We start from the raw sequence: 139303 nt of genomic DNA on the forward strand, positions 1-139303 counted from the left end.
GGGTTGGTATGTGACTTTCTCCTGAGTTTGTTTCAATTTGCATTTGGTTTCTGGCTTTTGCATAAGATACTCTCGCTGCCTTAGCTAGCCTGAGTGCCAGAAATGCAAATGGGTTGCAGAAAGCAATTAGACAAATTCAAGAAGAAGAGTTCACCTCCAGCATGGGAATGCAAGGTGGTGGATGCAAGTGCTGGCTTGGCAAGCCCCTGGCTGTGGGTCGGTGGGAATGGGAGGGCTCAGGGGGAGAAGGCTGGGTCCCAGCTGCAGTATCTCTGCTAACCTCTGCAGCCCCTGGGATGGAGCCTGCCTGGGTGAGAGATCTGCTCTGGTGCTATGGGCACCTGCAGGCCTCTCACTTCTTACTTTCTGCAGTAACATTGGTTTGAGAAGCTGCTGCAGAGAGACACATAAGGTGATAGAGAGCATGTCCTGAGCACACCTGCTCATGAGGAGTTCTCTTCTCACAGGACTGACCTGGGCAGTTTATTAACCCTGGTACTGGGGTAGAGCAAAGATGATTAATTTTTGATGCAGTCCTGGTGAAATGCTGTTTCTCCCCTCTGAGTGCACAGCAGCAGTGACTCTCCTGTGCCATCTATGACCTCATCTGGTGGATCTAGGGGACTTGGGCATGCCCAGGGGCTGCCCAGGTATGGGCACCCACCAAGGGGAGCAGCAGTCTGGGCAGCCACAGCAGGCACTCCAGAAGCAGAGCCTGGATGTTTTTGTGAAAGCAAGGCAGCCAGTGCACCAAAGGCAGGACAGGCTTGTCTGATTTTATCACTTCCAATTCAGCCTAAGTGCTGGTGGGTTGCAGATGCTGTTGAGGCAACACTGTGCACAAATCCTGGAGCATTTTTCCTTGGTGGTGTGACCTTATTAGTTATGGAGCTCTTAGAAACAGCTACTCCAAGAGCCCCAACCTGCCGGCCTGCTGGTGTAGCCCTCCCAGCTTTAATGAAACTGCTCTTTGCAAAAATCGATGCATGGGAGTCAGTTGTGCTTCCCAAGCTGTGTGCTTTACACCCTGAGCTCCCTGCTCTGGCTCGAGTGTGTGTGTCGAGGCTGTGTTTGCTCTGGGAGCCATGGGGGGGCCCAGGTAAGGCAGCACCAAAGCATTTGTAGTGTGGGCACAATGTGCTGGCAGAGCCTGAAGGTTGTTTTGCACTTTTCTCTCCTCCTCCCCCCCACCCTCTGGAGAGCAAACCTGGTAGAATCATAGAATTGTTTTGACTGGGAGAGACCTCTAAGATCACGGAGTCCAACTGTCAAACTGAGACCAAAGTGCCATGGCCACAGGTTTCTTGAACACCTCCAGGGATGGGGACTCCACCACCTCCCTGGGCAGCCTCTGCCTATCCCTGACCTCTCAATCAGCAAAGACGTTTTTCCTAACATCCAATCTCCTTTGCCCCCACATCATGGATGTGGGTGGTGGCACAGCTCTGGCTCCCTCCTAGGAGCAAGCCAGGTTGATGTGCAGCCTTGGGGAGACCAGGACCCACTCGGGCTGGCAGCAGCCAGCTCGTGTCCCCTGCTGCCCTCCCCGCCGTGTGCGGGGCTGTTTGAACCCGGAGCAGCAGGGAACCAGCAGATACATTCACAACTGTCCCCGAGTTTTCTCTCCTGTCCCCAGTTCAAAGGGCTTCTCCGCTGTCTTCGAGAACTTTGCAGCCGACGCTTTCCACATCAAAGCCTGGCAGCCTCGCATTGTCTGGGGGCTGTCGGGCCCAGGCAAATTAAAGAGGAATTAGGAGCTTCAGACTCAGCTTTAGCCAGGCAGTGCTGCGCACTCAGCACTTGACAAAGGTTAGATATTGCGGTGATAGCTCTTAAAGCAAAGCCTCCAGGGACTGGAGGCTGGAGCCAACCTTTATTGAGGCTTGGGAGAACAACGCTTTGGCTGGCTTTGGTGTATTGCGGATGAATGATGAGAAACCTTGGAAATTTTGGGTTTTATATCGAAAGTGGCAATTTTGCACCTAGAGTCATGCTGCTAGGAAGCCAGAAAGGGGGGGGAGGGGAAAACCCCAAACCAGCAAAACAAACCAACCCAATCCTTTTTGTTGTGGTGTTTATTGCAACATACAGTCCAAAATCTAACTCTTCAGGGATAGCTTCAGAAAGAGATTGTGCCAAGCAAGAATACAACTCATTAATGAACAACAGTGGGCATCAAGAATTCTGAATTCTTATCTGCCAGTTAAAAAAAACAGGAATTGTAAACTGCTTAATTTCATCCAGCACTAACACAGGAGGCTACTGTCTACGGGGGGCAGGGGTTTGGGTGGGAAAGTACAGAATGTAAAGAGGGGGGAAGGGGAAAAAAACTCGGGGGGGGGGAGAGAGAAATGAAGTCTGTAAACACTGACTGTAAACTTCTCCAAGTCCTCTAAAGGCTGCAGTGGTTGCAGTACAACCACGACACAGCAAAACCTCCTCTCCTATCAGAAAGTGCATCAGTTCTGCCCTACACACGCTGCTGGGCAGCTGCTGTGCGTGAACGGCCGGGCTGGGGCTGCTCTGGCTGCGTTACTCAGGGCTGCCAGGATGGATCTCACCCCACTCTTGGCCACAGGAGCTCCGCTGCCGGCCTTGGCAGACCGGCTGGTGGTGGCACAAGGGGTTGAGTCTACTTTAAAGTTCTTCCCTTTGTCCAATGCACAGGTAAAGTGACTCCCAAGGAGAAAAAAGCTACTGGTAAATGGTGAGGAGAAAACATGGAAGCAAGAAGGACCCTGGTCCCGCAGTGCCCTCGCCTTGTGCTTCCTAAGCTCTCGGCATCCTTCCGCAGGAGATCCACATCCCCTGGCATGGTGTGCCCCTCTCAGCCTTTGCACCCTGGGGACACTTTCCCACCCCAGCTCCACCAGCAGCTGTGGAGCACGGGGACACCAAAGCCTCCTCCTCGGGCACCACGGCTGCCGCCTCTATCTCTTGTGGCCCTTGTTCCTCCGCCTGCTGTGGTTGGGGGCGGCGGCGGCGGGGTCCCGGCGGGCGCAGAAGTGCTTGGCCACCAGCTGCCGGCACTGCTCGCACCGCACCGTGCAGCACCAGTGGAACTTGCAGTTGCAGCTGGCCACCACCTCTGTCCTCCTCTCCTCCACGCGGAGCCCGCACTCGGTGCAGAGCCGCCGGCAGCTCCTCTTCTCCCACTGCGAGAGGTTCTTGCCGGTCTGCAGGCACTCGCGGCCCTCGGTGCCGTGGTGGCCCAGGCTGGCGTTCCTCGTGCAGTAGTCGGGAGAGTCCTCCAGGAAGACCAGCTCGGTGGCATGGACCTGCTGGAAAGCCTCTGCCGTGGCCCCGCGGCTGTCGGCGCTGTTGCCAGCCCTCACCCTCCTCTTGTCCATCTCCAGCTTGTGGGCCTGGTCGTATTTTATCTTCAGGTAGTTCCCAATCTCGCGGAACTCGGCCAGCTGGAGCCAGCAGGTCTGGATGCTGCAGCTGCCTGACACGCCGTGGCACTTGCAGGCTCGCTTCATCGTGGCTTTCACAGCCTGGGTGGGAAAGGTGCAGAGATTAGGAGCGGCAGAGCATCATCACTGAAATGGCAAAGCTAGGCTCTTTGGCACTCCTAATTCCGGGGGCAATGGGTCGAAAGTGGCTGATGCTGGGCATGGCTTCAGGTCATTCCAGGACGGGAGCTGATGCTCTTATTTCAGTTCCTGGAAACTGTCTGTCCCTCTTCGCTCATTTAGAGGACAGAAATAACAAGTGGGCACCAAGTATTGCCTCCAGCCCTTGCAGGAGCTGCTTCTCCCAGCCTTTGTCAGGTCATGCCCTTCTCATGCCGCTGGCCTCTCTCATGGCAGCACCAAGCCTCCTCTCAGAGGTTTCATTCAAAACGTGTGAAACTGCTTTGGAATAATCATACCCAACCTCCCTGCATCTCCTCCAGGCCAAGCACTTCACAGATATTATCTGCCTATCTCCCTCTGGTATTTATAAGGTCCCAATCACTGGTATCTATGTGAGATTAAGCCCTGACACACCCTATGAGATAGGTATGTTAAGTGTTGCCGTCCTTGTTTTTACAGACAGGGAGATTTGGCAAGATGCTGAGAACCTCAGCCCAGGTGGAGAGCAGAAGGTGAGTCTGGCAGCTGGCTTGTGAGTGGGGCCAGCTCACACCTGGCTTCCCTGGCCAAAGAACTTGGAAATGCATGTTGGGAGAAAGTAAGGTGGTTCTTGCTTTGTTTTACAGACCAGGCAAGCACGAGGTGAGCATAAATCCCCTGCACTTCTGAGCGAGTGCTGTCTGCCGGCATGAACTGTCTGCAGCTCCAGCTGCAGAGGCTGGAAGTTCAGGTTTAGGGTCAGATTCTGGCTGTACTTTTTAACCCATGCCAATGCTTGCAGGGGTTGGATTGTCATAGGAGGCCTGGGGACCTGAAAAACCTACTCGACTCTCAGGTTTTGTTTTCAATGTAGAAACGACAACAGCAATAATAATAATTGACTTACCAGTCTCCCAACTTCATTGTTGTGCAGGTTGATCAGTGCACGAGTATCATGTCCTGTTTCCAGAGCATCCACAAAGAGCTTGGAGATCCTCTCCCCAAAGTCCACATTGTCACTGCATCCTCCCCAGACCCAGCCTCGGCCACCTGCAAGACAGACAGACACAGTCTAAGCATGGAACTGCACCGATGGGCCAAATTCTGCCCTGAAATGCCGAGGGGCTGCTTGAGGGGGAGGGAGAGGCGATGGCAGCCTGTCCCGGGGGGGCAGCTCACCGACGCGGCCGTTGCGGGAGTCGTCGCAGCCGCAGCTCTCGAAGTCGCCCAGGCTGCAGTTCCTGGTGAGGGTGTACATGACGCCGGCAGAGCTGATGGCATGCACGAAGGATGTCTCCCGGGTAGCTGAGGGAGAGAGCAGAGAACCTGTTACATGCAAATAAAGATGTCTGACCCACTTCGTTGGGAATGAAGCTCTCCTGTGATGCCGAGGCACAAGAAGGGGGAAAAACCCAACGGTTTGTGCCCGAGGTAAGGTGCTACAGAAATTAAATGCTCCTGACTGCAGTCTCTTCAGGCTTCAGCACCAAGGGTTTCAGCAGTCTGGCTGAACGTTATGCAGGTGTCTGTGCACAGGGTAGGATCTGAGGCAATGCTCCAGTCCTGCTCTGGCCAAGGTTAGTTACCACTCCCTTCCCCTGGCACTCGGTTGTCCCTGTCCTGTGCTGCTCTGGGGGCACTTTCATGCTTTGATCTTGCCTGCTGGGGAAGACTGTCATTGATCTTGTCTCAGTTGGTCCTTGAACCTGTGCTAAAGAGCTGTCGGCACCCACGGTGCTCATTTAGGCTCTCTTGGAGCTTTCCTAACAGGTTCAATAGAGATGCTGCTCCAGGGAAAGAGATTCCTGCTTGCTGGAGCAAACAGCACTGAAATACTTCCACAACTTGCTTGTGAAGGTAGTTTCTTAGTGCAAGTCCCTGATCTCTCCGCCTCTCCTGTGCTTCTCCCCATTGCAAGCCCCAGCATTGTGCTCCCTGGGATGATGCTGCACACACAGTGGCAGGAGCAAGCCCATGGAGCAGCATTGCTGGAGGGAGCAAGCTCTAGCCTGGCATGGACAGAGATCCAGAGACAGCCTGGCATGCCGAGAAAAACGATCGTGGAAAAACGATCACACAATTAATACAGACAGAGGAAAACCAGCCGTGCTAATTTGGGACACCAAAGCCCTTCTCCATCATTCAGTTTAATCTCAGCCCCAGCTCTCTCCGGAGCACATCCTGGCTCGTACCCAAAGGCAGCCAGCTGGGGGATGCTGAGGGTGGCAGGCAGAGGCGCACTCACCGCTGCGGAGCCGGTTGTGAGTGGAGAGCTGCAGGGCACTCTCGGGGCAGTTCCAGCGCTCCCACCCAAACTGGAACTTGCACTCCTCCATCCCGCTGTGTGCCCCGGCCGCCACGCTGCTGGAGTACGTCAGGTAAGCCTGGCACGGGAGAACAGAGGGGTTAAAGCCCACTGAGAGTTCCCATTTATCAATGAAAGAGAGAAATGGGTTGGGAATCCTGTTCCCTTGGCACTCAGTAGGACATTCAGTAGGACACATTCCAGGAAAGAAGGTTCCTTGGCAAAGTCCCGTTTCCCACTTGCAAACCAAAATTACTCTGTTTAAATGCCTGACAGCCCATGTGCTAATTACCTTGGGTCCTGTCATCAGAAAGTTATTCACAGACCTGAAATAAAGAAAAGAAAATTAATCACACACTTCACAGGCTGAAAAGCATCCTCCTCCCCCCAGCAAAAAAAAGCCCTTTCGGCTGGGTTGGACCTTACCATGCTGCTGCATGGAGAACAGCGCTGTAGAGCCCTGTGAAGGAGAGGATGAGGAAGGTGCTTCTCTTCATGGCTGTCACAAGGAGCGGGGTTGGATCCTTCTTGCTGATGCCTGGCTCTCCGCAGGGCCACCTCCCTCCGCTCCTTCCCAAGGTGAGCTATGGGGACCGAGGAAAGCTGCAGGAACCCACAGCCCTGATATTTATAAGGTGAAGTTGTGAATAGTCAAAACCCCCCCATTCATTTGCTACCCAATGACTTAATGTGGTAAAAAAGCTGCCTCTCCAATGGGTGACAAGGAGCCGCCTAAGGTTGCACTTCAAAAGGCGGCGTGCTGCCCCTGGGAGCGGGATGGTCTGAAGGAGAGCAAACTTCCCTAACAATGGGACACGTTTAACTCTCCTCCCCACCACCAGCCATCCCTTTCTCTCAGTCCCTAGTCCACTTGCCTTCTCCTTTTCATCCTCTGCTTGCCAGCAGAGGCTCAGTCCTCGCGTCCCTCCAAAGTAAGAGGCTGATGCATTTCTATAGCTCCCCTGCTCCCTGCCTGCTCCCTCCTCTGAGAACTCCCTGAGGAGTTTTAACAACCTTTCTGCAGAGATCTCTTGGGGACAGACCTCCCAGGTCTGCCCGATTTGAAGAGATGTGTTTAACGGCAAGGTTTTCCCCCCCTCCTCGCCTCCTTATGATGAAAGTTTCTGCATTTCCATCCTGATAAGAGCGTGCAGGGCTCGGGAGGGTTTGGAAATCTCTCTCAATTCACGCGGCTGCAGCTTGGGAACACTGTGTGAATCATTTATGTGGTTTGCTCCCTGCTCCAACGCTGTAATTAGGGGAACAGTTTTCTGGGGTTAGTAATTTCCCTACGGTGGAGGCTGCTGCAGCAGCAGGGCTGCTCGCTGGCTCTGCAGGGCAGGAGCTGCTGCCCCTGCCCCTGCCAGCAGCCTCTGCCACTGCCGAGCCATCAGCTCTGCTCAGGGGAGGAAAATCCTTATCAGAGGAAACCCAAAAAAGCCTCTTAATAATTACCGCCAGTATCATTAAGGGCTGTACGCAGCGACAGTGAGATGGCGTTCAAGGAAAATTCTTGGTCTGCTTTCTCCTGGCTCAGTGGTCCCAGCAGGGAGCTGGCTCACCCTCGACAGGGATCCTGCCTGCTGAGTAGGGCAGTATGGGTGCTCAGCCCCAAAGTAGTGCCACGTGGTGCCAGCAGTGCCAAACAGCCCTTCAATTCTACCAGGCACTGCCCCGTGGCACATGGGCAGAGCACCTGCCCAGTGCTGGCTCCATTGCGGGGCTGTGATGTTCCCCTTGTCTTCCTCCTCCTCTTCCTCCGTTCAGCTCCCCGTCTGACTCCTGGGTGCACTGGTTCGCTGGCATTAAATGCTGCTACAGCGAGGGGACTGACAAAAGGGCTCCAAAGGTGAGGCTGAAGGGAATAGGACTGCATGTGGCACCTGTGCCAGGAGCAAAAGGGACCACAGTGGCATAAACCCCGTCTCTGCACCTGGGTGAGCAAGGATGGGCAGTGCCACCGTGGTCAGGCAGGAGGCTGTGTTTTAAACACCTTTGCAAAGAACTTTGCTGTCTTGTCGTGGAACATAATGAGAGCAAAGCGGAGCCAGCAACCTGCCTCGTGGTGTTACATCTTGCAGTGCTGCGAGCATGGAGCACAGGTCTATCGGCTCATCAAGCCCCAGGCAGATGGGGGGGCTTGTCACTCCCCTCCCTCCCTCCTAGGAGCAGGCAGAGGAGCTCCTCTGACTGCAAAAGGCACAAGGACCCTCCCTGTCCTGCAGGCGAGAGGAGAGCCCTCTCCTTCCAGACCCTGCAGAAGGGAAACCTGGAATCAGTTGGGCAAAGCCACAAGCAACTGTTTGCAGCTGGAGGATTAAAATTGCAGATTGGTTGAAATGCAGGGATGCAAAATACCTTCCAAGTGAGCACAAAGCTGGTGCAGCCCCGCCAGCATGGCAAAACCCTCTGTGAGTCAGCATTTTAATCGTTACCATCCCAAACAGATCCTTCTTGTTAGAGCTGTCAAAGGACAATTAGTGGGAATCCAGCGTTTCCCAGGTGCCAGTGAAGTTCATTGATTAAAGCCCACGCACAGGGCTTGGAAAGCTGCTGTGCATTTTCTCTGTGCACGGAGGTCCTTTCGGGGTTTGTGCCTGGGGGCGTATTGATGTTGTTTTGTTTCTCCTCTTGTCTGAGAGAGCTCCTACAGCTAGGGAAAAAAACACCACAACCAAACCAAAGCCAGCCCCGTTGGTGTGTCTGCTCTGTCAGTTCACACATGATATTGCTATCACATGGCAGAAGAATAAAAGCATCTCTGGGCGTGAAGCTGCCGTGAGCAGCCGCTGCCGCTGGCAGGATCACACAGCCCTTTCCCTGGGCTATTCAGAGTGCTCTGTCCCATTAAAGTCTCAGAGACCTGAAAAGTCACTTGTAACGTTGTCACTTGTGCTAGTTGTCAGCAAACAAAGCAGCGTGTTGGGACAAGCCTTCCTCTGCTGCTGCGGCAGGGTTACCCTCGCCCCCCCCCACGTTTACAGCTGGGTGCTGGCGAGCAGCAGTCGGTGCTCCTGTGGGGTCATCCTGCCCGACAGATCGATGAGACCGCAACAGTCCCAGTCGCACTGCTGCTGGACTTTCCCACCTCAGGCAAAAGCAGGCTTTGGTCTCGCTGCCTTAACAAATTTTGCACTCCTGGAGTGCTTCATGCAACGTGCTGGCAGTAAAAGGGGCCAAGTATAGCTGCCTCTCTTTGCAGCTGGGTAACCTGAGGCACAGAGGAGGGCCAGCTTGGGAGCTCGGGGTGAAGCGGTGGCAGAGCTGGACTGGGTGCAGCTGTTTGGAAGCTGATTTCAGTGCTTTGGTCTGTAGATCACTGGGCATGTGTGGATGAAGCCTGGCTGGGCTCTGCAGGGCTGCAGGGCTGGGGGTTCCCCAGGACCTATGAGTAAAGCCCACTGGTCACAGTCTGGGGTGCCTGAGGTCCCATCTGTAGAATGATGCTGAAGGAGTTTCCCTTTGGTTTTCTCATTGCCTGGAAACTTGCTTTTGGTTTGGTTTTGGATAGGGCAATTTAAAAAAATCCCAAAGGAAAACTCTGTTAAGTTTGCCTGGGTTATGCAGAAAATGAAGTGTCAGTTGTTGGGGGTAGCCTCAGACCTCCATGCAAGCTCTCATCTGTCCACTGTGGTGGTGCTGCTGGAGCCTGGGCTGGCTCCATGTGCTGTTTCAGGGCAGGCTGTTTGGAAAGCAGTGTCCCCAGTGTCAGCAGGAGCCCCTTGGCTTTACTGGTACAGTACTGATGCTTTCTTGTTTCCTTCCTATGTGGCCAAACAGCCTGTGCTGCACAATGGAAATCCTACAATATTCTGGCATCTGCCCCAGCTTGAGAGACAGCAAAGAGCCCCAGGCACACATCAACCCCTCTCCACCCCAGAATGTGGGGTTTAAGAGAAGGCAGGCATGAGGTAAATCAGTTCATATAAATAAGTGCCACATGCTCTGCCTGGCAGCAGGTCCAGCAGGGAAGGGCTCTCAGGGCAGTGAGCCCAGTGGCTGTGGGCAGCAGGATGGGAAAGCACAGAGCAGTTGCTAAATTGCCCTTGGCAGGTGACACATTCAGAGCCCCAGCGTCAAATCCTGCATTGCTGGCTTGGTTACAATAAAGATCCACCTGGGTGGGTAATTAGGAAGCCAGCCCCTGACTGGTGAGCTGGAGGATGGGTTATGGTGCTGTCCTGCATGGCTTGCCCCAGGAAGCCAGCTGAGCCCCCCCACGGTGATGCTGTGTCCTTGGTCTGCACACAACCAGCTGCTCAGCAAGAGGGATCTTATCAGCATCTACAAGTGCCTGAGGGCTGGGGGTCAGGATGAAGGTGCCAGACTCTTTTTGGTGGTGCCCAGTGGTAGGACAAGGGCCAAGGGGTACAAGCTGGGACACAGGAGGTTCCACCTCAACACAAGGTGAGGGTGCTGGAACAGGCTGCCTGGAGTGGTTGTGGGGTCTCCTTCTCTGGAAGAGATTCAAAACCCACCTGGATGTGCTCCTGTGTGACCTGCCCTGTGTGATCCTGCTCTGGCAGGGGGGTTGGACTCGGTGATCTCTGGAGGGTCCTTCCAACCCCTAATGTGCTGTGGTTCTGTGTCATGTCCCTTTGCTTCAGTGTAGTCCATCACCAAGGCCTAGAGGCAGAGGGCAGTCCCCCTGCGTGCTCAGCTCTGTGCAGAAATGTGGCTGGGGGTTGGTTTGTTTGCTTCTTTGGGGATTTTTGTTTGTTTGTGTTTGGTTTGTCTTGGGTTTGTTTTCGTGTTTTTCCTCCTCAGTCTTCCCAACTTTCCCATGTTGGGGAGAATATGTTCCCTTTGCTGTGCCTACTGCACAGTCCCTCAGAGGCTGCCGTGGCTCCCGGTGGGAGCAAGCGCCAGCAGGAGCCAAGCCCTGGCCCCAGCAATGCTGGTGGGAATTTGGTCTGTATGATGAATGGGTTTTGATTAAAGAATGGTAATTGAGGATGGAGGTGAAACTGAAATCAGGTTTCGTGCCACACCTACCCCACGGGCTGAGCCCTCTTCACTGCTGGTTGGGCACACAGTTAGAAGTGGCCCAGTGTTCACTGAAAAGAAGGTTACAATGTCCAACAGTGTTGGCTTTGGGTGTGCTTTCCTAGTGACAAAACCACTCTGAGAAGTTCCCTTCTCCTGCCTCTCCACAGCACTTCATCCCCACTCAGCTGTACCAACACAACCAGTTTCTCTGTCTCACTTTTAGCTCTGCTTCCCAACAGAGTCTGATGTGCAGAGTGATGAGATGAGAAATGAGCTTCAACAGAGGGGCCAGGAGGGGGAAAGTCCAAGGTAAGTGGTTCTGCTGCTGAGGGGGAAACATCCTGGGATAGGATATAGGACCTGCCAAATACAGGACCACAGGAGGCACAGTTTGGGCTTTATGTCTTTTGGTTTCAGGAAGCAAAAGTTTTGGGATTGGAACCAAATTCTGAACTTTCCAGCCACAGGATGGCCTGAGACATGGATGCTTCCCAGCAAGGGCTGGCAGAGTGATTGGAGAAGAGCATGATGTGCTGGTGAGGGTCATAGGAACAAAGCTGGGGCATTGCAGGATCTTGTGCCTGGCATGGGTTTGGGCTTGCAAACAGAAGAAGGAGCCAATGAGGGAGGAAAAAAACCTCTTTTCTTTCCATCAGCAAGAGAGAAGGGCTCAAGGGGTGCATTTAATTTGCTGTGGGCCCATCAGGTGTCAGGAATGAGATGGATGAGCATGGCTCTGCCTTGGTCAGGGGGACAGGCTGGGTGGTGGGCCAGGGACCCTCCACTCTGACAAGGGCTCCTCCACTCTTGGGGGCAGTGGCTGGCAGGGGATGTTCACCCTGCACACAGCAGGGCCCATGTCCCAGGGGAAAGCTGCTTGGCGATCTGCAGGTTCCCCATGTGGTGCCAGCCCTGGATCCCAGCAGCCATTCCTCGCAGCAGGGCATGGAGCTGAGCAGGGTAGTTCTGTCCAGGGTGGCTGCTCGTGGGCACAGGGAGAGCTGGGAAGGCTGCAAGCCCTGGCCAAGCTGCCTGGGGGAGGCTGCAGGCACTGCTGCACATCTGCTGAAGCAGGAGCTCACCTGAGTGTCTGAGACTGCAGCCTCAGCCTGGCAGCCAAACCAGGACATTGCTCCTGGGAAGAGCAAGGCTGCTTCACTTGCCAGCAGACAAAGGGCATTTCTTCCCCTTTCTTCCCCCTGGCTTGCACTGCATGTTTTAAAACTGCTTTTCCACTCTTCTCACTCCAAGCACTTCCCCACTCCCCTCCTAAGCATCTGTCTCCCTGTCCTCACCCATTTCCAGACTCCCAAAGGCAGCTCCCTTGCCCTCCCGGCATGGGGACAAGGAGCAGATGAAGCTGCAGAGCCAAATGTCTCGGTGAAAGCTCTGCATGTCCCTCTGCAGAGGTGCAGGCAGCAGCAAGCAGCCCCTCTGTGCTGTGGAGGGAGGTCACATCTGCCTCAAACTCTCCCAGCCCTTCCAGTGGAGCAGAATTTTCCTTGCTGAGCATCTACCCCTGGAAAAGGGCTGTCTGGGGCTGTGGGTCCATCCTGGCTGCACTCCCTAAATCCCTGTGGCTATTCCATGCCTCTGCCTCCCCAGCATCCAAAAATGATGCAAAGCTACTTCTGGGCACTGATGTGTCCAAACCTGGCCCTGCCACATCTCCAGCTGCCCTGAGCAGCAGGGCAGAGTAAACCAGCCACGTTTTGATCAACCTTCAGATCTCGGTGGCTCTTACAAGGTCTCAGCCACCTGGTCAGCCCCGGAGAGGCAGCTCCATGACCTGATCATCCTCGCCTCACCTGCCACCTCTAGGTGTGTCCTTCAAAGCCTGCAGGGCTGTTTACCCAGCAGCATCATAAAGCAGGGCCAAGTGGTTTGTTTTCCTCTCCTCCTTTAAAGGAAGTGTCATGCAAAGCGGCGTTAGTGCAGCAGATAGCTTACTGCCTGGGCATCTGCATGAGGGCAGCACAGCCCTGTCCTGCCAATGTGTCACCTCAGCAGATAAAAGCCTGTCCAGGAAGAGGTTGGGCACTTGATATGGAGGAAAGTTATCACCTTCTTCTTAACTGCTCCTGGCCAAACTCAAGTTAAATGAACTGATTGCAACGTGGCTCATGTGGTGCTCCTCAGCCTTGCCCAGCATGGTTCCTCACACTGTCCCTTGCAGACTGTGTTCCCTCCTGTCCCCCATACACTTTGTGGCAGGGGGAATAGATTAAGCCCAAAGATCTTAATTTCTGAGCTGAGGAGATGTGTCTCAGTGCTGGCTGTGTCTGGCACACTGAATCGGGGAGGTTAGGAGACTCTCATTGAATAAAGGTGACTTGAGCTAAGCATCTTCTCTTGAAACAGCTTTATTGCTTTGGCCAGAGGTGATCCTGAGGGCAGGAACCTGAGGCTTTCTCTAGGAACTCCTGGGCCAGGCAGCAAATTTAAAAGCTCTTTGAGCCTTGATGGGAGAAACAAAGTGAGGAGAAAACTTGCTCCTGGCACCTGCTTTGCCCCACAAAGGTGGTGGGGGCACCCTGTGCTGCTCAGGGCCTTGCTCCAGCACTTTGCTCATGTCCCCCCAGGGGCTCTTCTTGCCTTGCCTGTCTGATCACAGGCACTGAGCTGAGCATTTCCATCTCTGAGTGGCATGGGGCACGGTGTGGATGCTGCAATCAGCCTGCAGATTTTCAGTATTCAGTAAGTCAGTTCAGTATCACTAAGGTTGGAAGGGACCTCAAAGATCATCGAGTCCAACCTGTCACCACAGACCCCATGACTAGAGTAGGGAGGCCACTAAGGGTCTTCCCATTAAGGGTCTTATGTGCCACCAACTGAGCCACAGACATTTATTAATCTTTGAGCTGGGAGGAGACATCTCCTGTGCTACCTGAGCTCAGAGGGAGGTGGCAGCTCGTGGCAAGGCTTTCCTAAGGCACTTGTAAGCCTTTGCTGTTTGGTTTGAAGCTGATCTGATAGGAAGGTGTAGTGTGGGGATCTGTCTCACTGGTCTGGCTTGTCAGCATCCTCCAGACATGGAGACCCATTAGGACCCTCCCCAGGCTGATTTCCTTGATCATATTCCCCCCTGCAAACATAAGCTGTGGTAATTTTGGGGGGGATCTTTGGCCCTTGGAGGATGAAACCAGCACATTCTGCATCTGTTAATTCAGAGAGGGTGGACGTGGAGGAGCACCTCCAGTGCTGGGATCAGACACAGTGCTGGAGCCCAGCGTGAGCAGAGGGTGCAGTGGCAGTGGGGATGCCTGGGAGGATGTCCCCTGGGCAGTGTCTCCTAGGCAATGTCCCAGAAGCGTCCTGCAGACAGTGTCCCAGGGCAGGCTGGTGACGAGGCTCCCCCCTGTGGGATGTCCCCGCACCACACAGCCGTCCCTGCCTGCACCCTCCCACATCAGGGCTCTAGGCTGGACGTGTGGGTGGGTGGGACAGGCTTGCAAGACGTGTGTGTGTGTGCCATCTGAGTAGTTCAAGGGTAGCTGGATCAAAAGCCCCCCCCGGGTGACCCCACCTGCCAGAACAGCCTCCAGGGATTCTGCAGTGCTGATTGCTCAGCCTGGCTGGTCCACCCCTGGGGGCTTCCAGCTTGTTGATAAAACTCAGCTGTGCTGTGGCTCTGTGGTTCATCTGGCCATGCTCAGAGGGACAAGGAGCAGTATCTTAGCAGAATGTCCTGTCAGGGACAGGAAGGCTTTGTCTGCATGGAACCACTGTGACCTAATGAAGGCTGTGCTCAGGGTCTCTGCATTGCACCAGCCTCCTGCTGCAGGCAGCTGGTTGGTGTCCCAGCTCAGACGTGGTGCAGCTGAAGTGTAATGAGATGATGAGGCTCGCTGGAGGGGAGAGGCCCACAGCACAGGTTCCCCAAATCCTGCCCAGCTCACCTCCCTGGAAGTGCTCAGCACTTCAATCCCTCCCCAGTGCTCCCAGCATCATTAGTTAACCGTGGGGTAAGCTGGGTGCTGCTGGCCCTGAACGCTGGCAGGTCCAGCTGGAGGCACCAAGTGTCTGCAGGAAAACCTGGCCCTGCTCCTGTTGGTGTCCTGGTTCCTGCTTGGCTTATGCAGGAGTTATCAGTGCCTGGAGGGGTTAATCTCAAGGCTTTTCTGAGGGGTCTAAGAGCAACTCCCTCCCCCAAAGCAAGACCTCCTCCCAGGGAGCTGGTGATTCTATGGCCCTGCTTTGGCAGGGGGGTTGGGTTTGAAGGTCTCCAGAGGTCTCTTCCAACCCCATACCTCCTGTGAGCCTGTGCACACTGGATGGTGCAGTTACCTCAGTGTCACAAACAGCATCTCTGCCATCAAGGCATGGATCTGGGACCTGAAATGTTTTTAGCCCATTCTGAATGCTGAGTGTTAATTTAGGTGAGGCTCTTTTATTTCCCCCTTGACTGTGCACCACTGAATGCTTCAGACAAAGTTTAGAGGAGCAGGTTGGTTAAAGCTTTCTTGACTCCTTCCTACAGCTAGAAAACTAATGAAGCTGAGGAGCCAACACTCAATGTGGGGGCAGCTCCTGTTTGAAATGAGTAGTCCTCATTTAGTTATGGTGATCAGGGAGGCAGATTCCTGCAGCCAGTGCAGCCACACTGGTGCCTGATGTTCCCAGGTCCCTGGGTGGTTTTGAAACACATTAAATAAGAAGTGAAATGAAATTGGAGCCCCAGCTGAGTGCATTGTGCCAGGACTGTTAAAGCAGTCTGATAATCCAATGGTGTCAGAGGTCTGCTCAGACACAGGGGGGATGATTTTCAGCTGGGGGTGTTAGAAGAGGTGATGCCAGCATGGACCCAAGCAGGGTGGCACAGAGCGGTGTGCTGTGCCATGCTGTGTCACCCCAGGGCCACCCCACAGCAAGGGGATGTCTGCTGGAGCATCCTGGCTGCCTCCATCCCCTGCCCTGCTGGTGAAGGCTCTGGAGAACAGGTCTCATGAGGAGCAGGTGAGGGAACTGGGGGTTGTTTAGTCTGGAGAAAAGGAGGCTGAGGGGAGACCTTCTCACTCTCTACAACTCCCTGAAAGAAGGTTGGAGCCGGGTGGGAGTCAGTCTCTTCTCCCTAGTAACAAGCGCTAGGAGAGCAAATGGCCTCAAGTTGCACCAGGGGAGCTTTAGGTTGGATATTGGGAAAAATTTCTTCACTGAAAGAATTCTCAGAAACTGGCACAGGCTCCCCAGGAAGGTTGGTTGAATCCCCAGCCCCTGAAGGTGTTTAAAAGATGCAGAGATGTGGCGCTGAGGGACAAGGTTTAGCACCAGGCTTGGAAGTTAGACAAGGGTTGGACTCGATGTTCTTCGAGCCCTTTCCAACCAAAACAATTCTGTGATCTCATGGATGATCTCCTCATTGCTAAATGAATTGTGTGGAACACAACCCACATGTGTTTCTTGAACACTCTGAGGGGGTGACTCTGGAACTAGCAGGCATGGGGCAGCCAGCCAAGGTCAGGCACGATGAGACAGAAACAGAAAAGCAGAGTTCCTCTCTCTGGGGAGGAGAGGCATTGTCAGAATCGGGAGGAAACAAACCAGAGCAAGAGGGATTATTTTCCCCAAACAAGATGCTGTTTGAAAACACCTACTTGGAGTCACACTTCCTTTTTTTGTCCTCCCTGCTTGTTGCAACTTTGCCAAACTCAAATTTTGGTACTGAGCTGGCCTCCAAATTCATGAGACCAGCTTAAAATTCCTCAGCTTGATGCTTTATTTCGAAGAGCTCTCTCTCTCTCTTTTCTTCTTTACCCCCCTTTTCTTTTCTATTCCATTTGGTGCCTGCTGCTGGAGCCCTAAAAGACCTCATTTTGACCTCCCTCTGACCATATGGGCTAGAACCTCCCTTTTGCTTCCCCATTCCCCCCCCTGTTTTCCCGATTCCCCATCAAATGAATGGATCGAGGAGCCGGGCTTCACAGTAAACACCAAGTGTTGGGAGATTTGCAGTTGATGGTAGGAGTTGTCAGGAGCTGTTGTCAGCACAGTGTGCAAGATGTGTGTGAACCATCCCCAGCAACTGTTCCTTCCCGAGCCGGCTCCTCTGACAAGACAGAACGCACAGGGAGAAGCCTTTCCCACGGCAGAAGACGCCTGAGAGCTCTCCCTGCTGTCAGCTTGAGCTGGAGAAACACCCCCGCAGACACCTGCTCCCACACACCCTGGCTCAGCCCCAGCCCTCCCCGTGCTGCCTTTCGTGCTCCAGGCTGAGCAGGTTGTGCTGCCAGGACACACCTCGGTGCCCAGGACCAGGCGGGCACAGGCGGAGCTCGCCGGGGACCCGCTGACCCTCTGGGCAGGAGCCGCTGGAGGGGCCAGGGCCAGCTGCCCCTGCCCGGGCTCTGGGAGGACTCAGCAGCTTTGTCTGCTCCCCAGCTTGGCAGCAGAAGGTTAGTGCTTTATGAAAGGCTCTTGCTTTTACCCTGTGTTTTGGGGAAAACAAGGAGGGAGCTGGGCAGAGGCAGGAGAGGCAGCCTGGCTTCTGCCTTCAGACTGCTGCCGTGGGCACCACCTTGGCTGTATTTCCAGCAGCTCAGACCCTCCATCTCACTGAACTTCTGTCCCCTTGTTCCTTTCCCTGCTCTTCACTTAGTAGAAGAGGTCTCTGCTGTACCAGGAGCACCCCCTCCAGCAGAGCAGAAACCCACAAAGGTATTTCCCCAAAGCCAAGACTTCTACAGCCTTGGCCTTGCATGGGCACGTCAGGCTTCCTTGTGGTAAACCAACCAGCCAGCCAGAGCTCATTGCCCTCACTGCTGTAGAGCTGGACCTCAAGATTCACTGTGAGATGCCTCAACAGCCACAGGGCTAATGACCCAAATAAGAGAGAACATCCAGATGTCTTTGGAAAATAACTCCAGGTATATTTTGGGACTTGTTCTGTGCAAGATGTGTGTGAACCACCTGGTCTGTGGTATCTGAGCTCAGCAGGCTCTCCAGGGGCTTTTAGCTGGGTTCCAACCAAGGTGCAGTAAACAGGTGCTCTTGTCTTAGGAGAGCAGGGTTCAGGGTTTGCCCTCCCTGGCTCTCACTGTTATCAGCCACCTGCCTAACGAGAATTGTTAGCTCAACTAACGTCTGTATAATGGCTGCAGGAATGCAGATTTCCCCTGCTCAGCCAGGGCTTGCTGCAACCCTGCAGAGCAATTAGAGGTGACTCACAGGGGCAGGTGGACTTGGCCAGGATCCCAAGAGGGCTGGCACTGTCCCTGGGGTGCAAGGCACAAGGCTGGCTCTATGATGCTGCCAAGAGAGCTGGTGTTTGTCTGCATCTAATGATTTTCTTTTTGCTGTAAGTGGATTAGCATGGAAGGTGTTTTTCCTTTGGAGGAGTTGCAAGGTAATACCTGGTTATGTAAAGGATCCAAACAGAAAAGGGCTGTTGCTAATTGGTGAAAACATTTAAGTTTCCCACCTGGAGCTGGTTGAGTTTGCTGGTGAAGTTGCCTGCAGCTCAGCCACCCCCCTGCATGGATGCTTGAGAAGGACCAAAGCTCCTGGAGTGAGTGGCTGCTGGTGAGCCTCAGCACTGGAGAATGCTCTACCAGGGAGTGAAGGTCAGGAGCTGGTTAACCCCCAGAAGGTGCTTCCTAAGTGTGGGTAAGGTGTTTGGTTTGGCTTGGCTTGGCTTGGAGGTTCCTTCCGGTGGCAGGGACAAATATCCTTCTTTAGTATAATGATTGGAATCATGAGAATTGATTGACCTGGTATTAAATGATGAGCAGCTTCCTGGGCTGTGTCCACATCTTGCCCCACAGGTAAGGGTTGTAATGCTCTGTAGGCAATGGGGAGCCAGACCTCTTGCTGCTCTTGACAAATTGTAATCTCCCAATGCAGTTCCTGGGCAGAGAGGACACTTCTCAACTCAGGGTACTGTAACTGCATCTCTTTACCTTTAAGCCTCTCTGACTGCTAAGGGTGAAAGAAAGAGCCTCCAAACCCTGCCCTAAAGCCTAATTCCTCCTGGGGTGTGTGAGTGAAGGGTGGGAAGATCTGGCCTTTCACCTTGAGCTTTTCCTGCTGTGCAGCTGCTGTGTGACTCTGCTGTAGTTTTTGCAGCCATTTCCAGGACTGGGAAGCTTGGCTCAAGTCTCTGCAGTCTTTGTGGCCTTTGCAGTGAGGTGAGGCAGGAATAAAAGCACTGAGGCTTTAGGTTCACAGGGTCAGGCTTTACATGCAAGCAGCTAAACTGGGAAGAGGTTTCTTGGAGGCAGAATGAAGGCTGCAGTGGCACCAGGGGCAGCTCCAAGTGCTTGGACAAATCCAGAGCTGTAGACAGTGCTCTTATCTCTTGCATCACTCCTTAGAGCCACACTGCTAATCCTTTGTATCTGTGTAAACATGGGAGATGAATATATTCTGTTGTTTTCTTGCTCTGGCCAGACCTTCCTTCCCTTCCTCCTGCAAAGTGCTTGAGGACACAGCCAGACCTTGAATTCTTGGGAGAACTCGAGGTCGGCGGGGGGGGGAGGCAGATGCTGGCCACCAGCTTGGTTGTGTTTTGATGATTTGCAGCATGTTGTGCTGAGTGAGCTGGCAGATGTTCTGAGCTGGCAGATGTTCTGAACGGGCAGGGAAGGCAGGAAATCACCATGTGGAGCAAAGTGCTGGCTCCTAGCAAGAGCAAGGAGAAAGTCCAGCTCATGGGCTTACTCTCTGGGTGCAATATGATGCTCAAAGTCATCCTGGGGACAAGCAAAGGGAAATCATAGAATGGTCTGGATTGGAAGGGACCTCCAAAGGTCCTCTGGTCCAACTGGCTGAACAGTCTTAGCTGTATGAGTTTCCAGTAGGTGTTGCTGCTCTGAGGGCTGTCTCTGGGTGTTCTCTCCATGAAGGAAATGTTATCGAAGTAGATAATTAAATAATGTCAAAGGCTCTTTGACCCTGAAATGTGCAGGGGTGAGGAGAGGGCATGAGTCACTAAGAAAATAGCACTGTTTTCCTTCTTGCTTAACCTTTCACATTCTACAACCCTTTCAATGAGTCTTAATTAATCCAGCAGGCCCTAAACCCCCCCTCAGAGTCAGGTGCCCAGTGAAACGAGCTCCTCAGAGGAGAAGGTGCAAAAAAACCTTGGTCATGAAAAGACAATAGCAGCAATGTTGAACTGATGAGTACTGACTGAGGCAGCAGTCCTGGCTCTTTGGATACCCCTGACATAACAAAGGTCTGACTGAAATAATTCGTCCTGCATGTGGTGTGTTGTCCCTTGGCCTCTTGGTCACATCTGTTGGCTACCTGTTGCCACCCAAAGTCATCCTTTCTGTGGCTGCTATTGTTTCACTGTGGTTCTGAGTGTCCCCCATTCAATGTCAAGTGTCAAGCAACCCTGAAGGAAATGAGGACTCTCTAAACTCTGCCCCAACCACTCATTTCTGTTTCCTGAAGCCTGCAGAGCAGTTTCTGCCTCACCTTACGCAGGTATAAGCCCAGAGTAACCCTGCTGAAGCACAGAGAATGATTCCTGTTTCACAAGGCAAGCAGGATCCGAGTGAAGCTCCAGGGACAGCAGTTTATCTTCCCAGAGTAAGCACTTGTTTTTCTAATATGATTGCAAATTAATTCCAGAGATAATGTGATACCATGTAATTGAGAGGCCCCTGAGCTGCTACCAGTTTGTTTTTGTTGAGCCCTCTGCACACCAGTGGGGGTTTAATTGCACCAGCAGGAATGAAGATTTAGGGAATCCTTGCTTGCTTTGAAGGTTTGTGTCCTGCACCCCTGTGCCACTGAAGGTCCCTCTCTCATCCCCCCCAAATCAGTGCAATAATAAATTTCCTTGCCTTCTCCCACCTTCCTGCCTTCCTATACTGCTGGAGGTTAGATGGGCCAAGGGCTGGGTGTGCTGCAGCTATCCCAAGGGTGACTGGATCTTGGCAGCCTAAAGAGAGAAAAAAGCTATGGGGAAGGTGCTGCTGCCCTTTTCTTATCTGGGATGCTAATGTGAGTATTTCCTCAGCCCTACCATCCATTTTTTATGGGATGTGTAAGTACTTGTCTCTGAGACCTCTAATCTACTGCTGGACAGGACTGAAGCAGGCCAGCAACTTCCCATCTTGCTCATGCTGGCTGCCAAGCTGGGGGTTTAACAGCTCAGCTGCTAGCACACGAATCTTGCTCCTCTGAAATGCTCTTGTGAGGGAGACAGGGCAAGGGAGTGAAGGCCCCAGGCTGTTGTGAAGGCTGTCAGGAGGTCCTGGGGGGTTGGTGCTGTCTGGGGCTCTGGGAGTCTCCAAGATCCAGGTGCATGTGCTGAGGCTTTAGGGGGAGTCAGTCAGGGGGATCTGAGGGTGCCTGGGGTAGCTCTTCCCATTTGCAGTGAGACACACAAGGTGGGAAGGACGTTAGGAAGAGTTGTGGTGTAAGCCCTACTTCTGCAAAGCTCAGAGACAGCTGATCAGAAGAAACCTGTTTATTGTGAGGTTTAGGACAAGAGGTTTTATGCAAACTGCATTGTTTTTCTTTTGGCAAGTAATGAGGCTGACACAGAACTTGGAGCTACAGTTTTAAAAACACACACACCTAGGATCTCGTTCAGCAAACACAAACCAAACTTCTTCCCCAGGGAACATTAAATAAGCAAATGTTTGCTAAAATAAATGGGCAACAAACACGGGGTGGGGGGAAACAAAACAAAGCAAAGCCAAACATCCCAACTTGGAAGCCAAAAGCCCCTTGAAGAAGCAGCAGTCACATCTTCAGCTGTATGTTCAGGCTGTGCTTTCACTTTGCTTTTCCTGTTCAATAGCTGCCAGAAAAACAGAGGAGACAAAACTTTGATCACTGACCAAGGGAATTATTCTGCAGGGGACAGACTGCTGTGGTCATTTTTCGAGCTGGGGATGGGAAGGCCTCAGATGCTTTGTTTGGCCACCCTGGAAATCTTAACTCATTTCCACATCTGCATAGCTAGTTGGGTGCAGCTCATGATGTGCAAACCAAACCTTCTCTTGCATTTACAGCTTCAGCATCAGTACAGATGATAAACCAGGGCAAAACCAGGTCTCTTATGTTGAGGGACACTGCACCTCTGTGGCTGTCAGCACTGACACATCCAAAGTAACCACAGTGAGACTCTTCTGAAGGAAACAGCTCGCAGTGTCAGGTGAAAATGGCATTGTGTGGTATCTCTACATCTAACTTGAATGTGAATCACAACCCTTTCCTGGCTGTCTGTGCACAGTGTGTGTACAAAAAAGGATTAGATGTTCAAAAAAGGATTGGACGTGGCCCTTGGAGCCATGGTTTAGTTGTCAGGAGGTGTTAGGTATTGGTAATAGGTTGGACTTGATGATCTCTGAGGTCTTTTCCAACCTGGTTGATTCTATTATTCTACCAAGGGTGCCTTGCCAGGGCAGATTGCCTGTTGGATGAGGAGGATGATGGCTTTCTCTTGCAGCTTTACTCCCAGAAATGGTGCCTGGAGCTCTCCTGGCCAGGGCTGGCAGCAGGTACCAGCGGGGGGCAGCAGCACATCTGTCTGATAACAAAGTAAAGCCAGAGCCCAGGCACCTGCTGGGGTTGCTGCCTGCTCTGCCAGGGATGCAGAAGGCTTCCCCTGGGCACCTCTGCCTCCAAAAGGGCTGGAAGGTGGGAATTACAAACAGTGTGATCCTGTTACCTGCAACCAGCAGTGAAACTGGTCTTGTTTGTAGCAGAAGCAAGAGCAATCCCATCAGAGAGGACTTTCCAGGCAAAAGCACAGCATGGGTTGTAACTACTCGTACCCTTGGAAGCCCAGCACAGAGTACGAGTCTTAGTATTATCCCCAGTTCAAGTCGGGGATGAGTTTGAGCCTGTAATCCTATGATTAGTATTCATTTTGCATCTGAACTGCAACACAGCTTGCATCCTTGCTGCTCCCAGTTCAAACAGCCTCTCAAGCCACTTACTTTCTTTAGTGGGCAAGGGATTTTTCTCTCTGGTTTCTGTCTTCTTCAGCTTGGTCTTGTCGAACGTTTCGATTTCGGCGAAATCCGGTTTGTCGGACATGATGGGTCCTGACAAAGAAAGGAGAAACACAGCCCTGGCTCTCTTAGCTGCTGCTCTGATGCCAGCCATCTGCAAAACATTTTCTGCTAGAAGGAGGGAAAAAAAAAACCCAAAGCAAAACCAACCCATGAAAGATAGCATTAACAAACAGAAAGAAAACACAGCCCAGCGTTTCCCCAAGAAAACTCACAGATCCACACCTCAGCCTGGGACCTCTCCCTGAGGTTTGGCTCTTTCAGAGCTGGAGAGGAAAGGCAGAAATGGAATTTTAGCTGGGTTTTTAAAAAATACTTCCTCCCCACCCCCAGCAGAATGTCTCAAAAATCCTCTTCTGCACATGGAAGGAAGAACATCTCACTAAACACAGCGCTTTGACTGCCAAGGGTCCACGGTGCCTCCTGGCACAAATCTCTGTTTTAAGGAACGCTGCTCACCCAAAATAAACTGCAATGAACTCCAAATCCAATGCAAACAAAGAGCTTTCAGTTATGATTTTGTTTCAATTAACAGGCTTTGCCTGTAATTCTGAGCCACCCTGTCCTGGGTGCATACATACCCCCGGATCTGGATGAGCTGCTGTGGACACTTGTGCTTAACAATAGAGGACCCGTTCACCCAGCCCTTTGTTTGCTCTCGCACTCAATATCCCCGTTGCAGGCTCAGTGGCTTTGATTGTTCTCTCTCAGAAGAGAAATCCACGAAGCACAGGGGAATTCAACCCTTCACCCCTCCAGACTTCCCTACTCCAATTCCTGGTTTTAATAGGAATTCAAGTTAAAAAAATCCAGCCTGGGCTGTTATGCCCCTGATTTCAGGGAGAGTTTCCCAGCAAGGAGAGGCTTGGCACGGAGGTGGCTGAGATAATGATATATATATGTATATTTATATATATATGTATAAAGATTCACACACACACACCCCCTTCCTGAAGACAATCAGATTTCATTTGTATCTGCACTGAGACAACAGAAGTAAACAGTCACAGGAGCTAAAAAAACCAAATGCAAGAGAAAAGCTACAAAAAGCACATGGCATTACCGTCTGGCTGCTCTCTCCTCAGCTGCTTGGTGGCCGTCTGAGGCAGTGTGAGTTGAAAAAGGTCAGGGTAATCCCTCCTCTCAGCTCCTCTCCTCTCCTCCCCCACTTCCCTACCCGAGCCCATTGCTATTAATATTGATTAGTTCAGCGCTGGGATTGCTCAGCCTTTAAGGAAAGGACAGATTGCTCCTGCAGAAAGTGCCCAAGGCAGGGAAATGGGAAAAGTGACCCAGAGACCTGCCAAAAGACAGCTCAGGGGGGCTTTTCTTTTTCCTTTCATCTACCAAGATAGTAATATTTAAGTGTCCCTCCCTGCCCTGCTTTTACAGGGCTGAGGTTTGGGGTTCAGGTGGGCTCTGGACTTCATTTAAGGGCTGGTGCTGCAGTCTGGGGAGTTTTCAGGTGAATTCAGCAAAGCAGCTGTGGGTTGTCTGCCACCCGCCCAGGCTGGCAGAAGCCCACGTGTGGGGCTCAGGAGGGCTCCAAGCACACCCATGGTGCAATTGCCACTAGCAAGGATCAAATCCTGACACAAGCGTGGTCAAGGAACCATACTGGTGGCCAGGAATATATCCTGAAAGGAAGTACAATAAACCTTTCATTTGCTCCTGGTTTGGTAGCTACCAACCCACTTGCTGGTGCCTCTCTCAGGCCAGCAGCTTGTGGCTCTGCAAGCCAGACCAGGCAGCTGTCCACAGCCAGCCTTCCTGCCTCCACTCTGCAAGAAGCTGCATTGGCCCATCCTGCTCAGCTGCCTTTTCCCTGTACTTCACCCTTCCCATGGTGTGGACCATGCTGGGCTTGCTCACAGGGAGCTTTTTAAGCTGCAGTGAAGGGAGAATGCATCGTAGGTGCTGAGTGATGTACTTGCAGAGAAACCTTTAAAAGGGCAGTGGTGGAGTCCCCATCCCTGGAGCAGTTGAAAGAGGTGTAGATGTGGTGCTGAGGGACATGGTTTAGTGGCAGACTTGGAAGTGCTGGGTTGACAGTTGGGCTCCAATGATCTAAAGGTCCCTTCCAACCCCAGGGATTCTATGATAATGGCCAACAATCCTTGCAGTTATTTGCAAGACACAGTTTGTATTAGAGGAGAAACTGAATGGAGACAAGACAGCAGTGTGTGAATACTACCTGTACCTACCTCCTAAGGCCACTGCTCCCAGGGGCTGTGGACATCCCTGTGGCTGTGACACAGCTCCAGCTACACTGCCTGCTTTGCAGCACAAAAATATTTGAGAGTCCTTTTCCAAGGCCCTCAGGCTGGGGAGGGAAGGGCTCTGTGCATGCTCCACGGTGCTGATGTGGACTTTCTTATGTGTGACTTTGGATGTCCATATCTGAATGACTTGTCTAGGCTCCTTGATCATCAATAGGGAGGCAATTAACCTGGGATAAAATTAACTGTGCCTATGGAGTATCCCCATTTCTCTACTGCCTATGAAGGGAGCCTGGTCAATGAGCTCAGGGAGACAGAGATGTCTCACAGTTGGTTGAGAGGTGAAGAAGTTGCTGTGGATCCTTCTGCTGGCATAACAGGTTTAGGTAGAGTGGGTTTGACTCTGATAAGTGCATGTGGAGGAAATGGTTTTAATGTGTTTGAGTGACCCCTTCTTCTAATGTTTGTTTAAATTAACATAATGAACAGGTTTGTGATTGGACTTGATGATCTCAAAGGTCTTTTCCAACCTAAATGATTTGATGACATGCAGGGGGAAAAAATACTATTTTTCTTATCAACATTCATAAAGAGTGGCTCCCAGTGATGCTTTCCTCTCTCTAGCCTGTTTTCCACATCTTCAGAGGGTGCAGGGGTTGCTGTGTGCCCTGGCAAGCCCCAGTCTGAGAGCAGGTTTCCTCTGTGGCTGTGTCTGCAGTATTTGAGGTAAAGAAAGGACTACTGTTGTGGTGGACAAATATGCATAATGCTGCTCAGCTGGAGCTCCAGAGAGATGGTCTGGGTCCCACTGAGCTCAGCCCTGTGCAAACCTGGCTGTGCTGCTTCTGGATCCAAGATCATCCTGGCAGCAGTGTAGCTGCATTTTTGTTCTGCTGAGAGCTCAGCTGACTTGTGCTGGCTGGCTCGGTTACCTCTGCATCTGCTCCGGCTGTCCATGCAAGATCTGTGTCTGTGTGTGTGTGTGTGTAGCATCGAGGCTTGGTTCCCTTGCTTCCAGCCCCTTACTCCAACCAACTGTCAAAAATAGAAAGCTGTGTTCTTGACCAAAATCCCCTGGGAGTAAGCAGGAAGGCGACTGCTGGGCGAATATTTGGTGTAAGCCACAGCTGACATTTGGCACTGAGCAGTCTTAGTGTCTGTTTAGAGAGCATTAACCTCTTCTTGCTAGGCTGGATATCAGGTTTAGAAGATCAGAAAAGACCTGAAAATACAATGTGGGTGATTCAGGAGTTCAGGCAGTTTGTGAGTTTCAGTTTTATTAATATTTGTCCATTTTTACAAGTAGCAATTAATCATTCCTATGATGAGAAGAGATCACAAGGGCAAAACCTCTTAAACTTTCAGGCTGGCACAAATTCTTTCAGCTGCAGAGAGCAAACAAAGTGTTCAGGACAGTGTAGCAGAAGAATCTTGCTTCTGGCTTGCTCTGCACAGTCCCAGGCTCAGCCCCTAGCATCCAGAGCACAGCTCAGGCTTTTCTAAACATGCTAAGGCAGGGTAGGCATGCTTGGTTTGTTGGGGTTTTTTCACCACCATCATTTTAATTGCCTGATTTCTTGTCAGACCTAGTATTAAACCCAGTCTGGGAAACATTGTTTGGGTTTTGGGGGGCTGAAGATGGCCAGGGTTTTAATTGATATTGGGTTGGATTTTTGAGGAAGGTGCAATAGTGTTTGTCCACAGGACATAATGATGAGAAATTACATGTTCCACCCTCAGCTGCAGTCAGCAGATACCCATCTCCATAACGAACATCTTGCCCATTGCACAAAGTGCCCACCAGGTTTCTGTAGCTTGTAAGTTTGGTTCTGTGGTCGAGCACAGCTCAGGCTGGAGTCAAACCTCATGTTTACACACTCTGTGCAGGACAGACAGCTGTGTGTAGTTTCCATATGGAGAGTCTGGCCTGAGGGCATTGCACTGTGTGTTGAGGCTGGTCGCAGGAGGGAAAGATGGGCAGGCAGCACTGTACTTGGGTGCCTTCTGCCTTCACTGGGAGCTGAGATGTGCTTGCAAAAAGCAGCAAAGCAGTTAGCTGACAGGTTTTTGACAGCAGGATTTCAGTCAGCACCTTCAGGAAGGGGAATGTGGCAGCTACCTTGCCTTGGGATGACTGGCAGCAATGAAACACCACAGTGGTCTTTGAGGTGCACAGAAGTACTTTAGATGATCCAGCACAGAGAAGTGAGGAAACCCAACAAGCCAAGTAGAGGATCTTTACAGACCCTATATGACTACAGCACGGTACACGACTAAAGCCTTGGTATGGCCACGTCTGGAAAGCTGCCTTGGATACAATGGAAATTTGCATTTTATTTCAATCTGCTGCCAAAGGATGAAGGGCTGAGTCAAACCTGCCAGGACTGACACCTCTGATACCAGTGAGTCACCCACCACAGACAGCATTAAACCATGCCTGGCAGCGCACACTACCAAGTGTCTGTCAGACACCCACAGAGAAACAGGGGAAAACAAATACTTGCTACCAGGATGCAGCAATAGGTGAGAGGAAAGGTTTAAAGGGAGCTCAAGTGCAAAGGAAAATTTGGAGGAGAGTCTGAAGAGTGAGGCTGGGAGGTCTGAAGCCTCCTGCCACTTAGCTTTTTTTCCTTCTCTGTTGTCACTTGGGAGCAGCAAGGCCAGCCTGTGTGGGGCTGCAGGGGCATGTACATATGTATACATATATATATAACAGAGCTATAGCCTTTCATGGGCTGGGGAGAGGCTGTGCTCATGTCTGGCACAAGTGGGGTTCTGGAAATGCAAACTTTCATGGAGACAAAGTGGGCAGCTCCAAGAAGCAGTGATTTCTTTCCCTCTCCCTCTCTCTTTCTCACACCTATTTCTATATGGAGCCCAGGAGGGACAAAGCACCCTAAGGCGAGCAGCCGGTTCGAGGAACAGACGCTTGAGCAGATCAGTGTCTGTAGCTGAGCCAATAAGCTGACACAACTGATTTTATAATCACATTAGTGCTGTCTCGAAATAACACACCCACTCAAATATAACAGTGATTTCATTTTCAAAATGTTGTGGTGCTAAAGGTAGGAGATTAATTTTTCAAGGTCAGAAGCTGGGCTGGAATCTGCAAGCACCCTAATTCCTTTAGGTCCCAATGAGCAGTGAGCTCCTTCCAGAAAGGTAGCAGGACTGGGTGTGTTGAAAGCCATCCTTAGAAGGTTTCCCATCCTTAGAGGAACAGAAAAAAAGAAAAAGAGAGAAAGAGAGAAAAAAAAAGACTACAGCTTCACTGAAAGGATTTTCTTAGTTCTCTTTGTGCCTTTTGTTCTGTCTTGCTGCCAAAAAAAATATCCATGTTTGGGAACGGAGACAGGTTCCCAGGCTAGGAGACAATGAATCCTGGGGGTGTAAGGAAGGCAATGATCTCCCTTTGGCACAGGGTCTGCTGTACTGCTGCTCTGCTAGTGTGGAACTACTCGACACTCATCTTCTACTGTATGTTTTAGCATTACCTAAGGTGTTTCATTTTCCTTACCAAGATGGTTGAACCTCAAGGGTAGGTGCATCTGGAGGATGAAGGGAGAGGAGAAGCCAGCTGTAGGCAGTCCTTCTGCTTGGGCTGTTTCTCCTAGTGCCACGATTCCCAATCATCTCTGGAGTTCAGGCAGTTTATACCAGGAGTCCCACTGCAGCAAAGAGCAACAAGAGAAAACATAAGCTAGTGGGAGTGGTGATTTCCTCTCTCCCTCTTTGTCTTACAAAGCTCAGTATGGGGGTATAGTGTTAAAAGTTTCACCAGATGGAGATGCTTGCAACAGAACTTTCTAGAGAACTGACCCAAAATTGTGTCTTCCAGCATAAAATATGTGGCTTTGTCCTGGCCTTCTCTAGCAAATGTGGTGACACACATGTGCATTGTTAAAGCAAATAAAAATGAACACACAATGCCCATGCACAAACTTCCCTTCCCAAGACAGAGTGGGGAAAGGAGCATGTGATGTGCCAGTCACATTAGTTAATGTGCTGTAGAGCACATGACAGTTTGTGATGAATACTGGTCTAGAAACACAACTTCAACAAGACTCCCAGTCTTTACTAACAATCATTTTTATGCCTCTCCTTTCTGTCTGTGGATGGAAGCATCTCTTGCAAGCAGCAGCTCCAAGGGAAAGAGTAAGGCAGAAAAGTGATGAGTGAGCACTGGGTGTGTGCTGAAACACAGCTCCTAGTGCAGCTGGCTGCTCTGGAATGAAACCATCCACTGCTGGATTTCTCACTCTCTTTGCTTTAAACAAAAGGAAAATCACCATTCCTTATGAAGATTATATTGTGGCACTCAGTGTGCAGCAAATAGATAACCAAGAGGAGATATTAAAATCTAGAGATCTACTACCTTGATAATAACTACAGAGGAAAAAGCAGAAAGGTGGGTCTGTCACTACAGTCCGTGTTGTGCTGGGGTAGATAGGCACTTGTGGTATCCTTGACTTTTGGGATGCTAGGTTGTGGAGGTAGCTCTCATGAGTACCTAACCAGCACTCCTCTTTGTGTTGCCAAATCATTTCCCTTTCAACAGCCTGGGAGTTCCTGGCAGCTTAATTAGGTTTGATTATTTTGGTGGAAAGGCAAGAGAAAACCTGAAGTGTTTCAGCAGCTTAAGGAAACAAGGCTGCTAAAGCAGAGGAGCAAACTAGGCAGCTAAGGTTCTTTTCTAGGTGATCTCTGGGTAATTTCCAGACTAAACCCTTGTATTTCTGCCTGAAGGGATTCACACATCCTCTTTTCCACTTTTATAAGCTGGTTATACAGAGTAAGCCAAACACTTGCACTGTGTGCAAGGGTGACAATTGTGTAAGAAAATGGTAATCAGTAAGTTCCACATCTGTTAGCTTCTTCCTGTACAAAGAAAAGCTTCCAGTATGTTATGTTAAATGCTGGTTTTCTTCTCCAAAATGTAAAAAAAAAAGAAAAAGGAGAGTATTTTCCCTCTCACAGTGCCTGAAGTGAACAGCTCTCTTCACAACCTGACCAAAGTGGAACATTTCATGGCTTTTTGTTTCCTTGCAAATATATGTACAGAAATCAGCTGCACTTTTATCAAGGCTGTGTCTTCAGAATGGGGTTAACATGAGCTCTGCACACTCAAACTGTCTCCTCTGGAGTTAGTGTCCTTTGAGTGTGAGCAACCACACCATGAGGTAACATGGGAGCAGCAGAGAGCGATTGTGTTGGCAGCAGATAAATTGTGCGAAGGTGAACGGAAGCCTTTCCCCAGCTCAAAGTAAAAGCAGCAGGTCAGCTCGAGCATAGATCCTTGTGAGCACAAAGAACAGGAATACAAAAGGGATGGGGACATTCAGGCTTTAATTCAAATCAACTTTTAAGTGAAGATTAGCTGTAGGGCAGGAGTTCATGTCACTCCACAGCCCAGACTGGTGAATGCAGAGAATAGAAACTAGGAAGTGAAAACCTGAAGTGTGCAACGTTGTAAATTTCTCTTGTCTGATGCATACATTCAGGGATTTTTCCCTTTGGATGAACACTAGCTTGCATAAAATTCAAATAACTCAGCTGTCTACAGATGGGGGGGGAGGAGTGTGGGAAGGAGAACAGAAGGAAGGAAATGGAACTGAGAAGACTGAATTAACCTTTCAATGTCTTGAATTTCAAGAAGGGAAGAATTATCTCCAGTTAAGTCTGCAACCGTGCAATTAAAATGTGAACAAGCCTTAAGAGCCACATTTGCCCCATATTGCTAGATTTCTACTTTAAAGAAAGAGCTTCTGAAACTAAGATTCAGATCAGTATTCAAAGGCAGGAAAAAATACAAATGTATGCTGTAAATGTTTATTTTAATCACAGAACTCTGGTTGAAAAATGAGTACAAATGCCTGACATTTACATAGACCCTTGCCTTTGATATTGAATTAAGTTGAAAAAAATCATAGAAAGGGCTGGGCTGGAAGAGACCTCCAAAGGTCATCAATCCCCTCTGCAGTCATCAGGGGCATCCTCAACTAGATCAGCTTGCCCAGAGCCCTGTCAAGCCTCACCTCGAATATCTCCAGGGATGGGTCTAGTATTAGCAGACAGTCCTTGACAAGCTGCATGGTATTCTCTGTGCTGGAGTTTCTGCTGCTGTAAAATGGATTCTTTCACCTGTTTGCTTGATTGGTGTGAAGCTTCACTTGCCCACACAGGGAAAAGCTTTTTCAAATGGACTTTGATTGTTAGCTGCCCTTTTGGACACCGTGAGCCAGAAGAACTGGGCACATGCTGATTCAAGAGCCTCTGTGGTTAGCTCTGGATGTGCAGGGTGGCCAAGTGTGTTGTGCTGGGCAGCCTGGCAGAGAAGGTTTGTTAGAACATGTTATCATGTTAGAAAAGAGGAAGAAAGTAGAGAGGGGACGTGCCTGTTTCTGGATGAAATATGAAGGAAAGGAAAGCGTTTTGCAGAGCAACCAGCTGGCAAGTGATGCTGTTTGCTAATTCTTTGGTGTTGAAAAGGCTCAAGTTGCTCAATATTTTTGCAAGATATCAACAGGATCCATTTAAGACAAAAACCTGGGCACTTCCACGTCCAGGAGAACACATCAAACTATTTGTTTGTGGATGGACACTTAATACCAAAAGCAAATACTTTGCTGGCACACAGATAATTCTCCCCCCCCCAAGTGAAAGCTGTTGATGTATATTATACAGGTATTGCATCAGTGTCTTCCTTTGGTAGGTATCAGATTCCATTTCCTTCTAATGAGATAATGACCCAGTATGGAGGTAGAGAATTGCATAGCAGGCTATCAACCTTCAAAGGGCTGGATGGCATTGCAAAATTGAGTTGTGTTCTGCAGTAGTCTAGCTCAGTTTGTACTAAGCCTTGTACAACAGTGAGCACAGTTGGGGCAGGGCTATTCTTTCATTTGCTTCAGTTTCCCATGAGGAGTAATGCAGGGCTGTTGCTGGAACTAGCCTTAATTGGCAACTAAACTGTTCAGAGAATATTTATTTTAAAGTCATGCTAGGTGAGGACTGTCATTGGGGACCCACAAAGCTCCAGTTCTTCATGACATCTACTGGTAACAATGACTGGTGCTCATGAGTACCTCTTCCTGAAAACAGGAATTATACCAGGAGTCATTTTAGATCCACTGAATTAATTGGTGAGCACTTAGCAGCAGAATCCCTGCAAAACTTTTAGGCTGAGCAACTTAGCTGAACTTGTAAGATAACACACTGAGATATAGAAAAGGCTCCCCCTTTGCAGAATGGCTCTGGACATGGATTTACTGATGAGACAGGGATGCCATGGCACTCTGGCTCTCAGGTCCTAAGAGCCAGACATTGAGCAGACACATCTGCCAAGCTCCTGGAGCCGTGCAGCAGCTGGGGAATGGGTCCTGCTCCTTGTGAGCAGCCTCACACCGGGGCCTCACCACTGTGCAAGGCAGTGCATTGTCATATGACATGTGGGTGACAGTCCTGTGCCATGTGGTGGGACTGCAGCCATGCACCTGCACAAACTCTGCTCGCACAAGGGCCACTCTGCATGCACCAGAGGGTACCAAGGGGGTAAATGAGCCTGTGGGAGCTCCACACCACCCTGTCCAGACTGTTGGTGTCCAAGCTATGTGGCATCAAGAGGGGAGAATAACAAACTGCCACCATAAAATCTGAGCTGTGCCCTGAGAGTGGGAAATGGGCAGGGACAGCCACACACTGCTCCATCATTTAGCAGTGACCTGAGAAGCAGATGCCTTCAATAGCTGTATTGTGGGGATGTAACCACTCAGCTGCTCATTGAGGTGTTGCCTCCCTTCCCTTTATGTTTACTACCTCAGAACAAGTGGTTAAAGCACCAGGGCTCTCCTCAACCTTTCAGAAAAAAGCAACAAGAAGACAAAGTGAGCAGAAGAGACTCAAATGGCAGCCTGGGACCGCATATGTCTGCCCCCTGCAAGGAACGTTGGAAGTGTTTGAAAGGAGGTAGGATAAGCTGGCAAGAAATGGCGCATTTGGAGCCAGTTCAGAGGAGGGTAGGCACTGTCTTGGACTCCAAACCAGCACAGCAGGTGCCATGCAGTGCCTGCCTACCTGCCTCTACTATCTGTCCCCTCTCACTGCCTGTGTTTTCTGTGTCAGGTTTCGTGCCGTTTTATTCCTGTCAACTGTCCAACGTGGCTGCTGAAGAGCCAGCTGGAGTCCGCTCTCTCCCATGTTTCATCAACAAAATTGCCAGCTTGTTCTGATTCAGTATCTTTATTGTTGTTGATGAGGCTAAATGAATCAGAAAGAACACAGCTATGTATACAAAATACAAATTCGGAAACCTCATCCCCGTGCAAGGAAATTTTATTAGCTGCTCAAGTGGAGAAATCTGCTGTGGAAGCAGATTGACAGCATATAGAGACCTCTTGAGAGGTGATTTCTCCTGACCCTACACATTTTATTGTTTTGATCTGGCAGCTCCTAATGCTACCAAGTCTCCTAGCAGGAAAATATGGGTTTAGATCAGATTAAAACCAGGCTAATTTACTGTGGGATTGTGACTGAGCTAGATTGTATGGTCCTGCTCTGGCAGGGGGGTTGGACTCGATGATCTGGTGAGGGGTTTGGAGCACAAACCCTGTGAGGAGAGGCTGAGGGAGCTGGGGTTGCTTAGCCTGGAGAAGAGGAGGCTCGGGGGAGACCTTCTTGCTGTCTACAACTACCTCAAGGGAGGTTGTAGCCAGCTGGGGGTTGGTCTCTTCTCGCAGGCACCAGCACCAGAACACGAAGACACAGTCTCAAGCTGTGCCAGGGGAGGTTTAGGCTGGATGTTAAGAAGAAATTCTTCCCAGAGAGATTGGCCATTGGAATGTGCTGCCCAGGGAGGTGGTGGAGTCACCATCACTGGAGGTGTTTAAGAAGAGGCTGGATGAGGCACTTAGTATCACAGTATAACCAAGGTTGGAAGAGACCCCAAGGATCATCAAGTCCAACCTGTCTCCACAGACCTCACGACTAGACCATGGCACCAGGTGCCGCATCCAATCTCCTCTTGAACACCTCCAGGGACGGTGACTCCACCACCTCCCTGGGCAGCACATTCCAATGACGAATGACTCGCTCAGTGAAGAACTTTCTCTTCACTTTGAGTCTAAACCTCCCCTGGTGCAGCTTGAGACTGTGTCCCTAGTGCCATGGTTTAGTTGATGAGATGGTGTTGGGTGATAGGTTGGACTTGATGATCTCGAAGGTCTTTTCCAACTTGGTTTATTCTACTCTAGTCTAGTCTAGTCTATTCATGGCACTTAGTGCCATGGTTTAGTTGAGTAGATGGTGTTGGGTGATAGGTTGGACTTAATGATCTCCAAGGTCTTTTCCAACTTGGTTTAGTCTAGTCTAGTCTTTATATTCTGTCTCTTTGGGTCCCTTCCAACCCCTGGCATCCTGTGATCCTGTGACTCTTCTCAGGACTCTTACATGTAAAATCCTCTTAATGAGCAAACCTATCTCAAGATAAAATTGATTCCACGTAGAAAAACCTGAAACAAAACCCTCCCAGCTATTGTCAACACAAAAGTTTCAATTAATCCCATTCTACTCCTGTATTTTCTTTCCCCCTTTCAGATATTGTCAGTTTTTCACGAGGAAGAAAAGCTTTTTCCTGAGAGCTTTGGGGTTTGTGTGGTGGTTTTATATATATATATTTTTTTTGTTACTAACTAAATTCAAATTTCCTTAAATGCTTTTATTAAACCCACCACCTATGGCTGCTGGCACTGCATGACAGAAAAAGCTGTTGTAGTTTGAACGTGGCATGTGGGAACCGCAGACTGTCAGGCAGAGCTTTTAACACTTCTGGTGTCAGCTCGCATCTCCTCACCAACTTCTGCTAACTTCAGTTCCAGGGTGCTAAATTCTGTATTTCCAAATGCATTAGCTTGTTGTCAAAGGGCACTTTGTTACTTCTGGCAGGCTTACGCCTGGGAGGTGTTTGGGAGTGATGGCTCTCGACGCTTTTAATTCAGAAAATGTACAGGGAAGGTTTTCATGTGGCTACGAGAAACTCGAGGCCGGGCTAGGGCAGGAGCCCGCACGGTGACACTAACGGCCACGGTCACTCTCTGGGCAGGTCTGAGCCCGCCCAGGCCGAGGCGGGCGGCCGGCTGAGTCACGGTAAGGTTAACAACAGAAAACACTCCAACGCCGTCGTTCCCGGGTGCGGTGCGGCGGTGGCTGAGTGGCCCGGGACAAGGCCGCGCCAGCCCTCCAGCCTGCCCCCGGCCGCCAGCCCCTTTTCCTCGGGCAGCTTCCCCGGCGCGGAGCCTGAGGGTCGCCGCAGCGCTGTCCGATCGTCACCCCGAGGGGACCCGCCGCCGAGCGCGGGAAGCGGCTCCCCTCCGCTCCGCCCCGCGGCCACCCGCGACCCCTCCCCGCCCCGCAGCACGTGACCCCGAGGGAGAGGGGCGCGCGCGCTGCACCTGTCAGTCAGCGCGTCACTTCCGCCCGTTGCCGCCGCTACCGTTGGGGACCCCCCGCTCGCGGAGGCGCGCTCGAGCGACGTGAGCGGCTCAGGGGACGGACAGGCGGACGGACGGACAGCGCCCGGAGCGGCAGAGCGGCGGCAGGCGGCGGGGGCGGCGGAGGCCGAAGGAGGAGGCCCGCAAGGAGAGCCAAGAGGCCAGGAGAGGCCCGCGCCGGCCCCCGGGGTAGGAAGAGGCGGAGGAACCTGCTGCTGGTGCTGAGGACGGCGGGGAGGGCGAGTCACCCGGCAACGGTGAGGGACCGCGGGGCGCATGCGCGGCGTGCGGGGCTTGCGCGGGCCGGGGCGGGGGTCGCCGCTCAGCCGCGGGGGCGGTGGTGGGCTTGTGGCCCGGCCCGGGCTCCCCGTTTTGGAGGAGGAGATTCGTAGGGTAGGGAGGCTGTCACGTCAGGCTTCAGGAACCTTCTGGGACCAGCGCTGATAAAGGGGCGCGGGAACTTCCTCGTCGGGGCGGCAGAGCCGGGCGTGTTGCAGTGCAGAAGTTGCTAGAGCCTCTCGGCGGGAGCTGTCAAGCGGTGCGTTCATTTCCCAGGCTGCACTTGTGTCGGTAGGACCTTCGAGGCGGCCTGACAGCCTGCAGGGATTTCTTGGCTCTTCCAGCGGAGTTGTCTGCCGAGCCTGTTCCCTCCTCCCACGGTGGACCAGCCTTATCCCCCACTGCGATGAGACTTGGCACGCTGACAGCATTAGCCTAGCAGCTCCTTGCCCGCAAAGTTGGTTCCCGAAGTTAAAGAAGCGTAGTCACTAAGTCATTTGTGAATATGTAGGCACTACTGGCATTAAGAACACTAGCTTACGGACTTTACACTCTAGCCTGTGGCTAAATGTATCTTCTGAGGAAACTCTCTGTGAATTCCCATTGTTCTTGGACGCTCCTTAGGGAGTTAAACATTTGGGTGTAAATGTTTCTTGCTACCAAGAAGTTGCTTTAATGTGAGCAATCAAACGTTAGGGTGCTTCTTCCAGATTTGGTAAAAAAAACAACCCAATAAAAGCCCTGCAGTCAAACGCTGCTGCTTAAATGCAGCCCTTTTACTCGCCAGTTCCTGGATCTGGCTACATTTTAAGCTTTTTACAGAATTTGTTACTGCTGTCAGGCCCAAAAGGGTGAAAAAAGTAACATTATGGGAATAGAACCCTACCTAATCACTGCTGCCTGTTTGAAACAAAACAAAAAGAAACAGATTATACCAAAACCTACACAATGTGCTTTTTTTTTCCAGGGGTGTGTTCCTGAGCGTCTTCAGGGATAGAATAGTCAGGATGTGATTTTGGAATAAGTTATTGAGCTGGATTAGCATTTAGGTTTGAAGTTTTTCTGTCTTCTGTGTAATCTGCCAGCGTAACAAAACCCCCAGAACACAAAAGAAAAAGCGAGTTTGCTGGCTTATATTGTAATAAATTCAGCTGTCTTGCTAGTCTATTTCTTTTCTATATATATATAATTTTTTTTACTGCTTATTGCTAGTAAATTGCTCTGTGTGTTCTTTGTTACATAGATTTGAAGGTATTTAGAATATATATATTTTTTTTTTACCTGCCTTGTCTGTACTTTATATATTGTCTAGCACCATAGGGATCCTTTCCTTGTCTTGACAACCTTACAGTACTGAAACAAATATCTCAATGTTTTGAAAGGCTCGGAGTGGAAATTTGCAGTATTATTTTAGAGAGATCAATCAAGTAGAGTGTTTCGTGAATACATTCAAAGAAGCTGACTAGGAGGAGCTCCTGGTGATTTCTAGTGCTTGCAAATTCTGACATGGACAACGTGTCAAAACATCTGAGTTTGGCAAATGGTTCTTTTTAAATGCTCGGTCTTAGTCAGCCTGGGCTCTTGCCATGTGCGCTGCTTGTAACATTGGAGGAGCTTCTAACAGCTCATTAAAAGACTTAATTTAACGTTTGTCACATGTGGCTGATAGTATGAGACCCGTGCAAGCAGTGAGGCTTTTCTAATGTACATATCAGCCTGTTTGCAAAAGCAGGTGAGACTGGAGAAACGTTCCATGCATTTGGAATAGACATGAGGAAGTTCTGTGAGCCCACCCCTGCTTTCTGGGTATGAACGTTTCTTGTCGTGGCTTTTTCCTTTTCAAAAACTCAACCTTTTGATCTCTGGTCAAAAGTTTATAGCTCAGCAGTGCTGCCCTTTTCTAAGGCTCCTTAGAAAGTGAGGAAAACCTGCCAACTCTGAGGTGGTTTTTTTCAGTTTGGATAAAATTTTGGGGTTTGGTGGTTTTGTTTTCTTCTCCCCCTCACCACCCTCCAAAAAAACCAACTGCAGCTCTGAGGAAGTGAGGTTGGTAGGAGAATGCCTTTGAGTTATCCTGAAATTCTGTAACACCAGATTATTTTTTGCTGCCATGTTAGCTAGCACACAGAACAAAAATCTGGTAGCCATTGGGATGAGTGTGAAATGACATCTTGCAGGGCAGTTCAGTATTTGGCTCTGTGAGAATGAAGGATGGTAAGCCTTTTAACTTTTTCCTTACCTTGTAGACCCAGTTATGTATTTATTAATCATTTCAGATATGAGGACTGTTACTCAGGAACTAAAGAAAAACCACTTTATCCAACACATCTGAGGAGACAGAGAATTGAGGGAATATGAAGTCTATGAAGGGCTCAGAAAGAGGGAGATTTGTTTCTTGGCAGGCAGTTATTAAAGAGAAGGATGTGTCAGTTATTCAGTGGAGAGGCTGTATGTCTCATGTAAGAACTGCATTCAGACAGAGTGTGCAAGAATTTCACTCCCTGGAAAGTTAGTAAAATTGGACACATAATTTTTGAATCTTTTGCTGACTGTTGTCTTCTGCAAGTTACAAATTTGACCTGCAAAACCTTTGTTTGAGAGGAGTAACTGACTGTTTCAAGGCTTTAGTAAATTCAGATTTGGCTTTGTGGTTTTGTGCCAGTTTTGTAGCCAGCTGTTGGGATTTGTGGAGGCTGGGTCAATTCAGATGAATTCTGTGTAATCTGGTAGCCTAAAAGCTGATGGATTTGTTACTGCGGCTTCTGCTGGGCGTTTTGGTTTTGGTGGAGCTGATCTGTTCAGAAGTCTTAAAAATCATAGCTTAGAAGGTGATTGTGTTGCTGACAACCTGTCTTGTTTGCCACATATGGGTGGAGTCGTTCAGGAGAAGAAATGGGTAATATTTTGCAGCTGAATCTAGGACCATATCCTGATTACAGTGAGATGAATAGTTCTGTTGTGCTGGTTACAGTTCAGCTCTGGTGGGCTCTCACCTGTGAATGTGTGAAATTTTATCCTGTGTGTTTGTCTTAATAGCAGAGAAGACAAACAAGCTTCAGATACATTGCACCGAGTTTGTGTTCAAACAAACAGGTAACAAAGAGGTTGCAGAGGGTTTGTTATATATTAAGATTTTGAAATGGTTTATGTACTTCACTGTCTGAACCTTTGTGAGGACGTTTGGGTGGGGCAGCTGGAGCAGAGCAGAATACCTTTAGGGAACCCTGCATGGTGGTTGTCCAGTTTCCAGCCTGGCTAGCTACTCTCTTCACATGCCTCTTCTGTTCAGCATTCCCAGCAGTGTATCAGGATTAAAATCTGTGCTCAGCTGTGTAGGATAATAATACTTGGACAAAACTGAAAAGATGAGAGCTGGGGTATTATGACTGTGGTTCTTTCTTCCTTTATGCTCTTTTTTTTAAAGCGAGTGTATTTGAAAGGCTTTTTTCCCCCCTTTTTTCCCAAACTTCACATTTCATTAAATCTTTTGTTGTCTTGTCACTCTTGCACTGCAACCAGGTTACCTAATTTTAGTGTGCAATGTAATTTCTAACCTTGTGATTTCTGGTGGTATCTTCAGATTTGGTCATGATCAAGTTGTGACAAGAATTGGTTGTGGAGGAGACCTCATTATAAGTCCTCTCTTCCTCCCCCCCTTTTTTCTTCTCTTCCCTTGCAATTCAAAGAGTCATTGCTACAGAATTGAACTCTTCTTTTCTTGCTCCTTCAGCGGGGATGCTGAGACTGTCCTTTATTTTGGTGGCACGTGGTCATCCTTAGGACAGAGGCAGTGTTTCTGTAGCGAGTGGGCGATGCAGTACATTTTGTAATGGTTTGAGTTCCAGCGTGTATTGCTGCTTGCCTAGTCTGGATGGGGAGAAACAAGCTGATGATAAATATATGTAATAGGATAACTTATGTATAATAAATTAAGTGCATTATATATTTATAGTTTGCTTTTTTTGGTGTCTCTGAGGTAGCGTGACCTCTGTTCCAAAGTCTGTCTTCACAGAGGCGACAGTTGTAAAGCTCCTTTGCTTTTCTAACGTGAGCCTTTCCAGCGTAGCTTTACTGGTAATTTCTTCCTGTCTCTTCCCTTACTGTACTTTTATAATGCCACTGCAATTAAGTTCTGTATTATCTGATGGAGTGGGAATTATACGTGTGTGGTTGGTGGAGCTGGCTTTACATTTGGGGGGAAGGGGGATAGGCAAGTAGGATGAATACAATTAGCTGTTACACAAGATACAAAAGCCTTTTTATTTATTAACTACCGTTGTTAAGAATGTGATGGGATCTGTGCGAGCAGGAAGTTTCTTTATAATTCTGCACATGTGCATTGGCAGCGGCAGCCGAGAGCAAATCTGGCAGCGCTCAGTGTGGGTGTGAGGCAGCGAGCAAACAGCTACTTTCTTCTGCTATCGCTGATGGTTTTAATTCCTCTTGCTACAGCAGAATCATAGAAGGATTATGAGTTGCTGTAATGCTGCAAAAAGCCTTTGGATTTTATCGAGTAAGTGAATATATGACGTTATCTTTGTGTCTCAGAACACTCGAAAATCGGTGAACGCTTTGGTGATCTCTCGGCTTGCTCTCGTAAAATGTCCATTTTTTGGGGGGAATCTGTCTTAAATCAGTTGCTGTATTTGAGGCTTTACTGATACTGTAAAAGTACAGTTGCTAAATGTTTAATTTGGTTCTTAAAGTGTGAAGCTTTGTGGGGTGTTCTCCTCTAAATTCTGCATTTAATGTGTCTAAAGCCAGCCCATTTTTCTGCCTCTTGTGAAGAGGCAGACAGGAGATGTCTTTCATGAAGATCTGTATTTGATAATGGGCTTTTTCAGAGAAAGTGTAATTGGCTTCTGTCAGCTGGAATTGTAGACTGAACTTTAATGGCTGGAAAATAAATACTAATCAATAGCAGGGCTTCTTGGCTGGGGAATTTTAAAAATAAACCCCCCAATTCTATCAGTTTTAGTAATGTCTTTTCCAGAGGAGCCTTCCGGAATTATTTTCTTGCATTCTTCCATGGTAAGAACAGAAAGGCTTAATTTGACAATTAGAAGCTTTGCTACTTCATTTCCAGGAAACAAAAATTACATGACAATTGCATTGTGCAAAATCTGCTGCTGTATTTTTTGGTGCTTTTATTTGCTGTGTCAGTATAACCAGGATTTTGTCAGCTGAGTGGTTTTTGAAGATCTCAGAGGTGCTAGTGGAAGATGATGGAAAATTTCAGCAAACTGAGTTGATGTTGAGAGTGTGTGTGTGAGAGAGAAAGCATGTATGTGCCTTTGCACATATGTGTAAGTAGTGAGTTTATTAATTAAAGAGCTGGTGTTCATGCTTCTGCTGACTCCTTTTGTGATTGTGTGCAAAACTGCAGCAAGCTTGTCTCCTTTTCATTCCTGTTTAACCAGAAAGCAAACATGTCAGCGAAGAGTTAGTAACTACCAAGGAATGAAGGGAGCAGGGAAGTTGCATCTGCTTGAAGAGACCTTCATTCTAACATGGTTTCCTTCAGCACTGCAAGTTAAATTCTGTAGCTGTGCTTATTTTAAGACATTGTGCCTTTGTGGAGCTGGGGAGGGTAGTCTTTAGACAACCAGCTTCTTAAGTTTGAAATAATATCTAAGCCCAACTGCCTGATATGCCAATCCCAACTAGACTAAAATACCTTTTGATAGCTGATTTCACCAACAGTCAAAAAAGAGGAAACCTTGTTTTATGAATCTATTTTAAGCTCATCTTGCTGGTTTTAAATTTTTTTCATTAAATAATTTGGTTTGACTACTCAAGTACATTAGTAAGTACTTAAATGCATCTCTAAGATGATTATTCTTGTTACATGGAGGGTATTCTGTAGCTCTTCCTATTCAAGCCCTTGCACAGCTTTGGAGGCTTTAACTGTGCTCTTTAGTCAAGTATTTGTCCTTTCCTGTGTCAGGAGTTTGTGGTAGAGTCTGTTTGTTTGTGGTAGTGTCTGTTTGTTTGCTTAAAGCCTGGGAGCTTGGGGTGAGGCTTTTTCCAGTTTTCTTTTTCTTTCTTTCTTTTTTTTCCCCCCCCCCTTTCTTTTTTTATGTATTATTATTTTCCTTCAGGCTGTGTCCCCTGCCCCAACCTGGCCATCTTCTCAGATTAATTGAAATAAGCACAGTTTTTGCCATTCTTGAAATCTGTTACAACTTTGAACATTTCAGACTTAGCTTAAAAAAACACATCAGCTCATTTGGATTCAGAAGCATGTTTGCTCTCAGAATTTTGCCTAGTTATCAGTCAGTCATGTAAATATGTCACATAAATAAGTCATCATACATTATTTTTTTATTTATCAAATATAAAGCAGGACCTTCAAAACTTTGGGCCACCTTAATGTTTTTGTGGGATTGTACCTGTAAATAAACTTTCTTATATTGCAGACAAGGAGCTCTGATCTTCTGTACCAGAGGTGTTCCTTTAGGCCCCTGGGTGCAAACATGTAGGTGGCTCACAGGGTGACAGTGCTGTGAAGTGAAAAAGCTAAAGTCTAAACCTGAGGTGCATTCCCTGAGAAGTATGACAAGTGATTTTTTGGTACCCTGTAACACTTTTTTTCCTATCTAAAATTTTTATGTGTAGTTTTTAGTTTTCCTGTGTTACCAAAAAAAGTCATCGATGACGTCTGTTGGTCCCACAAGATAAAACATTAGACTAGAGCAGAACAGCGGTCGTGGTTAGCTTGGGTTTTGGCTTCACAGACAATATGAATTTATTGCAAAAACAGGCAACTAAAAGAATTGCTGAAATAGTTGAGACTTGTGGAATAATTTTACGCTCAGAATTAGTGTTTCCATTCCTGGCATGGTTTCAGTTCGTAGCCCGTTTCTGGTTTATTTTATCTTTACTTGTTGTTTTATTCCTTTGTTTTAAGGCAGGGTGGTAGAGCCCTAAGGGCTTTAATATAAAATGACACCCATCTATTTGTGGTTCAGCCAGTAATGTAAAAGCTGAGCTAAATTTAAGTCTAAGCTTTCATACCTATTCCTCAAATGTTAACAGTTGCAATTGTATTCTATGTTTTCTTTAGTGGCGTTTCATATGTGGGTGTGAATGCTTCTTCAGTTGCCAAGATAAGTGAATGCTATTATGATGGCAAAATGAAACCCGTGGTGCTGTTTTCCCAGCAGACTTTATGAAGTGCTTGCTTTAGTTTAAAAACACAAACCCAACCCCCCCTACCCCCCAAACAAGAATTTGTTTTTTAAATAACAGCTGAGAGCTCTTAAATACACAACACAGAATGAAACTTGATGCTTTAAACTTAAGATGTTTGGACTCACAATGCTGCACAGGATATAGTATGGTGGGGGTTTTTTCAGCCTCTTTTAAAAGTTTCTTGTAATAGGTGGTCACAATAAGTTATGGTTTTAGTTCTCTGTACTTAAATTTTGTAGTTTAGGGGATTTTTGTAAATGTTTGTAGCAGCAAGAGAGGGAGGTAGATTGAGAAAGATGTAGCCAGCTGGTTAGGTTTTAGGTTTAGGGTGTGTGTGTGTGGTGGTGTTGTGTTTTAAATTATATATATTTATCTAATGTTAGATATGTTTCATTATTTAAAAAAATAGTTGTCTTTCTCTTGATAGGACTTGTGAAGCCTGTAGGATGTGAAATTGGGAGGGGGAAGCACCTTCTCAAAAGTGTCAGGGTAATACGGACAAAGGTAGGAATAGTTAACCGAATGGATCCGCTCCTATTTTCTGAGATGCTTGATCATGGCAGAAAAAAGAGTTCCAACTCTCAAAGTATTGTTCATTATTTGGTAAAGACTCTAGAAATAATTCTGGAGGCTATAAATCTTGTCTTAGTCATCGTTTGTGCCTGCACTCAAGTGGTGTACATCCTGAGTCAAGGGAAGGCAAGTGGGAAAGCTGTTGATCAGTGTAAAAAGTGGAGGTACAGTATTAAATCATTAACATTTTATGAGCTGGATGTCAAGATCTTTTGTTTGTTTCTGAATTATGAAGAAGTGGTTGCTTCTAATTTGCTCTTTTTATTAGATGATGTTTGTTTGTTGTTTGTTTTAGCAAGGCAGCCTGGAGCAATTGTGGCAGATCCATCAAAGACTTTTTCCCAGCTGCCATTAACCCCACAGCCGGCCAGCATGAGTCTTTCTGCTTCACTGTGGATAGGCTGATTTTGGTAGAACTCGAGGCAATAAACGGTGTGCATCTTTATAGTTTAAATATTGCTTGCTGCCTGGGGATTGATTGGTTAAAACAAACACAAATAAAGTGAAGCCTGTTGTCTGGAATATAACCCTTGGTTTTCTGTTGTCAACTCACCTGCAGTCTTGATCTCAGACCAGGATCCACTTGTGTGAGACACGTAACAGACTTACAACCTGTGTGTGATCCAAGGTGATAGAGATAGATGGCAAAGAACAGAAAAGGATATTGGTCAGTATTGGTTACATCTATAGGCTAAGATTTAAACACTTAAGCCCACAATACTGTTTCCTCTAGGCCTCAGTGCAAGAGAATTTTGAAGAGGATGATCAAGCAGCCTTATGTAGAACTTATGGCCAGCTGCCTTAAAACATGGGCGCAGTTTAAGGAGGATTTGGAACAGGAAAACCTGGATTCCTGGTGTCATGGGCTAAGGAATGAACTGACATTTTGGAATAGCAATGAGAGTAGTAGGTTGTAAGGACTTTGGAGATGAAGATGAAGTTGATGTCTTTTGTTGTGGAATTGGAGCAAGACTCAGAGGGAAGAAAAAGAGGGAAGGTGCTTTTCTCAAGTCTGCCAGTTGAATTCTCATAACAATCTTAATCAACAGAAGATTTCACTCCTTATATTATGAAGTGAAGCTAGGGAAGGCCTTTTTATTGTCTAATTTGGGTGATGTGTGTTGTGTTTGTGTGTATGTGTATGTTGCAAGCTAGTTTTGCCCGGTTAGAGCTGCTGGAGTTTATTTAGAAGAGGTAACGGATGTGACCAAGGCAATAGATGACTTTTTGATTATATTTGGATGTTAAAGCCGGCTCCATTGTGTCATAGAACTGTAGTTTCAATGTTTAGTACCACAGAAAGCCCAAAAGGCTGTTGCTGTGGCCCATAGCTATTTGAGAGCTGAGAACATAAGAATTACCCAGCTAATCAGGATTCATTCTGAAAGGTGGCAGGAGTGTGGGTGGTTCTAGAGAATCCCAGCTTGGGAAATTGCTTCCTGTGTCCGGATCTGATGACCACTCGGACTTTGAACCGGTGGCTGGGACACATAATTAACTTTCTAGAAAAGATGTTGTGTACCACTGAGGTCTGCTCAGCTGTTTTGCTCCTTAGTCAGGATTTTGGTTTTAGTTTGTGCCATGTAAAGACGGCGTGGTAAACTAGTGCCTGCGATCCTTCCAGAAGTGTTGCAGACATGGAACGTTTCTTGCGGTAGGTACTGTGAAACACCTCTGGCTATAACCTACTTAGCCCTTTGTGATTCTTTGGAAGAAGAATGAATGAGTCTGAAAATGATTTCATAATCCTTAATGCTAAGATGTCCCATGCTAACTTTAAGTTTGGTTAGCCACTAAGTGCAAAAAGGGCATTTGTTTTTTTGCATGCTGTCCTGTGAGCCAGACTGATGTGGTGTTTATGCTTCCTTGTTCTGAACAAGAAACCGATGATTTGACAAGGAGAATTCCTCAAATGTGATGTTTAGACTTGTAACCCAGTTGAAAACTGTTGAAAACTTTGTGGTTCAATAATATTTTCCTTATTTCCAGATTAACTGCTGAAGTACTGATCGAGTTCTGCTATTCTTCAATGAGGAACTACAGGCTGATCTTTTGCCATAATCTTAAACAACCATAAATGACAAAAGAATGCTTGGTCAGTGAGGGCAGCTGGCGCAGAAAACGTTTTTCAAACTCGGCTGTTTAAGTACTCTGAGGTAGGTTTCTTCAACTGCTGTGCTCAGGCTGTGGAAAGCAAATGAAGTATGGATTTCAGGCTGTCTAATTTATTTGTATTTATTAATCCATTCGTAAACGGAGAATTAAGTTTGGTTACAGTGCTTTGACTAGCAGTATGGACAGTATTCTATGAGCCATCCACTATGAAAGTGCTTGGATTTAAGTATGTTTGCTCTCTTTAATTAATTTATTTGGAAAAGACAGGTTTTTTTCTTTGCTGGAAGAAACATTTTGGGTTTGACAGGATAGCAGTTGCACTGAGTGACTTACAATGCCTTTGGTAATGCCTTTGTTATCTATCTAGATCCTGTATCAAGCAAAGACTTGCAAGTGAAGCTTGAGCTTCTGCACGATAGGAAGAATGGTATCAGTGAGCATCTAGAAACTAGTTTTGGGGGTTTCATGTTCAATAAAATTTTTAATTTGATGCAGGTGTTGAGAGCTTTATTGTGTGGATCAGAATACGCCAAATAGGTCAGAACTGCGCACGTTATAGTTGTGTAGCACGAAGTAGTTAATCATTTAATGAAACCGAAACTTGAGGGTTTGGTTTGGTATAATCCAGTAGTTTCATTTCCTCTGGAGAGGGTTTTGTGTTGGCTTTTCAAAGCCTGACTGATAAATGCTGTCAAAATATGTACTGAAGAATCTAGCTCTGCCAGAGCACCTTCGGACTAAAGTAATGACGTTGTAACCAGAATTTTCTGCATTTCCTTTGCCGCTGTGTATATAGTCTCATTGGTCCTTTATTGAGGACTGAGCAGAACACCTAGGTTACAGTCATTTATCTAGTTAGCTGAATTTGGAGTCATTACAGAACTTCATTAAATCAGTGAACTTGTTAAGAAAGACTGGAGAGTATTTGCATGAAGCAGTTAAAGCCTGTTGTGTTACAGATCGATGCATTCAGCAGCGTACACCGAAGGATGATTCTTAATTCTTCTTACTTGACAGAAAAGACAGCTTTGATTTTTGGCTGCAAAAAGATATGAGGAAGAGCTCCTCCCCTTCCTTGAGTAACTGCAACTCTGTTCTTGCTAACAAAATATTTGGAATTCCACTTGATGAGCTGCAGCAAGAAGGGCAACCAGACAATGAGGTTCCATTCATAGTCCGCCATGTCGTGGACTATATTGAGGAACATGGTATGTATCAACTTGCTGTGCTTTATGGAATGATTTAGCTGTTATTCTTACAGCTCACGTTGGGGGTTGGGAACAGTATTTGTTTTCTTAAGGTACTTAGATTTAATTGGATGATACTTGGGTTGGATTTTTGGTGATACACGCCTCCTTTCTTTACTCCTTATGTTTGATTGTCACTGTTGTCTAGCTAGCACTAATGCAGTCAGCTCAGTAGGGGGCTTCACAGGTGTGTTTCAGGTACTGCCAACATTTACCTTACTACTGTGTTCCTAACTGGGCAGAAGCCTCTGTTTGCAAGGAGAGGGACTGCTGGAAGTCTTGCGACACTGTTGCCCAGAAAGTCTTGAATTGTGCATATCTGATGATCAGCAATTTCTGTTCTATTTGTTCATACTAGATCTAAAACTTTCTTCCTGCAACTTTCTCTAAATGCAGGGGGTCTGGAACAAGAAGGACTTTTTCAAGTCAATGGGAATGCTGAGACAGTGGAGTGGCTTCGGCAACGATATGATAATGGAGAAGATGTGGACCTGGTTAAAGAAGCAGATGTACCCTCAGCTATTAGCCTTCTTAGATTTTTTCTTCAAGAACTTCCAGAGCCAGTTATCCCAGGCAGTTTGCACATACATTTGATGCAACTTTCTCAAGGTAGTAATTATTTTTGACTCAGTGTTTTCAGTTGATTCATTTAAGAGTAAAAACCTCCATTAAATTTTGTAGTGACATGAAAGTGTCTTTGGAGTTCTGTGTAATAATGTGTGTAGCAGGAGGCATTCAAATACACCTTTTCTTAGCACAAACCCCAAATAAATAGGGCTTTCTTGGGAAACTCAGTCTGGATTCAAAGACAGAGAAGCTGCCACATACCATGCTGATTAGTTGTGAATATTCCATGTTCTTGTGAGAGAATACTGGGACACTGGTCAAAGCCACTGGAATCAGAGTTGTTTGATGGCTTTCCATCACTTTAGAAGTGTTAGGGAATGCTTTTGTCTTCTTTTCTCTTATGTACACTGAATTTCACTTACTCTGTTTATGATTTCATGGCACTTAGAGCTTTTGCATGCTACACAGGAGCCCTCAACCCTATACTCATGTCATATTTGCTCTCCCACTGTGGATTTTTTTCAGTCTAAGATTCATTTGTAGGAGGGAAAAAACCACCTGTCATCAGCATATTGTTGCTAAGTATGTTTTTTCATATACTGCTAAACCTTACCCTGTTAATTTGACACCCATATGCTGGCACAGTGTTTTCTTTTCCAGTTCCCAACTTGTCTGTCTGTATCCACTCTTCTGGGTCTTTTGACCTCTGCTGTGTTGATTGGTGTTGGAGTTGATTCATAACTTGACTAGTAGAAACACTTGTCTTGCAGCACTGCTTCAGTAATGTTCTCAAAGGGTATGCTGCTGTTGGAGCTCTGCACCCTGTGAGATAACTGAGGGGTTTGCTGGTTGTCACTCTGCAGGAGTGTTGCTCATTTTCCAGTGTCAGTTTGTACTTCCTTCCAAGTGCTGGGCTTGTTTTGCTTTGTAAGATGCCCACTTTTGTTGGATTTAATTTTCTGTTGTCAAGTTTATTCCTGATAACTTGATAATGCTTGTGCTAGTCCTATTTGTTCAGAGGAGGAATTGGTTTGGGATGACTACAGAATAGTTTTCTTGTACTCTTGAGCTGTGTTTATCCCCCTTGGTGGCCTGTAGCTGGTGAGCAGAGGCCGAGCACTAATGGTGTGAGGTACTAAGGAGTCTTGTGTTGGAAACAGCTTTTGGAAGCTACTGACCAGAGAGGCTTGTTGAGGCTGAGGTTCCATTTGTCCTGTGCAGTAATGAGAAACTGAAGGGGATGGGAAATTCCATTAGTGATAGAGCTGCTGTGTGGTTTGTCTTGCTGATGTTCATTGGACCTAAGTAACTAGTAAACTGTTGTTTGGGGTTTGTTTTGTTGCCCCCTTCCCCCCCTTGCTCCTCATGAAAAAGATAACAAATAACAAAAAGGTTGTTAGGACAGTAACACAGAATGCTTCTGGGTGCTCAGCTAGTACTGCTCTGCCCCTTGGTTTGCAATGTTATCTGCCAGGGCTGGAGATGGGATTGATTGAGGAGTACTCACTTGGCATGAAGTGTAATTCCCTTCTGTGACTTGTGAAATACACCACGGAAATAGGGAGTTTCCCATGGTTGAGGCGATGGACTGTGGAAGGATTGACAGGTGGGTCATTTTGGGAAAAGAGCTGCTCTTCAGTATGTGAGACCTCATTTATTCTCCTTTGTTAAACACACAGAGAAACTCACTGAAACTTGCAGCTCACTGTCTCTGCTGTGTTTTTATAAAGTGTAAGATGAAATGATTTCAGAGAGATGTCACATCATCTGTACCAAGGAAATCGAGACATTGAAACTTTTCAATCCTCTTTCCTGTTACTAAAATTCAGAGTTTTGATTTCCTCTGTTCCAGTTCTGGCTTTTGATATTTCAGATGTGTCTGGTAGACACATCTTGGTTAGTTTCTAGATTGCAGTATCAGCTGCCTTTTATGCAGAGGAATTGCTTACTTCTGGTATTTGCTGGCTTTACAAGGCCTTCCATATCATTAGGGTAAGCTTAGTTCCCAAAACAACTCAGTTCTACAGCAAGGTATGGCTCATACACATCTTTGGAGACTCATTCCCTGCAGACCCTTTGGTTCCTAAAGGGCAAGTGATTTTAGTAATTGAAGTGTGAATTTGATCCCAGTGTGCTAGGCCATGTGTCCCAGAAGTGTGTATCCCTGGCTTACTGGCAGAGGATTTCAGTTACAGGTAAGAATGTTCCCACTTCCGGTCTCTGCCTGCTGTTTACAACCTACATTTTCGGACAGCTTGGTCAGACAGAACATGTGTAGATGTGTGTGAGGTGGTCTGGCTGTCACCTCTCTGTTCCTGCTTGAATGTCTACTTTGTGAAAGTATTTCTTAAGTTCTTGTGCTTGCTGTTCTGTTTCCTAAAGCATTTCTGGAGTAAAACCTGACAAAATGATATTCATTTGGCTTTGTTACTGTTTTGAGAGAATGTTTTTTCTGTGCCTGGTTACTTGTGTTCACACACTGTGGATGCTGACTGTGTCTGAGCAAATGATGTCCTGCACAGCTGCTGCCTGCTGTTACTGTACCTACACAACAGGGAATTCACTCACTTCTTTCATTTGGTATTAAGGACTAGGATGCACAGCTCTTATCTAGAGAAGCAGAGTGACTGCTCCTCATCTTCAAACATCCTTTTCCCTTTCAAACTGATCTGAGAAGAGTTTTCAAGTGTCTAGAAAAGAAGGGAGAGGCCTGTTGGTATTTTTTTTTTTTTCTCCCCCCCCACCATTTTGCTTTCCTGACATTTCCTTTATGTGGATTTTCTCTGTTAGGTACAAAGAATTCACAGCATCACAGAATGCCAGGTTGGAACAGACCCTAAGGATCATCTGGTCCAACCTTTCTAGGTGGATAGTGTAGTTTAAATGTGACTATAAACTCATTGAACCTTGTTACCCCTAAGGCTGATAATGTCATAAGAGGGGGAGATATTTTAATGAAGGGTATGGCTAAATGTGGGGTGAGAATCTGGAAGCTTTATGGTGCCCCTTTTTCAGGGCTGGAATGGAATCAGCAAGCTTCAAGCTAAGTATGCACTCAGGTAATTTGCAGTGAGATTGCTTAGGTTCATTGGTTAAATATTACAGAAGGAAGTAGAGTGTCCAAGTAGCTTGCTTGAAATGGGGAGAACTTAACTAGCTTTTAAGTTAGCTTACTCTCTCTGGAGCTGTTTCTGTCTCTAAAGCTTTTCTGCAAAGCAATTGTTACACAATTGTAAAATGGAAGGACAGAGAGGAGCTATCCTTACATCATCAGAAACTTGAGTGAGCATTAATTGGGAAAAACTGCTGTTTGGACTTGCAGAGGAGAATGTGGTGGAAATCATTGGTTTAGGATATCAGTTTCTGCTTCACAGCAGAAATTAAATTCATAGCTGAATGTATCATTAGGAAAGCAATCTGGTGGTGCTGTCCTACAAGACTAGGGAGGGTTTTTTCCTTTGTTACTTTCCTCTGCCTCTTCACCACCCCTTCAAACCTCTGACATCATTGAAGAAGACTGACAGAGTGGGAAATGAGTTGTCAGCCTCTCTTGGAAACATCAGAAAGGAAGAGACTGAGATGCTGGGACAGATAGGCTGTTCTGAAATACTACCACTAGGCATGCTTTTCAGTTATGTGGGCTGGATGCTTCAGATCTTGGGTTTAGGGTGGGTTTTTTTACTTTTTCAATGGATGAATGTAGTAGGAGAATCTCAGGCTGAACAAAGCAAGGCAAATTCTGACATTTTAGGTTGTGAGCTGACAAAATTTACTTTGGAAGTGCAACTGCTGTGAGCAGAGTCCAAAAGCTGGTTTATATCTGATGCGAAGCAGCAGCTCTTTTATTTCTGTGTGCAAAATACTGTTGTTCTATTTTCCAGATTATAATAATGAAGATGAATTTGGAAGAAAGCTGAGGTTCCTCTTGCAGCAGCTTCCACCTGTTAATTACAGTTTGTTGAAGTTTCTGTGTAAATTTTTAGCTAACGTAGCATCGCATCATGAAGAAATTTGGTCAGCAAGTTCTTTAGCTGCAGTCTTTGGCCCGGATGTCTTTCAGTAAGTTAGCTGTAAAAGTTCATGTAGCCTTTTTATCTGAGTTTGTGTGTGTCTTTAGGCTAAAGCCTTTCCCAGTCCATGAGTAACAATATGTTTTGGACACTATCTTTCTGTTCTCCCCTACCTTACTCCAGTTTTGCCTTGCAGTTGTTGTTCAGATCTAAACCATGGCTTGTCTATGTCAGAGAGACAAGCTTGTCTATTAGAGACCACTGGTTCCATTGTGGCATTATTGTTACTACACTAAGCTTCAAAATTTTTAGAGGTAGTGTGTAGATGACTACTTGTAGCAAGAAAGCTGTTAAAGTACAAATGTATGTTGGAGTTTCCTCTCTTCAGGAAAATCCCTGAATTTTAAATGTTCCTCATGAAAAGTTGTATTCATCACTTTAGTATAAAGCTTGTAGTGGTGTGAAGGTATATTTAAAGTTCTGTGTGAGTTGAGTTAGAAGGGACTTCAAGCACCCCCTAGTTCCAACCTCCTTCCCATGGGCAGATACTTTCCACTAGACCAGGCTGCTGAAAGCCCCCTCCAACCTGGCCTTGAGCATTTCCAGGGATGAGGCATTCACAACCCCTCTGGGCAGCCTGTTCTAGTGCCTCACCACCCTCGTATGAAGAACTTCTTCCTTAGATCTAATCCAAGTCTGCCCTCTTTCACTTTAAAACCATTACCCCTTGTGCTATCAGTAAAAAGTTCCTTGTAAAAAGTCCCTCTCCAGCTTTTTTGTAGACCCTTTCTAGGCACTGGAATGCTGGTCTAAATTCTCCCAGAAGCCTTCTGTTCTTCACTCCAGACTGAAAAACCCCAGCTCTTTCAGCCTGTCCTTGTAGAAGAGGTGCTCTATCCCTTTGGTCATCTTTGTGATCCTCTCCTCACTGGCTTTTCTGTCACTTGGAGAAGGGTGGTATCAGCAGTGCATTCCAGAAGCCTCCTGAATTGCTTCTGCCCTGCTATGCTGTCCCTTCAACAGGTATCAGGTGGTTAAAGTTCCTGATGAGGATCAGGGCTTGTGAGCTGAGGCTGCTCCTGTCTATTTACAGAGGGCCTCATCTGCTCTGTCTTCCTGGTTGGGTGTCACCTGTCCCTGCCCTCCCTCTAATCCTGACCCATAAGCTTTCTGTGGGCTCCTCATCATCCCCAGGTGGAGCTCCATGCTCTCCAGCTGGTCATTGACATAGAGAGTGACACTCCTTCCTTACTTCCCCTGCCTGTCCTTCCTAAAGAGCCTTTGGCCTTCCCTTGTGGTGTGGGGTGTAGCCCTTAGTCATAGAAGTCACTCACAGGAGTTCTTTGGGGAAACTTGGATTTAGGTCTTTAAACTAAACTGGTGTTGAAATCTTCAGCATTTACACAGATGTGGAGGATCTGAAAGAACAAGAACTGGTTAGCAGAATAATGGCAGGACTTCTGGAGAACTACTATGACTTCTTTGAAAACGAAGAGGAAGATTTTTCATCTACTAACGATTTAAGCTCAATAACTGAGCAGGTAAAGTATCTGAAATGGCAATATGGTTTTATTTCTGTTTGTGAAAGATATATTGACATTTCCTTTTATTTAGTAGCAGACCATTTAGGGGTTTCTTGCAGTGTGACAAACCCTGGTATTTCCTTAAATACACTTTCTGAACAGGTGTGCTTGTGAAGTTGTTTTGTGGTCAGGATGGCTGTGCTGTATAGAAAATACCGAAGAACTAACCCAGCAGTGTCCTGCTCAGCAGTCTCTGTTGTGCTATGTAAACAGTACAGCTTGGCAATGACCTTTTTAGGAGAGGAGAACTGTTCTTTGAGCAAAAGCAGAACTGTGCTGCTGTTGGTTTTCAGTAATACACCTAGGTGTGTCTTACAGAAGCATGCAGGGTCTCGCACTTCACCTGCTGATCTTATCAGTGGTGGTTCCCTCTGCCAACATTTTTGAATGGTGTTTCTGGTTCTAAGACTTCAAAATATCATCTTCACAGTAGTGGGGAAAAGCAGTGAAATGAGAGAAACAGAGCTGAGTGGAACAAAAGTACTCTGGGTCCTAGCATCCAACAGCCAGGATGGCCACATTCACCTGTCTGTGTCACTGATGGCTTCCAGAATTGCTCTGTGCCTTTCCTTAACAAATTGAGCTTTGTGTGTTAAAATCCCATGTCATGCTGGGATAAATAGAGATGGAGAATTGTTAGGGAAATAAAACTACCATTTTGTGGTACAACCTTCTTCTGTTGGCAGGTATTTTTAATTCTAATAAGTTGTGGTATATAAGTGATAATCTATGGAAGAAGTACTTTTTGTATCATCCAGGCCAGGTTCATGGATTGTCAATAAAACCTTGGCTCAAAACCTTCCTCAGAAAGATGGAAAGCTGTAAACTGAATTTTCATATATTCAGTTGGCCTAACAAATGATGTATTTTCTTTAAAGAGGAGAAACAGTAAATAACCAGCAGTTGCTAGGGAGGAAGGTAACAAGAAATACTGAATCTCTAAAGCCAACTATGCCACAAACCCCTCCTCTAGCAAGACAGGTAAGGCAAGTATGAGGGCAGCTGGTTGCTTCCTCTTCACTGCAGTAGATGCCTCACCCGTTGGTCTGGTCTGCCAAGCGTGGGCAGCAAGTTCTGGATGGAGCAGCTTCTGCTCTGCTAACTGTTCCAGCAAAGTGCTGCAGCTTTGCAGTGTTTGCTGTCTGCTCAGCTCTTTGCAGGAGTGTGTCTAGCACCGAGAACTGACACAGCCCTGCTGCATGCAGGAAGCTCTTTTGCAACCTGAGGCTGAGGACTTTTACTTTGGGCTTGGGTAACAGCTCTTTAAAGTATAGTTAGCTGAGCTGTACTCTCATGCTTTGAACTGACAGACTTGTCTGTGGGTCATGATATCTTTTAACAAATGGTTTGCCCAAGCATAACAGTCTGGGTAATGTGTCTTGGGGCCTTTTGGGTTTGTTGGTTGGCTTTTTGTCTGCTTGGTTGATTGGTTTGGTTTCCTACCCCGAGGTTTTTGGACCTGATGGGGTGTCCCTTTAATTTCGTGGTGTCTCCACCAGATGTCAACAGTGCACTTCTGCTGGGTCCTACTCCCTCCCGGGCTGGAGTGGTGAGGGCACAGAGGGGTGGCCGTGCCATGACTGTGCTGTGGTGGGTGGGACTTGCCCTTGGTTCAGCGGCACATCCTCTTGCAATTACAGGGGGAACTCAGGAATGAATATGTTTCTTGCCCTAAATGTAGGGCCATCTAACACACTGCACCCCTTTTAGAAATAAACACCTTTTCTCTGGCTTCTGTGTAATCCTCAGCTTCTCAAGTGTTGATTTTCCTCAGTTCAGTGGTTTTGCTTTATGCTCACATGGCAGATACTATAAAGCATGTTTTCTTGAGGCTGCTGCTCCTTTAATTTTGGGGGTTGCAAGTTTGGGAGATCAGTAATCAATCACAGAGGAGCTTTGTAATCAAACAGAGTCACTTTGTTGTCTTTACCTTTGTATGTTTTAGACAGTTGCTTTTAAAAGGTGACTCTTTTGAGCTGTCAGTTGGCTGTATTGTTTTGTTTTCAAATTGGCTGTATTTTATTGCTTCAGTGAAAAGGTCTTCTGTGTTTGGAAACAAAAACAGACAAGAGGCTTCATAGAAACTTCTCAATGCTCTTGCTCTTATGTTTGTCTTTAAGTATTAACCCAGTACTTTGGATGCTTAGGCTTCTGTGTAGCCTTTCATAGAAGGGTGCATAGAAGTGCTACGCCTATGTGAATAAGGCTGCCTGTAGAACAGGAGAATTATCTGTTTTAGACATAGAGCAAGAAAGGTTCTCTGCCTTGTGACCTCAGAGTGGCTGGGGTTTTGTTATTTCTTCATTCTGTGTGTTCATTTACTGCATCAAAGGGGCTTCTCTTTTGAAACATTGGATAAAAACTGCAAAGGGTTATGTAGCTTTTTAATGATGTGGAATGGATGGCTTTACATAAAAGCCAGTCTAGTGTGCCTGTTTCTCTAAACCTGAAATATGTTCTCTTACATGTACATTGCTTTTATACCTCTCATGCTCTTTTAGTTCCCTGGACCTCCTACAAGACATTAATTGTTACTAAATATGTATTTATTTATTTTTTTAAGTTCAATGATCTCTTGGAAGAGGAGGAAGATGTAAAGCTTGAGCAGTCTGAAGAACTTCCAGAAGATGGCACAGGGAAACCTGTTGAAAGGCCAGCGGTGGTGCATCTAGATGTGACAGGGAGTCTCTCGGATTCCAGGAACGTTACAGCATCAACAAGGTGACTTGTTTGTGCCTTGGAGTTTGCAATTTAGTCTTCTCTGCCTGAGAGAGAAGCTGTCAGGCTTTTGAGATGAGTGGTGGTGTCTACAAGCTGAAGCTTTAGAAGTGGATGCTGTTCTTGTAGTAGTAAAATCTGGGATAAAAGAACCGTTCCCAAATTCTGCAGAGGAATGCCTGAGAACTTGGATTGGATTAGCTATGGTGATTTATGGAGAGAAAGTGGAAAAGGGCATATTGCAGTGAAGCTCTGGGGTGATATTTAAACAGCAAACTTTGTAGCAGAAATATAAAAAGAATATGAATATTGGTGGGTGCAAACCCATTCTGTGCCAGCTTTCCAGCACTACCTTCCAGTGGGAAATCCTAGCACCGGTTCTTGTCCTGTGCTAGTGAGTAGAAATGTGTCCTTACATAACTCTTTTTCCTAAACAGCTGAGAATTTGTCCAGATGTGGGTGGCTGTTTTTGTTTAATTGTCAGTTTGATGAGATGTTAAATGAGAGAAGTACTTGGTTATTTCACTGGAGGACAGTGGAATATATCTCAAACAATTGTAATGAAGGCTCTGTAGATGCGAGTACTTCCTGAAAATATTCTAGAAGGAAAACACCCAGGGACCAAGAGGAAGTTTAAATGACCAAAGTGACTCCCCATAGTGGAGAGGAAGTGGGGAAATTGACCATTAATGATTTGTAGGTTGGAATTTAGAGGTTCTGGAAGGCCTTTAATAGGAGCAATGTAGAGGAAATACAGAGCACTTTAAAGATGACATTTTGTAAGGTTATATGTGAGACTTTGTAGAATGCCTTGCTTGCAAAAATCCTTGGTTTGAGGGTCCAGAAGGTCTTAATCTGAGTTGAAATGAAGACTCTGGATTGTGAAAGCTGACTTGCTAATATACTTGTAAAACACCAGTAGATCTTTCTCCAGTTTGTTTCAACTCTGCCAACTAAATTTCTCTTGGAGGTTGGTGTTTCTTTGTTATCCCAGTGTAGGAGTGACATGACTGGCAGCTATACACAAGCTGAGGTTTAACTGCTTTGTAGAAAAAAGTTATTAGAAAACCATGCAGAAAGCCAAGGGCTTGCATTGTCCAAGCAGGTGTGATGGCTGCTGCAGCTGGAGGGACCTGTGTTGCCTGCCTAGGAGCCAGACTCCGTAGAGGGACCTGTTTGGATGGGCTCTGCTGGTAGAGAGCTGTGAGAAGTTGCAGAGGCAGGAGCACTGGAGTAGGAGTCAGCTTTTAATTAAAAGGAGGTGCATAAGTACTCAAATGGAAGTAAGATTTTTAAGCTTACTTGCTCTTGCTTGTAAAACATGAGTATTACAAGCAAGAGCAGAGTTTGCATTCTGCAGATAGTGAGTTTTACCTTTTCCCCTCTGCAGCATGTGTTTGGTATGGGCATTGCATGTAAGACCTTGTAGAGAGAGGTGAGGAAGAATCTGTGATAAAAGTGTGACTAAAAGCAGAAGAAATGCAGGGAAAGTCACAAGTAAGTTTACTGCCTGAGCAGTCTGAAGGACGTGGATTTCAGGTTGAAATCTCTCCTGCTGATTGGTTGCATGTTTTCTTCTACTTCACTGCAAGTATTTGTAAACTAGAAAATGGGAGAAACATCATTCTGTTTTGTAATTTGAATTGATTTTAATAGTTCATTGTCTTTGCCAGCAACGGAGCTGCTTACTTTGAGTTAAATAAAAAGAAACCAACAACAACCCAACAAAAAAACCTCCAACCCCCCCCCCCCCAAACCTACCCAACCCCCCCAACACAAACAAAAATACCCCAAAAGTGTTGCTGAAATTGAAATTTTTACAAACCTGCTCCTTTCACTGAAAGTTTCAGAGCAGTTTAGCTCTGCACAGGTATTTAGTTGCTTGTGGAATGTGTAAGCTCAGCAGCAGTGACAAACTCAGCATGTTTGGGAGCTTAAATTTGATAGCCTGAAGAGCAAAACGTTTTTCCTCCCGTGTTTAGGGTTAATTAAAAATTAATAGGCATTAATTATGGTTGCTATTTTATATAATCTGTGGGGAAGGATAAGGAGAAATCCTGGAGAAGAAGAGAAGAGTTTGACTGCAAGAAACATTGAAAAAAACCAACCAACCAAACATACTGCAGAGAATGACCAAATATGCTTTAGCAAAATTCGAACCACATTAAATACTGTAAATCTGTTTTCCAAACTTAAAGGCTTTCATAGTAGGCACTTAATGGCTTTTGGGTTTTGGTTTTCTTTTCCTGATGTAAAAGAACAATTATGTCCCCCAGATGTTAATGCAGTTTTACTAGGATGTTTGTCTTGACATAGGGCCTGCAGCAGTTTGTAATGGAAAGAGGAGGAGAAATAGGACTTCAAATAGGATTGCTGCAGCTCCTTAAGCTGGAGGCAAAGTTGCCTCTTTGCTGTTGGCGGGTTTTGAGAACTGATTATCTGTTTTTTTGGGCTCTTCATGGAAAGAAGAGAAAGAATGCTGGGTTTGCATGTTCTATATGTTAAAGACTGGCTGTCTTGATTCGTACTATGGGGTATATGACCTTCCTTCTAGTTGTTTGGACTGTGTCTTGCTCATAATTTTGCTCACTGCCTTTTTTTCTTACGCTGTTTGTTCTTTTTGAACCGTGTGACCTTCATGCCCTGCATGGTGTTAATGTGAGTTAGAGATCTGGTGAGAGTGTGGATAATCATTAATGCAGTTTGATTTAGTGACTGCTTGAAAATGGTATTTAAAAGAAACCTGTTGAGTGATCTTGAAGCCTGTTTACCCAGCCAGGGGACATTGATTCCTTGCACAGGAGTTGACATTGTGTATGTAAAGGAGACATCATATTCTCCGTTAGCAGAAGCCTTTTTGCCAGGCTCTTTCGGGTTTGCTCTCCTGACTTGGAGAAGGGAATCACTGACTCAGCATTGCAGCTGACTTTTAAGACAGGCTGTTGAAATAGTCCCTTACAATCAGTCTTTGTCATTATTCCACGTTTTTCATTGCTGTGCTTTGCCAAGCAGTATTAGCTTTACTTTTTGCAGTTCATCTCCTCTATTGTCAGTCAGAAACCTAATATAAAAACTCCTGATGTGTTCTTTGGGCTTTTGAAGGCATAGGAGAGATGGCGAGTAGGAAGTTCTGTAAACAGTTTGTTTTGTCTGTATTAAATGCAGTGACAAGGGCAACAGCCTCACTGCTTCACAGGGATATTTTTGTTAACCCTTTTTTGTTTTCATAAGCTGCGATGGGTGAGAGGGAGGCAATAACATTCACAGCAACAAAGTGAGACTAAATGCTGCCCAAATACAACCACTGCCTGTATTGCTGGGGGAAAAAAACCTTATTGTTTTAGTTTAGCACTCTCTTTAACATCCAAATACTTATCCCTCTAGAAAATCTGTGAACAAGACGTTAGGAAAGCTTTCAAGTGTTGATTGGGCAGCTTATTGTCAGGAGTGACCTCATGTTGCAGTCTATTTCTATTTAGACTGCAGGGTTTAGCGCAGCACTCCAGAAGTACAGCCTGACAGGCAGCCATCGAATCCCAGCAAGCAGCATGCACAGCCAGCAGCCCACATCACGCTTTGCTGTTTCTCAAATGAAGCACTTCTACATGAAGTGCTCGTTTGGGATAGCAAAAATAATCAGAATGGCCTGTAAAGTTCTGCTGCACAGGTAAATATATCAAAGCAACGTTTCTCCTGTCGTATGATTGCAGATAGGACTTTGTTTAACTTTGCAATGATGGGAGGTGAAATGTATTTTGGAGAGAAATGAAATCACGTAACAACCGATTTATTTTTTAAAATTTACTTTTTAAAATGAGAAATAATAATCTAAGCTCAGGAAACTACCAAAAAAATAGCAGCTTTGTAATGTTTTGTCTCTAGTGAATGTGCTTTTCTCTCTCAAGCTATGTTTTTACCAGGACTTTTTGTGGCTAGACAGTGCAAAAGGGATTCTCAGGAGGGGGTTAGCGTTATGAAACAAAGATGTTTACCTTTCTGTGTCTTGCTGTGTCATGCTGCGTTAAGGCTCTGTGTGGCTGTGTAAATTACAGCTTTTTAAAAGTATCCTTGGGCTGTGGGGGCTGTGTTGGGAAGGCGGCAGGTATTGCCAGCCAGGAGCAGCCGACACGTTCCTTTCAAAAAGTGGTTAATTGTTGAAATGATTTAGTTGAAGGCAGATGATGTGCTTTATGTAGTAAGAGGATTCTTCAGGCTTTGCAATGCTGCTGATTTATGCATCTTCTGCTGAGCACCTCTAAGGCATCTGAAGGTATTTAGTAAAAGCACTGTGACCGATCCTGTGCTGGGGGCTGAAGGTTATGCAGGCAGATGGAAAATTCGGTGGTGAACCTTGTCCGAAATCTTTCGGATTCTTTGGAGATGAGCTTGATTCTCCCCACTCTTGACACAGTTCATTATTGTCTCAAGTGGTAGAATAAAAGGATTCCAGGTCATCACAATTTCCTATAAATAGTGTTTGTTCTCGTGCCCTTGACTGAATTTTCTTTTGCCCTCTTTTACAGCTAGAGTGTAGCAGAGTTCTGTGCTCTGCTTTGCTACCCCCTGTCCCCCTCCAATTTATCCCAGGGCTGACTGAGTCTTAATAGTAAACTGATTTCAATGTGTACAACCATGTATTGGGACTTTTAGAAAGTAAGCATACCTTTGACTGTGAAGGTTTTGTAGCACTTAAAATACCGAGGCTGGATACTTAAAACAACATTTGTTTGTTTTGAAATCATAGTAGTTGTTTTTCTCTGAGGTTCTTGCACATGTTCCTTCTTTTACCTTGTTCATGAAGCTGAATTTCTGCACAGCTTCATTTTTGACTTCCCCCCCCCCCCACCCCCAAGTGTTATCAAAACAGAATTTGTTTATCACAAAACTTAGAGGTAGGGCTAAGGAGGAGGGCTGTGCTGAGCTGCACACAGAAATAGCTTCAGTTGTAAACTTATTCTTGCTATTTCTTTGTTGGGAAGAGAAAATAACATGAAGCAGTTGTTTATTAGTGGCTACAGTATCTGGCTTCTCCATCAGGTGTTTTCATCTCATGAAATGACATAGCAATGTCTATTTTGAAATAGCTCAGAGCTGCCTGTTCTCTCAGAGCATTTGAAATAGACCTGATTGAGTTTTCACCCAGGCAAACACACACACAAATCATGAAGTGTGCTTGATTCAAAATCAAGTTTCCATATTAAAAACAAATAAAAACAAACACCCAAAAAAGTCCCCAAACAAAACCCCCAACCCTAAACAAAGCCAAACCACCCCACCCCGAGTGCTGTAAGCACCTTGCTTCGGTAGTTCCCTGGTGCTGTTTAAGTACAGTGCACTCTGTTGTTGGCCCAGTACAAGTTGTCTGAGGCAAAAAGGGCATAATTATTTTAAAATAAATACTTCAACCACTTTCCTTATCAGCAAGTGTTTAATTGAAAGTCTTTTATTGCTTGTGTTTCACCTACTTAGAGGAAGTAAAAAACAGAAAGTCTGCTTGAGGTGGTCTAATTATCTTGCCTCTCAGGTAATGGAACTACTAATAAACTTGATAAGATCTAACAAAGATACTCCTTGCTGCATTAAAACTATTCTTGTGTAAGCAGAGAGGCTGTCTGTGATTTTTAGCATAAGCAAGGCTCTGCTACCTTGCAGAAATTCTACCTGTTCAGTTCTCCAGTGCAGTTGCAAGCTCCCTTGTATTCCAAGGTTTACTGTATGCATTCATGATCAGTGCCAGCTACCAACAGTATTGTTGCATGGTAAAGGGGAGATTCAAGTGTTACTTTTCAGATTTTTGATCTTAGTTATCTATACATTTGTTTACCTCCCTCCTTGCCTCCTGGTTGAACTGAACCAGGTGGCTATTTTTTCTGGAATAAGACATGTAAGTTGTAACTTACTGCTGTTTACAGTAGAGTTCTATTATTTCATTCTTGGCATATTTACCATCACTTTGGCTGAAACTGAAGTGTTCTGTTTATAATGAGGGAAGTTTGAGCATATTAATGGAAAACTGTCAAGGGATCACATACACCAGTTAACTTACCGGTGTTACTTGCACTGATTTCCACCCTCTCTAGGAGTTTAACATTCAAGGCTCAGGTGGCTTGTGCTGAGAGACTCCCAAATGCTTTACAAATGGCTAGCTCATGTCCCAAAACCTCTGGAAGGGGACCTGCCTTGGGCTTGTAATGTAGCTGTCCTTGGAGAGTGCTGCAGATCTGTTGAATGTTGCAGAATAAAGTTATGCAAGAGTCTGACAGGCTGGGAAGAACCTCTCTGAACTGCACCTTGGGAGGGAAGCAGAGTAGCTTGGAATTTGCTTTAGGCAGCAAGGTTAGAATCTGCATTCTTAAGCAAGGTGTCAGAAAACCTTTGGAAACTGATTTGTATTTCCCATGGGAAAGATGATACATCTGAGAGCTTATAGCTTCATGATATGCTGAGTATTGGCTCTTTAGAGACAGAAATCTGCATTGCTGCCTCTAAAACTTTGTCTTACAGTGGCATTCTTTAAGCTTTCTTCATCTAAATACTAAGGGGACTGCAAAACTCGGTGCTTTCTATATGTATTTATTCTACTTTTATTAGCCACATTACTTACAGTCTTTGAGTATGTTCTAATTTACTTTCTGTTGACTTCAAGACTTTTATTTAGTGTGGTAAGTTTTGCATTGCATTAACTTATTTCTTCTTTATTGCAGTGCTCATATCTCTCCCATAAGTATCTTGCCAGCCTCTGCAGAGTAAGTATAATGAAAATATAAAATGTTTGAATGATGCTGTTACAAGAATGTGCCTGGAAGATATCTCTTCTTTCAAGGACAGGGAATGCAGTAGGTTTGGTGATTACAATTAGGAATGAACATTCCAGTCTGAAGTATTTCACTGATGCAGGAAAAACCTGATGCCTGGCAGTGTTGTTGGCTGCAGAAGCATGAGGAAAAATGAAACACACAATTCCAGAGTTAAAAATGGGGTAAAATAGTTGAAGATTCTTACAGGAGGAGATTTTTAAAGGCCTAATTGTGTACTTTGGCTCAGAAGCACTCAGAGTGGTCTGTTTTTAATGAAGGCTGCTCTGTTCTTGATGTATCTTAGGGCATAGCCTGTGTCCTTCATCAGGCACTTGCTCACTGACTCTGCTATTTGTTGCCTCTTGCCTTTTAAGATTACAGCCCTGTTCAGGAGGGGTTCCAGCCAACTGTGCTGCAGGGGTTCCTGCTCCAGGGTTGACTCTGACCTGTTACAGATAACAGTACATTGCTGTCACATTAATACATTAGACTTTGAGAAGGTTTTGTGTGTAGTTATTAAAAGGTTAGTCATTGTCATGTGGTGATCACTCTTAAAATACTGTTAATAGACTTCCTACTACTGTATGTAAATCTGATGAAGGAGGAGATAGTAGGTACAGTAATTGCCACTCCCTTTTGGGGAAGGCTAGTCTCTTTGGGCCTTGAAATGCTTGTCATCAAAGATTCCTCTCGTGTGTGAAGTTTATCTCTGCCTTTCTGCATAGCTGATCAATGCAGAAGGAGAGTTCTTAATATGAATTTCCTGTCTTTGTTCTTTTTAGCATTTTAGAAAGAACAATTAGAGCAGCTGTGGAACAGCACCTTTTTGACCTGCAGAGCAGCTTGGATAATGATCTGAAACACATACAGCAACACAGACTGGGCTGTAACAATGAAGCAAAAAATCCCAGTGGGGATGAGGAAGGATCTAACAACCAGTAAGATTTTTGTAGCATCTGTAATGAATTCTGTAATTATTACATATCTTAACTCTTCCAAAACAAGATACCCCAATTCCCCACCTCAACCTGAAGTAAAACTTAGGGCTTCTGTTATTAACTTCAGTTTATCTCATTTTAAACCAAATCAGCTTCTGTCAATTCCCAGTAATCAACAACTCCTAAAGCAAATATTTTAAGTTGATTTTATTGCTAAAAATGTTGTGAAGTGTAACTGCTTCACTGCTGAATTCTGTGCAGGCAGCACAAGAACTTAGCTTACCCCAATGATTTCATTCTTACCTCATACATGTTACATATGACACAGTTTTACCATATAAAAGCTGTTAGAGATGTTGTTTAAGTTTCTTTACCCTATCTTTCCATGTCAGCATAGCTGGTTTACTGCTCTGGCTGCCAGTGTCAGCCCACCAGCTGAAAATGGATAGAATGAGCCCTGTGGGTCAATTTGCACAGAGGCTCAGCCTTTTTGGATCAGCTTCTACTTTTTATTGTGAGTCTTGCCATGCTGTGAGTGTAGCGATTGCCATGGCAGCATTGGGGAGCTGGTACATTTTGGTGCTTTATTAAAAAGAAACAGGCATGATTAATACCCAAACTCCAAAAATGTGTAGTTAAGTAGGACTTCAGGACCTAAATTCTTTCCAGGCATTGGAATGGGCTGCCCGAGGAAGTGGTGGAGTTGCCATCACTGGAGGTGTTCAGGAGGAGACTTGATAGGGTGCTTGGTTGCATGGGTTAGTTGATTGGGTGGTGCTAGATGATAGGTTGGACACGATGATCTTGAAGGTCTCTTCCAACCTGGTCTGGTCTGGCCTGGTCTGGTCTCCTGTTCTGTTCTATTCTGTTCTATTCTGTTCTATTCTGTTCTATTCTATTCTATTCTATTCTCAGAGCCTGGAATATGTGAAGTGTTCAGAGACTCGAATGCTGTTTTCTGTATTGTTCAATCTTAGCTGGCTTTAGAAGTCTTCTCTGTGACAAGAGGTCACACTTCAGTTACCAGCTGATCATAAAAGTAATAATCCGTGCTGGTAATGATCAGCTGAATCTGAGTTTTCGCGTTAGAGACTTAATGTCTTCAAAGCAATTTATAGGTAAGTGGGTAATTGCCTGAAGGACCCTCTTGTAGCTGAATTCCTTCAGTTACAGCCTAAGTGCTTTAAAGGCTGGCTGACTTCATGGGAGTGGAGGCTAGAAGTAGCATCACTACAGGTTTGAAACCAATATCCTCTCCTGGCATGGTGACTATTCCAAGTGCTTCTGATCACCGTTCCGCTGTGGATTAGCTGTAATAGAGGATACACGATAGCGTTCTTGGAAGAGGTCATCTGGGTCCTTTAAAGCAGTACCACCACCAGACTCTGCCCCAGCCAAGTACACAGTTAAAGAAGAGCTGAAAAAATGCAGTGATCCAGGGCAAACTTCTTACAGCTGATTTAAAATAAATGCCAGACTTGAGAAAAGAGAATTAACATGACAGTTTCCAAACCATTCTGTTTAGTATCGCTCCATCTGAAGAGGTGGAGGAGGAGCATGGGGTTTTAGGGTAGTTTGGAATTCTTTGTAAGCACACAGGAGGAAGACCAGAAAGTCAAAGGCTTGTGATGAATTGTGCACTCACATGGCAGTTGGGGTGGTGGCATGTAAAGACTATTTGGACTATTAGGGTGTAAGTCTTAATCTGGTTGTCCTGTTACAAGCCCTAAATTGAATTCTAGCAAGACTGCATGTTAGAAATACCAGGATTTCTCACTGGAGGGGATCAGTGACACTAGCTATAAACTAGCTGCTGCAGTGGTGAGAGGAGTGTAGCCACTGCAACTCTTCCACTTGTGGTAATTTCCTTATGTCATTGCTTCTGGCCCTTGATGTTTTTATTCCTGAGTAAGTGGGGGCTGTATGCCCAACCTTTAGTACAACAGTTAAATAAGTACATTTTCATATATCTCTCACTCCATGTTGTATAAAACTTCAGGAGTGTATCTAAACTACATAATCAAATGCCTGCAGGTGATTGGAATTGTAGATGTTACCAGTATCTTTGGTCAGAGTAATCTGGTTGAAATAAACCCTCTTGTTTAATACTGTATTAGATTAAAAAACTGCAAACAGCAGCAGCACAGAATAGTAGGGGAAGGAATAGTAGGGGTTGGAAGGGACCTCTGGAGATGGAGTCCCAGCCCCCTTGCCAGGGCATCTTCACAACAAAAAAACAACAACAAACTCCCCAAACAAAGCAATAAAACCCCAACCCAAACCCACTCTTTTCTTTTCTTTTGAAGGTGGAGCAACAGTTTGCTAAAGTCTTTCTGTGCTTCTCCTTAGGAATGATGTTAATGAAGATAATGACACTGGTAGCAGTGAGAACACAGCAGACTGCCCTGAAGTTTTGGGTTGCACTGATGTAGACAGTGAAGCTATGAAACAGGATACTGTAACTGAGGAAGAAGAAAGCATTCAGGTGAGGGGAAGAGCCTCCTATATATGAAAACCATAAATTGCTGTGAGTTAGAGATCCAGGTTTCCCTGCAATGTAGTTTTACATGGCACTGTTGCTTGGTGCCTTCTTTGCTATGCATGATTCATAGACCTGCACAAAGAAATTTGTGTCCTTTGTGCAACTTGGTTGGAGCCTGACTGATGTTTTTCTATTGATCTTTCACAGGTACCAGCCCTTCCTTCTGCTCAGGTAAGTTGGAGGTATCAGAAAAGGAAGCATAGCACTGGTTAGGACAGCCTGTAAGGAGCAGCAGGTCTAGAGCAGTGCATGTGGCATAGCCCACAGTTAGTCATGACTTTTACTGAGTCAAAAAAGGGAGGAAGTAGCAGTCACCTGCAGACTGCAGCCTCTTGACTGTCTCTGTGCTAGGAAGGTGTGGTTATGTAATCAGCTAATTTTCCAGGGTTTGATTCACTGTTTCTAGTTTCTTTTGTGGTAAGCATAGACATCCTATGTTTTTTCATCTTCATCTCCTTTCTACTTGAAAGAGCTTCTTATACTTCTTGTTGGAGCTCTTTGCTTAGAGATTTGAGTTCTGCTGTGCTGACAGCTCGTGTCCCTCCATACTGATGTGTCCAGATAGAATTCTTACACTTGAGGTGTTCAGCAAAAGAAAAATGAAAGAAAATTAGACTTGGGAGCTCCTGAAGAGGTTCAACACTTAATACTGGCATTTTGAAAAGTATCAGGATTCACCAGTTATATTCCAAAGCAGGAAAATGTGTCTAGAGCTGCATGAGCACATCTTAGGATGTGATGCTGACCTGTTGTGCTCAAAAAATACAGTTTTACTGATACTTGAAGTTGCTGTTGAGGTTCAGAAAGCAATTCTAGGTGTTGAAATAATGGTTTGCCCTATACAAGAGACATGTCTCAGCTTTCTTGTGAGCTGAAGATCATTAGATCTTTACATAGCACAAACCTTCACATTTGATTATATGTGTGGCCTGAACTTGTAATGATGGCCTGAACTGTGCCAGAACTTCTTCTCAGCAAGCAGGCATGAGTCTCTCGTTTGGATCTCTCCATGTGGTCCAGCAGTCCTGTAAAATATGTGCTGACAAAAATGAAATCAAGTAGAACAGTAATGTGCAAGAGAATTTAGTTTCTACCACTCTGTATGAAATAGCACATATGCAGCTGTCAAATAAGCTCCTCTAATGAAAAATCCACTTCTCTAGTTCCCTGTTTTTTTGGGTAAAGCTTCTGCTGTCATAAATCTACATGATGGATTCTGTGGGTCAGGAGATTTGCTAAACACACAGGGAACATTCTGCAGTGGTTTTTAGCTTCTTGCCTGTGAGTCCATAAATCTTTCTGAGGGTTTCCTGAAAGATAACTAGATGAGCAAACCTATTGTTAGCAGACTTAAATTAACTAGAAGAATTTAATGGGTCTGTGAACTTGAAAAGCTAGAACTGGATGCCTTAGCATAGTGAAACTGTGAGTCTGTCTTGTCTGGAATCTGTGTTTTTATTAAAACAAAATGTTGCCCTGGTGCTGTTTGTTATTGTCATGTGTTCTCCTAGCCTTCTGTTTGCTTTCACAGATCCCTAATTACTCTTTTGAATCACCTAACAAGCCAAATTTTTTTTCAATGGCTTCCACTCAACTAGCATATTGCTTTAAAACCTCCTTCTGTAAAATGGAATCTCATGGAATGTATTGATTGTCTGCATTCTTTCCTGATTCATTAGCCCCAAATCTTGTTATTCACAGATAATTAGGTTGTTATCCTGTATCTGAAAATGCACAAATGATTGTTGAAAATGAGATGATATTTTAGCCAGTTCAGGTGAATGCTGTGTTGGCAAGAGCTCTGTTGAAAGCAGAGGGTAGAGTTCCATATTTCTGCCATGGCTTTTTCTGTCTGGCTATTGTAAGTCGTCTTTTATTTGTAGTGTTTGCTTTAGGTTTTCAGCCTTTTGGCAGTGAAAGCCTTCAGAAGCAGTAGGGAGCAACTCCTAACACTTTACTTCCTCCTGAAAATGTATGCTGAGCTTTAGAAATCAAAACTCAGAAAATACTTATGGAGAAACAAAAAAATGCAAATTGGTGGCTTTTGAGGAGGTTTTAGGCAATTTCAGTGGTTTCAAAGAACAGCTGAGAAATGGGAATTGCACTTCTTAGGGAGCGTGTGCCCTTCAGGGGTCCAAGTATGTTACTGTGCTAAGAATCTAAAGGGAGACAGGATGCTTGGGAGTGCAGAGTCATATAAAGATTTGTTTTGTTGTCCTACCTGATGTCATTCTTAACTGTTTCTGCTTTTCTGGTGTTTGATATCAGCAGTAGGGTAGCATTCTGGGGTGAAGTTTGGGGTTTTTTCAGTGTTATTTTCTACCTTCTTTTTGTTAATGCACCATTTCAAATGGTTTTGGAGAGTCTTCTCTTTTGAGGAGATGCTAAAGGGAAATCACTGATTCTGCTGTAGGAAAGGAATTGGAGAGGGTCATGCAGGGCTGTAGGAAATGAACAATGTGCACGTGAGCTCTCCTTTGGGGCTGAAATGGAAGCAGAAGCAGCTGTTTCCAGAACTACAATAAGTGTGACTATGCAAGGCTTGCACAGCTCATCTCCAGGGTGGAAATTATCTGCAGGAGTATGACAAATGCACTATAATTAAAATTTGCTTCCTGGAATTGGAATTTGACTTGAGGATTGAAAAAATGTAAACAGAAGGATGGAATTCTGCCTGAAAAGGGTGACTATTAGGCAGCAGGGTAAAACCAGCAGCTGTTATTTATATTTGAACTCTCAGGGTAACTCTTTTATAGTCACACACTTGAGAGCTCATTTGTGAGAACTTCTTGAAGTCTGAAACCAAGTAGAATCTGCTATCTTAAGAATGATATATTTTATATTTCCAATTTCTTGTACTCCCCCCAAATAAGACACTTCTGGAAGAAACCAAGGGCTTCAAGTCTTCCTGTGCCAGCACTTAGTGCACAGAGCGGTGACATGGATTCATCTGAACTTGTTTAGTGAGATGGTGTCATAGAAATGCCTGCATTTCTTCATCCCCTTCCAGTTCTGCTGCTGCTTTATTTAGTAGCAGGGATTAGTACCTCCTTTTAGAAAGTCTGTCAGACTTGTTCCATTTCACATATGCTGAGCACAAGTCCACATCCCACTCCGTTATTTTCCAGACGAGGATACTGCCATCATTTAGTCACCCCAAGCTTCATGCTGTGATTGACAGTTTGCAGTAGAACTGCTTGTGTTAATAGTTAAAAGAAATCAGTAAAGATCTGAAGACTTCCATCAGTCATTGCCTGGCTTTCAGTGATGAAAGCACCTAGGTAGTGGCCTTACTTTAGATATGAAAATACTGCATGGTTAGGATTAACGATTTCCACTCTCACACAAGAAGCTGTGTCTTAGTTCTTGAGGGTATTTTTGTGGCCAGAGATGGTTCCAGAAACAATTTTCAGCCCAGAATGCCTTTCCTGAATCTTTTCTAAACATAACTCTTTGCCAACAGACTGCAGACGTATTATTGGAACCGTGTGATGAAGATGCAGATGTTGATGGAGAAAATAATAGCGAAGGGTATGTGTTTTGCTTTTGTCACTTAGGTGGCAGAATGTGCAAGTTCACTTTTGACCTGTAAGTGGACCAAGCTGGTGATTTCTGACAACAAAGGGGTTTGGACTAGATGACCTTTGGAAGTCCCTTCCAACCCAAACCATTTTATGATTTTTATAAGGGAGGTGAAACTAAATATGTTGAGGGAGCTGGGGTTGTTCAGCCTGGTAAAGAGGAGGCTCCATGGAGACCTGATAGTAGCCTTCCAAGGGGCCTACAGAAAGGATGGAGAGAGACTCTTTACAAAGGCGTGCAGTGAAAGGACAAGAGGCAGTGACTTCAAACTAGAAAAGAGCAGATTTGGGTTGGATGTTAGGAACAAGTTCTTTACCATTAGGGTGGTGGAACACTGGAACAGGTTGCCTGGGGAGGTGGTTGTCATCCCATCCCTGGAGATAGTCAAAGTGAGGCTTGACAGGTCTGGGCAGCCTGATCTAGTTGAGGATGCCCCTGCTTACTCCAGAGGGGGCTGGACTAGATGAACTTTGGAGGCCCCTTCCAAACCAGACCATTTTATGATTCTGTGTAATTTGTCACATGTGTAAACAGAGGATAAGGTGGAGTTACCTGTTAATGGTGGTGATACAAAAGGTACAGAACTTTATGCCTGTAGAACAGAAAAGAAATAGAAGCCTACGTGTATATCATGTTGTCTTAATGAACCACCCTATATTCTGGGCAAGAGAAGAAGAAAAAGGTATTTTCTTTAAAACAGTTTGGCATGTTTTATTGTTCTTCATGATTGAAGAATTAATGCTGCTAAGAGTGACTGTAAGTATATTTGCAGCTTGAGTTCAGCACTGACTGAAATTTCAGTCTGAGTTTAATTGACTACTTAAAAATATTTCCTCCCAGTTTGAAAGGAAAGGTCTGAGGTGGTTTTATTTCTAGCTTGGTCCAAGTCCAGTGATTTATGTGCTTCAACTTGAGATTCTGTGGAGAGCAAAGGGGGTTAGGGAGAGGGGGGAAGAAAATTAAATAAAGGCAATGTAACTTTAACTATCACTGTAAGGAAATACATTGTGTACGTACTAAAACTGGACTAGGGTATGTAAGAATAAAGTGTGAAGGAAATGCATGGTTTTTACTGCCCATTAACCACTTGTGTTTAAAAGAATAACTTGCTCTGTGTCTGCTTTTCAGGCAGAATAGTTTATTACTTGGTGGCGATGACAGAACATCTCCGGAGACGTTGCTGGTAAGATTGTGATTCCATTTATGCCCAGATACACAGCAGCTTAGGAGCTGACATGAAATGTAGGAAGAAACCCCAGAAATTTAACTTCTAAAATGTTCTCCAGGGTTGGCATGAAGCAAGGTTTGCAAAACCTGTGCTAGAGATCACATCATCAAAGCTTTGGTAGCAGAGCACGCTTGCATTTGTGCATCTCATGTAAGGACTGTGTTTGTAATGCAAATGAATAACTGCTGCTGGGAGTTCAGGGAAGCTTGTTAAGAATTGGGAAAGAAGAGGAAATTTTAAATCTCACTCTCCCGTAGCCCTCACCCCCTGAAAGTTTGCAGAACTGCTGGGACTGTCGCTGGTGAGGTTCCTGATTTCCTGTTGTTAAATAATGAAAAAGCATCTTCTGTTATTTAAATGCAGGATTCAAGTAGCAAGACTTGTGATCTTAATGCAAATACTGATTCAGAGGTGTTGGGGGATGGCAACGTTAATGGTTCCGAGGAAGCTCTGGGTGTCCAAGTACCACGTCTTGACCTGAAGAATGTATCTGATGGTGACAAATGGGAAGGTAATTTTCACCCTTTAGCTCACGATATAGTTAGCTAGTAAGGACAAGTAGAACAGCTGACAAAGCAGAAGCAGCAAACAAGTTACACTTCTTCTATTTCAGTTCCCATACAGGTGGTAAGATCAACTAAGCCACAGCATAGGTCCCATCTTGGTTTAGAGCTATCTGCAGCTTAATTAAGAACCTTAAATAAAAAGGCAAAGAAAAAGTAGTCAAAGCAGCAACTAAAGAACCCAGAAAGCCCCAAGTTTCATAGTAGAGGTGACTGGGGATTTTTGGTGTCTGTTTCTTGGTTTTGGTTGGTTTTTTTTCCCCAGTGACTCAAGGTTTCCAGGATGCTGAGTCTCAAGTCCTTAGAAACACTTTCTCTGATTATTGTCATGGAGTTCATATTCACTGTGTCTTGTTTTGGTTGTTTTATTCTTAGGAGTAAGCTGCTAAAGTTCTCATACTAGCTCAGTTTGACTTGAAATCTCTCAGCTACTAAACACAGCAATTGATATTTGATTTATTCTGGAAAATCTGGTGGTGGTTTTGTTTTAAGCCAACATCTGAAATTTCTGATGCTGGTTTTCCTTGTCATTGAGCAACTTGAAACAGCTCTTTCAAATGAAAGTTAAAAGTTGCAGATAGATTTTATTTCTGTGCCCCTTATCCCTCCACTGGTTGGATTTTAGGTAAAGATAAATGTTTGAAACATGATTTTCTCTCAGGTAGGCCTAGTTTCTAATGTTTGTGACCTTATTCTTCATGGCCTTCCACGCTTAGCAAGCCCTTAAGCAAAGCTGAACTTTGCTCAGCTGTCTGCTGACAACTGTTTAGATTTTTGTTGTGTTTGTGTGAGAACATAATCCCTTTGTAACCAGAGCAGAGCACTCTTGTCAATATCATCTTTTCTGAGTACTTACCTTTGTATGTGTTCTCTATATCCTGTTTCCTCTGCCTGGTATTGATATTCTGAATCATCACACCTCAAAAAATACAAGTGATACAGTTTGCTAAAATCCTGTGAGCTGCCTCTGACAGTGCAGTGGCTGCAACCCAATCGTTTCCACTCGTGAAAACTCACAGAGAGGCCTTGGTGCAGATTGAGTACCCAGGGGCCAACAAGCTGTTCCAGTGGCAACTACTCTTTGAGACAGCTCTAAGTGTCACAGTCAAATGTTAGTCAGACACTGGTAACAAACAACAGCTGCACTACTCTCCTGTTTGCTGTGTGATAGGAGTTGAAGTTAGTGATGTATACCTGGAACGTGTGTAGCTCAGACAGGCAGCTTGCAGCTGTAGCATGTCAGCACCTAAAGCTTTCTCCTGGAAGTCAGTGATAAGTTCTTGTTCATTTGTCAGCAGTGCTGACTGTTTTCCAAATTCAATGCTGCATGACTCCATACTTCCCTTTTAACCCTTTTACAGATGATGAGGTTTGCAATTTGTGATTGACTTGTTCAGGTTTGTAGAAGGTTTGCTGGTTGGCCTGGTTGAGTGCTAGCAAGCACTGCCTTCAGGGTATGTCACGTCATGGAGAAGTCCATTTGCAGGCACTTGAAGACACTGAGTCCAGGTTTTCATTCTTGTTGCCCAAGTTAATAACTTTAGACAAAGTTGGTTGTTCTTAAACAAACCAAACTCCTGCTTACATTCTCAGTGTTTTATTTACATTAATTGCTTACTTGCACATCCCATTTGTGGCATCTTCTAATTGTGTTAATCTGGTTTAATATCTATTCTCAGAAGGTTTGTGGCTTCCATTTTCATTATTTCCTTGAACCTGCTCATAAAAGTTGCTTTGGTTTGAATTACCCAAATAGCTTTATGGCCCTTTCCTTTGAAAAGGAAGTAGCATATCTGTATATAAATTTAGATTATAAACTCCTTGGTAGTAAAATGAGGATATTTTGCAAGAGGTGTTATTTCATTGCAAAGTAGTTAAACTTTGGCTGTTCTCCAGTCCTTTTAAGAATGGTTATTAGGATCTCAGCCTTCTAAGGCACTGCAGGTCCCTGTGGTGTCCCACTGAAGCAGATTGGCTTTGTAAAGAAATCTATAGCAGTCCAAATCTTATTACAAGGTTTGGGTTATTAAAGCCTATGTGACAGAAAACTTAAAGGCTTGTTACCAACAGAGTTCCTGAACATCAAATGCTTGCTGGCTTAAGGGAGAAATGCAGCTCAGTTAATCTGTGTTCTCGAGGCCTTTCTCTGCATTTGTCCTGCTTTTTGGAAATCTCCACCATCTGTATTTGCAAGCTGTGAGCAAAACCAGTTGGAACTTGTGTTTTGTTAAGGTGAGGCTGCACGAGGCTCTCACTGAACTCCAGCAAGCCTTTGCTATTGCCCTGTCAGTTCTTTGTAAACCTTTGCAGTAAAGAGTTGAGATTTGCTGAGGACTGAGCATCCTTACCTGCCATGGAAATTGCCTGGAAGCTGAGAGTGCTCAGGGCCTGGCCCAGCAGCTGGGCTGTTTCCCCCGGGTACTGTATCTTCCTGCTTTACATGTTATGTATGGTTTGTTCTGACTGTGCTGTGTGTTCACTTTAGTATTTTTGCCATTCTTTTTCATTTTATTAGCGCCATGCCCTATCACTTTCCCCCTCATTGATTTCAAAACAATGCATCTGCAGAGAGAAGGGGAGGGTAAGTATGGTTCGCCATACGTTCAGTTATTATGGTTTGCTTTCGAATTAACCCTTCACCTGCTGTCCCTCATCTCTTGGGAATGTTCTGATCTGCAAGCTTTTTGATTCACTTGGGTTTTTTTGTCGTTCTAAAAGATCCCCTCCGTGTATCTTGTGCTGTGCAAACAGGCAAGATGATAGCTGCAAAAAACCAACCCCAAAAAGCCCAGCAACTCTTAAGAAATGTACAGTGGAAAGCAGGTACAAGGGTTATATTTTTTTGGAAGATTACTTTGTGGGTTTTTCTTGTTGTTCTGCACACTTTGAACCCAGTTTTCAAATGCCTGATTTGAACTGGAAAAATCAAGGCAGCTCTCCGAAAGGAAGAGGGGAGGGGGGGATTTGGAAGCGCCTGGAAGGCCTGGTCAGCTTTGTGGTAGTGAGAATTGTAAGGAATGTTTAGCAGCTCACTTTCTATGAGGATTAAAAAAAATATCAATCAAGTGATTGTTTTGGAATCCCCTGCCTAAAAGAAATCACCTCCCACAAATTAAGAAATCTCTTTTTCTCAGTGGTGTCAAGATAGATGTAAGCTTAAAAAGCCAACAACACTCCTCTAACAAGCCACTGGGTGTGGTACCTAAGGAGGTATTGTCAGGCTTACCTTCTTCAAAAGCAAGAGGACGATCTTTCAAAGCACATGCTCCTGGTATGCCAATCAATTTCCACAGCCAAATGCTGCAATGGACCACAAATGTTCCTCTAACTGCAGATTTCTGCTGAGTAAATACAGCTCTTTTACACTGCTGAACTGTTCAGAACTGCAAGATACACTTTGAAAAAGGGATCCTAGTGTGCATACCTCATTTCAGTACCTTTTTCTTTCAATTGTCATACGCCAGAATTGTAGCTTTCTGATGTATTTCACTGTTTTGAGTCACGTTGTGTACGACACCACATCCTTTATAACATGCAAGACTAAGCATTGGGTTTGCATTTTTGTTTCCTTTTGGCTCTCCTTTCCGATTCTCTGAGCAGAGCAGTACCGTTTTCTCTCCCTTTTTTTATCTTCTAGATCCGTTTCCTGCTTTCAAGTCTTGGCAGGAGGACAGTGAGTCTGGAGAAGCTCAGCTTTCCCCGCAGGCTGGGAGGATGACTAATCACCCGCTGGAGGAGGACTGTCACCCTGTGCTGTCACACCGTAGCCTGGACTTTGGGCAGAGCCAGCGCTTCTTACACGATCCAGAAACCTTAGATTCTTCATCCAAAGCACTTTCTTTTGTTAGGTATGGGCTTCAATGAGGTTTGCTGGCTGTTGGGGCAGGAGGTGTTACTGCCAGTATGAAAATAGAGCTGTTGAAGAACCTCATGGGTTTTCATGATAAGGATTAATTGAAGAGCAAGGTCAAACTTAGCATTGTGTGGCCGTTTGCCTGTTCTGCCTGCCTGGGAACTGCCACAGTGAGGCACACCAGAGGCTCATCTGGGATGGTATCTGTCTCTCAAAGTGGCCACTGGCAGATGCTGAGGGAAATAGTGTAAAAATAGGGCAGGCTTGCACAGATTTCCCTGGCATTTGGTCAAGGGCTTCTGACAACCTGCTGTGATGGCACTTCCTGGGCTGAAGACAGTATTTATATCCTTTGTTTACCAGTCTTTACTGGACTGCTGGCCTGTGCTTTCATGTAAGTTTGGGGCTGTGTATTTTCCCAGTAGTATGAATATCTATTTTCATGCTGCATAATTGTAGATTTGTGTTGCACAGCATGTTATCAACTCCCAGTAAAGACAGACAGCTTATACAAACCATTGCAGCTGAAGTATGCAGCGATGGTCTAGGCAGAGTCTCCATGTGGGCTGTGGAAAGGGCATTCAGAAGGGTTACAGGAAAGGAGCAGCTGTTAGAGGGAGAGGCATGGGACAGCAGTGCAGTGAAGAGGTGTGGTTCTTAATGCAGATCTTCTGCAGATTTAGAAGTCTGAGTCTATTTTAACCCAGTGTATGAAAGTAGAGTTGTAGCTGAACTGCAGCCGATTTGTGTGACACTGGGAGTGTGACCCTCCACACCTGTAAATAACCTGTGACCTGTATTCTTTACTACTGCTACTATGAAAGGGAGTTCAAGAAGAATTTCCATGCTTGTTAGGGAAGAAATACTCTCATAAAAATGAGACCATCTGGAACATGACAGACAAAGTTTAGAATCTCCCCTTCTGTCTGACAAAGGTTTATAGATGCAAAAAGATTGCCCAAGTTTTCTCCAGTTACCCACAAAAAATGGCCAACAGGTGCTGGTGGAATGATTCAGGAGACTGCCCTGATTGCTGTTCTGATTTTGAAACCAGGAAGGATCTCCACTAGTAGATTATTAGATTAATATTTCTAATATCTTGGGCTTTGTAGTGTGTTAAGTAGTAAGTGTACTAGAAAAGTCTGATGGTCAGCCTGGAAATAAAAAGGCTTCTCACGAGCTGCAGTTGTCAAGAAGCTGAACAAGTGCAAAAGCTGAGTTAAAACCAGAATCTCCTACTCTAGAAATACAGCCCAACAGATGGTGCAGATGTTTTTAGATCAGTGTCTAATAAATTGCCTAAGACAGTTAAGTGGAGCAGTCTAATTGCCAGGGACTGTTCAGTGGCAGCTTCTAGCCTAGGCTTTATTCTGTGCACAATACTTGGAGTACTGAGTATCTAGTAACTTAAGTAACTCAGCCATCAGAAAGGTCTGAACTGTTGTGGGCACAATGGAATTACCAGTACATTAGTTTATTACACTTGAATTTCAGATGCTGTTTCCCTGTATTGCTGAAATTAAAGATGGGGAAAATAGCACATCAGGTTTTGAAAGCAACAGATAAACCTTTTGATTCTGTAGTAAATAGCTTTGACTGAAAACCTGTAAAGAGTGGATTGTGAACTGCAGACAAACGTTAAATTAGCCAGCTGTTGCTCAAATACACAAGTTGTTGGCACTCACTTCATTACTTAATGGACATTTAACCCCCACTCCTAATGCAGAACACGAAGAGGATCCTTCAGCTCAAAAGATGACAAGAGGGAAGACAAGACACCTTATCAGCTTGTCAAGAAACTACAGAAAAAGATAAAGCAATTTGAAGAACAATTTGAAAAAGAGAAAAACAGTAAGGTGAGTTGCCACCTGTGAATGTACTCAGGATAAAGGGCTGCAGGGGACAGCCAAGTTCCTAGTGTAGCTCATCACTAAATAAACTGGGGCCACAAATGAGATGAGTTTGTTAGGCACTGCTGTCTGCAACAGTGAACTGAGCAACGGCAGTACCGGAAGACCTGCCCCAATGCCTGAGGCCAAGGAAGGGTGATGGTGAGGGCATATTGGATGGGATCTGTGCTGCTTGAAGTTTATTTTCACAAGTGTTGGCCCTTACAGAATCATAGAATTGTCTGGGCTGGAAGGGACCCCTGAAGGTCATCCAGTCCAGCCCCCTCTGCAGTAAGCAGAGGCATCCTCACCTAGATCAGATTGCCCAGAGCCCTCTTGAGCCTTATGTTGCCGCTGAGCTCTGGTCCTAAGAGTGGCATCCGTGTTTCTAGTCAGATTTGCTGTCATAAAGGTTTCCAGACCTCGAAAGAAGCATTTACAAACAAGATGTGGAGTGTTTGGTTTCATGAAGTGTCATTGGTTTGTGTTGCTTTCCAGCCCTCCTACAGTGATATCGCAGCCAATCCAAAGGTTTTAAAGTGGATGACTGAACTTACCAAACTGAGAAAGCAAATCAAAGGTAAGGGGTGCTACAGCTTCGGGTTGTTCTGCAAACACAGAGGGTCTATGTGACTGAAATGGCCAAGTCAGGCAGTGAAATTCCCCAGGACAGTACAAATGCTGAACCATTAAAAAAATCACATTCCCATTATTCTCCTTGCTTTGCTTTTAGTTCATTAGGGGAGAAAGAAACCGCTTGTGCAAACTCTTCTGTTCCTGTGTTTGCAGTGAAACAAACTGAGAGTGGTTTCTTCTAAACCTTGGGCTTGAGCAATTTTTCTCCTTTTCAGATGCAAAGCAGAGGAGCTCAGATGGAGAATTCATACCTCAGCCACGTCCACGAAGTAACACTCTTCCAAAAAGCTTTGGTTCCTCCCTTGACCAAGAGGATGAAGAACACGGCGACGACCTGCGCGCCGTGCAGAAAGAGAAGAAGCCCTCCAAGGAAGCTACCCTGGAGCTCATTTTGAAGAGGCTAAAGGAAAAACGAGTGGAGAGATGTTTGCCAGAGGATATCAAAGTAAGCATAAGGTTATGGGTAGGTGGTTTCTAAGAGGATAACACAGGGAAACAGAGCACTGTTGGACACTTCAGATACCATTTCATCAGCAAAATGATGTCTCTGTCTATCAGCCTTTTAGCAAGCCCTTGTATTTCAGGCTCTGTGGGGAAGTGATCGAGATGAACCATTTTCCTTGCTCACTCTTTATTAAAACACTTACAAATGTGTGCTGACAATATTGGACAGCTTTAAATGGATGAAGGTGGGATGTATGATTATTAACTCCACTAAGTTTGGCTAAGGCATCTCTGCGTAACTGATAATGTAGAGAAAAGTTCTTGAAGTGACTTGTGTTTGACAAGGTGTGACTTATTCTTCTGACAGAAAATGACAAAGGACCATTTGGTAGAAGAGAAAACATCTCTCCAGAAAAGCCTCCTCTATTATGAAAGTCAGCACGGACGGCCGGTAATGCTTGCTTTCCTTCGTCGGAACGTGTCGGGGTGTGCACGGACAGCAGGCACTCCTCTGCAGTAGTAATACCACAATGTGCTGCTGCTCCTGGGTTCATTTTTTTTCCTTCTCCAAGACACAAAGTTACCTGCTGGCTTCCATGTTGCCATCAGAGGAAGCTGTTGCATTCACTCCTAAAAAAATCTCTCTCTTACTGGGCACTTTTCTGACTGCTCGGTGGATTGTTGAGTTTGCAGAGTGGCATTTGGTGCCTTCCATGTCTGTGAAGCCAGTATTGAATTTCCTGAGAAAAGGCCTGGAATGTTGTTCTGGATTTCACAAAAACAGACAGGGGAAGTCTTTTAACTTCTTTTTTTTCCCAAGCCTGTGGCATCTCTCTTCAAGAACTGGAGATCTGGAAGTTGGAGTGAGTGACTGGCAACTGGTGCCTGAAGTTGTGTGGGTTTTTATCTTGGACAGCGATCAGCATCACCAGTCCAGTCACAAGATCTTTCCAGTTCCCATTCTATCAGCCTTCTGGACTTGGCACATTAGCTTTATAATCAGCACTGCTGTATAAACCTGACCAGGCCTTGGAGTGTAAAAGCCAAGAGGAATAATTGTCTTGGGAGATGCTGGTATGCTGCTACAATCCCTGTAGGGAGCAAATGCCTGTAACTGTTCAGGAGAGTCTTTAAGATTGATTGTGCACAGTGGCCAAGAGTGAGAGTAAATCAGGCAGCAGACAAATTCTCTCTGCAGTTCCATCTTTTCTTTTTTCCCCCCTCATTTCTGTAGATCCATCCTCATTGCTAGGCACACAGTCTTCTCTCTCAGGTCTTGGTCTCTGGTTTGCCTCTTTTGCCACAGGCATTTACCAAACAGAGAGTTTGCTTCTGCTGAAGCTCCCCTAACTTCTAGGATGTCTTTAAAACTTCTTTATGAAAAATACAGGGAGTTGAAGTATGGGGGGAAAAAAAGAGGAGGAAAAAGCAGCCTTTTACTCCCCTTTATCTGCATCCATCCAATGCCATAGACACACTTTAGTTTGCTGTTCCTGAGTGGAATGTACGTGGCCTGGCATGCGAAGCAGACTGCTTTGTGTTTGCTTGTCTGTGACTGAGTGATTGGTATAATTAATTCTGTGGTTTCTCTGCCTTTAGGTTACTAGAGAAGACAGACATATTGTGAAGCCACTTTATGACAGATACAGACTTGTAAAACAAATGTTAACTAGAGCAAGCATTACTCCTATTCTTGTGAGTAAAACCAATGCTATTTCTTTTTTTTTCTTCCCCCCACCCCCCACTTTTGAACTGCTAGGCTGCCTTAAGAAGAGCATAAAAGACATCTTTCCTGTGGAAGGTACAAGATGTTGTTGGCACTGTACTTGAGGCATTTGGTTTATTGCTGAGAGCAGAGCAGTTCAAAGCTGGCTGTGACCTTGGTGGCTCTTAGGCAGTAAATGGTTCTCGGTGGAAGTAAATAAGCAGTTTTAAGTTGCTGTGGCTGAGGCATTCCCAGGTCATTAGGTATGGATCCACAGGGCATAGTGTACTTTTAGTCCTCCCAAGAATAGTAACAGCAGTTGCAATGAAGCGGCCTCTCTTCTGTACTGCAGGTTGCTGTCACCAGAGGCATGAGTGCCAGGGGGCCATGAGAACCATTTCATCCCTTCATCCTGCCCTGTGTGAGACATGTTACCAACGTCTGCAGCTTCTGTTCAGCAGCTGTGCTTTGTCCTTGTGTTTGCACTTCATTGCCTGTAACTTGCAGTGCTTTCTAGTCTTCTCTTCCCTCTTTCTCTGCTCTTGTGAGAGATGAAGAGCAGTGCTCGTACTGTGCAAGGAGACCGATGTAAGCTTGTTTGTAGCGCCTGTAAACCAGCTGAGGAGTCCCAACCAGCTGACTGTCTTTGTTCTCCATGAGCTGTGATCAAAATCTTGTGTGCTGACCCAGGCTTGCAGCAAAACAGTTGTGATGGTGACTATTTGATGCTTCTACAAGGGGCTGCATCGCTGACATGAGACAACATCTTTAAACACCAGCAGTTCTCTACCACATTTACATAGCTGGGCAGTGGCTTACTCAGCAGGAATTTAATCTGCTGTTTATGTTGACTCTGACAGTTCTTGGCTATCCTCTTTAAGATGTGAAGTACATTGAGAGTGAGGGATCAGCTGTCCAAGATCATTCCTTTCTTCCACATACACTTTTGGGTAGCTGCTTTTGAAGGAAAATGTGATTTACATTGCAGTCAGGTTTCACTTGAAGGGCTTTTCTGTAAGTATTCCTCTTTGAACTTCATAAACACAGGTTGCTCCTGAACACCTAAGCATTTCTTCATGGCTGGGGAGTCCTAGGTCGTTGGTGGCACCCTTGACTAGTTGGGGTTTCTCCCACTTTTCACCTCAAGTATCTGTCTCATCAGCTGAGATGCATTTTATGTTACCAGGAGCCTTATGACTATACCATAGGGGGGGGGTGTTTGTGGTTTTGTTGTTGTTGTATTGGTTGGTTTGTTTTTTTCTGTGAACTACAGGGATGGGTTAGAGCCAAGCAAAAGGACTTTACATTCAGAAAAGATCTTGGTAACATGATTCCTAATCTGTGATGGCTGCAAAGCGTTTTTCACAGGCCTCTGCTTTTGAAAGCTGTAATTGCCACATGGAGCTCTCTAATTACCAGGAATTGTTCAGTGATAGCTTCTGGGTAGGCTGTGTTCAGTGCCAGGCACTTCAAGGATTGCTTTTTGTTGTTCATGATATTTCCATCAGACACCTCTTTAGGATATCTTGGTATGCTGATCGCTGAGGCCTGTGTCCAAAGAAGCAGCAAGCTATTTACCTGTCATGAGCTGGAGTTTTTTGACAGGGCATTGTCTGTGTGGCTTTTCATGTTCCACCTTCCCCCTGTTCAAAGAGTCCATCTGTGGAAATTGCTTGTGCTGTGCAGGGATAAGGGATGAGCAGGGCAGCGCTGTGCAGCAGCAGCACCTGGCGCAGGCCGAAATTCAAAGGATTTGGACTCCCTCTTTTTGAGGTGGCAACAGATAACTCTTACACAGCACTTCAGAGAGGTCTGGCAAAAGAAAGTGGCAGTGTTATTCCCAGTGTGTGCCTGGCAGAAGATAAAAACCAGCTCTGGCCTTGTGTATTTTCATAATCTCCCTGAGCTTTGGGAGGAACAAGAGTAAACATGAAAGGTGGAGAGAAGGTTGTCCATTTCCTCCCACACCTGCAGAAAGAAGGGGAGTGCTTTTTAATTAAGAGGAATGTTAGGCTTTCAGATAGGTTTTTTCCTTGTGTCAAGGATGCTTTGGGGCATCTGAGCTTTGGGGTTATATGGTTGGTTGTCTGTGCTCTGTAAGTATGTTTGCAGCCTCTCATTCTTTCAGAAGAAGAACTCTGAACCTGCTTTAACTTGAGGGTTGAACTAGATGAGCTCCAGAGGTCCCTTCCAACCACTACCGTTCTGTGATTCTGTCTTAAGGGACTTGAAGAAGACTCTGACCACACACAGCATTTCATGAAGCAAACTCCTGTTTTTGCAGGGCTCTCCATCAACCAAGAGGCGTGGGCAGATGCTGCAGCCCATTATTGAGGGGGAAACTGCTCACTTCTTTGAAGAAATTAAGGTGTGTCCAGTGCCTTTGGAAAAAGAACTTCCCAGAGCTTGCAGGAGGGAACCTAAAGATTTCATATCTGTTTTGAACTTCTGCTTTGACTTTCAGGAGGAGGAGGAAGAAAGTGATGGTTTGCCTGCAGACCTGAATGATATCTTAAAAACTGCTGCCCAAACCCAGCCTGTTTTAAGCCCAGTTGAAAACTCTGAGTCTGATGTTGAAGATGGTCAAGAGAAACTGACCCGAGACCTGAGGCTGTCAAGCACCCGGGCTGCTTCCATGTATGTCAGAGATAAGAAGTGACTAAAACCCTACTACAGAAGTTGCGGTTCTTGCACTTACTGTCCTGATACCAACGAGATGGTGTTGGGTGGAAGGGAAGTTTAGCACTTCACAGGAGGTTGTTGGTTTGAATGAGTCTTCTCTCTGGAGAGACTGTTTACAAAAGCCTGTGGTGACAGGACAAGGGGCAATGGCTTCAAACTAGAGAGGACTAGATTTAGGTTGGATGTTAGGAACAAGTTCTGTTCCATGAGGGTAGTGGAACACTAGAAGAGGTTGCTCAGGGAAGTGGTTGTGGCCCCATCCCTGGAGATATTCAAGGTGAAGCTCAACAGGGCCCTGGGCAACCTGATCTGGTTGAGGATGTCCCTGCTGACTGCAGAGGGGGTTGGACTAGATGACCTTTGAAGGTCCTTTCCAACCCAGACCATTATATGATTCTATGTCTGACTAAGATGTTTTTATATTGACTGAATTGTTTAGTGTCTTCCAAACCTTCTTCAGCCTTCCTTGAGCTGTGTAGACAGCAGAAAATTCATAGCCTTTTATTAACCACTGCTTTACTCTGAGTATTTCACCCTCAGACAGCCAAAACATATTCCTCATGAGCAAGGCAGGTTTCTTATCAGTGCAGCTAGCACAGTTGGGTTTGAGGATGCCTTGAAGGATTTCAATTTCATTCTTCCTTCACTTGAAATGTTTTAGGCCTGAATTACTGGAGCAGCTGTGGAAAGCCAGAGCTGAAAAGAAGAAGCTACGTAAGACACTGCGAGAGTTTGAAGAGGAGTTTTATCAGCAGAACGGAAGGTTTGTGGAGCACAAATCCAGCCTCACTCGGTGGCCAGCTAGTCTGTTTTGTTTTTTCCAGCCTTCTGTGTGACTGGTGCCAAATGGAATCTGCTTTTGCTAAAAGAGGAAGCCTGCTCCTGAGTTTTGTTCCCTCTATTAGCCTGTAAAGCGTAATAATGAGAAGAGAAGAATTGGGGGGGGGGGGATCCATTTTAAACCCCACACTTATTAAACAAACTTTAATACGACTCCCTTCCCCCCCCAGATTATCCCTCTGTTTTTAACATAGGGCAGGGAAGTTTGCCTGTTTGTCCTTTGTGCCAGCAAGGCAGCCCTGACAGTGAGGCCTGAAGGGGGATAGAAGTTTTATTCTTCTCTGCTTGTTTGGTTCCTTGGGGCTTTGAATATATATTGTTAGGAAGTTGATTCAGCTGCTGGCCCTTGTGCATAATAGGGTTTTTAAGTCTCTCACCTCATGAACAAAACTAAAAACACTCTTCAGAGGTCAGTCTTTTGACTGGCAGATACTCTCATCTCACTCTTTCTACTGTATTTCTCCTTGACTATGAACTCCTGGAGCGCTGGTCACACAAGTCTCACTAACGTGCCTTCATCATGCCTTTAGTGGCACAGCTCCCTTTGACTTCAGTGGCGAGTGACGAGGTTAATAATGAAGGGTTGATTGCAAATAAGTCAAATTGATAGATTAATTGATTGAGTCCAGTCCTCTGGAATAATTCTCTGTCTGTTTGAGGGCCAGGCTACATACAGTGAAAACACCAAGCAACTTAAATGGTATTGGTGTTTATTAACAGCATCTGAAAGTCTTCAGAGAGACAGAGACAGAGAAGGGAAGCTGAAGAGAGTGATCTATAATAAACTTCTGCAGCAGTTGTGCTGGATCCATGCTCCTGGGGTTTCTAGTCAGTTGTTTAGGTGATGGCAGTTTTAATTACAACAAGCTAAAATAGGATGATGTGTTTATTATTGCTGCCCAAGCTGGTTTCATCTGCCCTGTGCTAGCTGCACAGAGCTGCTTTTGTGTCTGCCTTGTTGCAGGAGGGAGGATTTTCTCTCACCTTGGGTGTGCTGCTCTTTGCAGGAACGTGCAGAAAGAAGACCGAGTTCCCATGCTGGATGAGTACAGGGAGTACAAGAAAATCAAAGCCAAGCTGAGGCTGTTGGAAGTCCTGATCAGCAAACAAGATTCTTCAAAATCAATTTAAGATCTGTTCCTCCAACCCATTGAATCACCTGATGTTTCCATGTGCTACCACTGTACTTATTGGGTGCTTGTGTTCATTTGTCATGCACTGTGGAAAGAATCCAGCTTGTGCACTTTACTGTGGTGCCACTAGAACACGTTTGCAGGGTGAGTAGGTCCTGTCTAGAGAGCAAGTGAGATTTCCAAGTTTGAGACTGCTCTGTCCAACTTTAGCAAGCACAGTTTCCACCAGAGCCTTGTATTACCGATGCATCCATCTTGTTCCAAAACAACCATAGCTTTTCTTTTTTATATATATATATAAGATCTCTATGTATTGTTGGGGTGTTTTTTTTCTTTAGCATTCAAGAACTTTGAGACTTTTGTTCTTGCCACCTTTTTGCATTGTTGAAGAAGTGATCGGTACCATAATGCTCCACTGAACGACTCCTCTTGCCTAGGGGTTTTTTAATGAGGGGGGGTGGGGGTGGGAAAAGTCAGCAGGTTTTAACCGTGCAGCTCTTTTTCCTGGAACACCTTAGAAAACCAGACTGAAATTCCTTTCCCAGGACTGCTGTGGAACAACTTTTAATTGTTTTTGGCATTCTAAATTGCACCTGTGCCACAGTAATAATTGACCTCTCTGGATTTTGCTCATTAGCGGTCACTCTTCCTCCTTGATAAAGATGCCAGTGGACAAACCCCAAAGTGACCTTGCTTAGTGTCTTTTCAAACTGGGAAAAAGCCTGCAGAGCTCTATCACATGCTGCCTACAGGACTTGTGTTACTGTTGGTCATTTTCTCATGGTCTGGGTGGTTCATCAGCTAGTGGTGACGTAGTGTTTTGTCTGAATTGGATACTGCATCTCCACTTGAGGAAGATCTGAGGAGCGTAAGGAACGTTTCGGTGTGCGATGGCGCTCGGCCTCCTGTAAGCTCCAGCGGAACAGAGCTGGCTTAGGACAGTTGCAATTCCACTGTACCTGAAGTAAGTGTGGTATCAAGGGCTAAAAACAAATCAGTGTAGCTGGTGTGCACCACAGGGTGAACTGTGGGTTTTGAGTGGAAAACCCAAGCAATTACCGCTGTTTATCACCGATTTTGTTTTGCAGTTGGAGAATACAAATGTTACCTAACCCTTATGATGTAAGCAGAACAGTTTATGGGCCTTGCATGATTTAGCTTCAGAGTTGAAACTAATGTTTTGAGTATCACATCTGCTGTGCTGAATGATGATTTAGCTACTAGCTTTATGCTCTGCAACAGCCATCAGCAGCTGGGTTTGATCTGGCAGAATCTAAATGTTACTTTTACCTGGTGCTTTCTCAAGGTTTCCTTTATCTTTTTCTCTTTTCAATTGGTTTTTTTTCCCCCCCCTCTTCAGTGTATCAGTTTGTGGCCAGGTTTTGCATGCACCTCCTCTCACTGCATGTTTGGATGACTGGCTAATGTCGGCACAGCAATGATTCACACTGCTTTAATGAAAGACCAAAAATGAACTGCAGCGACTAGCGTGTAACCTCACAGACTTGCTCCTCTGTCTTGAAGCATATGAAAATAGGTTGGAAGTAGGATTTGTAGTGCTCAGATTCCATCTGTGTGCTGTAGAATACTTCTTGATTTATTTTACTCTGCTTGTAGGCATGCAATTTGGGACTTCAGAACAACAGCAACAAAAGCACTAAAACTCTTGAGCACTGGTGGTATGCCTTTTGTTCTTTTGCTTTCCTTTCTCGTTTTTAACTGCAAAGTGACCTGGGACCTTGGAGAACGAGGAGGTTAAACTAGTCTTGAGACCATTTCTCAATCTTACTCAGTTCCATTGTGCAATGTAGACTTCAGTTCCTTTTCTCTCGGTCTGCAGACACGGGTGTATCCAAACATTGAAACTAATGTGTACTGTATAGTGTTGTACATGAATGTTTGTGTTTTATATACCACATGCAAAATGTCAATATGCACTATTTAAATGTTTTAAATAATATATTCCTCCTTTATAATGCTTAAATCTATATGATTCCAATATTTTTATAAGTGAGTGAGTGATCAGACTGGTTCCAATTCAGAATTAACAGCTGCTTTGTGTTCGTTATGCAGTGTTTGGCTGTTTATTCAGTATAGTAGATAATAATAAGCATGGCAACAGTTATGCTGAGTGTGTTTTGTGCCATCCTTGTTGAGCAATAAATAAATGGTAGAACTAGGCATTTTGTGATATAAACAGTTTTACTTTGGTAAAAGCAAACCCTATATATCTCTATGGATATATAGATATGGAATATATATATAACTAAACCAGATATAATTGCATTGCTATGTCTGGGGCTCATTGTATAGACTTTTATAATAAAAGTACCTTAACCTTTATTGTCATACATCTTTGTTTCTCATCTTGCTTTCTCCTCCCCTGCCACCTCTTGAAAGCAAGAGTCCTTGGCTCTTCCTGTAGCTGCACAGCTCTGAGACAGCTGGGACGAAGCCACAGCAATTTCAGCCTTGTTTCATCTGTTTGGACCGTGCCAGAGAGCAGGGAAGTGACCTGAACTGACAGCTCGGTGTGTGGTGTGGGCCGCGGTCCCTGCTAGGGTGCAGGCGTTTTGTCTCTTCCAGGAGATACAGGAGGTCGGGAGACTGAAGTAGTGAACCCTGCGGGGGAAACCAGCGCAGGACCATGCTGTGCTGCTGGGCTCTTTCTGGGTCCTTTCAAATGCCCGTCTGCTCCCTTCTCCGTGCCACAGCTCTTCCACACTGCGGTTAGACGCAGAGGGGGCCTGTGGTGTCCCGCCGGCGCTCTGCGGGACAGGACGCTGCGTAAGCGAAGTCCTCGTCGCATTCACCCCGGGCTCGGGCTGGTGTGAGCCTGACGCCGGGCGCCCTCTAGCGGTCACAGCCGTCAAGGCCTGATCAGAAGAGCAGCGTTTGTTTAATCCGGGCAGGACAATACTTACTGCTTGCTTTCTTTGAAGGCAGCAGTGACCTGTTTTGGAAGCAACAGCTGCCTGAAACAAGATTGATGAGAATTAAGCATTAAATTTGGCAGCAAGAAAAATGGTCCAGGGAAGTGAGGGCCAGCGACCCATGTGCTGGACTCAGTGTGGCAAGGCGAGGGCTGGACTGGGCCAGGGGTGGAGCACAGGGCAGGGAGCAGGCCCAGGGTGACATCTATTGTCATCTGCTCTCTTGGTTACCCATCTGTCTCACAGCTGCCCCAAAACAAGGCAGAGGAGTAAAGGTTCAGTCATTTGTAGAGATGCAAAACCTCCAGCAGAGGTTGGTCAGTTGTCACAGTCACTGCACCTGAAACTTGCAGAGAGAAGAGCCGGAAGCAGTAGTGGTGTCTAACTTTATTAACAATCCTGCTACTGCTAGCCAGAAATAGAAAAAAGCAAAGCAAAGGGACTGGGGACTGGGTTTATTTACAGTGTGTGACATGTCAGGCCATCTCTGTCACCAGGGCTGGTTCTTTTGCTGCTGCAGCTTGATGTTTTTCAGGGCTCTCTGGAATTTTGCCTTCATTTTGTTGCATTCTCCCTGCAGCTCAGATATGTGCGTGAGGAGCCTACAACACAAACACAGCCACGTGTCCTGGAGATGGTGCTGCCCTTCAAACCTGCAGTTGCAGCCTTGCTCTGCTCACTTGTGTGAGCTGGCAAGGGTCTAAGTCCTGAAATAACTCTTCACGAGCACAAGGTCTCATAGCCTGTGTCCCCCTCCCTGAGCAGCCACAAGGAGATGCTCTGGAGGAGTTGATAGAAATTCTTGTCCCACTTCTCTCTTGACTTATGTTACACCACTGCTCTACCAGGTGGCTTTGTTTCCTCCTTCCCAGCTTTTGTCATCCTGTCTCAGAGCACTTCAAACTATCTTGAGACCACTGAGAGGGGATCTTGATAATGTCTATTAATATCTGAGGAGTGGGTGTCAAGAGGAAGGGGCCAGGCTCTTTCCAGCAGCACCTGGTAATAGGACAAGGAATAATAGATAGGAAGTAGAACACAGCAGGTTCCACCTCAACATGAAGAGAAACTTCTTTACTGTGAGGGTGCTGGAGCACTGGAGCAGGCTGCCCAGAGAGGCTGTGGAGTCTCCTCTGGAGACTTTCAAACCCAACCTGGAGGTGTTCCTGTGCGGCCTGCCCTAGGTGATGCTGCTCTGGCAGGGGGCTGGCCTGGATGATCTCTGGAGGTCCCTCCCAACCCCTACCAGTCTGTGACTTTTGGAGTGTCACTCGTGTTCCAGCTATGGCTGCAGCTGCCCTGGAATGGGAATGAGGCTGCAGGAGAGGACACTTACATCAGGAATTCTGCAGAGGAGACGGAGCCGTGAGCTGCGACGGCGTCCACGTCCCTAGCAGGTGGATACAGCTGACCACGTCTCTCTCCAGTTTCCTGCAGCTTTGATTGCTTCTGTTCAACACCAGAGGGACCAAAATAAGCCAGTGTCAAAGCCAGCATGGTTCTGAGGCATCTGTAACTGTGTCCAGTTCTGGGCCCCTCAGTGTCCAGTTCTGGGCCCCTCAGTTTAGGAAGGACATCGAGACACTTGAACGTGTCCAGAGAAGGGCAACAAGGCTGGTGAGAGGCCTTGAGCACAAGCCCTATGAGGAGAGGCTGAGGGAGCTGGGATTGTTTAGCCTGGAGAAGAGAAGGATCAGAGGCGACCTCATTGCCCTCTACAACTACCTGAAGGGTGGTTGTAGCCAGGTGGGGGTTGGTCTCTTCTCCCAGGCAACCAGCACCAGAACAAGGGGACACAGTCTCAAGTTGTGTCAGGGGAGGTTTAGACTCGAGGTGAGGAAAAAGTTCTTCACTGAGCGAGTCGTTCGTCATTGGAATGTGCTGCCCAGGGAGGTGGTGGAGTCGCCGTCCCTGGAGGTGTTCAAGGGGCGATTGGACGTGGCGCTTGGTGCTATGATCTAGTTGTGAGGTCTGTTGGAACAGGTTGGACTTGATGATCCTTGGGGTCTCTTCCAACCTTAGTTACTGTGATACTGTGATACTGTGATACTGTAACTGCCACTTGTGCAGGGAGGGGACAGGCAGGAAAAGATTGTGTGTGCAGCTTTGGGGAGGTAAATCTTCTCCAGCTGAAAGGAGATTTTCCCTTCTGGCCCTTCCATAAAGACAGGATCTAGGAATTTACATTGCTTTCCAGAGGCTGCACACCTGGTGGTTCCTGCCAGCCAAGAGGCTTTTCCCTCTTCTGTGGTAGAAGGCAGATTATTTCAGTCCTGTGTTTTAGAAGCACTAGCACAGGCTTACCCCAGACAGGCAACTAGCAAAGACGGATGGAAATGTAAAGCAGAAGGAAGCTGCAGTAATCTTTCTCCTTGCTGTAGGTGCAACCTCTGACCCAACAGATTGCTAGCTTGCTTGCTTCCCATACATCTGTTTCTGTTTAACATGTGGGCAAATGCCCAGCTCACAACTTCATAGGACAGCTGAGCCACTGCCCTCACCCTACTGCCAGCTCTGCTGCTGCAGTGTGTGGCCTTGCCTGAGCAAGCTCCCGTGCGAGGCTTTGGGCTGTGCTGTTCCTGTGATGCTAACAACAATATTCTGGGGAGAAAGAGCTTTTGTGAGCAGCAGTGGGGACAGCTGTGACTGCTTTAGTGGTGCTCAACTCCTGAAATACAACCAGCAGTTCTGAAGAAAAGAATCAAGGCTACCTTTTCAGTATCACTGTCTCCATCAGAGGCTGAGAATTCCTTCCTTGTCCTTCACACAAATGAGAAGAGGCAGAAGTCCTGTGAGAGTCAGGCTGTGCTCGGTGCAGGGGGGATCAGCAAATGCTGAGCTCCTACCTTGCCCAGTTCTCATCTGTTGCACTTGCAGCTCTCTCTGGCTTCTTCAGCTTGAGCTTGACAAGGGCCTGTTGCAGACAGGGGAGGCCAGGCACGTTAAATGTGCTGTGTCTAACCAGACCCTGCTGCACAAGGACTTGGATGCAAGGAACAAACTGTCAGCACATTGCCTTGGCAACTGATCACAAACCTCACCACTCTTCTCTCTCTTTTCCCTTAGCTCAGCTCAGAGAACTTGCCCTGCTCTGTCTCAGATTTGTCATTAAACCCCTGAAGGTAACAGCCATCCAAATCCAGCAAGAGTTTCTCTTTTCAGGCCAGTTCAGTATAATCTTACTGTAGTCCTGGGGAAGTAGGAGAATGAGCTCAAGTAGGGGAATCTAAGCTGTGCTTTTGCTGCCCAGACTAGCTGCATCCTGCCCAGGGACTCCCTCAATAAACCCCAGGCTTTGCAGGCCTGTGACTTGTCTCTGCCACTCATGAAATCCTACAGGACCATTTCAGGTAGGCAGAGCTGGCAGCCCCCCTCTGCAGCACAGTGTAGGCTGCCTTGGAGAAACACTGAATGCACAGGGCTCACCCTGCACCTATCTCAGTCTTATCTCCCTGGTGATGCTGTAATCCCCAGCTAAAGTCAGGCTTTTAGGCAGAGTCCCAGCTGTGTGCAACCTCCTTTGGCTTCAGTGTGTGCATTTGGCAGGAGAGGAGGAGGTTGTGATTTCAGGTTGAACGAGAAGTTAGGGAAATTCTTGTTTCCCTTTTTCACTCCTTGCTGGCAGGTAAGAATGGGCTGAACTTGGTGGAGTTTCAGAGGTGCCCAGTTCTACTTTTCTTCCCATGCAGAGAAGATCTTTAGTTTCTCAGCTGGGCAGAGCAGCAACACCAACCCCTGAAGAAAGCTGGTGATGGGATAGCTCCCAAACCAGGCTGGTCTGCAATACTTCCTTCACAAGGGTGAAGCAAAGGTAGGCTCCTTGCAGCCGGCCTCACCATGAGGAGCTCCCTCCTGTGGGCCTGATGGAAGGGTGGCTCTGTACCTGTCCAGTGTTTGTGTAAGGAAAAATCAAACATTGGCTGTTCTTAAATGGTTGTGGCCCAGCCGCTTCAGGCTGTTTGCTAGTGATGGAGCTCAGAACTCCTCCTCCTACCTTGCATTCACCGAGGGAGTCACAGAAATGTTTACTTACCTGTCTAAAACATTCTTTCATCTGAAATTCTTGACGGGGCATCACTGCAAACTCAGCTCTGACTGCTGCGTAGGTGTCACTTATGATGGCCAGAAACATGCTCTGCACAGCAAGGGGGCAGAGAGGTTATTCACTTCTGCAAACTGCAGTTGTGTTATGCTGGGGCTGTTCTGGGGCTGGTCCCTGCTAGGGCAGCTAACCAGGGGACCTAAGAGCTCTGCTTGGTGCAGATGTGCTCCTAATGCAGCTAAACCACCTGGTAATCTCAGGGGATATTTTGGGGAGACAAATCAGTTATCTCCCAGCTGGCTAAGAGCCCCCAGTTCCTCAGTGGCACCACATCTCCTGGCTGGTAGAGTTATCAGATGGTCTTTCAGCAGAGGAAAGCATCGATCTGGGAAAGCAACCCCACACCTACACAGCCCCATCAAAGTCTCTTTAAGCTTCCCACCTGCCAGGGCTGCCACTGTGCAGTTTTCAAGAGCAGCCAATTAAGGTTTGAGAAGTTAAAACCTTGAGAAATGAGTGCTGCAGCAGAGTGAAAGGTGCAACGTGGTGCCAAAGGCCCTTTTGTGGCTGGCTGGAGGAAAGCAGAGCTGGGAAATGTTTTGCCTGCTAGGGACTCCTGCACAGGAGTTCAGCCTCTCTCTCTCCCCAGGTGTACTGAGGGGCAGCCAGGGCAAGCCCACAGTCATCCTGGGGTGAAAACTCTCTCAGAGCACTAAAGGACAGTTCTTTAGTGCTGGTGCAAGAGGCTAGGCAGTTTGCAAATGATACCTACCAGCAATATGAAGAACACAAAGAACACAAATGTGATGAAGTAAAAAGGTCCAAGGATTCTGTCTGCTGCTTCTATGGTTTCAAACTTCAAATCTCCCAGCACCATACGAAACTGTGTGAAGCTAGGAGTGAAAAATGCCAGGGTGAGGCTGGCTCTCTCGTCCTGCAGAGGAGCTTTGGAAGCACCACTTCAAAACTCAGCAGCCACAGGCTCGGCTGAGGCTGAGTGACCTTAGCCACTGAAATCAAAAGGCCAGCCATGACAATGCAGCAATGGTGAGCTGCGTGGTCACTACCTACTTGACACTGAGAAAGTACAAAGGAATTTTCAAATGGCTTGTAGGATTGGATAAATCACCTGCCTTAAAAGCAGAAAATCCCTTCCTTCCTGCTCCAGCTTCAGGATCCCTTGTCCCCTGTTAGCAACAGAAGGTCACAGCATAGGTCTCTGTCTCTCTATAGGGGATTTTATCCCTAGCTAAGGTAAGTACTTATACCTCTTAGCATCTTAGAGCTAGCTCACATCCAAGCCCCTGCACCAGCTGGGGAGTTTGTATCAAGGAGTTTAGAAAGTGACCTACATGGAGTTCTGGAAAGTGGAAAACTCCTCAGCTTGAGACCCGAAGACCAGGTAGCCAAACTGGGCATAGGCAAAGAAGATGATGAAGAAGATGATGGAAAATCCAAGGATGCCTTTGGCACAGCGAGATAAGGTGCAGGACAGCTGTGCCATGGTCTTGTTGAAGTTTATGTATTTCAGTATCTGCAAGAGAACAGCACAGGGACAGCTGTGAGTGGGGGATGGAAATGCACTGCAGCACCCTAGCAGGCTTTCGGGAGCGTGGTCTGTAACGGTGCTCCACAGCTTAGGGCATGCCTACAGGGAAGCTGCCTGGTGTGGGGCTGGAAGGAAGGAAGCTGCCTGGTGTGGGGCTGGAAGGAAGGAAGCTGGCCTGGTGTGGGGCTGGAAGGAAGGAAGCTGGCCTGGTGTGGGGCTGGAAGGAAGGAAGCTGCCTGGTGTGGGGCTGGAAGGAAGGAAGCTGCCTGGTGTGGGGCTGGAAGGAAGGAAGCTGGCCTGGTGTGGGGCTGGAAGGAAGGAAGCTGCCTGGTGTGGGGCTGGAAGGAAGGAAGCTGCCTGGTGTGGGGCTGGAAGGAAGGAAGCTGGCCTGGTGTGGGGCTGGAAGGAAGGAAGCTGGCCTGGGTGTGCTTCTGGAGCGATGAATACTCTGCAGGACAAATACACTGATGTGCTACAGCCAGCAGTGTGTGGAGTGCTCTGTGCTGGGTGCTGGTTATGTGTTATCAGCTCCAGCAGATATGGCCAAGGGGACTGCAAGCCACAGCACCCTCCTGCACCTCAGGATTCCCTGACTGCCTGACTTGGTAAGGAGCTCTCCTTTACTTTGGGCCTGGCACAAGGCCTGAACAAAAGCCTTGTTCCATGACAATTGTTGATGATAACCACGGGTCTGCTGCTGCATTAACAATCCTCAGGCTGAGGGGAGGATGATGCAGAAGGAGCATGCAGCTGGGGTACAGAAGGGCTGTTAAGGAGGAAGACACAGAAGTGCTGAACAGCCAGGGCTCCCAAACAGCCTCCTCCTGCAGCCTCCACTCAGAGGTGGAGGAAGGCCAGAAGCCTGTTTATGGTCAAAGGAGATGACCTTGCATGATAGCTTATGTCCAGGTATTTGGGTGTGAGTGTAGAGCCTGACTGCTGCTGGCAGCTGTGAGCACCTTCCTTTCAGACACCTTTTGCCTTCCTCTAAAGTTAAAAAGCAGCTACTGATTTCATAGCTGTGGCTGCAAAAGCTGCCAAGAGCTTCACTTACTGCAGCTATTCCTTCTGCTGGGTGATTCTGGTGTAGGGAAGCACTGAGTTTGAGGAGGCTGCGTGGCCATGGTAATTTCCCAGCTTCCCCACTCCCCAGTTTTTTCTTTAGATGGGCTTGGAATTTGCATGAGCCTTGTTTATGAAGAGGAGGGAGCTCTAAACTCTTCTGGAATCTTATAAACAGAATTCTCCCTTCTAGCCCCACCTTTGGCAGTTCAGCCACAGAAAGGTAAAAGCCATGCTAAGAAACTCTGCTTCATGAGTACAGCTAAAGGGAGTGAGAGCCAATACCTTTATCCAAGCCAAGAAGAGAGTGACAGCAATTGTGTTGTTGTAGAGGACTTGGCAGAATGCAAGGAAGTAGAAGTCTGGGTACACCTGGGGATCAGACAGCAGCTCCTCCAGCAGCAGGGACACTTGGCCAGTGCGGTAGATATTGAAGGCAATGGCAAGGATGGAGACCTGAGGGGAAGCAGAGACAGGGAGACTGGAGTCCAGCTGCCTGGCCTCTCTTCAGGCTGCCACTGTGCCCAGGAAAGACTGCTGATGGCAAAAGGCCCTTGTTAGGCTTGGAGAACCTCAGCTCTTTGGAGCACAGAATCACAGCAACATTCAGGTTGGAAAAGACCCTTGGGGTCACCAAGTCTAATCCAGAACCTGACTCTGCAAAGCTCACCCCCAAACCATATCCCTAAGCACCACATCCAAACCACCAGGGCTGGTGACCCAACCACCTCCCTGGGCAGCAGTGCCTGACTAGATGCTTTGTCATAGACTGTGTCAATGAGACTACCCTCGCTACAGGCTGCGTAGCTGTCCTGGGACAGCTCTGGCCTTGAGCTATGTACCACGCTGCAGACCTTCCAATCTTACTGCTTTAGCTCTGCTAGAGCTTTCCTGCTCTGCAAAGACAAAGGCTAAAGCACACGAGGTGGACAATGAGTAGAAAGGATGTGGAGCTGCACTGGGCTGAGAGCCAGGCTAGGTAAGAGTTCAGGTGTGCTGCCCCATGGTGAGCTCTGTGGCCTCTTCAGTGTAGAAGAGCAGGTGGGTGACTGACTGAAAAGATGCTGGCTGGCTATCCAGTGCTAGCCTAGGCTAGGCTGGCAAGCACAGAGGTGAAAGTCAAAGGGTAGCTCACCAGCAGCAGCAGCAAATCCAGCCAGTTCCAGGCACTTCTGAAGTATTTCCCTTTCAGGTTTGTCATTTTTCCAGCTTCCTGGATGATGAATATACAGACCAAGAGGCAACAGGAGAGTTCACAAGAAGCCAGGAAGTAATCATAATAGGTGGTGTATCTGAGGAGCTTCACAGAGTAGAAGTGTGAAGAGGTGAGAGCACCCCCACTGGCAGGGAACTCCACCACCAACCTGCAAACAGAAAGGGGGCTGGTGTCAGTGACCATCCCTTTACATCCTCTCACTCCTGGGTTTTGCAGTACTAATTATTACAACGTTAATAATACCTTAATGGAACTCCTACAGCTACAAGATCTTCATGTAAGGGCCAAGTGCCCCAAGGAAGCCTATTACATGGTAGGGAAAGTTGAAGAGAGAAAGGGAAGCTCTTGGGATAGCCAAGCTATGGTGTTTGGTTAGAGGGCTCAGAGGAGCAAATTCTCACCCTGCCCTGAGTCTCCTTCCTCTACTAACTGACACCAGGATAATTCAGTCTTTGAGCACTGCAAAATGCTGTGAGCTCTGTTCCAACAGGGAGCAGCCAGCAGCTGCTGTGCAGACCAGATACAAGCTATTAAAGAATGAAGAGAGGAAGGAGCTGGGTCTGCTGCCTGCACTGAGCTTCTGCATTTTTCATGAGTTACTGTCTTGCCAGCTGGTACCTGAGAAAGGTGGCTGCATAGTCCTGAGCTCACCAGCCCTCCTTGTGTCCTGATGGAAGCATCATGCCTCAGTGAACTGGAGTTCACACACAGTCAAGGTAAGAACTCACCTGATTATACAGAAGAGGTTTACATTTGCATTGTATGTTGAGAAGTCAATAAACACCACCCTGGTTCCCCTGGTGAGCCAGCTGTGCTGCCTGAGAAACTCCAACTTCTTGAGACTCCCCTGCTTTGACCTAGGTAGAGTGAACTTGTATCCTCCACTGCTGTACACAGCCACAGCCCCCCAGTACCAAAGGGATGAGGAGGCTGAGGAGTATTTCCACCTGTCAGAAATGGGAAAACAAAGCAGCTCAGGGTGAGGAAGCTGGATTCAAGTTGGCTTTGATTTTATATGGCCCCTGTTAGCTCTCCTTGTCTTCTGCACCCCTAGCTGACCAGTGAAGCCTTTGAGTAACACCTGTGCTCAGTACATGCCAAACACACGGCCTTGAAATATTCCCACTCCTTTTGCTGAGCTGCTCAGTGCATTCACAAGCCAGCAGCTGCTTCTGAATCTGGACTTCACCCAGTTCATCACCTTAAAACCCTTACAGATGGAAGGAGTCTCCAGTTTGCACAGTTCCTTGGCTCTGTGGCATGCTCATGACTTAGAATCACAGAATCAATAAGGTTGGCAAAGACCTCAGAGATCATAAGTCCAACCTCCAGCCTTCCTTGACTGCGTTCAGTCAGTGCTAAGCGTGTGGAGCAAGCCTTTTGGCTCTGTTTCCAGAGCATTTTAGCATGACTCCAATTTACAAACGTGTGATTTAAATGCAGGCTTGCTGTAACTGAGCACTTGTGCTGAGCTGTTGGTGGAGTCAGGCACACCAACATCTGCTGCTGCTTCCAGTTCTTCCTGCCCTGCGTTTCCCAAGCCAAACTCCCAGCTATAAGGCTGGCACAGAGGCAAATCCATGGTTTACCTCCGTGTAAACAAGAGGAAAGCTCAGCTAATTGCATGTGTGGTTGTAACCCACTGAAGCACGCTGGCATTAAGGGTTTGGGGAGGGCTTCCAAGGCACTTCAGTGCTGGGTTGGGACTTACTCAGGTGCGTTCCCTGGCCCAAAGTCAGAGCTGTCCTCAGCTCCGTAGCGGTACTTGCTGTAGCACGTGTCCAGAAGGACACGGAAAGAGGGGTGGATGGAGCAGCTGTTGTGGTGCACTTTCAGCTGGCGGATCTGGGCTGCTCCCAGCAGCAAATTCTCATAGTAAATGTGGCTGCTGTTGTGCTGGAGGGGAAACGTTCTGTTGGTGTACCATTTGTCCCAGTAGAGGCCATCCAGGAGGGGTCCCTCTGCAAACTGCATGGATGGGTGAGGTTAGAGATTCGAAAGGGATTTAGATACCACTGTCACTTTAGCCTACTTTAAGAGCAACCCAGGTGACTCAAGATGGTACATTCCCCTGCCTGCCCTGGTGGGAATCCTAGCTGGGTTTTGGGTTTAACAGCTGAAAGTCAAAAGAACTGTAAATGTAAACTGCAAACCTTTCTGGCTTCGTGGAAACTCTTTTCACACCAAGCCCAATACTGAGAACAGGATGCAGCAATTAATTGGCCTGCTGTTTGCTTCCACTAACTATTCAGAACTACCAGCATTATTGTCCGGACCCAGAATGTCTCCAAATGTGTTTTAAGAGGTTGTTTGCTGTAAGCACAACATCTGGCACATGGCTTTTGGGAGGACTGCATGAATGTCTTGCTCTAGACCAACACTAGGAGCTTCTTCCCTTGCTTTCCAGGAAAACATCTCTGCAAAGGAAGCCTTACCCTCCAGAAATCGTCTTTGCTCCCAATGCTCCTGAAACCAGTCCTGTTGCCTTCAGAGGAGGAGGGCTCCACGAAGGCCTGGGACATGACTTTGTGCAGGTAGTACATGTCCGAGCTCACCATGCCGAGCGTCACTGCAAAGAAGGGGCAGAGGGGGACGTTCTCAGGCTGAAACTGGGGCATGGCAGCAGCTTCTAAGGCCGCTCCTCTGCTCCAGCAGAGGATGCTGCTAGGGGGTGAAGCGACCCTTTTGGGCGTACGACAGGTGGAGCAAGGGTAAGCACCGCAAGAGGGGCAGCTTGCACAGCAGTTGTGGTCATCTGCGTCCCCGGATGACTTACGTGTGCAGAGGGCTACCAGGAACACGATGTAGATGGCCAGCTCCCGCTGGGTGGTTTTCGGCACCAGCCTCCTGCTGTGTCTGCGCTTCATGGCACCTGCTGGGCGCAATGTCGGCGGCGGCCGAGAGGAGTCGGAACGGTCAGCGCCGCCCGGCGCCCGTTGCCCACCCGAGGCCCGGCCTGGGCCGTGAGGCTCGGCGGTGGCGGTGGGCGAGGGGAGGGCAAGGTGCGGGCCCGGCCCGGCGAGGAGCGCCGCGGCCTCTGCTCCGCCGCGGGCCCGAGCCCGCCGGCTCCCGGCGCTGCCCGGTCTGGATCCCAACGGGCGGCGGGGGCCGGTTCCGCTCGCAGGCTGCGGCAGGGCTCGGGCTGGGCAGCGGGGCAGGGCCGCTCCTGCCGCCCTCGGAGCTTGCTGTCGTTGTCACTGAGCCCCAGCGAGCTGGGGGTTGGAAAGGACCTCTGCAGATCATCCAGCACAGCCCCAGGGCTAGCGCAGGATCACCCGGAGCACATCAGCCAGGAGCACGGGGTGCAGGCGGGGTCTGAATGCTGCCACACACTGCACAACCTCTCTGGGCAGCCTGTACCAGAGGTCTGCCGCTCGCAGAGGGAAGAATGTTTTCATTGGAACCGCCTGTGTTCCGGTTTGTGTCCATTGCGCCTCGCTGGCCGCCCCGAGGAGCTGTGTTGCTGTGAGCGGTGTCTCATGGGCTGCGGCGCCCTGGCCCCCCGGAGCCCCGCAGGCTGCAGCAGGGCTGCCAGGCACAGCCCGCGCTTCCAGCCCCCCTCTTGGCAGCCGTTCCTTCCAGGGGAAATTAAACGATAAATCGCAGTGTCTGGCTGCTCCCAGGCTAAACTCGTCCAATTAGGAAATTCCCTTCCTGCTGTGAAGCCTGGCAAGGGACGTGGGATATGTTCATTTGAATGTGTATTAATGCAAACGCTGTGAGCTCAGGTGCTGCTGAGGCTTCCAGGCGTTCCAAGAACTTGGGGTGCTCCCGTGCCAGGCTCGGTCCTGCCGCTCAGCACTGATACCATGCTCTTGCCAGGCATCACAACGGCTTTGTGTTCACAAGAAGTGGGTATTGGTCAGCATCCCACCAGCTCAAGCCCACAAAGAGCTCGGTGCAGGGAATTATTTTAGGGTATTTCCTTGCTGGGGAAGCCCAGAGGAGAAGTGTGGTGTTAGAGCTGCAGGATTTTGTTGGGAGGTTAACAGCCAGTGTTGTGCAGTTCAGATTTGGGCGATTTAGTTCATGATAGCACAGTGTGGTGTGAAGCCAAGACCTCACATTTTGCATTCTGGAAGATGCTGGAGGGCTTTGCTGACTAGCAGCAGCAGTGTTACTGTGCATCCTGAGTTTATCAGGTACTGAGTTAAAGCCAGTTCCACCCTCACAGGTCTTTCAGTAGTAAGTACAGCTGACGAATCTTCACAGACCAGGTTTGTTGGACTTCAGCAGGTAGTGTTTGGGGCTGCATGGCATTTAGTATTGTTTCGAGCAGGATGGCTGTGAACAGCAGCAGGGAAACAATTTGGATGATTCAAATGAACAGCTTGTTGAGGACCAACAGTTACACAAGGCACAGCCACTCCTTGGTTACAGGCTACAGAGCTAAAAACATGGGAGCCTTATCACTTTGTATTCTACAGGGCAGCTTTTGGGTCACATGTGCAAGAGGGAAAAAAAGTATTGATGCTGCCTCACTGCCATGTTTTAGTGTGAAGGGAGTGTCAGCAGCTAGTTTATGCTAAATAGTTTTTAGCTGTCAGATGCCAAATGATGAGACAGAGGAGGCCACCAGTGGCAGACTTAGCAGGGTAAAAATCCATCTTTGCCAGGCTGCAGCTGATGCCAGGTATCTGTGAGCTGGTTTAACAGAGCAAGGGAGAGTTACAGCTGATGTTGGTTATTTGAAGTTTTATTTGCCTCTACTTTATTCTCATAAAAACACTCTAGGCTATTTGGTTTTACTATTCAGATAGCACAGACTTCTGATACTATCAGGAGTGGTATTAGAGAAGCAGTACAAACCGATCTACTTCAGCACGTAACCAAGCACAGGTGGAGCTAAACCCACCCACACCTGTAAGAACTAAATTAACCTGTTTGCTTAGGCTCTGTAGTTAAAATACAATACTCAGTAAACTGTTACAGTCACCAAACCATATAAATAAAACCTAACCTGGTAATCTGGGAACTGCAGGATGTGCAAGAGTCAAGGTACAAATATGTAGATAGGTATTTTGCTAATTGGAGCAATCACCAGTTAACTGCATCTAGGTTGTCATTGTCCCTTCTAGGTGTGAGTTTTCCTTTTTGGTATCCAGTTAAAGTTCATCACTTTCATACAGTCCAGACTGCTCAGCCAAACGCTGAAACTCCCCCTCTGGTGAGAAAGCTTGCTTCACATCCAGCCCTCTCCCATTAAGTGCCAAGTACTTGCTGAATGTTGGTCGAACTCGTAACTGCTTTGGGGCTGGAATTGGCTTGTTTGCATGTGCTGCAAGAGAGAAAAAAAAGCCTCTTTCAGTGTCTTGCCAGGCTGTGGAAAGACCTGTGGTAGAGCAACCCAATTGCTGTGGTAGAGCAACCCAGTGGCTTTTCATCTGCAACACAAACCAGCAGAGCCTCAGGAAGAATGTAACAGACAAGCCTGCATCTCAGACAGCAGAGGTTGATATTCATCCTCCTGCTTGGGATCAATCAGATGATGTCTCTGACCAGCACAGGGGGCAGACATAAACACACAAAGGACACATCTCAGTGTCTGGGCACTAAACAGAAGAGAGTTTCTCAGGATAGTTCCTTTTTGTCTAGTTCAATATCTTTGGGAAGAAGCCCTCCCAGTAGCCTAAGCTTCATGAGGTTCCTCTTGAGGGTCTGTTCAGAATCTAAGTGGCAGTGGCAGTTTCAGCTGTGGTTGTGACACTGATGTGGTACTTACTTGCAACCTCCAGCCTGGCATGGCATGTGGCCACGCCTGCTCCGTTGACAGCAGACACTGTGTACCAACCAGCATCTTTCTTGTTTGCATTGTGGATCAGGAGGCAAATCCTGCCAGTATTGTCATGTAACAAGCTGAAAAATGAAGGTGTCTGGGTGTAAGTGCTTGCAGGGAGAGGACACTGAAATCAGAGAGTTGGTTTACATACTGAAGAGCTGGGAAAGCCCCAGAACAATTCTTGCAGGGCACTATTGCAAACTATTCTAGGCATAAAGATTGTGTTTGTGTTACAGTCCACCAGTGATGCCCATCGTGATGCCATTCAGGTGGCATCAAGGCCCTCCTGTAGCCCCTCACAGCCTTGGAGTGTGATGAGTGCATTGCATGTTCTTCCCCATGGGCCTTGTAACTGCTGCTCGAACCCAGCATGGCAGCTGGCCAGAGCTCCTGCTCTGTGTCCTCAAAACAAGACTCCACATCACGCCTGTGCAGCACAGGGGCTGTCACCATGCATCAGAAATGAGGGGCAGGTCTAACCTTGCAGCTTGCTGCTTTTCTAAAGCAGCCAATCCACATCTGACTCAGCAAACCCTGGTGATTGTTTCCTACCCCCCCCAATGGCCAGCTCATTAGTAGGGTACCTTATTCGGTCTGTATTATATTGTACCATTTCGTTGTTTCTTTTCCAGTAAATCCGGGGGGTTGGGATAGCAGAGATCTGGCACTCGAGTCTGGCTGTGTCTCCTTCAAAAACCTTTTTACTTTGTGGCTTGAAGATGAAAGTTGGAGGTGTGTGATGTTCTTTTGCTGCATTAAAGACAAGGAGGACTTACTGTAAGTATTGAACACTAGCAGCAGGTTGGGTTTTGAATGTTTCAGAGTGGTTAAGTTCAGCAGGGCACGTGTTCCTTACTGCAGCTCCTCAGCCTGCAGGCAATTCCCATGATAAAGGTGCAGCAGACACAATCTGCTACAGGAGGGAAGTCAATCAGCCTATATTATCAATCCTGGGAAATTAATAACTCCCAAATTTTGGACATCCCACTGCAGCTAACTATCCTACTAGGAGTGCTTGGAAGAAATGTGGGATCCCAGGTGTAGGTATTAAAATAGTCTTGGAAAAGGCAAGGTGCTTGTTATCGTTTGGAGCCTGAATATCTGGAGGTGTGCCTCTGCCTCTTAATTGCTTTATGTCCCAAACACATGGAGGAAGGCACACTGAGGTCTTCCTTGCATGGCCAGGTAAGTGTCAGTGCTCTCAGTCTTACCAATGACTTCCACTTTGACGGCGAAGGAGGCTTCCCCGGCGCGGTTGACAGCCACACACTCGTACGTCCCCGCATCAGAGGATTTGACTGCTTCAAAAATGAAGGAGTGGAAGCCCTTTTCTGACACTATCATTTTATGGAACTGATCTTGGTGAACCATCCTGCCATTCTGATACCACATCACATCTGGAGTCGGCAGCCCACTGACCTGTGAAGGAGGGGAAAGCAGTGAAGAGTTAAATGGCTTTAAGCTAACAAAATCCTGTCAGTGCTCTAGGGAGGCTGATGCTGACAACTGATCAAATCATGGTCCTACTGCAAAACTTCACAGTCTTGCCTAGTTTGGAGTATTAAAAGTGAGGAAGGCTCATGAAGTGCTGTAGTAAGATGAGTTGTAGCCACAAGACAGTAGATGCCATTGCTGTGACCCTCCTGTTGTTCCCACCATGTGAGGTAGTTTTGATTAGGCCAAATGCTCATGGTGGGATGGAGGAACTCACCCTCTGAATCCCACAGCATGTTTTCATGCTGTACATATAAACTGTCCTGCAGACATGCTCCAGGGTGTCCATGGCATTCAGAAGTTAAGCAATTTACAGGAAAATGGCTAAAGGTCATGCCTAGGTCTGGCAAGAGTTTACTGAAGGAGGGAGAGTGGAAGTGATTAGGAAAAAGGAAGCCAAACCACAATCAGCAAACAGCCTTTGCAGTGGAAGTTGCACATGACCTAAGTTCTTTTCTACTCCAGGCTTGGTACAACTGCAATGCAGTTTCAGGCTATTCTAGCACTTTGTTTGCTTGTAATTAAGACATTCCCTTGCCAGATTGTGTGAGCAAGGACACAGTTACCTTAGTGAAGACTCATTAAAGGCAGGCTAGGCCCAAACAGGCCTTGCTGGAAGTACGTCCAGCACATGTCCACTGGAGTCAGTGGAGTCTCAGCACAAAGAACAAGGTTCTCTCCCAAAGATCCCTTCTTTGGGCAGGGCCTGAATAGTAATTCTTCCCAGAGAGGTCTAGAAGGTGTTCTGTGGTGCTCCATGTTTACCACTATGCAGCTAATTCCATTTACATTTTCCTAGGGAAAATGCTACAACATTTAACCATCTCCTGGTTTATGGTGTAGCTTGCCTGGAGGGACCCTGCCCCACCTGCCATTTGTGCTCTGTTTGTTACACTGCAAAGGCCCTGCAGCTCAGGGAGCTCTCTTGGTGCCCCACACCCCACAGAGCTACTGGAAGTGGCAGTGAAAGGCTGGCATTACTTTGAAGTCGAGCCTGCAGAACCTCCCCTCCTCGATGATGACATCTTCAGGCACTTGTGTAAAGCGGGGCTGAAAAAACTTCTCCTGGATTGAGTCATGTCCACGTTCATCTCCTCTGGAGGATGGTCTGCTCCTAAAAAACGTGGATGGGAGCAGTTAATTGTGTAAAGGGAACAACAGCACAAATGCCACTGAAGTCCCGACTGCAGCTAGAGCCCCTCCACGTGTTTCAGAACCCAGCGCTACACTTCTGGCTTGGTTTCAAGGTGGGAGGTGTGGGTTTTGATCAGCTACTGCTCTTGCTCAAGTTGTTCAGCTCAACACAGAAGGATAACATAAGAAACTTTCAGCTCTGTCCCAATAGCCAGAAGAATTAACAGGAGCAGTGTAGGCTGTGTTTCATCGTTGACATTGTTGGGCCTTGCTTTGACTAGAGATTAACATTCCAGAATACAAAATGTGTTTGCCCTGGCTACATGCAGCCTTTAAACCTCCAGTGCTATCCTTAGGATGGGCTGGGTGAAGGGGACAGGCATCACCACCCACAAATGGTAGCATTTCAGTTGGAAGGAAGGAAGTGAAAGAAGTCAGTCATTGTTACTTTAGCAAAGGTGATGTGTAGTGAAGCAAAACTAACACTGGCTAAAAGCAGCTGAAAGCAAGTCCTGCAGAGCAGTGCAGCACAAGTTTGTGCCTTACCTTACATGTGTTGTAGGAACCTGCAGCCTGATGTTTTCTGAATTCTGGTGCTTGGAAAGAGAAAGTGGAGAGGTGAGTTAACTTAGAAGGTGTTAGGTATAAACTGAAGAAGCAGCCATGTTCAGTTCATGCACTGACTGCTGCTTAAAAGCAAACAGAATACTTCAGGAGCTGTTGGGACATACAGGCAAAAGAAGCTAATCAGGAGCTCATCCACACTGTTTTCAGCCTGGGCTTTGCCTGGACAGTAATAAGCACTATTAATAGAGTGGCACAACTTCTCATCACTGCACAGGTGATAGGTGCAGCACTTGTGTTTGGCACACAAGGCTGCTGGCCAGCCAGTAACCTTTGTTAGAGAGGACTAATACTACTGGCAGTATCTGAAATGGGAGCTAAGTACAGAGTGTCCTTCCCCATAGCAGGAATAGAAGTGGAATTGCTGGCAAGTGTATTGTGCCCACTTAAATATGGTACCAATAGCAATGGACACATGCTGAGCTGGAAAATATTTTTCTTTCTACATCACAGCACCAACTAAGCTGACTGACAGCTCCACAATCACATGAGTGAATCTGCTGAAGTATCCAGGATTGATTCCTGCTAGGAACTTGGGTGCTGGCAAAATTCAAGCAGAGTTTTTGTTATCAATGACTCTCTTTAAGAATGGAGTCAGGCAGAGGAAACACTGCATGGAAAGTTCTGGGATCAAGCCACTCTGCACTGAGCCATTGCAATGCTTGGTTCTGTGCTCTGTAGCCCAGACTGTGAAACCTTTTAGCCAGGGCTTAGGCTTCAAGCATAGAAGCAGCCTTCAGTTCCAGAAAAGCATTACATGAATCAGGGTTTTGCTGGAGTGAGCTCAGTGCCGAGTCCATAGGCAATTGGTTTTATCTGCTCACTTACACAAGTTCTGTACAATTATTGCTTGTCCTGTGCTGTGGTGATGAAGGTGCTGATAATTCTAATGCTCTGCTGTATGGACTGACTGTGTAGTTCAGTTCCTGAGGCATCAGGAGGCTGAATGACTCTGTGACTATAGTATTTAAATTCAGACTGAACAACAGAAATAAGCTCTCCCAAACAGAAGGCAAGTTCTCCTTCCAGTGTTCCTTTCCATGCAGCATTTCACACCCCCTGTAAAGTTGTCAGTCATCCTGTTTTGACTGAATGTTTCCTTTTTCTCTGCAAAAGATGAGGCTTCCCTTGCTCTCTGACATCCAGAATGTTCCCCTCTTGCCTGCTGTTGGCAGGTGATTGCTGGGGAGAAATTGCTCAAACTGTGATTCCTCCCTTGCTGTGATCTTAAGTGTCTCTTGCACTGAAGAGGTTTGCTGAGTGCACTTTGGAGCTTGCTGGCTCTCTGTGTGCATGCAGCAGGAGGGATGTTTTCTTTGGCTGCACAGGTACCCAGTGCCCTGTCACAGAGATTTCACTAACTTTGATCTCAGGAGCACTAAAGAGAACTTTTAGCTGGCCTGAATAACCAAAGAATGCTGCAAATGTCCAGCTGAAATGCCAGTAGTGATGGAGGCTTGCTGTCAACATGTGGGCTGCTAAAATAACTGCTTTGCTTTCTCTTAACAATTGCAGGCCCCTGAAAGGGAACAAACCCCAACCAGTCTCGCCCCACAGCCCTGATCTCATGTAGTCAGTGTCACTTGTTCTGAACAGTGACAGGTGGAGATCTTGCTGTCCTGGCCCAGGCTGAGCTCAGGCCGTTGGAGAGTGGTACCTGCAGCCCTCGCTGTGCTGCTCCCTGCCTGTCACAGGCAGGGTGTAACGTGCTGTGCAGCAGCTGTTGTAATTCCTCCCCGGAGAGGTCATTCCTACAGATCAGGCCCAGCAAGGGGATGGTGCTTAAATTACCCTCCTCTGCCACCACCTCCCAGAGCGCCCCCAAATCCCTGCCGGCCACAGCTGACCCCTTCCCTCCCCTGCCTTGGTACCAAATAAACCCCCTCTCTCTGCCCTCTTCAGGCCCAGAGCACCGTTCCAGAGGCAGGTCTCCACTCACCTGTGCGTTCTGCATGCTGTCCTCACTGGGCGCTTCCAGCACGGAGGCAGCGTTGAGCGGTCCGAGCAGCCGGCGAGCCATCCGCTCCTCGTAAGTTAAGCGCTTAGAGGGGAGAGGAACTCTCGTCACAAGTCCATCTACTAGTTCAGATCAGCTCCTAGGAGCCCTTTAACACACCACAAATTCAGGCTGTGGTTAAGGAAAGCAGAGGCTGAATGGAAGCACCATGTCTGTTCCCTGGGCTTTGCAGACTGTCATGCCTGCTGAAGTCAGCCTCAATATATACAGCACTGAAATGCATAAAAGATTAAACGGCCTGTTCATCAAAGCCTCTCTAATGCCATCTGTGGCCTTCCACTCCTCCTCTTTCTCCACTGAGATTATTTATGGGTAAGTGATGGCATTATCTCAGAAGCCACAGCGAAGTCCCAGGGTACCTTTCTGTTAGCACTGGGAAAACTTCCCAAGTTACTCAGCTGTGGATTTTATTCAGGAGCCAGAGGCATGATGGATGCTAGCATCCCCTGCTCCCAAAAAAGCAAGAGCCACACCAGAAGCAGACACAGCCAGACAGACACACCACTACCCCTGAAAGCACAAGGGAGGGTTGTGCCATGTGACAGCTGCCTGGTGAAATGCTGTGTGCTGTCCAGGGAGGAGGCCAGAGTGCCTTCCAGCCTCCTAACAGTAACTTCCTACAATATGGGTGCAGCAAATGGGGATATCAGCAGAGTTAAATTCAAGTTCTCTCAGGTGAGGTCCTTCAGAGGAGTGTTAGACCTCTGAGCACCACAACACCTGACAGTTTGCTTCCCACAAAGTTTACCTTGGGTTTGGATTGTGTGATGTGAAGACAAGCTCTGACTGAATTTCTGCTGCATACAGGACACGTATGAGGCCACTCCTGGTGTGTGGGTTGGTAAGGGTTTGGAGAGGCTTGTGGGACTCTTCTTTAGAAGAGAGCAAGAGAGCTCTTTTGCAAAACCTGTGAGAGCTTAATATCCCTGAGGTCATGATGGCTGTATCAAGTGTGGCTGAGATTGGCCAGTCCAGATATTGTTGGAGGACAAGGGGAGGAGGACACAGAGTTGTGATTGCATAAGCCTTATTTTTAGCCTGGCTTCCTATGGGAAGGAAAGCTGGCTTGCAATGGCAAGCTTTCTCACAACAGAGAGGACATCCCTGTTAGGGATACATTGAGTTACATTTGACCTCTTCATTTTTTTCTTCAGTATTTACAATGGTATCTCTGACACCAACCTGTTCCCACTGATGGTAATGGAAAATCTCCTTTCTGCTACAGGTGAAAGAAGATGGCAGCTACAAATATTGGACTTGTACCACTCTGCCTCCAGCCAGCAGGAAGGTTCCCCCATTAGAGACCTGCTCTCTCCAGCTTGCTGTGATGTGCTTCCCTGCTGGTGAGCAAATTTTCCTCCCAAATTTTCATTTCTTAGTCAAGGATTTTTTTGTCCCTTTGCAGAATAAATAAGCATTGAGACTGAGAGACCTCTTACAGAGACAGACTGCCACAAAAGCTCATGTAGTTTCTTTGATTTGTGGTGCTAAATTCTCTTTGATTCCTTTCTATATGAACAACTTGTGGTGATGCTGTCTAGAGGGAGCTTTCAGACTCTGGTACTTCTCCAGTTTTCTAATGATTTGGAGTGGTTTGTTAAGCTCAACGTTGAAAGCCAGAGTGAAATCATGTCTGGAGAACTGAGGGACTCTCTTTGGCTTGCAAGTTGTCTCTGGAGATGACAGTCAGCAGGGTCCCTAGCAGAGGATTCAGGTTTGTGTCATACCTTTCTCTTGACCCTAGCCTTACTAATTTGACTGCACAAGTTCAAGGACAGCTTGGATGATGAGTGCTGGCCAAGAAGGGATCATAACAGGGAAAGGCAGTAGCAGCTCAAAGCCACCTTGCTGCATCAGATGGCTTTCCAAAGTCAGGGCATCCCTTACTGAAGTTACAGGAGATGCCTACAGACAGAGTTACAGCAACCACCTCTTCTTCCTCATGTTCAGGTCAGCTTTCATCATATACTAGCCATGTGCTGCCCCTCTACTGGGAAGTGCCTTCTCAGGGCAGAGCTGACCCTGGCCCACCAGCACTATTTGCATTCCAACAGCAAAACTCACTGTGAAGAGGGTGTTAGGAAGCAAAGAGGTTTGATGTTAAGTCTTAGAAAACCACACCTTTTACAGCAGCCCTGAGCCATGACTAAAAATGGAGTCACTGTTGGAAGAGAGGTTTTCTTACATCTCCAATGGAACAAATCAGCCACCTCTCATGAAGACAATATTCTGCTCATAAATGACCAAAGAGCTGAGATCTGCTGAGTTTCTGAGTAAAGGTGTTTGGGCAGTGTTGCTCCTCCCGCATTTCCTACTGCTTTCAGCTTAGTTTGGAGGCTTCAGCCTCTGGGGCACTAGAACCAACCTGCATCCCTCCTTGCAGTCCTGAGAGTCAGAGCAAATCTGCTGTTTCCTGAGCAGGCTCCCCTTACCTGGTTGCCATTCTGCAGAAGGCTGTCTTTGCAGCGGAGTTTCTTTTCCAAGTCCTGAATGAGGGCCTCTTTTGTTCCTCGAATTTCTTGGTCTGATGCCTTCTGCATAGAGTTGATGCTAGCTTGCTTGGTATACATTGGTTGTGAGTAACTGCTCATGCAGGAAGAGAAAACAAAGTTATTCCTGTAGGCCTGCTTGACTGTTGGCTACAGCTTCATGGGGTACACAGCAAAAGGTGAACCTGGTACCTAGAAGCTGTGGTTCAGATGAACCTATGAAGTATTTGGGAGTCCGAAAGACTAGGTGGTAAAACTGGGCATAAAAAAATTAAGGGGAAGCAGTAAGGCTGGCAGTGTTTTGAGGGAGCCACTAATTCCCTCCCTGGGCATCATCACTCTCTCCAGGAGCAAGTTCTCCCTTAATAACTGCATTCCATTACAATTTCAATTGTTAAAAAGGCCCTGGGGGCTGCAAATCCACAGCAAGGCCACAAACTAGTTGGTCAGGTCTGAAAAAATGGCTTACTAGTTGTCCTCCTATTCGTGGCCAGAACTTGTACAGAACTTCATACAGCATTGCTGTCAAGCTGGTCAGTCAAGAGGCTCTGTCAAGACTATCTCAAGCTAGGCTGGGTCTTTAGGAGCCCTTTCTGCAACCCCCTCACACAGCCTGATCCTGCAACCCATAGTCAAGAGACACAATCAAGTCTTGGAGTTGAACAGTGGGTATTAGGAAAAGAGGAGCATCACACAAAAGATGTTGTGAAGGTCTACAAGAGGACACAGCACATTACATGCAGCGAGGCCTCCTGTGCTGCAGCTGTATTCAGCAGCAATTTCTATTCAAAATCCTCTTCCTCCTGTCACTTCGAGATTTGTTCTGGTGATTATATTGGGGTAGAGAGGTTGTAATTCTGGTACATACTCCCAGCATGGCTTGAACTCCAGTTGTAACTTGGGGAAGTAATTAAAACCGTGAGTAATTTGCCCAGCAGATGGATGTGTCTCGTGTCCCTGTTAGCTCCTTTCTAGCACCATCAGGAAAGTAATTCCTCAGCTCACAAGGGTGTTGCATTTAAGAGCAGCCTGTACCAAGAGCATGGTGAGGCACCACAGCCCTTTGCTATGAAAACAAAGCCCACACCACACAGACAAAACTCAGCAGTTACTCCAGATGTGTACCTAACCCCTTCACACTCCTGCATGCCCCGGCTAGCCCACTCCCTCTTACCTTCCTGCTTCCCACAGTGCCACGATTCAAAACCACCCCAGAAGCCTTCAGATTTCCTGAATACAAACTGCCACTTAGACCTGAATTTATATCCTAACCAGCAGGACCCCCCTGCCCCTATCACCTTTCCAATAGCCTCAGCTGAGTGTTTGTTGCATATTCTGCACTGACTTTGTGCAGGACCTCCAGCTACTGCTGGCAGGAGTACAAGCTGGTGAGAAGGCAGGACCCAGCTCCCTCTGAGATCTCTCTGACCTTGGGAGATATTTGGATTGCAGCCCAAAGGCAAAATGATATAATACATATTCAGGAAAGAATTTAGGCTTTGGTCTAAAGGGGTGAAATCTGCAAGTGGCTGCCTTTCTCTTAGCATGTATGATAAATGAAAACTCTATTGTAGGGGAGCATAAAGTCCCATCAGGATGTGGAAATACTGCTGAGGCTTACTAGGAATCTTGAAGCTGTTGGTATGTGGGAAATAGAACTACCTTCCCTCCTGCCTCCCTGTTGATGTTTGCTGAAGAAATTAAGCTTAGAGGAGTGTCCATCTTCTGTTCTGAATACTCTTATTAAATAAGATTTCCATCAAATCAAACTAATCTGCTCAAAGTGACTTCAGAAAACCTGCACAGCAGCCTTGTCTCCCACACCAAGGGCAAGCGCTCAGCCTCCTAGCCTGATTCATGCAGAGTCCTGCCTCGAACTTCAGAAGTCAATGGGAGTCGTACCATTGGCTTGGGCAGAGCTGGTGTTTCACCAGACAGCTGGATTCAGGGAGGTCAGTGCATGGGAGAGGCCAGGCCAGAGGGAAGCAAGGGCAGGTTAGAAGCCTGTATATACTTACTGAGGTTCCATAGGAGAAGGAGTTTGGCTGTTATAGTCGGGCTGCGAGGGTAGCACTGAGCACAGGAATGCTGCGGGGGTTTGGTTAGGCATGGGTATAAGCCGTGGCCCAGATGATGAGCTAGCAGGAGACTGTGCAGATGCAGGTGTGACAGGATATGTGGATTCCTTAGGGGCACTACAGGAAGGCGAGGAGAGCGTGATTGAAGAGCTCAGCGATGACGAGGAGGAGAATTTCTGCCCACTTGGGTTACGAGGCTGTATTAGGATGGAGGACTGTTTGATTTGTCTGCTTGACTCTGTAGAGGCTGCAGGTCCTGGAGGCTGCTGTTGCCCTTGACACACATTCTTAGACTGGATAAAGTGTTTTGGACGTTCGTAGTTAAACATGGTTGGTTGGCACATAGAGGAAACGGATGGTAAGTTAGGGACACTCATAGGAGAGGTTTCACGGCTGTCCTGGCTTTTTGTTGGTGATAACTGGCTTTGGATAGGTGGCTGGTAAAAACTAGGTGGTAGGCCACGAAAGCTTTCTTGGCTGGGCTCCTGGATAGAATGGAACCCTTGCCTTGCAGAATAGAGGCTTTCTTGGTGTGGATTTTCCCTTAAGGAAGACAATACAGATAAAATGAATGGCACGTCATCATCTGAATCACAAAACCACTGCGTCGTGAGCAGGCATTAGCAACCCCAAGGGCATGAAGTGCAGGCAACTGACAATTACAGCTTGAGCTTAAAATAGCGAGCTTTAGGATTGATCAGAACTACTGCAGAACCATATGAACATTTCAGATTACAATAACAAGTCACACAGCCTGTCTGACTCAGGTGGAGCGCTCACCACAGCTCTCTGATCTGCATGAACCCAGTCACTTCTAAAGGAAACAGCAATTTGTTTGCTGAGACGCCCCACCACCTGCCCAGGCTTACAGCTAACCATAGGTATTACTGCCAAGCAAGGTGATTTGTCACACGTCATCTTACCTAAAGATCTCTGGATCCTGCAGTTTTGTGCCCTGTCAAAATACTCAATGTATTATTACCTGGAGAATTGGCTATTTGTGCTGAGAAACTCCTTCCACCACAGGAAAGCATGAAACAGCTCCACTTTCTTTTAAGCCTGATTTATTCTCTAATGGGTTTTGAATTCAGACCTTTTTATATCCACTTGAGATCTGGGATTGGAATGCCAAGGATTGTGCTTCTCAATTGGAAGTGACTTCCTGAGATTTGCTGTTAGGGCTAATAAATGTCAGAATGAGAGAGCTGCAGGACAAAGTAGGACAAGCCAAGCTGTTCAGAGCTCCTGCACTCATTTTGCAGGTCCTTGATGTCTGAACCTGGACTTTCCATCAACCCAAACCCCAGGAAAGTTTCACCAGAGTGAACTGAGCGAGCTTGTTAAAAAACAACAAACGACTTCAGCTGCAGGATAAATAAATAACCCCCCAAAATACTTGGAAAGCTGCTACTAAAAAAATGAGAATATAAATCCACACAGTTACATGTGCTGGAAAAAATGGTAATCTTGCCCCACTGAGCTCAGCTGTTTGGCTGCTATATATACCCAGTGTATTGTATTCCTCCATCGGACAGCCCGGAGAAGGGCTCCACGAGGTCACAAATTCCTGTGGGGGGAGATCAGCTGAAGACATCACTCTCGATTTAAAGATTTAAAGCTGTAATTTCCTAAAGGTAATTATTAATATTAGTTGTAAATTAACTGTAGGTAGCCAGAGCTTTTCTAGTACAAATTCCCTGAGCTGTCCCTTGCCACGCTCCCGGAGCTGGCTCGGGGTTTTGGAGCCCTGTCCACACGATGTTCTCATTCGCTGGTGCAGAAAACTCCTTGAATCTTGATCCTTCTACCACTCTTCTATCCATGCCTGTGTGCAGATCCATTCATTCGACCTGCAGGCTGTGTACAGACGCCAGCATTTACTCTGTTTGCTAGAATACTGCTCCTAGCCCAGACACAGCCAGCAGAGCCACTTGTCACAAGCCAGGGGCAAGCTGCCTTCCCCTCCAATCATTCCACCGTGGTCTGAGGGGGGAAAATGCATCTAGAGAGACTTTTGACCTCTCAGGTCAAAACCAATAACAACAATAGAGACACTCCTGAAAAAAGCAAGCCCAAAGCACACCTTTCCCCCCCTGCTGTGTTGCCTCCCACCTTTGCCCCGGACATGGCCGCCCCTCACAGCTCTGCTTTCACCTCAGCGGTACCCAGCGCCCTGCAGGTTCTCCTTGCCAGCTCCCTCACAGCCTCACAGCAAGAAGTGACGAGGAACAACAGCGAAAAGAGCAAAGGCAGCACCTTACCTACAGCCTGGGAGCTGTCACCTGGGCTTTAACCTCTATTTTGGGCAGGGACCGGCATTGACTGACCCGCGCTGGCACAGGAGCGTTATAAGCGCCGAGGCTTTAATGTGCTGCCAGCAGATGACACCGCGGGCCCGGCCTGGCCTGCCCGCACCGCTGTCAGAATAAGAGTCTCGGCCAGCCCCGGCCACACTCCGTTGAAGGGCTGCGACCGGGGGCTTTGGCAGGTGCCCGCCGCCAGCAAAGCACCCCAGAGGGCAACGGTGAAACTCGTCTGGCCTGGCGGGATCCCGCCCCCGGAGCCCCCTGGTGTCCCCAGGCCTGCTGCTCTGCCCGGGTCAGGGTCCAGCCCCAGCGCCCGAAGTGCTGCCTGGCCCCTGCCAGGCTGGGGAGGGTAGGTGGTGGTTCTTCTGATTTATGAGAAGCGTCTGTTAATATCCAGTCTAAAGCAGGGGAAAGTTAGGTTAGCTGTCAGAAGGAACTTCTTCACCAGAAGGGTTCTTAGCTCTGGGAGGGACTCCATGGGGTGGTGGTTGAATCCCCATCCCTGGAGGTGTTTGACAGACACCTCAGTGTGGTGCTGATGGACATGGTTTAGTGCCAGACTAGGTAGTTAGGTAATGGTTGGGCTCGGTCTTAAAGGTCTTTTCCAACCAAAACAATTCTGGGATTCTAGGGTGTAGGCAGGGAGCTGCCAACCCTAGCACTGCTCTGCCTGAGGCAATGTGGCTGGTGCTCGGCACTCCTCCCTGCTCCTAGGTATGCCTCAAAGCAGGAGGGGGAAGAGCCGGAGAAGTCGACAGCTGTTGGACAGAAAAGCAGGGTGGGGGTTTTGCCCTTCACCGCTGTGAGGGAGTAGTGAGGAGAGGCTGCTGCAATGTGCTTAAACATCCCTGAATCCCACTTGGTATCCCTGAATCCCACTTTGTTCTTCCAATGAAATTCCTGACTAACTGCCTCTGTGTGGTAACACTCTGCTGCTGCTTTGAAGGCCATGCACTTAAATGCAACAGACACTGGAAAGCCAGATGTAAACGGTGTTTAAGTAACCACCTGCACTTCGCTCCTGTGCAGCGGTTAGTGAAGAGCAGAGGCATTCCCCGTGGGTGTCAAGAGTCATAAACTGGGTAACACAGATGAGTGATGCTTGGTGGTAAGATGCTGGTTGGTATTTTTCTCTGTGTGTGTATTATCACAGATATTTACTTGGATTAAAAGATACAGCTTTGATGTTTCCACCAGAACCCTAACAGATCCTGCTGGCAGATGAGGTGATTTGTATCGCTTTAATCAAGGGCTTCAGTGCTTAACTGCATCTTAAATTAACATTATAGTGTTTTAAATGCCTTAATTATACTTTGGCAGCTCTTGCCTAATGCACACGCTATTGTTTAAGAACACCCCAGCAGCGTGGGGTCTCTTTGGGTACCTCCTCTCATCCTTCACTATACCACTGAGTCCTTCAGCACAGCAATCCTCAAGAGTTAATCCACGCTTAGTGTTTGTGTTTAAACACCAGCCCAGCATTTGTGAACTAAATCTACATAGCAGGTGTTAATTGAGTGCTAATTTATTTAAATTCCTCACGATGAAAGTGATTAAGGGAGGGGAGTGTGTTCCTAGTTGCTGGAGAGGTTTGGTCTTTTTAAGTTTAAAAAGACCCCACAGCATAAAAATGTGTAGTTTGCACAGTTGAGTACTTAAAGGTGGCTGCAATAGGAGCAGTTGCCCTGTGAGCACGTTTAAGGTTTTCTCTGTGCCCAGTACCAGCTCAGTGGTGTCCCATGGACTTCAGTGAGGCTGCAGAATGCTTTATTCAGGCCTAACACTGGCTGCAAGGCATCAATTTAAGGACAGTTTTATGCACTTAGATGGCTGGGCACAACTAGGACAAGTTGTGTGGAAGGAAGAGAAAAATATGAGATCCAGAAGGCAGAAAAAAAAATGAGAGACCTAGAAGCTGAACTGATAAAGGCAGAGGGATATATCTCATAGCTTGTGCTATTGTATCTTAATAGTACTCTGACCAGCCCTGAGAGGTGCTAGAAACCAGCTTTTCTGCACCACTTTGGTTCACTTGCTATGAAGGGTGACCCACTGTGTCTTACTGGGTGCTCCTAAGTTGCTGCAGTCATATAGAGAAAGTAGCTAGAAAAAAAAAGAATATTTTGCTTATTTATTAAGGAATATTAAAATCATAGAATCAATAAGGTTGGAAAAGACCTCAAAGATCATCAAGTCCAACCTGTCACCCAAGACCTCATGACTACTAAACCATGACACCAAATGCCACGTCCAGCCCCAACACCTCCAGGGATGGTGACTGCTTAGTGTTTGAGGCCGCCTCTTTTGCTTGGCTTAAATACCTTTACTGAAGCTAATAGCAAGTACAGATTTTGTTCTGCTTCTTTAAGGTTGCTGAGAAGGACACTGTGAGGTCCAGCTATAAAGGGCTCAGAAAGGAGTAGCTGGTAGTGACAGTCTTCTAGAGTTGCATTTTGCAGAGTGGCTGTTGCTAAGCAATCATTTGGAAGAAGTGTGAGTACAAGGACTTCATTCATTTTATAGATACTCCCAGTCATAGCGTTGTTCTGTCATCACTGCCTTTGTGGGTGCTTCCTTCTGTCTTTGGCCATACAGTTGTGACTCCATTTGCTACGTGAGAGAGTTATGTGTGGTTCAATCTGTCTGACCAGACACTGTGCAGCCAGTCATTAGAGAAGATGGCTTAGTTTGAGGTGGGAGTAGTTGAGTCCCCTTCATAATGACGTTTCAACATGTCAACAAGACTGGGGTTTGCAGGTATTTAAATGCTCATAAATGAATGTGTCTAGGCATTTTGATGGTTTTCTCTCTGTATTTTGGGAGGAGCAAAATGCCTGCCAAAATCTGGTTCAGTATTGCTGTCGATCAAAGCAGCAGCTCTGTGCAGCAGGTAGTGTCTTATATGACCCTAATTTCTAGGAGCTCTTACATAGCTGTTTGTGGTGGTGTGTTACATCCCTTCATGCAGGACATCAGGTGCTGCATTTCAAAGCTCAAAGCATGAGTGTAGCTCACTGGTGCTGCTGCAAGCAATGAATGTTGCAAGCAGTCATCCTAGGCAGCAAGTGCCACCTAAAAGAGCTTCCCCACAGACTCCTTGTTAGAAGTGCCACAAGGCTTCCTGCTGCCTTTGAGAAATCTCTGAGTTAGCTTCAGCCAGGGTTTTGATTTTGCAGTGGGGTCTGTTTGGGGTCCTGGATGGAGTAAGCCTGGATTTTATGGAAGGGCTTGAAGCTAAACTGAGTCTCCTCTGAGTGATCTGCAGGTTATTTAAACAAACCCATTTTCACTTGGTGATTAACCCTAACCCTATGCCTGGAGAAATCTATATTGAAATATGATCTTTCCTGTAGTGAATTTGGAGGAGGGTGCTCAGAATTATCAAAACAACCAGTTTGGTTAGAGTGGCTGAGTACATCCCAAAATATCCTATAAAGCTCCCTGTCACAGGCAGCTGCTTACACACAGTGTAACAGGATCGCTGCAGGGCAGTGCTGCCATTCAGCTGGGAGAGGAGGCACCGGTCTGCCTCGTAGCTCTCAGCTTCACCAGCAGGACTGAGGAAACTCCTCTGCAGTGCTGGGCTTGGACCTCTCACTTGTCACCATTTCAGGTCTTTGTTTTGCCTATAAACACCTGAGAAACACTGCACAGCTCTGGGGTGGAACTGCTAAGATGTGCTTTCTGACTTGTTTTGTTTTCTGGAACAATTAAGCAGGATAACTGATAGTGCAATAAGCACACAGCTACTTGAGAGCTGTATTTGGGACAGAAGTGGGATTAAGTCTTGTTATACTTTATTCTTGGGGGACAGTCTCCATCTCCTGAGTGGGGAGTGTCCCTGTGGTGGCATGAGACAGTTTTCATTCTACCCAGTGGGTCACTGGTTCAGTACCTTTCCTCCACAGGGCGCCCTTCAGGTACTGTCCTGCATCATGCTTACGGTACCTTGAGTTTTATTACTGTGTTTCAGAATGGGAAGCAGAAATATGAGGTCATGCCACTTGGCCAAAGCTACTGAGGAAGGTGGTGGCAACACCTGAAACTTACAAGGGACTCTGATCTTGCATCATGCTCTATGGTGGAGCCAAAGGCTATCTAGAGACTAATTGTTTGGGTCGATGCTTTAAAGTTATGCCATTAGACCCTTACCCGAAGCCTTAGCTAGCTACCTACTTTGTCAGACTGAGGCTGTGCTGTTCTGTGGCTGGGCTGGTGTTCTGTGTTCCCATTGCCATGTCAGCAAACAGCTGAGGTTACTGCATCTGCTGGTTTCCCCGTCAGGCTGCGGGGCACAGGAGCTCTGCAGTTGTGCTGCTGGTGTCACTAGAAAGTTCATCCCCTGAGTGTTGTATAAAACCAACTCGGGGCTCAGGGCTGTGGTTTTCACTTTGTCTTACCGCAGAGGTGAGGTCTGAGGTGTGTTCTCATAAGCTCCATGAAAATCTTCAGCTTCACCCTGGGAGTTCACCTGGCTGAAGCTTGAGGCTTCTGCTCGACCGCCCAGCCCTGCAGTGTCTGTGCTGTAGGCCGGCAGCCCAGCCGGGTCCCGCTCCTTGGCTCCTGCCTGGCTGTTCCTAGGGAAGGTTGGTTTCTTCATGGTGACTTGCACAGCTGGCCTGTGGGCACCACCTGCAAAGCTTTCCAGCTCTTTTGCTCCTAGAAGAAGGGTTGTCCACAAGTCAGGCAGGAAGTTCACCGGTACAGCATGCCACAGTAACAGGGGAAGGGAAACCGGGGTGTCTGTGCAGGGGGACCAGAGTTCAGCCTGCCTGGGCTCTGTGTTAGCCAAATATGACCTCAGCAGTTTTGGGTTGCATGCAAGATGCTGTTCTGTTTGAAGATGGCTTTCAGCACAAGCCAGACAAGTCTTGTGTTACAATAAACAGGGTGTAGATACAGCCAGTGTGTTGGGCTGAGCTGGAATCCCTGAGGGGATGGAGCTCAGGGATGAAACTCCTCTGTGAGATGGAACATCACCTTGTCATCCTCACCCAAGGAAGAGGAGTCAAAAGCAGAAACACAGAACAACTGGCATCCAGCTTGAGAGGTACCCAAGCAGACTGCATTTCAGGGGCATTTCTTTTCTCTTGAGCCTATAGAAATGTTTGACTCTGATTTCTGCTTGGCAAATATCTGTGACTGCCTGATGTTAAACAACAGCAAATTCTTCTGTGCTTAGTTGCTCAGCCCAGAAATTCATGTGCTTACCTGGGGAAACAGAGAGATGTGCACTGGATGCTGCAGACCCAAATTCATTTTCAGCAACACATTTAAATATTCCAGAGTCTTCTGGAAAAGCTTCTGTAATAACCAGGGTGCAGACTTCCTCTGAAATAACAGATTCAGGCATGGTGTTGCCAGATGTTAGCTTGTAGGCATTGGTGCCTGCAGAAGGACTGGGGCTTGGCAGCAATAAACTGCAAAGAAGTGATGTAAAGGCCATAGGAAGTCAAGGGATTCAGAAGGAGCAAAGCTGAAGGAAGAATCTCTGTTCCTGGGACTTTAATGAAACAAAGCACAATTTGGGGGGCTAAATTCTGTCTTCTCTTGCACAAGGTTTAACCCCAGAGAAAATTATAAGTCAGAGTGGTTGCTAAGTGTTCCTTTAACATATAGGATACTCTTCATTGGCTGAAGAGTGCTGGGAAAAATACAGGGTCTCTTAGGTGCTTGGGTCAAACCTCAAAACTTGAAAGGTCTTAACCTGTCATTGAATGCTATCTTCTGGCTACGCTTGGCCCATAATTGTTTTATTGTGGATGAGGGAGGGGTAATTAACCACTGAGGTGTGTAACAAAGAATGTGTGGTGTACTTACCAGGAACTGCTGATGAACAAGCCTCTGCTCGAAATAAGAGAGAAAGGAATTCAATTATTATAATGCCAGAATGGAAGCAAGACCTTCAGCCCTCACTCCCCTTCCCACCTCAGATGGACTTTCTGTCCATCAAGAGACTACCATCTGGATAGGGGAAGCTCAGGTTTGGCTGAAACCTGATTGTACAAACCCATCTCCACTGAGGTGATAGAGAAGGAGCTTTGGAGGCTGCTGCTGTGAATTTGGCCCACTGGAGCTACGACCTCGTGCCGGGGAGTCTCACAAATTGTTCAAAACGTGGTTGTGTTTTCCTTGGGTTCATCAGTAGTTAAAATAGACAGTGGCAGTGCCTCCATGGCTCAGTGTTAGCTCCATTAACGACTGAGCGGGGCAGTCTTCTGCCGCTGCGCCTGCTCTGCTCAGGCGGCGCGGAGGGAGCGCTGGCTCTGCGCAGCGGTCTGTGGCTGCAGGTCACTGGATACCTGCAAGCTGAGCATGGAGCCCTCCCCTGGTTTGCCTAGCAGCCCTTGTGCCTCTCTTACCACTCCCCCAGTGAGGTGAGCGCACCCCAGGCTGCCCGGGCGGCACCTACTTTTCCGCAGGATGCGGAAGTCGGCGGAGTCGATGATCCGATCGTATTCCCTGTACCACAGCACCTGCGGGCTGGGCGCGGCGCGGACCCGGCACTCCAGCACCACCAGCTGACCCTTCGCAGCTCTGATGTTCTGTAGAGCCTGGAGGAGGAAAGGAGTGCCATGAACTGGCTGACAGGAGTATTTCCCCTTTGAAGCAACTAATGCAGGATCACAGAACGTTCGGGGTTGGAAGGGACCTTGAGAGCTCGTCCAGTCTGACCCCACTGCCGGGGCAGGGTCACCCGGGGCAGGTCACACAGGATTGCATCCAGGCGGGTTTTGATTGTCTCCAGAGAAGGAGACTCCACAACCTCTATGGGCAGCCTGTTCCAGGGCTCCAGCACCCTCACAGTGACAAAGTTTTTCCTTATGTTTATGTGGAACCTCCTCTGCTCCAGCTTGTACTATTGCTCCTTGTCCTATCATTGGACATGTCTGAACAGAGCCTGGCTCTGTCCTCCTGACACTGCCCTGCACATCTTTATAAAGGGGAATGCAGTCACCTCTCAGTCTTTTCTTCAAGCTCAAGAGCCCCAGCTCCTTCAGCCTGTCCTCAGCAGGGAGATGTTCCACTCCCTTCAGCATCTTAGTGTCCCTGTACTGGACTCTTTCAAGCAGTTCCCTGAGGTCCTTCTAGAACTGAGGGGCCCAGAACTGGACACAATATTCCAGATGTGGCCTCACCAGGGCAGAGTACAGGGGGAGGAGAACCTCTCTCAACCTACTAACCACATCCCTTCTAATAGACCCCAGGATACCGTTTGCCATCTTGGCCACAAGGGCACATTGCTGGCTCATGGGCATCCTTCTGTCCACCAGGACCCCCAGACCCCTCTCCTTTGCACTGCTCTCCAACAAGCAACAACCAGTCCCCAACCTATCCTGGTCCATGGGGTTGTTCTTTCCCACAATGAAACACCTTTCAGTGAGGAAGATGATCTCACTTTCATGTTTTTCTTTGACTTAACAATAGTTGATTTAATTCTAAATGCATTTGCAGTGGGTTGTGAGTGGAGGTTTTCTCACCTGCAAACCAGCTTTAGCTTGCTTATGCATTTAAATAAAGATACTAATGCAGGAAAAACCTCTCTTCAGTGGATACAACATAATAAGGGATGTTACTGTGAGAGGTTTCCACTTCAGCCTCCCTTGCAGGGAATAAATGAGGTGAACTCAGGTAAGTGGTTCTGGCTGTAAGTGGTTTACCAGCTAAAATGTTAGTTTGACAGCATCACTGATGAGGCATGCTGACATTTTGTAATTGTAAATGAACCCATGTCCCAGCCTCCAAACACCTCCTGATGGAGCAGGAAAACCCAATCCAATGCAAGTAGCTGCAGAGGAAGCCACATGGTTCAGACAAGCTGTGCTCTTTACCTTTGTAAACACAGGCGTGCTTCCGTAGGCAGACCCAGCCAGGCTTGCTGAGGGACTCTGCATCTATGGAGCAAAGAAAAGTGTTTTTTAGAGCTTGAGTTTCTCCTGTGCAGAGACCTGGCTGTGTTGCTGCCACTCCACTTTGAAAGAGAAGAGGTGAGAGTGTTTTATCTGTTGTTCATGTGCCAGCCTAATAAATGTCCTGTAGAGAGTCTCCATTCAAGTGTTCCAAGAGGAAATGCCTCCCTGGACTGTGAATGTCAGGTTTAGTGGAAAGAGGAGCTGATAACCAGTGAATGTTGCTGCTCTCAGAGCTGTAAGCTGGTTAATTGCCTGCTGCTGTAGTTTCTATGTAAAGATCAGTGGTGCTTGCTGGTAGTTGTCCCCATCTACAGAGATCCCTACCTGGTTTAGTTGATCCCAGGTTTAGCTCTTCTTGGCTTGTGTGGTAGCTATGAGTGAATGAATTCTCTACTGAATGAGGAGAAATGAGCAGGAGCTTTGGTACTTTGTCCTGACATGCTCCTTTAAGGCTCAGCTGACACAGAAGTTACAGTGAGGTCACTAATTAAGCAAGAAAGGCAGTTTAAAAATTATCAGGTGTTTGCAGTGCAGAATATGTCCTTGTGCCATGGTGAAGCATTGATGTGAACTCCTGGCTGGCTCATTTAGCATTTCAGCCATGTATTGCATATAGATGTCCAGTTGAAGTGCTTGGGTTTGTTTTGCTGGGGCACTGGCCTTTGTTATAATCTGTCTTTGCTCTAAAATAACTCAACTTATCAGCTCTTTCCTCCACAGCCTGAGCTGAGAGGTGAGTCTGTCTTGAGACACTGACTTGCCTAGCTCCTGACCAAGTGTGTGCTCTAAACCAACTCTCTGTTCTGAAGTGAGTCTCTGAAGTAGGCTGACAAATGGCTAAGCTGTGTGTCAGCCCCTCAAGCATTTCCAGCCCTGTCATCTGCTCCATCAATTCTCTTAGCAGTTGTGGCTAGGAAATGTTCCAAGCCAGAAAGCCCTTTCCCAGACCTTAGGGTCCAAATCTTGATATTCCTGATGCCCTCTCAGCCACTTGCAGGAGATGTGCTTATAAAGGATTTCTAAAAGACTATAAATAATGATTTTTAAATGTGTGACCTGGTCTTTGAGGGTCAGTAGGTGACAGCTGAATTCAAGTGGTGTAGCTCTGGTGAACTGAATGGCTGCCAGAGGACCCAATTTGGTCAACAAAACACTGATGGCTTTCTGCTTTTTTCCCCAGGGCATGTGGAAAAATAAAGAGGGCAGGATGGAGACAGAGACTTGAGGAGGGTGAGTGTAATTGACCCAACGCTGTTTGTACTTACTATGACATTCCTCTGACCCTGCCAGGATGCTGAGACTTGCAAGGAGGTCTTCAGATTTTTCCTGTGAAGCTGGAGAGACAAACACAAATCAGTTTGTGTTTAGAGCCATCTCCTTTTCTGTACAACACAATGATGCCTCTGTCCTGCAACCTGAGCATATGCTGGTTGGAGAGCGAGTGCTGTGTGCCAGAGAAAACAGAAGCATCCTTGGTATGTGAGAGTAGGCTCAGGTCTCCTCTAGAGCATGGAGACATTTAACCAAGGTTATTGAAACAGACCTTTGTAAAAGACCCAGGTCACCCCTGAAACCTGGCTCCCTGTGGAGTTTGTGTTGCTCTGCATTTGGATGGAAGGGTCTAAGGAAAAGCTTTGGTACTTCAGCTGAGGTGAAAATGTTACCTCACAAACCAGCTACCAGCTCCTTCTCATGTAGGGACTGTGTGTGGCACACTGGATTGACTCACAAGAGTAGTCACTGGCAGTTCATTATTAAAGGGCTTACAGGTTTGATCTTTGTTCCCTGTTTACTGTGGCAGGAGGGCTTTTTCTCGGTGGAGCACTGCAGGCTAATGCTCTCATGTTGCTGTTTCTCACCTGCACTGCTGCATCAGTAACTGCTGCTCTTGATAAGTAACTTGCAGCAGTGCTGTTGGCATGTGTGCCATTTCTGCAGTGGACAGTAAAATGTGGCTCTGGACTGACAGACAGCAGCATGTGTGAGACATGGAGACAGTGCTCCTACCTCTGCTGCAGGGAAGGAACTGAACTTGGATTGTCAGCAGGGAGAAGGCATGGAAATAAATGAGTTGCCTTTCTGCTGGCTGTAGAAGCAATGTATGTCCCCTGCTGATCTCTTTGGTGTGATGCAATACTCCTGAATTGCTGACCTGATAAAGGGTGCCCAGGGATTTGTGTTCCCCATCCATCAATCCAGTTGTTCCCCCACTCAGCACCTGCAGCAGCAAATTCAGAGCCTCATTCTACCTCTTCTGGTAGCTGATGTTGTCACATGCTGCCAAGCCCTGTGTTTGTGTCTGTGGTCATACAGACAGTGCCTTCAGGTACTGGCAGATGGTCGCACAGCTCTTGTTTCTTGTTTAGAGGTCAGTTGCTAAAGCCATTGTAACTATCCCCTTGTGAGCTCCTTGCCTGTTGAACCACTGCCTTTGTGGCAGGATTGCTTTGTGTTTGCAGCCTGCTAGGAACCAGGTGTGAGTGGCTATGGTTTGGCAGATCAGAAATCTCTCTTTAAGGTGATAGTTGTTTCTCTGCACACCAGCAGTGCTCTAGGTCAGACCCATGTATGTGTTTCTTTGGAGCCTGTGCTTTGTGCTTCTGGTTCTGTGTGGTATTGTTTGGTACTCACAGCATTTGTGACATGTAGAGATAATGAGATAGGTAGAACAACTTCAAGTGTGGGGTTTCTTGCTGCCACCCTGCCTTCTAGTCACATGTGTAGGGAAGTGCATGGTGCTGAGATATGGGGACACCTCAGAAGACTGGGATTTAGTTCCCTTGAACAGGTCAGTAGGCTACAAAAGCACCCATCTCATCACATAAATCAGCATATGCACCTGAACTCTTCAGAGGCTTGCATAGCTGTTTGGCAAAGAAAGAATTCATTTGAGATCTGTTCTTTCTCTCTCCTGCTTTCTGTCCCTCTCCAAGCCAGTCATAACTGATTGCAGTGAAGGGTATTTTGCAGCCTAGTTGGGTTTGGCTGGTGTAGCCATGTGCCAACTGCAGGCAGCCACATGAGACAATGGGCTGCTGTAAGGCAGTCAGATCTCTCTGGTGAGAACATGTCACTGTGTGTCTCATCCAGACCTGCAGTATGTTTGTCGTGGCCCTGATCCAGCGAAGTGGTTGCATGTGTACTTGCACCACCCATGGCCTTCATATTTCTCTCTCTTGCTCCTGAGTTATAAGTGTCTCTCAAGCAGTTCCAGGGTGGCTCCTGTCCAAGGTTATGTCATGTGCCCATCAAGAGGGCTGTGCCATGATGCAAGGACTGCTGGATAGTGCTAAACCCTTGGATGTGGGAGGAGGGCCTGGGAAGTCAATGTTATTGAGTTGCCCCAGGCTCCCGCCGCAAACCACTCCTGGCTGTGCTCCACCATGGGTGCCTGAGAGGCTGTTTGCATTGCCTCCTTGCAGGCTAGTTGGGCTTTAGGGTCTATGAAATAAGCTGATTTGGTGTTGATTTTGTTTGTCTGTTTGGTTTTTTCCCCCAAAGAAAAAAGCTGGTGAAAAATCAGACACATACTGATTGGGGAAGGAACTCCTGGGATGATCTGCTGTAAAGATCACCTCACACAACTGAAACAGCAGGAACAAAGCTGCCCTGGAGGATCTATGCCATCTCTTTTCTATACAATGAAAGACTGAATTCTCCTGTAGAGATGCCATGGCTCTTGTTCCTCTCTATCTCCAAGTCCATGATAAGTCTGGAATCAGGCAAGACAATGCACAGGAACAGATGGCACAGATGTGCCCCTTAGCAAGAGCGAGTGAAGTGGTCCAAGGGGACTGTGGCAGGCTGTGGTTTCACACTGAAGCACAGTGAGGTGCTCCAGGAAGCTTGCTCAGAAAGGTTGGACATGTCTTTTCTGGAGCAAGAGGCAAGATGTGGGAGAGAGGTTGGTCTACTGAACTGAATAAGAAGAGCTCCTGACCAGTTTCCAGCTATGATAAAAGAGGCACTGAACTTTAGCACTAAACAGGAATAGCACTAGCTGAGGAGTTTGTGCTCACAAGACACTTACTCAGTGGAGTGGCATTAGTTCCTCGATGCGATGATTACTGCTAAGACCTTCTGACATGGCAGAGCCCATGGCCAAAGATGATGGCTGTCAAAGTTGCAAGTGAAACTGGGCTGATGCCCTGTGACATGCTAAGCTCTCAGTGTTCACGGTGAATGCAGGCAGCTGTCTATGTGATGCTGCAGCTGCCAGGGCTCGAGGAAACCTGGGCTGATCTTTTGCCAGAGCAGATTGCACTAGACCCTACTGTTGAAGTCTGATTGTGCCTGGTTGCTGCAGGTGCCCACTGCTTGAAGCAGAAGCCGTCCCTGAGATCCACATTGCTTGCAGCAGCCTGGTTTGTAGGCAAGCTCACACTTCACATGTGTGGTTTGTGTTAGATGCTCTGCTCTCATCTCACGTTCTGTCGTCCTTCCACTTCACAGTCTGCTTCTCATCAGTGGGTTGGGTGCTGGCACTGTTTGTATTGGATTTAGGTAAAGAGTTCATGGGAATAGGTAAAAGGCTCATAGGCTTCATCACTGGAGCAATCACTTCAGGAGCTGCCTGGTTTTGTCTGAGGCCCTAATGACATTGGGGCTTAGGACATCTAGTAAAGTGGGAGACTTGCAGGTGTGCCAACTGCAGTGGCAGGTGCTGCTTTAAAGGGTAGAGTGAATTTGGGAGAGGGAATGTACTGAGAGGACTTGGACTATGGCTGCAATGCTGACCAGCCCTGCTACTCCCAGCTGGTTTCAGGTGATTGAAACAGGGAGCTTCCTTGCGGGGTGTGTGTGGGTCCAACTCAGCAGTGGACACGAGAGGAGGTCCCTCTGAGAGAGCTGCTTCTCTTCTGACGTCTCTCCCTCTCTCTAAGGTATGAGTGCTGCTCCAGGCTTCTTTAACTATCTCTTTTCAGACTCAGGAGATCTGCTTCCCAGTCCTGCCGAGCCCCACGTGTCCCTGGGTGCCTGGCTTTGCACAGCAGCTCGGTGGCGGTGTCAGCACCGCACAGCTCACGCCCTTGAAAGAGCACATAGCCAAGGCTTTACCTTGGTGAGTCACTCCGGCAGGCCCAGTGTCTCATGTAAATGTCAGCCTTTACTTAGTGTAACTCTAGATCTTTGTGAGGAGGACAGAATTAGACCCAGCCAAATGAAGAGTCCAAGGACCTTTGCAACCCAACACCAGAATGATGACAAGGTCCAGGCAGATCACCCTGTTGACACAAACCCCAGTGACGACGTTCCAGCATTACCTGAATAGTTGAGATGGCTGCGGAACGATGCCGCATGCAGCGCTTGGACACATTTAACACGGGGCTAGGAAACTATTAAAGCTGCATGGAGCCCTTTTGCCAGGTATTTAGATCATGGAAAACACATCAAATCTGTTTTAGGAACAAAATGAGCATCTGCTGGATCTGAAATACCCTGGGAAGAGTGTGCGAAAGGGGGAGGAGAGCGCTTCAGAATGTACATTTAGAAGTGAGGCAGACCTGGCCTGCATCAGCATATTAATGTACCAGCGTGCCTTTGGTTTAGAGAGCAGCCCCAAAGAGATGCACAGGAGAGCAACCTTCAGCCACTTTGGAAGTGATGTGTTCTGCAAGCCATCTGCATGTACCTGATGGTGTTACACATTTCATGGGGCTCTGGGAGTGCGTGCTAGACACTTGTGGCGCTCCCCTGTGCGGCTTAAGGATGATGTGAACACAGCCCTGCAAAGAATGAGGCTTTCCCAAAGGCAGTGGGCTGGAGAAATTTCTCCCTGAAGCTGTAATTTTTTTCTGTGCCATATGGCTAAATGGGGAAATTATCACCACTTTAGAAGTGAGACTTTTTAGTTGTGAGTTACTTGGTAGTGTGAATATGTGATCTGAAAGTGCCTTCCCTGTTGCTCCTGGGGTGTGAATAACAAGAGTTCTGTAGGAGGTGAGAAAAGAGGGATTTGAGTTGTTTCTCTTCCATCACACACCCCCCAAGGATCCTGAGATGACCAGTTAGAGGCAGGGAAATTTGTGATAGTTTCAAATTGTGGAATGGTTTCTTCAAATGCCTGCCCTTAGGATAGGGAGAGGGGCAGGTCTGCATCAGTTAAGAGATTGTGATAATAGGCAAATAATGGCAAGAGATTATTGTAGCCACTGCTGAGGTATTTACAGAGACAGCAGAATCCTGATTGGGGTTGAAGCTTGCTGGGAGACTTCCTCAATTGTAGAAATGCAGCTGAACATTGAATAGGTTTCAGAGACCAAGTTTTGGTGGCCTATTTTTCTCAGACCGTGTAGCACTGAAGTGCACTACCTGAAAGGCACGTTTCCTGGGGGTCGGGGGGGGGGTTTAATGCCTTCCATCACACAGGTAAGATGTTAGGTTTGCTTCTCAAAGATTGTGCATGGCATCGCCATACCTGCTGGCCAGGAGGGGCAGAAAGGTGAGCTGGCTCTTGAGGGCAGGCTCCCTCTGGCATTAGCAAAGGCTGTCAAGCATGGAGAGCAGCATGGCTGCTGAAACCTCTGCTGGGCTCCAGGCTTGACAGCCTTTGCTACGTTCAAGATGAGTTTGTCTGTCACCAGCAGAGAACATCTGCAATCTGTTGGGCAGCAGTAGACTTTATGTGGGACAAAGCCAGCAGAAAGCTTAATTTCAGAACTAGTTAAGGCATGTCTGTGGTAGGGTGGTGAGCACTGGCACACGCTCTGTGTGTGGCTCCCGTGGCCGTGAAGTCTGTGGGCATGGGCAGTGTGCAGGGCTGCACATACTCAGGGTGTTACTGCCCACGGTACGCCTCCCACTGCAAGTGCAGCGTGAACAGATGGGGCCTCAATAGCTCTGCCTTCAAATCACCTTTTGATTGCCTTGAAGGTCCGCTGCTCCAGCCCTTGGAGGAGGGGGAGAGGTCGCTGGCGGTGTGGCTCTAGGGCCGCCTAGTGGGGTGTGCTCCCTGCCGGACCTGCCGTCGGTCTGTTCAGCCAGCGGCTGGGAACAGCTCACAGCTAGGGCTGAGAGGGAGTTCATTTTATCCCTCTTATTACATGCCTCTTCTGACTACAGCTGTTTCTCAGGGCTGGAAAATCCTGGCTTTCCCTCCCCTTATTTGGCTAACAGCTGAAGTGCCGACAGATACTGGACACTTGAGTCAAACTGGAGTTCCCAGAACCGAGTGACTAAATCCTCTTTTAAGCACCGACATTAAAAGATGCCCAGAACTTATTTTAAGAGATGCTAAGCTCCCACTTGGAATCATGAGGCTCCATGCTTGTTAAAGTAAGTGGATTCATGTCTAACAGGGATCCTGGTCGTTTGTTTCCTTTCTGCCCTATAAAAAACCCCAACCCTGCCAAACTTCTTGGCATGCCAGACCGCTTCAGGAATGTGGCAGGATTTTGAGCCCGGACTGCCTGACACATGAAGGCTGCAGGCCCTGGGCAGTGTGAGTGCCTGGAGATGCTGCTGTCCATGGCTGGAGCCTGCAGAGTGTCTGCAGGTGTGAGGAAAGGTGAGAATCTCTGTGGAGTCCCTGGGCACCCTGATGCACGCTCCCGCTCTCTGCTGCCTGCACGGTGCATGCCTTCGGCATTCACGTTGCACAGGCACATCCTAGTGGCTGCATTTGGTGGAGCTTTGGGGTCTTTCACGTGGACCCCAAGGACAAGTGTTCAGTGCCATGTGAAGCATGGCATTTCAAGAACCTGGAAACTGATGTTTTTGCAGTTAGGATGCTGTGTAGTACCAAAGCTAGGCAGAGTTACTTCCTGAGAGCTCTGGAGACACACAGGCTGTGTGTCTGAAGGGTTACTGCTTCCTAAGAGCTCTGCCTTGTCAGTGCTTGGACCGAGGGCTGATGCTCTGGGGCAGTGCTGAGCTGCTCTGCTCTGGGACCAAGCTGAGAGCCCTCTGACCGGTCAGTTCTCCTTGTAGCCACACAATGTCATCAGCCAGAGACGTGGTCCTGGCTGTGCCTCAGGAGGGGATGAATCAAATTCCAGCTCTCCCATTCACTGCTGACTACTGGAGGATGCTTTCATCGTGGATACCTGCAGTGAATAATGAGGCACAGCCTCGGCTTCAATACATGAGAAAGCCCCCAGCTGTTTTTTCAAGCAGAGGGTGTTGCTGTGCTCTGCAACCAGCAAGTTCACCTCTCCACCTCAGAATACAACAGTGCCTCTCCTGGGAGGCATGAGGAGTATTGAGTTGATGGAGCCAAGGAGGAGAGAGAGCAGTCTAGTTGGCTTGACACTTCATGTGGGGCACACCTGCCCGGGAAGTGGAGGTGGCATTCCAGCAGGCTTAGGAGAACTGTGTGGTAGGTGCATGCAGCTGTCTGTTGGGACTCATGGCTTTGCTCTCCAGTGCTCCAACAACGACCTGCTGCTTCTGCTCTGGCTGTCTGTACTGTTACACCTGCAGTTTCTGCAGAACACAGCACGTTCTGAGCTCTGCTGTCCCCAAACTTCCCCCTCTTACCAAACTTCTCACCAGCCCTCTTACCGGAGCAGGAACACACCAGACTGTGTGTTGCTCCTTCTTGGTGAAGAAGGAATTTTGTGAGCAGCAGTGTGTGAGTTGTGAGTGCTTTAGGGTGCAGCCTAACAGCATAGGATGTCTTTACCATGGTAGTAGTTACCAAAATGAACAAAGTCTTTTCTGTCCCAGGCCCTTTTACTTAGCTGATTTGAATTATTTGGAATAAGAATAAAGAGAAAATGTATCCTCAGGTGGGATCATATTCAAGTGGGGTGTCTGTAGACTGAGTGGCACTCAGAAGCAGATAGGAGTCTGGGGTAGTTTTTGGAGAGCCTGCATAATATTTTCCCCCAGAGCGCTGTGCAAACCAGTGTGTGCCTGCTGTAGCTTCTGTCATCTCCTGTCACAGAGATGTGTCTTGGGTGGTTATCTCCCAGCAGCTCCTGACTGATTGTCTGATGCTGATGCCTTACAGCTGCGATGTCATCCAAAGCAGTGGATCCAGAGGTGAATCATCTGCAGTGGATCCTGAGCCTGCCTGCCCCACTGCCTGTGAGGCCCCAGAGCTGCCTGTGCCCTTGCTGTGCAAGGGAGAAGGCTGCAGTGAACATGGAGGTGAGTGACTGAGTTTCATGAACCTGGTCTGATCTTTAGGGCCATGAAAGCTGCTTTCAGCCTGTGCCCCAAGCAGGGGAGCCCATACTCAGGCACAGCAGCACATAATCCTCCAGGCTATCCAGTGCTGCACTTTATCACCTCACATTTGTGCCCACAGTGAATTTTGCCCTAAAAATATTGTCCTGGTATAGTTCCACCAGCAGCACTCATGCTGGGCACGTGTTCATACAGAGCTGCTGCTGGGGCAGTGATGCTGCCTGGTCTGTCTCTGGTCCAGCATGCTGAGCTACCTTGGACAGGCACTGCCAGTGCTTCCATGAGTGGAGCAAACTCAGTGGGTGAGAGCTGAACATGTACAATTAAACAAGAAAGCCAGGATCCCCCTGAAGACTGTTTGAGGGGCGTGTTATTTAAAGCTTTCTTGTCTCCAGTTTCCCTGACATGCCAGGAGATGTTTTTAGCTCACTTGCCTCTTGACAGAGGAGCTTTTGCTTTCAGTCTGTGTCTAGGCCAGGCCCTGTCTCTGATCTCTTCACCAGAGAAGCTGGGGCAGCTGTTGGTATCTAAAAATCTCAGGCAATACCAACAGCTCTGGTTCCACCAGTGGGGCTCATGACAATGATCCAAACCTGCTGTGACTCAGGGTGCATCATATAACCAAGGCTGGCAGAGCTGCAGTGGTCAGAGTACTGTTGTCCCATCACAGATGCTGCAGTATCACCATGAAGCTCAGAACAGGAGCTAACCTGTTTCACTGCAGACCATGGTAAAAAAATGATTCCAGGCTCAGAGCTTTTACACAGAGCATAAATCATGCATGTGAGGTGCAAATCATCAGTGTCATTCAACACTGCAGTTCACAGGCATGTTTGTGGGGCTGAGGTGTAGACCATGTTGTTGCCAAAGTCATCATGACTCAAGTTGCCTAAATTAAACTGTCACTGTGCAGTCAAAGGAAGCTTTTTAGAGGGAAATCATTTTTTTACAACCCCCAAGCTAGTTCATAGAAAACTGAGCTGGCAAAGAGAGAGTGTTGCATAAAACTGAATAACCTGCATGTTGGTGAATGGAAAATAAACCTGCACCTGGTCTAATGGTGATCTTCTGTCTCTAGGAAGCATCCAGGCTGGACTGTTCAAGGGCTCACAAACACCTCTTGTGACAGTGACCTGTGGCATACCCTGTGCCCAAGGAGGGCTAAAGGTTAGTCTGAATGAATAGCTGTGGGGTTTGGGCTTCCACAAAGTGCCACATGCCTGGCTTATGCCAAGCAGGGAGCTCTTCATTGTTGATGAGCCCATGCAGAGGCTTGCAGTGGGCAGAGGCTTGCAGTGGGCAGAGGCTAGCAGGGGGCTGGCCAGCCAAAGCCCTCCAGGAAATGTGATCAGTCTAATTATAACTGTGTGGAGAGCATTTGATATGGAAGCAGCTGGGCCACACATCCGTGGAGCTGTCAGGCCACCCCAGCACATTGCTGAAGCAAACCTGTTCATTTCCCCCCAAAGGCAGCCTGGAAAGCCAGGCCCTGTCTCAGCTGGCACTTGGCTCAATATAAATTGGAGCTGCAGCTTTGTAACCACAGGTGTGCTGCCTCCAAGCTCTTCAGATTTTAAAGCCATTTCACTGGAACAGTGGGGCAGGAGCTATTTGAGTTTCCTCACCCCATGCTGTTTAAAACTGGTGGAAAGGGTTTCTGGTCACACTCTCTCTGTTTCCCTCTTGGGAAAATGCTTTCTACAGCAAAAAGTTCATCTAATGAAAGCCAGTAGTGGTCTGAGCTTGGGCTGATGGTGGCCTGGTAATCTACTGGACAGCATGCTAGTTGCTCAAGAGTGGATGCAGGCAGTGATCTTAGTGGGGGCTCAAGCTGGCATCTTTTTGACACAAACTTCCTAGCTAGAACCCCCCCTAGAAATATACCTGCCCACGTGCCATGTTTAGGAGGAGGCTGTGGAGCACACCTGGTGCTCTGCTGCACAGCTGAGCCTGCATCCCAGCTGAGTGGCTTGTGGACTGTTTGCCTCTTCTCCCAGCTCAAGGCACTAAAGGAGGTATTGGTGGACTGGCAGCTTGCAAAGTACCTCAGTAATGAAGTGAGACATTCAGGGAGGCAGAGCTCATCAGGACTTCACCCCTTGTACTTATTCTGTAGAACTGGCATGCCCTCTGGTTGGCAGTGGAGTCCTCTCTTGCCTTGGAAGCCCCAGTCTGGGTTTTCTCGGTGTGAGGGTAAGAGATGCTCATGCAAGCAGGAGGACTGAGCAGCCAAGCCTGCCGTGGGGCTGGAGCTGCTGGTTTGTCAGGGTGCTCAGACGACCACCCTTGATGAGCCTACAGTTAAGAGTGATGCTCAGTGTGCCAGAAAGGAGAATGCTGCTGTCTGAAATCAAAAATCATATCCCTGTCTCTCCTCCCCCCCCCGAAAAGCTCTCATGTTACCTGACAGCATGATTAGTATGCTAGAAATTAAAAGTGTTACTCACCTCTCTAAGCCATCAGTTTGGTTTTGGGGCTCTTGGTGCCAGCAGCTTGAGTCAGTGCTGAGTCTGGAAGTGGAAAGTCTCTCCACCAACTTCCCCCTGAGGACTGAAGGCTGTCTGGGGTGGTGGGTTACATTTCTAATGTTCAGATCCCTGCTTGTGAGTGATGGCATGGCGGGAATGTCAGCTGTATGGGAATAAACTGCAGCAATTCACTCGCTCCAGCCTGCTCGAAGGTCAACAGAGCAGCACCCTTAGCTGGAATAAAACAGGCTCACTGTTGTGAGATACAGCAGTGGCCAGATCCATAGCTGCTCATAATTTATCATGCTAGTAGTCCTCAGTGCTGGAAAGATGCCAGCTCAGGTCTATTGTGACTCTCTGCATTGAGAGAGAGCCAAGAAAGGGAAGTGTAGCAAAACTTCATTAGAAGCAGGACTCTTACACAGACCTGGAATGTAAAGAATTTCCTATTCACTTGGGATATAAAGAAAACCTGAGCTTCTCCCCTGCTCTGAGTGCTGAGGAATGTGGGGAGATAGCTTGGGTTCAATGGAGCCAGCCCACATCTTGGTGACTTGAATGGTTTCACATTAGCATCCTCCAGACTTGGTAGAAGAGCCGTGTGAAGCTCCTGGGAGCTGAGGTAATGTCCCGAGGCTGGCAGAAGCACAGTGCCATTGTGCTCCTCAGTTCCCAGCAAGGTGCATTGTTCACTTCAGCACCCTGCAGGGGAGGAGCTGAGTGAGGGCACTGCTGAAGTTCAGGGTCCTGTCTGTGCCCAGTGTTGGTGTTTGAATGGAAACTGCTGGTTAACAGCTCCTTTGGAGGAGCTGCTGTGTGTGGAGGCACAAAAACTAGGAGCAGGAGAGCTGCCCATCACTCTGGAGATGTCTGTAAACAAACTGCCTCTTGTCCTCTCCCACAGCAGTGCCTTCCACAGTGGAAAGCTGAAGGTGTGTTAGACCATCCAGTCTCAGCACTGCCAGTCTCCATCAGGCTTGTGAGCACAAACCCAACTGCCTTGCCCAGCAGTCCCAGGTGTGCTGGAGCAGTACTTTTGTGGGGTTCTGGATTTTTCCAGTTGCTGCCTGCTTCATTCATGCTGAGTCCCAGATGCTGTGTGGAGAGGTATAGATTAGTCTTGGCTGAAGCATCTCTCCTGGCACTGTTATTAATGGCTGTGTCATTTTGGTGTCACTGCAAATTGTATCAAAGCCACCTGGCCCCAAGGATCCTGCTTTCTAGCAAGGACTGGGGAGCAGGGATGCTCTGGGAGCTGTACCTGCTTCCTTTGGCTGTCTTTAGCCTCTCTGGTTCTCCCCTGTGCTTGAAGACCTCTGAGAAAGGGAGCTTGAACTCCAGAGTGCTGCTCTCCCCTTCCTGTGGAGAAGCAGCTCTGCCACAAGTCGATGGGATTTGCTTGGATCCTCTGGCCAGACAATCCAGCCTGAGGAGTTTGAACTACTGCTCACCCCTTGATGGTGTCATTAGCAGATGAACTTTTGAGCACAGGAGTGGTGGGAAGAGAGTGGCTATTCCAGCCATCTCAAACCCTTCCCAAAAGGGAAAAGCAGCTGCTGCAAAGGCCACAAATGCTGAGGCCCTTCTTCCTGAAGTGCTTTGTCAGGAGCCTCTGAAGTGACATGTCAATGTATACCACATCCAGCTCTGAGACAGATGAGCAGTGATGTATTGCTTAGCATTTTTATTCTTCAAAAAGGGATTTCTGAGTGGAGGGATGCAGGCAGCAGATGGGCTGGGTGTGAGGAATGGACCTGTCCTGGGCAAAACCCAAGTCACTGGCAAGTTGGTGCCTAGGGTAGTTTTGAGAGTAAGAACTGAATTAGTTCTTGTGGTTGGACTCCAAGTTCAGACAGAAGCTTCTTTCTGCAAGGAAATCCATCACATGTTCCCATTCTCCTGGGAAGGAGCTGGGCTTGAGCTGGTGTTCATGTCACAGGGGAGCCTGGCCATGCTATGAACTTCGAGAGCTCTGGGTAGCCAGGCCCAGCTGGTCTCTTCCAAAGAGTGCCTGACCTTTGGTAGTCAAAGGCTGGTTGGGGAGGGAGGACACAGGGCAGACAGGTCAGCAAGGACAGTTCTCCATCTGCCTGCAGTAAGTCTGAATGTGGTGGTGCCCACTGCTGGTAACAGTCAGGGCTCCTCCTCTGAGATGCTCAGGGAAGTGCAATGAACATGGCTGCAAGCTCCAAGAAATCATTTGTCAACAGAGAAGGAGAGACCTGGGGATTTCATGTCCCACAGAGGTGGCAGTGCCAGGTGTCCCAGCCTGCCTGTGGTCCAAAGGCAGTGGAGGGGATGTGTGTATGTGCTGAGAGGCTCCCCAAGCCCTCCCTCTTATCTTCTAACCACTGAGATCTCCAAGTGGGTGGTAAACACTGATAGACTCAGCCAAGTTTGGCTGATTACCTGTTGGCAAACCTGTCTGAAACTGGACTCACCAGGAACCTCAGCCCAGTCTGACTGATTAAACTTAACCAAGCCTGTCTGATACCAGCAATTGTTGGGCTGCCTCCATCTTTGAGAGTAAACTGCTCCAACCCCCAACCTGAATTGGCACAGCTCCCCTGGCTTCAGAGGTGCAATGCAGGTTTATGTGAGGGATGTGTTTGGACAACAGGACACATCTGACCTTCCTCCTGCTGTTCCTAGTTGTTCCTCTGAAGGTTTGATGTTCTCACAGTAAACAGATCAGCAGTTTTAGCCTGGATGCCTATCATGGGGCTGGTGGTGTGAATTCAGACTGTCTGTGATGGTGTTGAGGAGATACTCTTCTAAATGATGCTTGGCACATTTCTGTAGACTTGTAGGGGATTGAGCAAGGGTGATGGAAGAGGACTGCAGAGGAGTGGTTTGGAACTGTGTAATGACATAACAGAGGTGGCATTGCTGGCAGACATCCTCTATCATCTGTCAGTGTTAACTTCTGAGAGCAGCTTAGCAGAGGTGCCTGCTTGCTCCCCACATGCTGAATCCCAGGAGCAGTGTTCCAGTGGAGGGATTGACGACTCTCAAAGTAAAGTTCACTCACAGTGTTGCAGTAGAGATGTTGCCATAAGATGCCTCCAGGCATCCAGTGCTGGATGATCTTACAGCTGTGCTTTCTGGCAGCATTCCCTTGGGTTTAACTGCAGACATTTTGAGATATCTAATATATTTTCCACTGTAACTTAAACCTCTGCCAGTCTGGGCTATCCAGACTTGTCTGCAGCCAATCTGGGGAGCAGTGAACATTGCTGGGTGTTTGCCAGCCCTGCAGAGGACACTTGGCCTGTTGTCTTCAGAGACAGTGTACTGATGTGCCCCCAAGCTGGGTCCTTGCAGACCTCTTCAGACTGCATCATGACAAAGCTCCACAAAATGCCTCAAAATGTTATGAGTGTGGGTCTAGATTTTCTCCTGCTAGAGCTGAGGGGTTTCCAGAGAGGGATGTTTTATCCTGGCCTTTCCCTGGGCAACCTGCTTGCTAGAGCAGGAAAGGTTGCATTCACCACCATCTCTCATTCCATTTCCCACCAAAACAGTGTTGCTCACAGTTGGTTTTTGTTTCTCTTTGGTGCTTAAGAGCAGAGTCAGTTTGCTGAGGTGGACCAAATGGCTGAAAGCAAAGACTTCTCCTTTGGATGTGCCTCAGCCAGAGATGGTTGGAACAAATGCCGTGTGCGGTTCGCTGCGCTTTGCTCGCACCGCCCAGCCTCGCTGTTTTTAGCTCTGGCCAAAGTTCCTTCTGCATGTTCAGCATGCCAGCCCAACAGCTGCAGCTCTCTTGATGGCCACACAAGCACCTCTGGTCCTCAAGTTTGCAGGTTTCAGTGCCCACGAGCATTGAAAGGACAACTAAAAATTCCATTGCCTGAGCTCTGCCAGAAATATTCTACCTGCCTTCTGTGGAAGGCATGGCTCCTTTCGGCAGGGTTTGGTGACTGGTATGGGGAGGAAGAGGCATTGTGTCTGCTGTGAAAGCTGCTTTCTGGCAGGACACCAGGCTTAAGAGCTTAAGTCAGTGTAAATAACCCTCTGGAAGGATATGGAAATGATTCTCACACAAAGCAGCTGCTTTGGAGCCCAGCAGAATCAGAACCTCCCTTGTCAAACCCAAACCAGTATCCTGGGAGCTACCATCTCTGTGTCAGCTGTGCCTGCAGTCTGAGCCTCTTGAAAAGGCAGTGGGGCAAGTGGTTGTGTCTGCTGGCCCTCAGGTTGCAGTGGTCTCACCCCAGGCAGGGAGGAGGCAGGGCCCCTGTCCCCGTGCTGGGTAGATGTCAGTGCTCAGCCTCGCTGCTGACCGGCCACGTTGTCACAGGGCAGCACCTTCCCTGCCAGGGCAACCAGGATCTGCTTCCCCAGGACTCTGTCACTTCCTGCCTTGCTGAGGGGACTCTGCAAGTTGGGGTAGCTCAGTTGGAGGATGCAGCAGGAGGCTCCAGAGGAAGTGGTGTGTGAAGGTGGCTCATGACAGCATGAATGGTGGGGAGGTCATGAGCCTCTGGTGGTTCTTTCAGCAGAGCTGCTGAACGAGCTCAGGCTGGATTTCTCTCTGGGTTTCATACATGAATAAGTTCTTAGGAACACCTTGGTGCTGCTCTGCTTGGGACTGCTGGGTTTATGAGGTCCAGGAGTCCTGCTCCTGGCTGAGGAGCTAACAGTAACTAACCCAAAAGCTGGCAGTACCTTCAACCCTGAGAGCAAATGGTTCTCTCTGTTATTACCTTGGGCATTGTGTCTGATTTCATGTGGCACTAAGGACTGTGTCAGCAGGGATTTGCTTGTGGTATTTCCCGTGTAAATAAAGCTTATCTAAACCCCTGTTCATCCCTAAACTGCAACAGGAGACCCTCAGGCATCTGAGGGGTTTTCGGTTTTGCCAGATATTAATTCCTCAAGCCGGTTTCTTTTGCTTTGCCGTTTCCTGGATTTGCCTCTGCCTGCCGGGGGCCAGCAAACAGCAGATGGCACCAGCACCCTGTGCCTGCTCAGGTGAACTTCAGCAGAGCCTCTTCAGCTTCTGCCTGAGCTGCTGAGCTATTACTGAGCACTTGAGCTGCACAATTAAAGCCAGAGCAGAGGTGGCTTTTTGAGGTTTGGGTTTTTGTTTCAGTTTGTTTGTTTATTAATATATATAAAGCTACTTTACAGGCAGCTGGTGGCTGCAGTTCCTCCTGTAATTCTCCTTTCCATCTTGGGTGCCTTGCTGCAGTGGTTTGTAGCCAAACAGAAGAAGGAAAGGTTTGGTTTCCATTTTTGTGGCTGATGGGTGGGACAGAGCTCCTTAGTGCCCAGGTGGGCACAGAGCAGCCACCCTCAGGACAAGTGGCAGCTTGGTGTAGTCAAAGGAAGGGATGAGCTACTTGGTCAGCTCCCATGGTCAGCTTGCTCCTCCACTGACACCAGTCTGGCCTGGAGGACACCTCCAAAAGCTGTGGTTTGCGTGCAACAAGTTGCTGCCTGTTGCTGTGTGCTGAAAATAGCCGGGCTGCCATCTGCTGAGTGTCTGTTACTGCCTCACCATCCTGCCTGCCTTGCATGGCTGGGAGAGATTTGGGATGAAGGTTGTTCCCTGCTCCAGCCCTCCTGGGTGGGAAGGAGGATAGAGACCCTTTTACCCCTGGCTTATGCTGGCAGGTGATGTGCAGCGCCGGCAGCGTCCTCTGCTGCGGCACAGGATGGGAATACCCCAGCCCAGCCCGGGCTGTGCTTGCTGTGGTGATGTTGAATTGCTCTTCTTCACTTGTCTTGGTTGCAGGAGGGCACAGGAGCTGTGAGCACAGCTCTTGTTTGCTGCTTAGCAAGGATGTCTGGAGGTGCAGATGCTTCACTTGGGGCAAGCTTAGGCCACTGTTCAGAAACGGTTTGAAGCTGTGAGGTCAAATCTGCCCAAGCAGAGCTGCTGGGGCATGTGGCCTGGCTTTATAGCTGGTCTTTGCCTCTCCCTGAGAGACTTTGTCAAAGAAATTGACACCATCTGAGCTTCTGCTCCCTCTCTTTCCATGCAGCTCTCATTCTGACCTTGGGTCCGTGACCTTTTCCCTGGCTTTGCTCCTGAGCTGTGTAAGTACCTGGGGTGCAGACGCTGGGGGCTGCTGCCTTGCCAGGAGGCTGGGCTTGAGCCTTCTGTGAGCTGTGGGCACTGCCCTGGATCCCAGAGGGACAGCTCTGCTTTGAGCACGTGGGGGAAGGAGAGTGTCTGCAGCAGTGCATGGGAAAGGAGATTGATCTTCTGAGGGATTAGAATCCCCAGGTCCATTAGGGTTTCCTAGGAAATATCAGCTCAGATTCATGCTGGCATGCTTGGGAAATCTTTTCAAATGAAGTACCAGAAATCAATGCATTTCAAGACTCCCAGCATGTAATGCTGAACCCATTAGGAGGCTGCTGCTAATTTGGAAAAGAATATTTCTGGTTTAAACATTACTTTGGATGTCC

At 47.2% G+C, this 139303-nt stretch overlaps 5 protein-coding genes across 8 annotated transcripts; 1 reads left to right on the plus strand and 4 right to left on the minus strand.

Moving 5' to 3' along the window:
• Positions 1–2930: 2930 nt before the first annotated feature.
• On the minus strand, positions 2931–6359 carry WNT8A (Wnt family member 8A). Its single transcript, XM_054168491.1, has 6 exons — positions 6289–6359; positions 6155–6188; positions 5803–5941; positions 4737–4862; positions 4465–4607; positions 2931–3497 (listed from the first exon to the last, which is right to left on the minus strand). The coding sequence occupies exons 1-6, from the start codon at positions 6357–6359 to the stop codon at positions 2931–2933; spliced, it is 1080 nt and encodes a 359-aa protein (XP_054024466.1).
• A 14959-nt stretch (positions 6360–21318) lies between these two features.
• Positions 21319–23933, minus strand: LOC104309771 (thymosin beta-12). Its single transcript, XM_009911132.2, has 3 exons — positions 23887–23933; positions 22749–22856; positions 21319–21604 (listed from the first exon to the last, which is right to left on the minus strand). Exons 2-3 carry the CDS (start codon positions 22846–22848, stop codon positions 21567–21569), a joined length of 138 nt encoding a protein of 45 aa, XP_009909434.1. The 5' UTR covers positions 22849–22856; positions 23887–23933; the 3' UTR covers positions 21319–21566.
• Positions 23934–35502: 11569 nt separating this feature from the next.
• On the plus strand, positions 35503–84938 carry FAM13B (family with sequence similarity 13 member B). 4 transcript variants are annotated; one of them, XM_054168663.1, is made up of 25 exons: positions 35503–35783; positions 45562–45728; positions 46705–46895; positions 47331–47543; positions 51383–51560; positions 52908–53052; positions 55658–55815; positions 62517–62558; positions 63392–63547; positions 65897–66032; positions 66237–66260; positions 69553–69620; positions 70800–70854; positions 71263–71410; positions 73978–74043; positions 75100–75310; positions 77042–77171; positions 77703–77784; positions 78056–78285; positions 78652–78735; positions 79884–79979; positions 82274–82357; positions 82454–82626; positions 83333–83434; positions 84519–84938. In XM_054168663.1, exons 3-25 carry the CDS (start codon positions 46739–46741, stop codon positions 84640–84642), a joined length of 2862 nt encoding a protein of 953 aa, XP_054024638.1. In that variant the 5' UTR covers positions 35503–35783; positions 45562–45728; positions 46705–46738; the 3' UTR covers positions 84643–84938. The 4 variants fall into 4 exon arrangements, with proteins under 4 accessions (XP_054024638.1, XP_054024641.1, XP_054024640.1 ...); XM_054168664.1 differs by lacking the exon at positions 35503–35783 and adding an exon at positions 40183–40318; XM_054168666.1 differs by lacking the exon at positions 79884–79979.
• A 5481-nt stretch (positions 84939–90419) lies between these two features.
• On the minus strand, positions 90420–98333 carry PKD2L2 (polycystin 2 like 2, transient receptor potential cation channel). Its single transcript, XM_009911707.2, has 10 exons — positions 98223–98333; positions 97882–98015; positions 97158–97414; positions 96175–96393; positions 95366–95594; positions 94516–94686; positions 92972–93153; positions 92392–92512; positions 91611–91712; positions 90420–90491 (listed from the first exon to the last, which is right to left on the minus strand). Exons 1-10 carry the CDS (start codon positions 98311–98313, stop codon positions 90420–90422), a joined length of 1578 nt encoding a protein of 525 aa, XP_009910009.2. The 5' UTR covers positions 98314–98333.
• Positions 98334–100150: 1817 nt separating this feature from the next.
• Positions 100151–113426, minus strand: MYOT (myotilin). The gene is made up of 10 exons (XM_009911108.2): positions 113323–113426; positions 111002–111604; positions 108927–109077; positions 106417–106518; positions 104400–104449; positions 103701–103833; positions 102437–102644; positions 101810–101975; positions 101169–101302; positions 100151–100724 (listed from the first exon to the last, which is right to left on the minus strand). The coding sequence occupies exons 2-10, from the start codon at positions 111436–111438 to the stop codon at positions 100552–100554; spliced, it is 1554 nt and encodes a 517-aa protein (XP_009909410.1). The 5' UTR covers positions 111439–111604; positions 113323–113426; the 3' UTR covers positions 100151–100551.
• Between the last annotated feature and the right edge of the window lie 25877 nt (positions 113427–139303).

This window comes from Dryobates pubescens, chromosome 16 (assembly GCF_014839835.1).
Source record: "Dryobates pubescens isolate bDryPub1 chromosome 16, bDryPub1.pri, whole genome shotgun sequence".
Taxonomy (NCBI): Eukaryota; Metazoa; Chordata; class Aves; order Piciformes; family Picidae; genus Dryobates; species Dryobates pubescens.

Excerpts from the sequence above, each read along its gene's own strand:
- WNT8A (XM_054168491.1), bottom strand. The coding sequence starts at position 6,359 with ATGAAGAGAAGCACCTTCCTCATCCTCTCCTTCACAGGGCTCTACAGC. Across the intron at positions 4,608-4,736 it reads CTCCCGCAACGGCCGCGTCG|GTGGCCGAGGCTGGGTCTGG; the intron begins GTGAGCTGCCCC and ends TCTGTCTTGCAG. Across the intron at positions 3,498-4,464 it reads ACAATGAAGTTGGGAGACTG|GCTGTGAAAGCCACGATGAA; the intron begins GTAAGTCAATTA and ends TTTCCCACCCAG.
- LOC104309771 (XM_009911132.2), bottom strand. The coding sequence starts at position 22,848 with ATGTCCGACAAACCGGATTTCGCCGAAATCGAAACGTTCGACAAGACC. Across the intron at positions 21,605-22,748 it reads TCCCTTGCCCACTAAAGAAA|CTATTGAACAGGAAAAGCAA; the intron begins GTAAGTGGCTTG and ends TTTTTCTGGCAG.
- FAM13B (XM_054168663.1), top strand. The coding sequence starts at position 46,739 with ATGAGGAAGAGCTCCTCCCCTTCCTTGAGTAACTGCAACTCTGTTCTT. Across the intron at positions 51,561-52,907 it reads TTTGGCCCGGATGTCTTTCA|CATTTACACAGATGTGGAGG; the intron begins GTAAGTTAGCTG and ends TGAAATCTTCAG. Across the intron at positions 78,736-79,883 it reads AAAGTCAGCACGGACGGCCG|GTTACTAGAGAAGACAGACA; the intron begins GTAATGCTTGCT and ends CTCTGCCTTTAG.
- PKD2L2 (XM_009911707.2), bottom strand. The coding sequence starts at position 98,313 with ATGAAGCGCAGACACAGCAGGAGGCTGGTGCCGAAAACCACCCAGCGG. Across the intron at positions 95,595-96,174 it reads AACCTCTTCTGTATAATCAG|GTTGGTGGTGGAGTTCCCTG; the intron begins GTGAGTTCTTAC and ends TTCTGTTTGCAG. Across the intron at positions 90,492-91,610 it reads TGAAAGAATGTTTTAGACAG|GCCCTTGTCAAGCTCAAGCT; the intron begins GTAAGTAAACAT and ends TGTCTGCAACAG.
- MYOT (XM_009911108.2), bottom strand. The coding sequence starts at position 111,438 with ATGAGTGTCCCTAACTTACCATCCGTTTCCTCTATGTGCCAACCAACC. Across the intron at positions 103,834-104,399 it reads GTTCCTACAACACATGTAAG|GAGCAGACCATCCTCCAGAG; the intron begins GTAAGGCACAAA and ends CACGTTTTTTAG. Across the intron at positions 101,976-102,436 it reads CGTCAAAGTGGAAGTCATTG|CAAAAGAACATCACACACCT; the intron begins GTAAGACTGAGA and ends TCTTTAATGCAG.